At 34.7% G+C, this 133,994-nt stretch overlaps 8 protein-coding genes and 1 long non-coding RNA gene across 11 annotated transcripts; 6 read left to right on the top strand and 3 right to left on the bottom strand.

Annotated features, from left to right (window-relative positions):
- Nucleotides 1-3,525: 3,525 nt before the first annotated feature.
- On the top strand, nucleotides 3,526-7,023 carry LOC134234320 (uncharacterized). The gene is made up of 4 exons (XM_062716370.1): nucleotides 3,526-3,698; nucleotides 5,503-5,566; nucleotides 5,964-6,091; nucleotides 6,771-7,023. The coding sequence occupies exons 1-4, from the start codon at nucleotides 3,594-3,596 to the stop codon at nucleotides 6,963-6,965; spliced, it is 492 nt and encodes a 163-aa protein (XP_062572354.1). The 5' UTR covers nucleotides 3,526-3,593; the 3' UTR covers nucleotides 6,966-7,023.
- Nucleotides 7,024-11,658: 4,635 nt separating this feature from the next.
- LOC134234305 (uncharacterized) lies at nucleotides 11,659-33,044 on the bottom strand. Of its 2 annotated transcripts, XR_009985159.1 has the most exons (12): nucleotides 32,954-33,044; nucleotides 30,094-30,165; nucleotides 27,696-27,765; nucleotides 27,247-27,399; nucleotides 23,597-23,764; nucleotides 17,905-19,698; nucleotides 17,059-17,208; nucleotides 16,708-16,821; nucleotides 16,503-16,616; nucleotides 15,887-16,002; nucleotides 14,106-15,696; nucleotides 11,659-14,075 (listed from the first exon to the last, which is right to left on the bottom strand). XR_009985159.1 is itself a non-coding variant. In XM_062716350.1 (11 exons), exons 2-11 carry the CDS (start codon nucleotides 30,148-30,150, stop codon nucleotides 15,661-15,663), a joined length of 2,772 nt encoding a protein of 923 aa, XP_062572334.1. In that variant the 5' UTR covers nucleotides 30,151-30,165; nucleotides 32,954-33,044; the 3' UTR covers nucleotides 11,659-15,660. The 2 variants fall into 2 exon arrangements, 1 of the variants encoding a protein (XP_062572334.1); XM_062716350.1 differs by having other exon boundaries at nucleotides 11,659-15,696.
- A 4,021-nt stretch (nucleotides 33,045-37,065) lies between these two features.
- Nucleotides 37,066-62,055, top strand: LOC134234303 (dnaJ homolog subfamily C member 11-like). Its single transcript, XM_062716349.1, has 17 exons — nucleotides 37,066-37,138; nucleotides 45,842-45,971; nucleotides 46,432-46,505; nucleotides 47,891-47,989; nucleotides 48,146-48,213; nucleotides 48,416-48,593; nucleotides 48,946-49,013; nucleotides 49,148-49,212; nucleotides 49,357-49,487; nucleotides 49,873-49,952; nucleotides 50,545-50,661; nucleotides 52,893-53,048; nucleotides 55,298-55,367; nucleotides 58,404-58,510; nucleotides 60,138-60,231; nucleotides 60,598-60,727; nucleotides 61,465-62,055. The coding sequence occupies exons 1-17, from the start codon at nucleotides 37,067-37,069 to the stop codon at nucleotides 61,509-61,511; spliced, it is 1,686 nt and encodes a 561-aa protein (XP_062572333.1). The 5' UTR covers nucleotide 37,066; the 3' UTR covers nucleotides 61,512-62,055.
- A 4,477-nt stretch (nucleotides 62,056-66,532) lies between these two features.
- On the top strand, nucleotides 66,533-71,429 carry LOC134234301 (translocation protein SEC62-like). Its single transcript, XM_062716346.1, has 9 exons — nucleotides 66,533-66,628; nucleotides 66,969-67,083; nucleotides 68,844-68,946; nucleotides 69,149-69,251; nucleotides 69,385-69,471; nucleotides 69,761-69,877; nucleotides 70,104-70,164; nucleotides 70,386-70,505; nucleotides 71,003-71,429. Exons 1-9 carry the CDS (start codon nucleotides 66,590-66,592, stop codon nucleotides 71,407-71,409), a joined length of 1,152 nt encoding a protein of 383 aa, XP_062572330.1. The 5' UTR covers nucleotides 66,533-66,589; the 3' UTR covers nucleotides 71,410-71,429.
- Nucleotides 71,430-74,344: 2,915 nt separating this feature from the next.
- LOC134234326 (serine/threonine-protein kinase mTOR-like) lies at nucleotides 74,345-100,508 on the bottom strand. Its single transcript, XM_062716375.1, has 56 exons — nucleotides 100,491-100,508; nucleotides 99,642-99,914; nucleotides 98,807-98,992; nucleotides 98,654-98,703; nucleotides 97,978-98,079; nucleotides 97,770-97,868; nucleotides 97,533-97,667; nucleotides 97,071-97,133; nucleotides 96,694-96,885; nucleotides 96,493-96,605; nucleotides 95,838-96,017; nucleotides 95,473-95,601; nucleotides 95,125-95,288; nucleotides 94,913-94,996; nucleotides 94,622-94,740; nucleotides 94,326-94,422; nucleotides 93,906-94,111; nucleotides 93,404-93,610; nucleotides 92,700-92,792; nucleotides 92,395-92,529; nucleotides 92,060-92,195; nucleotides 91,476-91,723; nucleotides 91,147-91,233; nucleotides 90,838-91,005; nucleotides 90,497-90,609; nucleotides 90,017-90,272; nucleotides 89,787-89,930; nucleotides 89,401-89,543; nucleotides 88,896-89,058; nucleotides 88,632-88,765; nucleotides 88,429-88,504; nucleotides 88,056-88,195; nucleotides 87,412-87,475; nucleotides 86,511-86,547; nucleotides 84,607-84,722; nucleotides 84,435-84,512; nucleotides 84,062-84,295; nucleotides 83,644-83,775; nucleotides 83,344-83,462; nucleotides 82,588-82,614; nucleotides 82,317-82,356; nucleotides 81,954-82,103; nucleotides 81,760-81,857; nucleotides 81,544-81,640; nucleotides 81,347-81,445; nucleotides 81,118-81,240; nucleotides 80,696-80,878; nucleotides 80,317-80,451; nucleotides 79,129-79,303; nucleotides 78,904-79,039; nucleotides 78,600-78,747; nucleotides 78,381-78,503; nucleotides 78,158-78,240; nucleotides 77,885-78,032; nucleotides 77,538-77,673; nucleotides 74,345-76,007 (listed from the first exon to the last, which is right to left on the bottom strand). Exons 2-56 carry the CDS (start codon nucleotides 99,871-99,873, stop codon nucleotides 75,673-75,675), a joined length of 7,410 nt encoding a protein of 2,469 aa, XP_062572359.1. The 5' UTR covers nucleotides 99,874-99,914; nucleotides 100,491-100,508; the 3' UTR covers nucleotides 74,345-75,672.
- Nucleotides 100,509-100,765: 257 nt separating this feature from the next.
- Nucleotides 100,766-102,272, top strand: LOC134234300 (ubiA prenyltransferase domain-containing protein 1-like). Its single transcript, XM_062716345.1, has one exon. The coding sequence runs from the start codon at nucleotides 100,785-100,787 to the stop codon at nucleotides 101,757-101,759; it is 975 nt and encodes a 324-aa protein (XP_062572329.1). The 5' UTR covers nucleotides 100,766-100,784; the 3' UTR covers nucleotides 101,760-102,272.
- A 2,127-nt stretch (nucleotides 102,273-104,399) lies between these two features.
- Nucleotides 104,400-128,706, top strand: LOC134234325 (uncharacterized). The gene is made up of 14 exons (XM_062716374.1): nucleotides 104,400-104,838; nucleotides 108,678-108,925; nucleotides 111,239-111,382; nucleotides 111,547-111,640; nucleotides 111,757-111,874; nucleotides 113,618-113,728; nucleotides 120,766-120,866; nucleotides 124,254-124,448; nucleotides 124,942-125,174; nucleotides 125,289-126,415; nucleotides 126,741-127,021; nucleotides 127,110-127,295; nucleotides 127,399-128,185; nucleotides 128,569-128,706. The coding sequence occupies exons 1-13, from the start codon at nucleotides 104,524-104,526 to the stop codon at nucleotides 128,161-128,163; spliced, it is 3,918 nt and encodes a 1,305-aa protein (XP_062572358.1). The 5' UTR covers nucleotides 104,400-104,523; the 3' UTR covers nucleotides 128,164-128,185; nucleotides 128,569-128,706.
- On the top strand, nucleotides 110,265-114,588 carry LOC134234298 (uncharacterized). 2 transcript variants are annotated; one of them, XM_062716343.1, is made up of 7 exons: nucleotides 110,265-110,474; nucleotides 111,239-111,382; nucleotides 111,547-111,640; nucleotides 111,757-111,924; nucleotides 112,067-112,164; nucleotides 112,741-112,887; nucleotides 113,618-114,588. In XM_062716343.1, exons 1-7 carry the CDS (start codon nucleotides 110,395-110,397, stop codon nucleotides 113,637-113,639), a joined length of 753 nt encoding a protein of 250 aa, XP_062572327.1. In that variant the 5' UTR covers nucleotides 110,265-110,394; the 3' UTR covers nucleotides 113,640-114,588. The 2 variants fall into 2 exon arrangements, with proteins under 2 accessions (XP_062572327.1, XP_062572328.1); XM_062716344.1 differs by lacking the exon at nucleotides 110,265-110,474 and adding an exon at nucleotides 110,626-110,660.
- On the bottom strand, nucleotides 114,488-122,267 carry LOC134234299 (uncharacterized). Its single transcript, XR_009985158.1, has 8 exons — nucleotides 122,129-122,267; nucleotides 120,088-120,156; nucleotides 119,712-119,852; nucleotides 119,207-119,321; nucleotides 117,118-117,364; nucleotides 116,664-116,803; nucleotides 115,212-115,407; nucleotides 114,488-115,028 (listed from the first exon to the last, which is right to left on the bottom strand). It is a non-coding gene; the product is annotated as an uncharacterized LOC134234299 (long non-coding RNA).
- Nucleotides 128,707-133,994: the final 5,288 nt, after the last annotated feature.

Genomic DNA, 133,994 nt, shown 5'->3' with positions numbered 1-133,994 from the left:
TAAATAAACTAAATTAGTGTATAAATATGATGAGCAAGAGTGCCTCTACCAAAATTGTGAATTTTATGGCCCCAGGGTCAGGGATTCTGGTGTTAGGGCAGGGCTCTATTGATTATATAGTGAAAATACATGAATTATTTGAAAATCTTTTTCTCTGCTCCTCAGTATTAAATAAACTAAATTAGTGCATAAATATGATGAGCAAGAATGCCTCTACCAAAATTGTGAATTTTATGGCCCCAGGGTCAGGGGTTCTAGTGTTAGGGCGGGGCTCTATAGATTATATAGTGAAAAAACAGGAATTCTCTCAAAATCATCTTCTCTGCTCCTGGGTAAATAAACTAAATTAGTGCATAAATATGATGAAAGAATGCCTCTACCAAAAATGTGAATTTTATTTAGGGCTCTATTGATTATATAGTGAAAATACATGAATTATTTGAAAATCTTTTTTCTCTGCTCCTGGGTATTAAATAAACTAACTAAGTACATAGTTATGATAAGCAAGAATGCCTCTACCAAAATTGTGAATTTTATGGCAACCAGGGGTTCTGGTCTTAGGGCGGGGCTCTATAATGAAAAATTACATTAAATCTTTGAAAAAATTTTTCTCTGGGTACGAAGCAGTAATTACCTTAATAAGTTATGATGAAACAATCAAACTGTGAATTTCAAGGCTTTATACCATAGAGGGGGGGGCTGTATTTAAAAAAATGAATGAATTGTTTGAAATCTGCAAAATTTGTCCAGTGTGTGGAAAATGTGGTAAGGGCACTAATTGCTGAATATTTTTGATAAGTTTGCATTTTTTGTTCCCCTACTGCTTATGGGTATTAAGTAACCGAGCTAAGCAACTGCTAAGTTTATTGTTATGATTATCAATGGTGCGTCTTTCAAAATTGTGAATGCCATAGCATCTGGCTTATAAATTCAATAACTGGAAAGTTGTTGCATAATGCTCAGGTGACCTATAAGGCCCATGGGCCTCTTGTTTAAGTCACTCAGGTGACATACATGTATTGCTATTTGTTTTTCGTCGTCAATCGCTCGTAAACTTTTAAAAATTATTAGCATCTTCTCTGGATCTATTGCACCAATTTCAAATAATTTTGGTACATAGCGTATGCATCTATGGATGAAGGGAGTAAAATTGTGAAATTCATAGCCCCTGCCCCTCTAGGGTCTGATGGGTGGGGTGATCAAAATTAAAACATTGCTGTGACGTCAAGCCTTTGTTCTTGCAGTCTAAAAATTTACCTGTAGCCGTCCGATAATAATAATTACCAGTCTGATAATATATTATCGGACGGCAATGATAACAAAATCGGACGGTATTTAAAAAGCAAAAAGAAGAGTGAAATTAAGATTAAATATGTCCAGAAACCCCCAATAAAAATGTTTGGAAAAAAAGTTAGGGAAACCAAAAGCAAGGAAATTAAGTTGATCACAGTACAAAATAGCAAATCCATGAGAAAAATTCCAAGTTTAAACCTTCCACGACATTAATTTTCACTCTTTAAAAGAGTTTTTGAATAAGCGAATTTAAATCCATTTCTGAAAAAAAAATTCTGCAATCTCCTTTTATGTTTGTTCCCCGATGGCCACACTTTCAAAACCTGAGAATTTCCATTATCTTAGCTAAAAATTCAGCTAGGGTAAAAATCCGCATTTTACTTGCCATGGTGATGGTTAAAATATTACCCAAAATTATGTTAGTATCAATTTCATTTTATGCACATCATAAATAAAAATGTTCCCCCAAAAAATCTTTCACCACCGTACCCCTGTCCTGCTAAACGAAACGACTGCCATTGAATGAATGAAATTAATGAAACAAGAGTTCACTCACTTTTTTTACCGTTCACTCATTTCTTTTATCTACTTATCAGACGGGTAGAAAACAATGGATGCTTGAACTCCCATTGTGTTATTATCGGACTCCTCCAGGTAACTTTTGGACATTTAAATGGCAATGTTTTAAGTAAGATATATGCCTCATACTATTCTATATGTAAAATTATCAGACAGTTTTCGGCCCTAACGGGCCTCAAACAGTCTGATAATTTTACATATAGAACAGTATTCGGCATATATCCATCACTTACTTGGCTATCTTTAAAAATCTTTTCTCTTGGACATCAAGCAGTCAATCTGTTTGCATGATTGTATTTTAAGCACATTACTATCAACCGAATGCGTGGAATTCATGGCCCCTGTGGTTCTGTCGCTTTTGCGGGGCTCATGATGAAATGAAAATATTTTGAAAATGCAATTATACAGGGTGTCCTATAATAAATGATACCATTTCATGGTTATATAAATTATAATGTAATGAATATTGAATAACAACAAATGCACTATAAACATGGCAGATATTGTCCAATTTTATTCACACAATTTGATGGTCATTGAAAGGAACACGGCAAAATGAGTTCACTTTGAAAAAAGCTATCTTTTTGAATTATGTCCCCTACATGACGTCAAATCTGGGTTCATGCAATTCTTTAAAAATCCTTTCCTATGTTCCTAGGCAAGAAGCCGACGAACTGAGTATATATATAGTAATGATGAGGAAAAGTTCCTCTTCCAGAACTGTGAATTTGATGGCCCTTGGGTCAGGGGTACTGTGTTGGGGGGGGGGGGGGGTCTAATGATTATATACCACAATTGAATTTATGCTTTGAAATCTGCTCTTTGGTATCTTTGGTATTAAGTTAAGATTTATGATGAGCATGGGAGGGTATCTTTTCTAAAATTGTTAAATTTGAGAGAGACCCTTGGGTCAAGGTTCTTGTGGGTGCGACACTGATATATGATGGAAATGTACTTTTTCTTTGTTCCTCAGCTTTGCCTGTGTGTATTAAACAATCAAATTTACGTGCTAAGTATAAAGCTATGAGGAGCAATGGTGCCTCTTTCAACATTGTGAATATCATGGCTTCTGGCACTGGCAGTGACGTAGTGCTTATCGTTTTTGAAAAAAAGAGGGGGGGGGGGGGCGAAAAAAAAAAAATTAACCTGCATGAAAAAAAGAATAAAAAAAGGAAAATGTCCAAACTCGAAAATCTCATTTCGTTGGGGGGGGGGGGGGGGGGGGGTTCCAACTCTTAAAACCTTTCTTTTAAAAACTCAAACTCTGTATATTAATTACCGTCATTACCCTTATTTGACAATACTGCAACCAAGAAAAGGGAGACAACTGGACTTTCAATGAACATTTCCTAAGACATATCTCGAAAAAAGTGATGGATCAGCACCCCCCCCCCCCCATGCAACGAGCTTCTCTGGTCTAAAAACCAAATTTTGGAAAATTGTTGCAAGATACCCAGGTGACCTATAAGGCCCGTGGACCTCCTCTTCTGGTGGACTTTTTTTTTGGGGGGGGGTTAGAAATGCAGAATGCTGATGCTAAATATATTTTTGCGACCTATTTGATGGTTTGTATCATTTTTTTTTTAAATGTGTTCATTTTTAGTTATTTATTTCCGACTACTTTTCGGTATTTTGATACATCTTTCCTTTCGGAATACATCGGGCAACAACAGTTCCGAATGCTCCTGTGGTCGCCATATTCCTCACCTTGAAGCAAAACCATGGTGCACCCACAGAGATATTTGTTTCAGCAGAACATTTCTGCCAGAATTGGCAGACTTTTCAGTCTAAACAATTATCCATATATTGTGTCACTCATTCGAGCAGTAAGAAATTTTTTATCCCTTTAGTTTCTGTAATGCTAGGCAAAGTGAAATGGATTGGAGGCCTATGTCAGATCCTTTTTTTGTTTAGGAAAAATTTACAGTCGTGACAGATTTATAGTGTGTAATTGGGTTAAAACGTTAATTCATCATTTGAGCTTGCCTAGAATATATATGCTCAGAGCCTTGCACTTGTCTTACCATATCTTCTCTCAACACCAAATAAAAGAGGCAATTCGAACTGCATTGATGGTTTGGATAAATTAAAAGCAAAAGGATTAGAAAGTTCTACTAAAACTCCGAAATTAGATATATTGTTTTGTTTTTTAAAGGATCTTTTCTTAATTACATGGCGGAGTTGCAAATCTCTGTTATTAGACGAATCTTCTTTGTGGGGAGAAACCTAAGAATTTTCATTCTGCAGTGGCGGATCCAGAAGTTCATTGGGGGGGGGGGGGGGTTTGAGGCCCAAAGGGCCGAAGAGGGAGGGCATGGGAGGGGGTTGTCCCCCGAGAAAATTTTGTTTTAAATGGTTCTAAATGGTGCATTTTCCAGCATTTTTGGGGTTCTTTTTGTAGCTTTTTTAAAGACCGATCATCACAATTTTTTTAATAAAATGTTTTCAATTTAATTTAACTTTAACACAAGACTTTAGACTTTGCTTAAAAAAAATGTTAAATCTTACAATTTTAGGAATGCAAGCAGTTGACTTCAAGTTGTCTTAGTTTACTTTAAATGCACCTACAATTAATTTAGTCCTATGTCAAGCTGACTTCTGTGCAAACTAATGTGCAAAATTTTTAAACACTAAAAAAAATTAAAAATTGAATTATTTTCAGAATCCCTGACTAGTGCTTTTCAACTTACTTGAGTATATACTGTCAATATGATTTGGAATATAAACACACGTGTACAATTAATGAAATTTCAAACTGTCTTAACTGAAGAAAAAAATTTACATAAACTGGAAATCTGAAAACTGGAGGGGTTTGCTAAGCCAACCTGGTTTTGTAAAAAAATTATATTAATTTAATTTTAAAACGTGTGAATAATAGTTTATTCATAGTTTAAAAATCATGCATTTTATCAGCAAAAGAATATTACTGAGCAGCACCGTAACTATGCAGTTTTCTGTTGTTGGTACCTAACTACATTGTACTGTGATCTTGTGAGTTCACTAGATGCACGGACTACCCGATCTCTGAGACACTCTCTCTGTTGATTACCTGTGTATCGTGTGTGTTCAAGCGGAAAGTGATTTTCTGTTATGTAGTGGATGTATATTTCACAGTTGTACAAACAAAGGGTTTATGTTTATTAGAGTCTTATCAATGCAACAAAATGATAAAATGACACTTGTAAAAAAAAAAAAAAATCAATTGTGCGGGGAAACCCCCCTAGAATTTTCCCTTGTTCTGGTCTTTGTAATTTTTCAGCCTTGTAACTTTGTCATTGCATCTAAACATCCGCAAAATTATAAAACTTTCACAGATATAATGGAGAGTTACCATGAGTGCCAAAGTATGGCATTCCAATCCAAAGTCAATTAAATTTTAAACTGTCACTTTCTGTTGTTAAAACATTGCTAACAGGATTACTGACATAAAAGTTCTTATGGGTATGAAATAATAAAATGTGATATTGCAATATCAAGGGCCAGCTTTTACCTAGATAGTGAGATACTCATGCATAAAAAGAATATTGAGTGCTGTTTAAATTAACAAAAGAAATACAAAAAAAATGTTTTTAAAGGTACATGCATTAGGTATTTTGTTTCATTAAACTTTTATTATTTTCTTTTACGTAGCCTCCACCCCCACCAAAGAGGTATGATTTTCTCCCTAAAGACTACAAAGAGGACCAATTTCTGGGTAAGTGACGTGTATTCCTAATAAAAGATGTCTTTGCTATGGCTGGTAGCTTTCAGTTAAGAAGCATTCATTTTAACTTTTATGAATTGATAGAACAGATAACAATATCAACAGACATAACATGCACATAAACAAAAACACAAAAAACACCAAATGATGGGATATATTAAAAAGAATTTGTTTCTCCAAGGAATATTTCTACATTGTATTTGTCAAAGGTAAATACACATGTAATAAGATGCTGTTCTTTAAGTAGATTAATTATAAAATAGAAAAACAAGCTCAAGGTGATCATACTTTTAGTAGTATTTCATTTAATGATGGAATACAAATACTTCTAGTACATGTTTTAGAGATTTGTTACATGCCCACTCTAATGAGAACTTTTTATTGACAGACAAAGGCCTTCCTATGCAGCGGGTGTCTGAGGAAGTAGTAGATGGTATCATGCCTGATCAAGCCTTTTCTAAATATGGCAGATTTCACTACCATTTTAATCAGTACTCAATGAGGGGACTATTTCATGTGAGTATTCAAAGGTTCTTCAACAGTTTTTCTTAGTTTATAACTGGGATAGGCCTAAATAGCTGATTTCATGTGCTTTGTAAAAGAGACATTTTTGACTTATCGAAATGTCAATTACTTTTCTTGGATTAGCATCTACTGTTTATACTCGCATACAAGTTCGTTCCTTTGTCATGCTTATACATTCAATTGTGCATGCATTTTAACAGTTTTTTTGGAAAGAATTTGCCATTCAGCTGCTTTATGGACTGTATGGTTTTAGCCAGAATCTGTTGCCAATTCAAGATTAATATTCTCTTGAAATCTGTAAGCACTAGATTTGATACTAAATATCAAATTTACAAGGACTTGGTTGTGGGGCAGGTGTAGAGTTCTTGACCGAAATTTCACTCGCAAATATCCAACTTATAATAAGCAACTAGAGCAAGTATATGTGGTTATCCTTGCTATGCTGTTTAATAACATGTGTTTGAAATAAACAGTGTTTGCATTCAATGAGTTTACAGCAAAGTCCAGTGAGTTTCAATATATATAGCTACAGTTCTGCAGCTTGAAGTTTATAAACTCCTATTGACTCGATCCTTGGATGAAAGGCGGAAAGGTCAAGTATATAAAGTATATTATTTACCTGAACAAAATTTGTTCAGAGACTGAATTGTGATTTTTTTTTCTTTTACAGGTTGGTTTATTCTTCTTATTGGGATGGGGAAGCATTTTGTATTTCGCCAAAAACAGATTTGGAAAAGTTGTCGATCGAGCAAATGAAAGAGCGAAAAAGGTTAATGATGCTCTATTAAAACAGAAAGCTCGGGATTTCACAGCAGATCAGGAGAGGATCAAAAAGATTCTGGCTGAGAGAGCACTAACCCAATAGACATTTAATTAATCTTACAACATCCTTGTTTATTTTGTGATTAAATATTACAACACATTGGCTATGTCATTCTTCAAGATGGAAAAAAAATCATAGGAAAGTAAATGTGATACAAAATGGAAATGGTTGAAGGTGCTTCGGTAGGGCTTGCATTTGTACTGATTTTTCTTGCTTTGTTTCAATAAAAAATAAAGATATTTTTTTCTTCTCAAAAGAATTTTATAATAAAAATGCAGCTAAAGCAGAAAATGATTTAAAAAGGATGACTGAGTCATTAATTATGACTGTTCACAAGGATTTCAGCCATGACGCATGCGAAGGCACATTGTTTGTGTTAGATGCATTGATTTTCTCATATTTGAATGTACTTTGTATAGAATGCAATCTAATTAAAATTAGATGTTAGATCCGCTCGCACACTTGCTACAATATTAGTGGAGTGATGTGCCAGCAGTTTTTAACATCTAATTTTAATTAGATTGTATAGAATGCTTCCCAATTTCTTTTTAATAGATTTTTTTATAAACCATGCAAAGTTATAGAGTGTATAATATGTCCTGCCTTTCAGTCCTATTCTTAATACCAAAACTTCTCTGAAACTGCTGAACAGAATATTAACATGATTAAGGGAACACTCTATTAAGTGCACCTCTGGATACTATGATAGATAGAAATGATCGTGATGTGACAAACAACTGTCAAATTTTGACAATTCTAAGCCACGTAGTAGCTGAAAGATATATATATATATATATATATATTCTAGGCCAGTCAATACTAGTACATGTAAATGTTTAAATACAGTAAAATATGTCTTATCCGACACCTGTGCAATCAATTATCAATTCTGACGTAAAATTTCTTTCCCATTCTACTAATTTTCATTTTATTGTACACCATGCAATCTGACACCCTGTGTATTCTGACACAAAAATGTTTCCCAGAGCATTTCAGATAAGACAGGTTTTAACCATGAGATACAAAAAGGTTGCAGTGACCAACATTTTGCTTAAACATGTAATACTCCAAGATATAAGCATGAACTAAACAGGTTGGATGATCCTATAGCCTTCACTGCATCCAAAATGTGCATTTAAAGAAACAGACAATGGAAACCTGCAAAATTAAATGAGGCCCATGGGCCTTATAGGTCACCTGAGCTTCATGCTATGGCATTCACAATTTTGAAAGAGGTACCATTGCTCATCATAACTATACATTTAGCAATTGCTTAATTTGGTTACAAAGATTTAATGTATTTTCACTATATAATAAATCAATATAGCCCCGCTCTAACACCAGAACTCCTAACTCGTGGGGCAATAAAATTCACAATTTTGGCAGAGGCACTCTTGCTCGTCATAACTATGTACTTAGTTAATTTCATACCCAGAAGCAGAGAAGAAGATTTTCAAAGAATTAATGCATTTTCACTATATAATCAATAGAGCCCCGCCCTAACACCAGAACCCCTGACCCTGGGGCCATGAATTTCACAATTTTGGTAGAGGCACTCTTGCTCATTATAACTATGTACTTAGTTAGTTTGTTTAATACCCAGAAGCATAGAAGAAGATTTTCAAAGAATTAATGCATTTTCACCATATAATCAATAGAGCCCCCCCCTAACACCAGAATCCCTGACCCTGGGGCCATAAAATTCACAATTTTGGAAGAGGCACTCTTGCTCATCATAACTATGTACTTAGTAAGTTTATTTGATACCCAGAAGCAGAGAAAAAGATTTTCAAAGAATTAATGCATTTTCACCATATAATCAATAGAGCCCCGCCCTAACACCAGAACCCCTGACCCTGGGGCCATGAAATTCACAATTTTGGTAGAGACACTCTTGCTCATCATAACTATGTACTTACTTAGTTTATTTAATACCCAGAAGCAGAGAAGAAAATTTTCAAAGAATTAATGCATTTTCACCATATAATCAATAAAGCCCCGCCCTAACACCAGAACCCCTGACCCTGGGGCCCTAAAATTCACAATTTTGAAAGAAGTGCTCTTGTACATCATAACTATGTACTTAGTTCATTTAATACCCAGGAGCAGAGAAGAAGATTTTCAAAGAATTAATGCATTTTCACTATATAAACTATATAGCCCCTCCCTAGCACTAGAACCCCTGACCCTGGGGCCATGAATTTCACAATTTTGGTAGAGGACTCAATGCTCATTACAATTATGCCAACAGTTTGACTGCTTGGTATCCAGGAGTAAAGAAGAAGATTTTTAAAGATGGCACTAATTTTAGTGGTTTTGGCCCCACCCCTCAGGCCCCAGGGGGGCAGGGACCATGAATTTAACAATTTATGTTCCCCTTCACCCAGAGATGCTTTATGCCAAAATTGCTTGAAATTGGTTGAGCGGTTGCAGAGAAGAAGCTAAAAATGTTCAAATGTTAACACACGACGCACACCGCACGACAACAGACGAAGACGGATAGCAATAGGTCACCTGAGTATACTCAGGTTACCTAGAAAAGGGGAATCACTTAGGCTTTCTGAGTCAAATATACAGTAAAATGAAACAGATGGAGATAACGAACAGTATTCAAGATCAAAAGTCTATATTAAAACAATACAAAATAGGAGCAGAGCAAACATGGGACCTCCAAAACATTGGCAGCGAGATCAGGTGCCATGAAGGAGTCATGAAGGAGTGAGCATCCCCTGCCAACCGGTCACACCTGTGCTCCTTGTCATGATCGTGAAAAAACAGAAAAATCCATCGTCAATTTAGTGTATAAATAATGGACTAACAATTAGTATGAAAAAGATCAGTCAGCATTTGATTCAATGATAAATTGTATTTCCTGACAAGGTCTTTGTATTGACATGCTATTATCAAACTGCCAATTTTGCTTCATTAGAAGCATATTAATTATATCCCTCAAGCTATAATAACACTATTTTATCCAAGGTAATGAAAATTACTTTGCTGTAAGCATTAATTTGTTGTGTGTTCACTATAATTATGTTTCACTGTAACTTGTTCTAAGATGCATCAACTGACAAGGTTTGATGAAACCTCTGATGATTCAGAAAGCTGGTCACTGTGGCCTATTTTATGATTGCCACACTTTATAGGTACAATGATGCCTAAACTGAAAAAGAAATTAAGAGGGCATACAAGGCTAGGGCAACTCCATGCTCTGAGACAATATATTTCTCAATTTTTAAAGTTCACAGAAAAGATGCATGATTACCTAGCTGGTACTAAAATTATGTTTAAAGTACATATTGTTATCTTCATCACATTAATAACATTGTTTATTTTACTGAACAACATATTAATTCAATTGATAATCTGTTTTTAAAGTTAATGGTTATTGATAAGAATATTTAGTGGAAAATAGGTATATAAGAGCCATGAAAAATGAATTTTGAACATGAATGGGTCAAGTCTCCATTCTTCATTTCTTAAATGATGGAAAAGTTAAGTCTTTTTTCAAGTTTTGAAAAAGTATTCCTCAGCAAATTTGTATATTTAAATCACACTGCTACACTTCTGGAGCATGAAGACTTCATGACGGTGTGGTGAACACATTCAGTAGTCTTTGGAGAGAGTTTGAATCGTGTTAACCCTTATTTAAAATTATTTTTTTCACAATATCTTGAATATGAGTGACAATAAATTATCCATCAATAATTCATTCAAAAAAGGAATCAAATGTGTAAAAGATGATGTTGACAATTTTTTGAAAAGTGCAACTGTTTATGAACTTTTAGAATTGAGAAATGACTTTTTTCAAAGTGGGGTATTGGACTGGTCTTGTACACCTCCATTCTTTAAATGATCAAATGCATGAAGGTTTCAAAATGTCGTACATCAATATCAACTTGAAAAAAAAAGCTTGCAAAATTCAACAAGAGGCCCAAGGACCTTGAATCACTCTTCTACCTCTCACTTCTATTGAAAGCCATTCCCAAAAAAGGTAATACAGTTTGGGTAAAACACTCTGAGAACCCAAGATGCAACTAACAACTAGCAAAGTATGATTCTAAGCCCCTTACTATCTTAAATAGGCAGGTATAGCCTTGAGATTCCAAAAGTAGGTGACAGTGACCTACTTTAAGGAAAAGACACTCAAGACCCCAAATGGCATCAAATGACAAAAGTTTGATGATTTCAAATTTCTTATATCTCAAAATATTAAGATATGGTCTTGACATTCTAAAAGTAGATCACTATGACCTACTTTCTGGTTGACTTATTCTGAGGATTCATAATAAATCAACTGACAAAGTTTGATGATTCAAAGCCAATTACTACTTCAGATATTTTTAAAATTCAAAACAAGGTCATAGTGACCTATTTTTCAGTTAAGACACAAGATAACATCAACTGACAGTTTGATGATTCTTTGCCAATGAGTATCTAAAAAGTTAAAAACATTAAAACATTGTTGCAAAATTCCAAAAGTAGGTCACAGTAACCATTAAGGAAAAACATCTTTCAATACCAGTTTTTTTCTCATACCCTACCACTTACCCTTCTTTGACTAAACTGAAACCTCTGCCTGTTGAAAGTGTATGTGTGTATGGGGGGGGGAGAGGGGCTAAATCTTTGCCCCCCTGTTCAATGCCTATAATGTGTCTATCTGCAAAAAGGGGGGCTAAGCCCTTAATTAAGCCATTAGACTGACTTATGGCAAAACAAAATTTAACAAATATCATTGAAATGTGAAATCATTTATTCTATTGAAAAAGGAATGCCATTTATTCATGATTATGATGATAACATATTCTCAAAATTTTTGAGAAGTCAATTAAACATCTGCAAACAATCCAGTGAACCAATTCAATTAGCTCTCAAACTGCAACAAATACATTGTATGGTAGGAATTAAAAAATAACATATTTAAGGTAAATTTTTTGAATGAAATGTTATCATCTCAACAAATTTCTTTTTCATCTTAGAATTTCACTTCCTTTCATTACATTTTAAATATCTGTACAATAAAAACAATGCCTTATTAAAAAAAAAACAAAAAAAAAATCTGAATTTATCACAGCTTGAAAATAACCTTGAATCTCCACTAACAAATCTTTTCTCATCAAAATCTAAGCACTTACAACCTGCAGAATGGTCAAAAAGAAAAAAAAAACAATACCGGTATCGACTTTTCAAGGTGAAAATGTATGTTCTTTACATTATGCATGTAAATCGGTATGAAAAGGGTGGAAACTATGAAAGTCAGTAACACAGTTTAAAGTGGAAGAGTACATATCACAGCTCAATTACCCTTCCTGGTTTAGGCCATGCAAAGTTAATTCCTTGGTTCTCAGGCCTTTTTTTTTTTTTTTTTTTAAAATATGACGAGGGAGGGAGGCATTTTTTAAAAACTTTTTTTATTGCCCCAAAAACATGATGAGGCAGCTTTTTACATTGTACAAAACCTCAAAAAATGATGAGGGAGGTGATTTTTTTGTTGTTGTATTTTATTGATTTAGCAATAAAAAGGGTCAATGAGGCACCCTTGGAAGAGATGAGGGAAGGCCTGAGAACCAAGAAATTAATTTTTTATGGCCTTAGAAGAGTTCAGTGAAAACTCACATACAAATTAGCTATTGGTGAACAAAGAATTAAAGCAAATCATTTGTGTTCTCAAATTACAATTATCTGGAATAAATTTTACATAAAACATTCGCTACAAACCAATAAGAAACTAAAATTTCTATAACTTTAAATCAATTAATAAGCATCTGATTTAACAACCACAAGAAATTCAGTTTCACTGACATTTCAAAGACTCACAGTTATGAACTTGGAAATTAACCTTTTTTATTACAAATAATAACTGTAAACAGCAAGTTTTTATAAACAAGAGATGTTTGTAAAACACTTATGCCCCCCTGGGCCCCTCCCCCCAAATTGAAATTTTTCCAAGTCCAAAAGGGAATAGCTCTGTCAAAAATGGTGTGATTGTACATGTACCCAAAACAGAACTTGACGAAGATAGTCATCTGATAAATCTGTATACCAAATTTCATTTTAGTATGTGCAACCTCTGCAAAGAAAATGAAAGGAAACTGCAAATAATTGGAATTTTTTTCCTAAGTCCAAGGGGCATAACTCAGTCAAAAATGGTACAATGGTACCCAAAACAGAAAATAATGTAGATATTCATCTGATAAATCTGTATTCTAAATTTCATCTCAGTATTTTCAACAGTTGTGAAAAAAAATGAACCGAAACTTCAAATAATTGGAATTTTTCCAAGTCCAAAGGGCATAACTCTGTCAAAAATGGTGCGATGATACCCAAAATATAACTTGACCTAGATATTCCTCTGGTAAATCTGTATGCTAAATTTCATTTCAGTATGTACAACTATTGCAAAGGAAATGAATGGAAACTGCAAATAATTGAAATTTTTCTAAGTTCAAGGGGCATAACTCTGTCAAAAATGGTGCAATTGTACCCAAAACATAACTTTACCTAGATATTCATGTGATATATATCTGTATACCAAATTTCATTTCAGTATCTACAACGGTTGCAAAGAAAATCAACGGAAACTGCAAATAATTGGAATTTGTCTAAGTCCAAGGGGCATAACTCTGTCAAAAATGGTGCTATCGTACCCTTTACAGAACTTGACCTAGATATTCATGTGATATATCTGTATACCAAATTTCATTTCAGTATCTACAACGGTTGCAAAGAAAATGAACAGAAACTGCAAATAATTGGAATTTTTCTAAGTCCAAGGGGCATAACTCTGTCAAAAATGGTGCGATCGTACCCATAACAGAACTTGACCTAGATATTCATGTGATATATCTGTATACCAAATTTCATTTCAGTATCTGCAACGGTTGCAAAGAAAATGAACGGAAACTAAGTGGACCGACAGACCGACAGACGGACCAACAGACAGCAGCAAAGCAATATGCCCTCCCTTCTTCGAAGGGGGGCATAAAAATTCTCAAGATAACTGCACATGCATGAATCATTCTTAATATGAAAGATGATTCAATGACAACCTTATTTATTCCTTGTCATACTAGCATGCAAGTTTTCCTTACAAATATATCTTGTGTAATCCATATGTACAAATTTTAAAGATCTAGAAAACAGATCAGAAAACTAAGTAAAAAACTTAAAATTCCTTTAAACGAGAAGCCCATGGGCCTCATTGCTCACCTGAGCACATTGGCTAGGAAAAAGCAGATATGTTTTATATTGAAAGGTTGAACACTCATCCATCTTCAGTTCAGGTGAGCAAAAAAAGGGAGACACTCTACCTATGCAAAGAGATTCATCTTCTGAAAATGGCACACATTCTCTAGGATTACTACTTACTTTTAAAATGATGCTAAGATAAAAACTAAGTGCAAAAACACAAACATGTACAGGTGTATGAAAGAATGATGTTAATTCTGTAGTTCAGATATTAATCTATAAAATTCTTTTTTAAAAACATTTAACAAATGAAGCACTTGAATAATTGTTTAAAAAGAAATAAAATACATTTGAGAATCTCCAACAACTTTCAGCCTGAATCTGTAAGCAACTACACAAATTCTACATAAACACAGCAAAAAATATTCAAAATAGTTGGACATGAAACTTACATGTTTTTCTCTCATGCGAATAAAGTTTGGTTTATAGTGTTTAGCTACTCCGATTTATACAGATAAAGCATACATCAAACTATACAAAGAGTGACATATTATACATAACAATCTAGCAGATGTTGTAAAACTGAATTCATTAGGCCTATATAGATAAAGTCCACTCCAGGATCTATAAACATACATTTACACCATAAATTTATTTTTGTTTATATACAGACATTGATTCTCTATTTCTCTATATAAAGCAAACAATTTTATATTTTAGAAGGTAGGATACAAGATACTAAATAATATACATGTATAAAACATACATATTAAACATGTACATGTGTAAATAACAAATCAACAGAGGTAAAATAGCTCTGTATACAGTATGTTTTACATATTTGTAAGGAATTCCATTCAATGGACAAGATGGCTACATAGAATTTATCTTTTGTGTCTCTTTTTGCTGCATACTATTTAAAAATCACTATAACAGAACATCACCGGGCATTCTTGTTAGTTTCACAATTAAGTGATAAGTGTAGATAATCTTATCTACAGGAGCACCGAGTCTCTTTCTAACATACAGAGATCATATATCTACTTATGTCACACAGTTATAAACCTTATTCTTGAAAAAACAATATATCTAGGCACTTTTATTTCCTTCTCAACAATTTACAACTATTCCAGGTGATTTTGCTCTGAACAATACCAGGGTATTTTATGGGATGTATCTGTATATCAAAAATATCTATGGCACATTTCAACCCTAAACACATTTTTAAAACATAAGTGAACGCTGCTTAAAAACAAATGGCAAGGAAGTTATGCATAGTATAATATTAAACAGCTTTATAATGTATACATCTTTGGTGACTAGAGTCTGTATTATTTTTACGGTTATTTATCTCCCAGTACCCATACATGAGTTGTACTAGTTTTCTAACTTTGGTATGTAAAACACCACAGGCAGCAGTAAGTAATACACATTAAAGTATTTAAACTCATGATTATCCAGTCTCCAGACATGAAGGACCTATCTGATTAAGCTGTACTTCTTTCTGCATCTTTCAGCATCCAGTGATGATAATACATGTATTAGTAGATCAGGAACAATACCCAGACTCTGCACGCCGTCCACCCTACAAGGGAAACTGTCTCTATGAAAATTTTTTATAAATTTAACATGGTTCCATGAGTCAAACTTTTATAATTTAACACATTTTCATTCATTATTTCAAACTACTAATGGCTAAACTAAAATGACTTTCTGAAAGCCAAACCAATGTGTGTCAATCATTCACTTCTAAGGTAACAACAGGGGGTTCTTACTTGAGCAACAAAAGCCTGGTTAAGTAACTGCTGTCTGGAACTAGCTATCTCCCCCTCTAGTGACCCTCCTGCAACTCCTGGTTCCCTTTTAATGAGCACTGGCACAGGTATCACTTCTGTTAATGTTAAAACATAACTTGTGTGAGAAAAGTGTAAAATAGGTTTATTTTTTGTTTGTTTTCTATTAAAAAACAACAAATTGTTTTCTATTAGAAAACAACAAATCATTCTTTGAGAAATAGGGAAACAATTTGTCTTGGAGTATTAAAATCCAATACTGTAAATCACTTTTTATTCGCGAGAACTTTATTATCGCGTAATTATGCGGGGCGGTATGCTCGCGAAAATTTCATTCTCGCGTATAATAGAATTCCTTAAGATTATATAAAGCAATGACCACAATTCGTGAAAATTTTGTCTCGCTGATAAAGAGTCAATGACTGTCTCGCGAAAATAAGGTGTCGCGAAAATTAAGTATCTACAGTAATTAATGTTCCGGAATTTTAAAATGGTTAAAAATGTGTATCTTATCAAAATAAAAGTGACACTTAAAGGTCAAGCTGAAAGTCCATTTCAATATAACTGATATAAAATACAAGATGGTTACATCTCTTACCCATCGGTTTGATCTGATCACTGGATTCAGTATTCATAGAGGGAGCATTATTAAGTCCTCTCTCACCCAGAGAATCATTGGATTTGTTTTTATCTTCCTCAAGAGGATCACCTGCTGCAATAAATTATAAACATGAAGTAAACTCACACCTCAACCAATGCACAAAATAGTGTCACAAACTTGTCTCATTTAATAATAAGCTTACCATTACGGGAATCTGATCGCAGTACAGAGTTGACTACCAGTGGTTCAGATGATGTATTATCTACAGACCTTTCATGTCCACTGTTGTTTGCTGTCTCTGAGTAAGTTCCGATCTCTATTTTTTTAAAGTAAGTTTAATATTAATTATAGCTTGCAATTGAATAGAACGGGATCCTGTCTATGAGAATTATTATCACAATAGCATATTGGATACTTTTACAAAGACTCTATTTAAATATACTTAGACTTGTTTGAAAATTTATTGATGGTACTCTATGTCACCTGTATGGTGTGACACAATGAATATTCTTTCTACAAATGTGAGTTGAAACAGTATCAATGATCATCTTACTTGCAGTGCCATAACCGGAAGTGGCAGCAGAGTTCTGGACTGACATCTGGACGTACGAGGCACCGGAAGTCTGCCGTGATGTTCCACTGGGAATGGGTACTGAGGAAGACTCAGATTTCACTCCTACACCATTATTTATCTCATTCAGTCCTATAAAGATAATATCTTTCATTGCTCAGTATATCGGTATGCATGTGTTAAAAGTGAGTTTGTGTGTGTATATGTGAGATGAAATCAGACACTCTTGAAATCAAAATACAAGTACCTTCCAAAAAATATAAAGTACATGTACATATATTATACTTTAAAATTAGCTCAGGTCTACAGATTCCACCTTTAGTTAAATTTTTTTTCTCAAACAGCATTAAACTAATTTGGAAATGGACTGCTCCAAATTTCAATCAACCAGAAACTGCAGGTCAGATGCAGAAACTGAATAAGGCCTGGTAGTTGGTCAATATAGATCTTGTAACTACTCACTACATCCTTAAAACTGGACTTTCCCCAAATATTTAAATCTGGTTACTCATCTAGAAAATGTAGATAGGATCCAGCATCCTAAGCATATCTGGTAACAGGCATATTTGGTCATGATAGGGTATACAATTACCTAGGAATAGTCTTACCCCTAAAACTTGAACCTCTTAAGTCATTTGGAAAGTGTAGGTCAAATCCATTTTCTGAAGTTTGATGCATAATCTATGCAAGTGAAGGTCAGGAATATAGTGTCATCAGCAATTACTTGAGACTTAATCCTTTTATATGAACTTGGTCACCCATCCAAGAAATATAAGTCAGATCTAGCAGTGTGTGATTTCCAAATAGATATGTCACTATGATACTCACTTGACTGAACTCCTTGTTCATGGCTAGGTTGATCTGGTTGAGGTTGGCTGGGTTGATACAGCTGGTGTTGGCTAGATTGATCTGGTTGAGGCCCATTAGATTGCACATGTTGATTCAGATTGGATTGATGGGACTGGTGTGGGACATATTGATTCAGAGGGTGAACACCTGATTGACCACTACTTGACATAACCTTGGGTTGATGGTTTGAGGAGATTTCGTTGATTTCTGACGATGCTAGCTCCACACTCTCTCCTTCATCATAATCAGCACTGCCTAAACATTCCTCCGATACTGATCCTCCTGAGGCAGTTTTTGTATGGGAATGCCCTTCACTTTTCTCTGTATGCAAGTCAGAATCGGCAACAGTATTACTTTCTTCACTTCTTGCCTGGGAGGATTGCTTTTCAAGAGAGGAACTTTTTTCTTGATTTATCTCCTCTGCCTGTTGACGGCGGTGAGATAAAGTATCATTGTTTGTGGTGTTTTTGTGATCATTCTTTCCAGAAGCAATGCCAGACATTGTATCTGTGCTCTCTGGGTGATCTGTAAACTTGCACACTGTTGGCTGAACAGAATTGCTTTGGTTTGATAAAACAGTTGCTTGCTGTCTTTGATTTGCTTTTGAGAACTGTGTCACATTCACTTCATTATGGACACTTCCATCTCTGCTTTGAAAATGTTTTGGAGAGAAAACTGAACTTACAGGCTGAACATATCTCACTGGTGCTACAGGAATCTTTACGGGTGTTTCATTTTCCTTCAAACTAGTTGCCTCTGGAGACACACCTGTTTCATCATCAGAGCCATTCTTGTTCGTGGTTCTACTAAAGTGATCTCTTCCAATTTCCTTCAGTGGAGTTTCCTCTGATGACACCAATGGTTTGATTCCAGTAGAATCATTATCTATCATTCTTCTAGAATGACCAATAGCAATTTGCTTCATAGGAGTTTCATCTGACGAAACAGATTGTTTGACATTTGTGATATCACTATCCTGTCTTCTTGCAGGACTGATTCCGATTTGTTTTACTTCAGTTTCCTCTGAATACACTGTTTTAACATTAGTTCTATGCAAATTCTCACCATTTGAACCAATCTGAACAGGTACCTTTAAATCAGTCTCATCATGTGAATGCACAGCCTTCACCTCTGTTGCGTTATATCCAAGACTGTCCAATCCAGTCTCTGGCCTTGTATTTCTGTCCCTTTCAGCACTATCAACGTTCTCATCATTTGTCGCATTAACAAATCCTCCTACATTCAGACTATAATCGAATTCCTCCTCCTCATCTGTCTTTGTTTCATCTACACTTATCATTGGTTTCACTGCAATCATGGGTTTTACAGGATATCCATTGGTTTCTTCGTGTTTTATGTTTTTATCTTTCTTCAGGAGCAAGACTACCTCACTGCTTGCAGTTGATTCTTCAGAAGTGGAATCCCTGGGGTTCTCCAAGGGACAACAATTTTCACCATCTAGCTTTTCCTTATCATTCTTTCTCCGTTTTATGCAGAAATAAACAATCAAAATGACAATAAGGCCCAAGAACACAAACACTACCCCTACTGTCACCCCAATCACAGTTGCATCACTGATTGATGTAGGCAGTGTTCTGTGTGGTATTGTGCTTGAAGTGTACGAAGAGTTTGTCTGTATATTGGCTGTAGTGTGTTTAGATAAAATTTCAGTCCCTTGCTTTGTCGTAGCTATTTCCCTTGTTTCTATTTGAGTACAAAGGCTTGAATCGTCTCTGTTCTTTTCCGTTCCAGGAGGACAGGGCTCACATTCTCCTGTGAATATCAAGATTAGAATACTGTATTGAAAATGTATATTGAAAGAATACTTTTAAAAATACCTTTCAAGAGTATATACTGTTAGCAAGCTTTATTATTTGTATCATCTTTTACTGTTGATTCGTTAGTTTGTAATCAATCAGCAACAATTAATTTTCATGACTGAAAAAGGTCTCCACAAAATATAAAGCACAAAAAATGGTTCACGGTAGTTAATAGCCATTCTCTGTAACCACTTAAACTTCGTTGCCACGCATGGTCACCGATTTTGATGAAACTTCACCCATGCTTAGTACTTGACACCAGAAACAAATATCAAACAACATTTCGTTGCTAAGTGTCTCGGTTGCTATGGCAACAGCCGGAAAAGTTTGAAAAATCGAGATTTACAGCCACTTTAAATCTTGACTGTGGCTTAATAAAAACTAGAAAAAGCAAACAAACCATTCTCACAAAAACATGACACCTTGATGTCACTTATCATGCTTATACTGTAAAGAATCTGTTTAGAATATATAAGTAAGTGGTAACCAAGGGTACATTTAGAATAGAATTTAAAATGCTGAAATATGCTGAAAAACACTCCGTATTCACAAATGGTAGGTGTTACATGCTCAAACTCAATCAACGACTTAAGAAAAACAATGAAAATGTTTGACCTTAAGTATATAAGTATAAGCAATATTATTCTATAAATAACTTTTATGGTTGCCATGGTAACACAGTGTAACCATGCAAAACCAGTAACTAAGATTGGGTTAATGCTACTGTCTTGAGGAAAAACATGAAAATTCAAGACTGGCAAATATGCATCCTTAGGACCTTGCAACACCAAAACCATAAGAAAAATTGGGTATAATTGCTACTTTGCAGTGTTACCATGGAAACATAGTAGCAGTGCTTAAAAGTGAATTATTTTTTGCAGCATTAAGAATTAAACTGCCATATAATCAAGAAACAAATTAAAGGACTCAGATTGAATAGTACTTATCTGTTAGAACTGAAGTTGAATATCATATATTGATAAAATTTGATGAAGAATACAACACTGTTGCTATGGTTACCAAGAAGGGAAAATGTTCGATTTTGTGAACTTTATATCAATATTAAACCCTGTGTGCCAACTTCTTGCATCCACTTAGAGATTGGATGATAATCAAAATTAAAAGTCAGGTTAGCTGTTAATAAATATCAATCATAAAAGTTTTGGGAATCTACATTTAAGGGTACGTATCCAAGGAAAGAAAATATTTTTCAGGTTTTTAAGCATATATTTTCTGCTTATTTCCATAGCAACGCTCTATTTTAAGAATCTAATCTGAATTTTTTCAAATGGGAAAACTAGGAGCACACCAACATCTTTAAAAATTGATCATTAGTTATGAGGAAATGTGCTTTTCTTAAAGAAAGGATCAGATTTAAACATACAGAATGTTACTTTGAAGGCTCTCTATGGTTTAAAAACCTTGGCAACCATTGCCAACCAAAATGAAATATCATAATTTGTTCTTGGTATATGTTTCAAGGCTCTTTTTTCAATTATTTGGTCACATTTCATCCTATAATTGCTTTATATATACATTTGTGGTATCTCTCTATTATATAAACATACAGAGAACAAATATCTTCAATTCTGTATGAAGTTTGTCTGAGGTCAGAGGTCAATACGTGACCTAATCACACGGCGCAATAATATCTACCAGTGCATAAATATAAAATGACTTGCTCTACTTGCATTTCATCATCATGTATAAAAAAATGAACAAAATATGCAAGTAAAATAATAATTATTTCATTTACAACGTTAACAAGTATTTTAAACAGTTTATGGCTATCGATTTAACCTGTATATACATGGAGAATATACCGATAGAAACTAGCTTTTGTTTACAAGTTTTATGTCACTTTTTTCAGCTGTACAGTCTCGAACGTTTATCCTTATTTTTTGGTAGACTTCTGGTTAAATCTTCATGATAAACTGTATTTTTGTCATCAAATTCTACCCACGATAAATGTGTAAATCTGTTGGAAAATATCAAAGCATTGCAATCACGCCACGAACAGCTGACAAACATCTCGGCGCTGTCGTAGTTCAATGTAAGTTTTCGCTAGTGTCCCCGTGTTTTGTTTACATCATGAATATGCCTTTAGTTATTGATATCGTTGGTTAAATGTTTTTGATCTTAAATAGCCTACTTGATTGCAAATTAACTGGCACTGTCAAGTGTTTCCATCCATCGGATCATGCATCCTTTTTCTGGCGACCGAAATTCCTCCAACTTTTTATCATCGGTCTTCGGACGTGTTTCTGGTGTCTTTTCAGCATCAATTATCAATTTTCACGAATAGAAATATTCCCAGACAACAGTTTGTTCACTATTACTGATCACAGGTAGCCCTTAACAAGATATTCCCTTAGAAATAAAATCCTTAGCCTGCTGAATTCGAAGCATAACCGCCATTCAAGCCGATTTACACCTTGCGTCATTTTTCAAAATCTATGACGGACGGTTAGTGCAATAATTTATATTCGAAAATATTCAAGCGTCTGTCTCAAATGTATATATAAGTAATAAATAACAAGTTTATAAACTTCAATGGGAATTGAAGTGGGTCGGTACGTGATCAAATCTTCTGAGAAGGCCTTCGGCCTTCACAGGATTTGATCACGTGACCGACCCACTTCAATTCCCATTGAAGTTTATAAACTTGTTATTTATTTCTTAATTATTTTTACGGTTGTGACTTTATAAAATTCAATGAATATTTTTTTTACTTTTGAATACTTTGTTACCATAGTAACATATGTAAAAGTTGATTTACCAAACATGTTTATCATGCATTTGAGACATCTGACCTTCAACTTTTGGAAACAGTCATTGCCAGTTGTTTGCTTTGCCGCAAATGTTAACTATGGGGCTCTAAACATGTTTAAAAAATGCCTTTTTTCGAACTTTAAGACATGTTGCCATGGTAACTATAAAACATAGCAACCAATTTTTGTCTGATTTCAGTTTAGGGTATCAATGACTTTTATCATAGAGAGTTTAGAGAAATTCTGAGACTATGTGTGCCACAGCTCCTATATAAAATTTCAAATCATTACAGAGAATGGCTCTTAATATTCTTGAGTTAGGTCATGAAACTTGTAGATATTTCTCACACAATTACAGTAATGATTCATTACTGTATTAAAATGAACTTTTTTTTCACTACTAATGAAAAAAAGTACTCTATCTAAACCAGAGGCCTATTCCACAAAGCGCAGGTTCGTGGGCGCTCACCAAAATTCCTTATTTTGTAAATCACTTAATTTACGCAACACCTTATTTTCGTGAGAAAGACATTTACTCTTCATTAGCAAGACAATATTTTCATTGTCTGCTCTTTACATTCTTTAAGAATACGAACAGAAGTGAGAATGATATTTTTGCGAGCACTCTACATGAAAATAAAGTTCTCGCGAATAAAAGTGATTTACAGTACCTCCAACAGAAATGTAGGTGAGCGCTCACTCTGTTGAACAGGCCTCTGGTAAACTGATTAAAACATTAGAATTTGGCTTCCATCATATTAATATGACACATTACACAATACACATTTTCAGTAAAGCTGATCTCTAAACAAGGGCATAAATTAAAAAAAAAAAACTGGATCAGGCCATGTTCACCATGCAAACAGTTTGCATGCCTCTGTGTTCTTTTCTGTCTGGATGAATATTTTATTAATATGTTACTTGTCTATATAATTAATCGTTTCACTAATTAGACTAAACAGGTAATCATTGCACTTCTTAGACAAACATCTATGAATGCATTTAATTTGAGAATGTACGTCAAGAAAATATACATGAGTAAATTATGTAATAAAAGAGGAACATTTGTACTTTATTTACCTTTTTGATTTAACTGTACCCCTTTCCTGTGACAGAGATCACCGATTTTCTTTGTGCATGATGTCACTGGTCCTGGGTCATTTTCACCATAGTAGTCTTTGGTTCTGTCACACACACAATGAGCCTTTTGTGTATTTCCACATTCTTTTGGGTTGTCCAGCACAGAATCTAGTTAACATAGTAAACAAAATTAACTGAATCTTAATGTGTCATATTGCATGCATTTAACTTATGCAACAAGAGATGTTTGTAAAACACTTATGCCCCCCTCTCCCCCCTCCCCCCTGAAAAAAAAATAAAATTTTTCGAAGTCCAAAGGCGCATAACTCTGTCAAAAATGGCACAATCATACCTAAAACAGAACTTGACCTAGATATTCATCTGATTAATCTGAGTGTTTACTAAATTTCATTTCAGTATGTGCAACCTCTGCAAAGAAAATGAACGGAAACTGCAAATAATTGAAATTTTTCTAAGTCCAAGGGGCATAACTCTGTCAAAAATGGTGCGATCATATACAAAACAGAACTCCACATAGATATTCATCTAGAAAATCTGTATACTAAATTTCATTTCAGTATGTGCAACCTCTCTGAAGAAAATGAACGGAAACTGCAAATAATTGGAATGTTTCTAAGTCCAAGGGGCATAACTCTATCAAAAATGGTGTGATCATATCCAAAACAGAACTTGATCTAGATATTCATCTGATATACCTGTATACCAAATTTCATTTCAGTACATGCAACAGTTGTGAAGAAAATGAACGTAAACTAAATGGACCGACAGACCGACATACTGACAGTCATACCGACAGGCAGCAGCAAAGCAATATGCCCTCCCTTCTTCGAAGGGGGTATAATAATTGCCTTTTTGGGGTTGAGGAGAGGGGTGAGCATTTCTTTAACTGAATATAATTTATTAATTCTCAAAAGATTTCTTCTTAAAAAATCTCATTTTTTCAAACAATATTTCAAAAAACTAGAGTTACTGTGAGCAATGAGCTCACTAAATGATAACCCCCGCCTCCCATATGTATAAAATGGCAGTGTCTATGTTTTGCTATGGGAAATTCAAAATATGTGTTGGATCACAAAGTAAAATAGGAGGTGCACAATGGCAATATGTAATAAAGATTCTGTGAAAGTTTTATTAAAGGATGACTGCACTTAAGGATCTGCTAAATTTGCGTGAAAATAAACTTTCCAAACTTATATTTTCCTTTTACTTACAGGAATGATCATCATCTTATCTACAACTTTACTTAATTACAATGAATAAAAGTATTTATTTACGATGTACGAATCTCTTTTCTAAGGCGGTGGTCATCACAAGTTCTTCAATCTCCATACTAGGGCTGTCACGGTTCCAAAATTTTTCGGGTCGGGTCGGTTCTGATTTTTTTAGGTTCGGTTTCGGGTTTCTCGGGTCGGGTAGATAATGGAAGAAAAGCTCATGATTTGTATCATTTCCACATTTAATCTTAGAAATTGCAACATTATAACTAGTTTAAAGTAGCCTCCTGACTAGACAACAATTGTACCAAATTATTTAAATCACCTTTCAGGGTCTCAGATTGAAATAATTTTTAAGTAACTATAGGACATCTGGCATATTTACCAGAAAAGTTATAGGCCATTCTGTCCTAAACTTCCTAAAATTATAGGCCAATAGAAAAGTTAAACAAGCTCAGATTTCTGTCCGACTTTTACAAAATAGTCATTTTATTACATAAAATATTCAAATATGAATAATTGAATATTAATTTTCCTTTTAATAAGGTGGAAATATTATTTTGCTTTCTTTTAAACAAAATTAATATATTGAAACAGAATGGGAATTGTTTTTTTTTTAATTCCATTCAATGGGTATTTAACTTATATTAGTCCCACCTTTTATTACTTGTACATATATTTATTTCTTGGGAATATAATTTTTAAAAATAGTAATCCAAAAATTAGACTTGTATCTCTAATGATATTCAATGTATAATCACGTTTAAAGATTACATAGAATAATTTTTTTCCCTTAGTAAAACTTTGCAACATTGTCCGTTTCCTGCTATTAGTCCGACCCCATATTCAATCATGGCGGTAAAAATAACATGGCATGGGTTTCTTCGATGTTTTAAACATTCATCACTACTCTTATGCTCCTTGCAGTTGGGTTTGGAAATAAAATTATAGAGTATTTTGTCAAGATCTATTTATACCAAAATGTCATTGGCTGATTGAATCGGCAGTTGCAGAAAGTAGAGAAAAACAATCGCATCTGAAGGGGGGAAAATTATACGACTGGCCCTTACATACAGAAGATAATCGGCCATTCTGTCCGTTCAATATCAAACTTATAGGCCAACATGGCAGGTAAATTTATTTTTTTCCTGCCATTTTGAAATTTTATTGGCAAATGGCCGACGCCAATCTGAAATCCTGCCTTTTCATGACAATGTACTAACAAATCTCTCGTTTTTGACGCCATTTTTATAGTAAAATCTTCTCTATTATACATCTCGGACCCGAACCGAATTCCGGAAAAACGGAACCGTACCCGTCCCGAAGTAATTGTTCCGCGGTTCCGGGTCATTTCGGGTACCCGTGACAGCCCTACTCCATACAATAATGAGGACGCCCACTTTTTTGCTGACTTTATACATAGTCAGCGCATGTTTGTCTATTGTTCTCTTTTTAACAGTAGTTGTATATTTGTATTAGTTATGTTGTGTTAAAAGGAGATTAATAGACAAACATGCGGGCAACGCTCATGGTTTAAAAGAGAAAAAAAAACTGCTTCTTCTTACACTCGCTCTCTCTGTTGTAACCAAGGACTGTGACATGTTGAATATTACAATTCACCACGTGATATCTTCCCTCAGGTAATTTTGTGAATACAAAATTCCGTCACGTGTCTTATAGGTAGCATGTTTTTAGCTAAATAAGACACTGTGCTTGAACACGTTAAATAGTCAGCCATCGATTTAAAATATTCTTTACTTACATGAATGGGCTCATACGTTTTAAACCTCTAGTAAATAATGTACTTGTGCCATACAGAAAAAATAAGAAGATGAAAAAAATAGAGATCTCATATTTTTAATACATGTCATTGTTATTCATCCAGTCTAATTTTAGATTCATTCTTACGATATGTTAGCTCTGCCTCTCATACATACATAATGTTCAATCAAGGGCAGATAGATGTAAAATTCTCTATATTTGGAAAACCATAATGACAAAAGCATGAAATTAGTTATTGCAATACAGTCTAAAATTATTTTTAACATTCAAATTGGGTGTCAAATTGATAGAACACTGTAGTAAATGCATGAAAGTGAACTTAGGTTAAGATTTAAAAGCAATAGAAGCGACCGAAAAAGACCCAAAACACAGTGTTAAGTGCAGTCATCCTTTCATTCAGTGGTATGTCAGAGAGGAATTGCGGATAAGAGATGGGTACCCCAAAGCATAACAGAGAGACGGACGGACGGACAGACAGCTAGACATACAGACGGACATACCGATTACAGTATACCCTCCCACTTTTCAAGCGGGGGTATAATTATCTGAATAATGACAGACATGACAGAAATTACTTGGAAGGGGGTAGGAGGGTTAGGGGTTGAAAGCATTCTCATCAAAAAAAGATCTTACCAGTTGGATCACACATGTCACAGTCATTTCTGTAACATTCGGGTGGTTCGGTCCATTTAGAAGTGTCAATTAAATCAGGCAGGAAGTAGCCTTCTGGGCAGTCTACACATGTATCCTTAGTGGAATCTTTAGTACAAGGACGAAAAACCTGATCTGTGTACAGAAAGAAATCTTCTTAATAGAAACATTCAACAATCAAAGGCATGTATGTATTAGCTTGTGATATTGGGAATTTTAGAGGGTTTTTCAAATTGAGAAGGTTCCCTTTATCGAACCAAAATCAAAGAGACTGACAGTCTAATTGCTATTTATTTACAGTTATTGTGTTTTATATTTAAAATCTTGATTTCTGTAGCAAAATTTTTTTGAATTTTGGTTTAAACAGTTACAAATTACAAGCACTTGCATCTATTTACAGAGAGAATTGCTTAATTTTTTACTTAACTTACCCTTTGCACACTTTTGTACGTAACATCTGATCTGGCCTCTGTTTATCCATCCCTGTGTTGATTCTTCCCCCTGTAAGTATTTAAACAACCACTATAAGTATTCTTAAAATAATTGCTAGTAAAACTTACCAATATGCCGAAAAAAAGCTACTTCAGAGAATCTGTGTCCCTCGAGTAAAAACAGACGGAATTCATAAATTTATGAACTTGATTTTTGACCTTTTGAACTAGTAAAAATCAAAAGTCTTCTTTACGCTATAGGAAGTTGTTAAATAAAATTTCATTGCAAAAGCTCAAAGGCTTTCCTAGATATCTAACGAAAATCAAAGTGTTACAGACAGACAGATACATGTAGAAATAAAGACAGATGGATGAACAGCTAAATGGACAGACAGACTGAACTTAATATCCCCTACTTGAAAAGAACCTTATCAAGATCCTTTGCAACATTGCAGAGTACTAAGTGTATAGACAGTGATTAATCTAGGTTTTTGGGGAAACTACCCTTTCTTGAGAAATTGGGAAAATTAGGCGGGGTCTGGGAACCACTCAAGTGAGTGCAGGGCAAGCCCTTCTTGGGGGCCAATTGAATTTCAGCATTTTTATATCCATTTTAAATGCATAAAGTAGCAAAGTAAAACCATATTTCTCATATACTAAAATGTTTTACTTTAAATTTTCAGTTTTTATGAAGGAAAAAATTATTTGAAGTTTTTATTATTGGAGGAATATTTTAATCATCAAAAAAGGAAAATTAGATCTTTAGGAGAAATTTTCTCTAGGGGGAAAACATCGAATATCGGTAGTAAATATGCCCTAGATTAATCCTTGATAGACCTTGTCAGAGTAAGTGGTTTTCCACTTAAACAAAAACCAAGTAAAAGTATGAGTAGGACTTGATAAATAATTACTGTACAACAACATACTGCTCTCAGATTCAACATCCCAACACAAATAATGAATGAAATATCACACTTACTGAAATGCAGTAGTCAGCCAAGAATCATAGGTACACTATTTTAATGAAATGCATTTAGTCGGAAAGAGTTTCACTTTGCAATGATTTTATAACATTTCTTGTTAATACTAGAGGTACTGTGAGCAATGAGCTCACTAAATGATACCCCCCGCCTCCCATATGAATATAATGGCAGTGTCCATGTTTTGCTATGGTAAACCCAAAATATGTGTCGGATCAAAAACTAACATAGGAGGTGCACAATGGCAATATGTAATAAAGATTCTGTGAAAGTTTCATCAAATTTCATTCGGTGGTATGAGAGGAGTTGCGGATAAGAGACTGGTACCCCAAAACATAACAGATGGACGGACAGCTAGACAGACGGATGTACAGCTAGATGGACGGACATACCGATTACTATATACCCTTCTGTTTTTCAAGCGTGGGGTATAAAAAATATCTGAATATGTTTGATGATCAAAGTGGTAGAATACTAATAACAGATGTCAACTGCCAATGTATATCAAGCATGTTGTCCAATATAAGAATGATAACCTAAATACTATATGCCTTCTCAAGCCTTTTCAGAAGAGAAAGAAAAGTTTGAATGTAAATTTTAGAGGGGGGTGGGGTTTGAATTTCTTCCCCAAACTACTGTACTTTTCACAACTGAAAATGTTATCTAAAAGCCTAATTGCCCCTCCCCTTTTACTTGAAAAGTTTTTTGTTTAGCCCAGCGGTTCTTGTGAAGAAGATTCTTAAAATATGCCAATTATTTCATGTATTTATTCTCTAATTCTTAATTTTCTAACCTTGAAGGAGGGTGTTGACTTTCAATAAAAAAAAACACACCTTAAATTCCCTTCGCCAAATGATACTTTGTAGTAATTAAGTTCGGTTGAAATTGGCCAAGTTGTGTTTGTGATGAAGTCAAACAAGTTAAAAGTTTACAGACAGACAGGCAGCTGGATGCACAACAGACAAAATGTGATCAGAATTTTAAGCCTACTTGAGCTTCCAGCTTGGATTAGCTAACAACAAATTAGGAAAAGATTCTTTTTTTTTTTTTTTTGCTTGTCTAAGTTTTTTTTCTTCAAGTAAGATCTGATTTTTCTCTAGCTTCCCCTTTCAATAAACACAATAAGTATATTATTTTAGCAGTGTGCTAATTTTTGTGTAATGTTCAGTATTCTTCTTTGTGAGTTTTTGCCATTATAAAACCATGTATCCATTAATTTAAATTCCTCCTAAATTATAAATAAACCCTTAAACCACGCTGATTAAGCAAAATGCCAAATTTTCCTCCTGCTAGAAAAAACAGCTATACATGTACAACATTTATAGCTTTTCTTGATAACTTCATTCATGTACAAGATCCATGTACATTATGCACTTTATTCTTTTAGGAATTTCTAGTTCTAATTCTTAAGTACTTACCAACCCCTGGCCATTGTACACCAAGATAAATGTCAATAAAATCCACTCTGCTCCCATTGTCCTTGGGAATACCTGTTAATAATAAATAATAATTGGTTTAATTAAACTGATAACAGTGTAAAATGCATCTCTTGAAAAAAAAATTATCTATGAAAGTAAGTTCATAACTTTTATAAAATAAATATAAAATGAAAGATAGCTGAACTAGTTCAAACAAAAAACCAGAAGTCTCTGACGAGACTTTAGCTCTACTGGTTTATAACAGAGGAAAAGTAGCATTTGAACTTGAAAATATGTAACAGTAATAATTAGATATCATTTAGATGGTGGCCATCTCAAACAGCCCAGCTTTCAACAATGAACATGAAAATGTAAGGTAGTTGAAAAGGGTTTATTTTGAAGAGGAACATTTGTGTAATATAATATAATAATTCTGCTATGACCTTGACCTTGAAACATGGTTTAAGGTAACTGCACACCAGTTACCCAAAGGCACTCTGTGGGTGAAGTATGAGCCAGATTGGGCCAAGGAGAGAGAAGATATGCTCTGCACAAGGATTTTTCATAAAATTCTGCTATGACCTTGACCTCATTTTGTTTGGCGCATGCCGTATTTGTGTACTTGATAATTCGTTAAATAGCAATACATGTATATATTTAATTTTTTTTAAGCAAGAATCTTCTTTAAATATTTAGAAGAATATGAAAAGAATCAAATCTATTCATATTTGCATTAACATAATTTAAAAAATGTGTACGAAGAGTCCATGTTTCGTTAATACTTACAATATAGCAATTTAAAAAAATAAAAAATATATCCGCCCTCCCGCCCCAATATTTAAGCAAATTAGGATGAGAATCTAAATATTAATTTTATCTGGCCTTATGGCTTCATAGTTAGACCTGGAATGGAGACCCAGAGCACCACAAACTTTCAATTAAAAAATTATTTATCAGTAACTGTTATAAATTATCACTTTTTAATAAATTTCATTTGTATTTTATAAAATTCCGCAAAAATCTGGATGACTTTTATAGTATGAAGTTGACAGACGTTATCACATCAAACCTGCAAAATTTGAACATTCAAAGTTTCAAAATGGCTGAGCAATCAAAGTTAGAACATGTTAAGACAGGATTGGAATTGTTCGAAAAAGGGATGTTTCCGGAATAGATGGAGCAGTGAGCAATGATAAAATTCTGCATGGACATTGGAAAAACACCTACAAAGACCAATAAATTCTGTAAACAATCTGGGATTCACAATATCTGTGCGACTATTTGTGGTTTAGTATGCATATTTACAATGTATCTGCTTTTTGGGTAGAGCTAATCCTAAAATGCTACATCTTTTACGACATTTTTAACTAAGCGGACTTTTCTCATTAAATTTTCATTGAAAATCGTCACATTTTAAGGCTGATTAAATATTCTAAACTTTCCTTATTTGACAATCTACAATATGGAATTCAATTCTTGGCAATACATCGTACTTTCGGCATAAAATTGTTAGATTCATTCCATTGTCACTACTGTAAACAATGTCAAGTGCCCCAGAAATCTTGCGAGATTTAGAGCTTTCTCAACTCCCCACAAAAGCGCAGTAGTAGGTTAGATAACTGCGAGGTACTCGTGATATTACGTATTTTGTCAAATATTTGAACGACAGTGCACAACAAATTCTGTGTTGAATTTTCAAATTTTTTGTGTGTTTAGATCACTGACAAATGGCTATTTTATTCCCTGCAAGTTAAAATTATGCCCATTTCACGTCATTCCATAAAACTGAACAAAACAATTGGAACGACTTTACTTTACCGGTCCCCAGAAAAACGCGCTAAAATGTAGTGTCGCCGAAGGCGACTTCAGTATATATGAGATCGCGTGAGCGATCGAAAAAAATTTTAAATACGAGTTTTTTTGGCCTTTTGACCCCAAATTTGAATTCTACGGTTAAAAGTTTAGTTTAAAACTTTGTTTTTAAACAAAGTTTTTAACCTCGTTCTCTGAAAAAAATTAATAAACATTGTTTACTCATGGAAAAAATCGACAAAGAATAATTCTGAACTTTTGTCATTTCTTTCGGACTTAGTCAATCTTCCATGTAAACAAACGAAGGAAATGCCTATGAATCGGAATTATGATCTTGGAAAAATTACAGAAACGACTGAATTTCTTAACTTAACTAAAAGAACGATTCACTAACCCTAATCCATCGGATGGTATGCAAGGACTAAGACGTTCAGACGAAATCTTCCTGGCAGATGCTAAACTAACCCTAATCAGTCGAATAATGTGCGAGGACTAACCCTAATCTCTCGGATGGACGCGAGACTAACCAAAATCAGTCGAATACTAGTGCAAGGACTAACCCTAATCTCTAAGGTGGGTGCAAGACTAATCCTAATCAGTCGAATAGTGTGCAAATTTAACCCATTTCAGTTGAGTGACGTAGTTGTTACGTCATAGTCCAATGAGCGCGAGGGTCTTGCGGATTTGGGGACCGGTAAAGTAAAGTCTACCCAAACAATTTTTCTTCCCATTTGGTAGGAAAAAAACGAATCCGATATGGGTGATTGACTACCAAATGGGGGTTAATGACCATATGGTGGAGTTAATCTGAGATTCCTCTGACTTTAACCCCAACAATATAAAAGCAGGGGTTAGAGTCAGAGGAATCTCGGATTATGGTGGTGTGTGCCTGTTGAAATCAGTTGAAATCAAGGTGGTTATTTCAATCACGTTCATCGACTCATGAGTATTGAATATCAAATGCAAATTAAATAAATTTATCAACAAATGCAAAAAGCCTTGAGGAAATGCTTAATCCTCCATCAGAAACAAAACATAAAAAGGTTACCTGTAATCTACGTTTATACCATAATCAAACTCATCAAAACACTTCCGGTATTTCCAGTTACCATGTCATGTTGTTAAACCATTATACAGATATGTTATTGCATAAATATTCCTTAAATTTCAACAATGAAACTGGTTTAAAAACATGATATATGTGTTCAAACATTAAACAGAAAACAGTCCCATCCCACAGTAGTCGACGAGCCGGAAGTGACCAATATTTATTTTCAACGGGTGGTGCTAATTGAAGAAATATTCAGTTTTGTTTTGGTTTTTTGTTTGTTTGTTTGTTTTTTGAATTATTATTTGAGGTTTTTACAATTGTTTCATATGGTACACATGATGAATAAGTGTAATAAATATGATTTGTGATAAAAATAGTCCAATAAGCCCCGGGCTTGAATAGGGGGGGGGGGTTTAAATTACTCTTATATTAGAACTTGTTTCTGTTTTAATTTTTTAACCCAAAGTATAATGATAACGCAAAATTAATATTATAATTAGGGTTCAAAATTTATTAATTACAGAAACAAGTACCCGTGGCTTTTAAACATACAAAAACATTAAAAAAATATCGCACTCATGCAGTAGAGCAGACTCTTCAGTATCATATAAATAAATATAATATAAAAATATAAAATATAAATATATAGGTATAGTATCGGAAAATGCATTTAAAGAAAGTTGTTAATGGAAAAGCTTCATAAAGAAATCTCGATTTCTGTCATACATTTCAGTTCACAGTCGGCCCTTACCGTCTAGTAACGGTACCTCAGTGAATATCCTTTATTCCTCTTTCTATTTTTTTTCCTCACATTTTACTGTCTGTCTTATAAAGAAATAACACATAAATAGCTTTCCCTTTCAACCTCCTTCAATTTTTTTTCAGTTATGTCATTACAAGTTTTCTTTTTCTAAATAGTGTTTGCATGCACCTTGGGAGTATCGAGAAAAAAAAAGGAGTTAAAATTTTCATACTCCCTACGTTTCAATGGAACTGGTCGTCATTTTGAATAAAAAATTATATGGTGAGTACACGACTAGATTTTTTTTTATTCCGATTTATGTGCTGATATGTCTTTGTGAAGTGAATCAAAGTACGTTAAAATTGGAACAAAATCAACGCACTTTGAAAAAAAATTTCAAAGTGCATTAAATTTGGGGCACACTCAACGCACTTTGAAAAAAATTTTCAAAGTGCGTTAAGAGTGTACATAAACATTTTTACCATGGGGGCATTTGAGGCACTTTGAAAAAAAATATGTATAAAACAAAAAAAAATGCCATACTTAGATTCAATTTGTAATAATTATATCTTTCGAAAGACTTTTTCAAATTTACATGCACTCATTTAACCTCATTTAGAACAAGGTTAAGACTAGTAGAAGATCTCCTATCCCAACTCTTTCTTCTTATTCATTGTACATAGCCGTCGGAAGCAAATTGAAAGTTGACCCCCAAGGTAAGCATCAATTTTTAATGCATATATTATGCATATCTTTGCAAACCAATTGTGTGCCTAACCCCCACCCACACCCTTCCCGGTACTGATGCCTATGCTACACCCAAATATATGTATTTACATAACTGGTATGACGTTGAAAACTTACAATAAATTTCAGTTTACATAAAATGCATGCAAACTAGAAAAAATTAAGTACAGTAAAATATTTAAGAGAGAAAGAATTTTCAAAGTATGGAAAAATCAAAATCGCTCACTTTCACTTCCTGAAGTGGCCTCATCACCGAAGAGTTATCATACAGGTTCAATTATTTATCATACCTAAGATTTGAAAGAATATTGACTAATCCATACACATTTTTTCAAAGTGCGTTAATATGGTAGATATTAACGCACTTTGAAAAGAAATTTTATTTTTTCAAAGTGCGTTGATTTGGTCCCAAATGTAACTCCCTTTGAAAATTTTTTTCAAAGTGCGTTGTAACAAATTAAAGCCTTCCTAATATTTACATTGGAGAAGTAATATAAAATGTATCTACATAATTAATCTTAAAAATATGTGTATAAGCCATTATTCACCAAAATTTATATTTGTCTGGAATTTATGTTTTGTACACATCGCCATGTCGGCTAATGTCAATTTTTTTTTGTTATACACAAGTTTACGCACTGTATATCCAGTCTAAATTCAAGAAATTGATAAAATGGTATTAAAAACTCAACAATATCTTAAAGAATGCATATATTTTATTGTATCCCCAAATTTCATTTAATTTAGATAATTGTGAGTGCATTTTTCATACCTTGTAGTTGCGCGAACAATAACTTATGTAACGTCGGACACGGGAATTTCGCCGTAAATGGCCAATAATGAATAACGCCTCATCATAGTTAAAATATTTTAAAACTATTTAAAAGAGAATTTTAAGAATTATTTATTACTTTGGATAACATTGATAATTTCATTTTGAATTTAAAGTTAATATGACATCGTGAAACCGCCAGTTTCTTTGCTACATAAAGTTAATAGATTGTACCAACACCGTGCGCAACGTCACTACAACAAAAACGGAAGGGGCCGGGATGAACATTTTCAATTAGGGAATAACTATCTTCTAATTTGGTATTTGCGACCGTTAATGCTGATTTAATGGTCGCAAACTGAGTTTTACCGGCAATGCTGGTAAAACGGATGTTTGCGACCGTTAAATCAGCATTAACGGTCGCAAATACCAAATTAGGAGATTAGTTATTCCCATTCTAATGCAATCCATGCATTTTGTTTATTGTTTAGTTCTTATTTTGTTGAATTTTGTTACATGAAGTACGTCACGGAGCATTGTGTTTTTGCGTCGCTCTATTATGACGTCACAATGAAAAAGCTTTCACGCTCGTTAATGCTCGTTTTACTGCTTCAAACATCAGTGCATTAGCCAATCAAAAAGTGTTTTACAAAACAATTGCATTAGAATAGTAAATTTAGAGTTGTGTTTTGAAAAAGTGGGAGGGGGCTATAAGTGTCTGTGTCTCAAAGCAGTGTACAGGTGTCAGTAGCTAGGGGATTCTAGTCTTTTCAAATGAAGAGTCCCTTTTAGAGGGATCAGAGACCGGTACCTCGAATTACCGAAATGCCCCTGATTTACCGAAATGCCCATGGAAATTACCGAAATGCCCCCTAAAACTACCGAAATGCCCTTTAAAAACTTAAATACTTTGATTGATATGAAAGGTAGTGAGTTTATTATATATATTTTAAACTCAGAAATAAAAAAAAAATTACAGATGTGTTTTTAGTTCAAAAAGGTGTGTTTATTTAAGAGAGATAACTCTGGTATTTGTAGTTGATCTATCTCAATGTAATACTACATTATTGTTTCAAATTTTATATTACTGTCGAAGAATTGTTTTTTTTACGTGAATATAATTTTTGTAATGCTTAAACGTTACTCATCGATCATTTATATCACTTATTTAAAATTCGTTGTTAAATATAAAAAAGATTTAGTTAATACCTAGCTAATGCTACGCAACTTAATATTTAATCAAAATATTTTTTGATATATTTGTTAACAGTTAAATTATTTTATCAAAATGAACACACATGCACAATATCGACATATTAATCCGATTTGAGGAAAACTGAAATATATATTTTTATAAATTTTTGAAACAAATGAAAGCAATTTAATTAATTTTGTTTTCATATTAGCAGAACTATTTTCTGAATGATGTCAATTTACATGCCGAATAATTTAAATTTCTGAATAAAATTTATCATAAATTATCATGAAATGCCTATTAGAATATAATTCAAGGGGCATTTCGGTAGTTTTAGGGGGCATTTCGGTAATTTCCAGGGGCATTTCGGTAAATCAGGGTCATTTCGGTAATTCGGGTTACCCATCAGAGACATATAAAACCATATATGTCTCTGGAGGGATAAATAAAATAATTAGTACTTCTGTAGGCCTAGGGACTTGTCTACCTTTTCAAATAAGAGTATATTTAAAAGTTATATTAACTTTTATTGGGGAAGTTGCTTGACTTAATTTTGAGAAATATAATCAACTAAGAACATTTGATTCGTTAGGCATGAACTGATTTATAAACGAATATCCTTAGTACCAGTTACTATTCATCTAAATAAAAAAAATGGCGGCTTCCATGGATGACGATGGATTGCAAGCTGATGATCTCTATGTTCTACTAAATGTGGATAGAAAGGTTTATTTTTAAACAGTTAATAAGATTTGACAAATGCATAATTGAAAGAATTTACATTTATTTTCTATATATCTTGTAAGGAACTAATGATGACTTTGTAATTGACCGCATGACCTATCGTCTGTTCAAATTTCGAGTTAACTCAGCTTGGTTTAAAATTAAATTATACCCTAAACGTTAAACACTTGAAATGTAATTATGACTTTGGCGTTTTTCAAAATCTTTTAAGATCTTTTAAAATTGTTACTTTTAATATATTTTATAATATTTCATTCATTCACAAACCAATGCAACTGCAAGATGAAGAGTAGAGTAAATTCGGGTTTTAAAAAAAGTTGCATAATATTTTAAGTGAAATATTGCATATAGGATTTTTTTAAAAATGTGATATTATTTCATTATTCTATCTACATACAATGGAAGATTCCAAATGAAATTTGCTTAAATACAAGTGAAAGAAACAGCCTACCAGTTGCACAACAGTATTAAATTCTGATATTTATTCTTACCAAAAATGCGTAAGTTTGAGTAGATGTAATTAGAACAAACTTCTGAGAATTTTCCTTTTCAGATCTTGTAAAACAATTCTTTATAAAGATTTAAGTACCAAAAAATACATAGCCATCCAACAAGGCACGCAAGTTTGTATCGGTCAAAGTCGAGCAGGTGCTTGAAAATCTAGTCCAGGGTCTAATCACTCAGTACAATATATAGAAAAAATCAGCACGCCCTAAATTTTAGGGGAGGGGAGATTCAGGGATTATTTTGCGTCAGCCATGATTTGACGTGAACCTCAAGTGAAATACTGTTATGACACCTACCTCAGACAGTGATCTGTGATTCAAGGGAAACTATTCTGACAGCAAGGCTAAATTTTCAGTTGGGAAAGGTAACTCCATACCATGGGTATACAGTGTTTTCAATAAGAGCCGGCAACCAGCAAAATTAACCACCTGTATGAGAAATTTTGCCGGCTATGAAAGTTCTGTCATAAGATTTTGCCGGGGCTGATACGTGAAATTCATAGATTTTATCGCAACTATTTCCATGATCTAGAGTAGCTTCCCTTGAGTGCGCTCTTTTTTCAAGGAAGTTTGATTAGATCGATTGTGTCATGTACATAATGGCGTCGCGGATAACGAATATTTGAGCAAAGTCGTGGAGAAACCTGCTGGCCTGCTGTAACACATGCGCTTGAGATCACATACATTGAGAGGCATAAAGAATGGTCCCTTCCGAAAAGATCTGTTTGTGTTTTAAAATTTTCGATTGCAAATTGATTGTGCGGCAACCCCAATGTTAAGTAAGGGTTCCCCGTTGAAACAACAGCAAATATCTATATCTAGGCCAATATAATTTTAAGACCTTACGAAAAAATGTTGAATTTTTACAGAATTTCCTCAAACTGAAAATATAAAATGTTAAGCTAAGACATAATAATTACGAATAAAAGTCTTAATATTTTAATCGTGACTCAGAGGTAGAAATATTCTTACAGAATTTCCTCAAACTGAAAATGTAAAATTTTATTCTCATCTATTTGTGTAAGATCTCTTGAAGTACAGGAACAGTATCATTTTCGCATTTGGTAAAGTTTTAATATACTAGTATTTTGTATCAAATTCCATTTTTATGCCCCGCCATGAATATGGCCGGGGCATATAGTGTTTGTCATGTCCGTCTTCCGTCCTTCCGTCTTTCCGTCCTTCCGTCCTTCTGTCCTTCCGTCCTTCCGTCTTCCGTCACACTTTGCGTTTAGCTCTGTTCAAAGCTAAGTTTCTTTGAAACTATCCAAGATATTTTCATCAAACTTCATATGCTGATAGATATTGATGAGAGCTATGCAACTGCATCAACATTTTTTTACCCTGACCTTTCCTTTGACCTTGACCTCACTTTTCTTAAATTGGTGTTTAGCTCAGATTTGAACATACCATTCAAGTTGGTGTTATCAAATTTCACATGTTGATACAAACTTGCATGGATGATGCATCTAGAGATGAACACTACCAGACTTGCTTCTGATGCTGGATCTGACCTACATTTTCCAGATAAATGACCAGGTTCAAGTTTTTGGAGCAGGTCCATTTCCAAGGAACTATAAGCCCTACCCAATCCAAACTTTCATGGACGATGCATCTAGGGATGAACACTACCAGACTTGCTTCGGATGCTGGATCTGACCTACATTTTCCTGATGAGTGACCAGGTTATAGTTTTTGAAGCAGGTCCATTCCTAAGGAACTATAAGCCCTACCCAAACCAAACTTGCATGGATGATGCATATAGAGATGGACACTACCAGACTTGCTTCGGATGCTGAATCTGACCTACATTTTCATTCCCAAGTAACTATAAGCCCTACCTGAACCAAACTTGCATGGATGATGCATTTAGGGATGGACACTACCAGACTTGCTTCGGATGCTGGATCTGACCTATATTTTAATTCCCTAATAACTATAAGCCCTGCCTGAACCAAACTTGCATGGATGATGCATCTAGGGATGGACACTACCAGACTTGCTTCGGATGCTGGATCTGACCTATATTTTCATTCCCAAGTAACTATAAGCCCTGTAGGGGTGAAACGGTTCACCGCGGTATTTTTTCTCGGTTCGATACACGGTACAAAGTCTCTACTTTCGGTTCAATTCGTTTTTCGGTCGGGATCGTCATTCAGTCGGGTTTGGCATATGGTATCAACATGCTTCTCTAGTTCAAAAACGTAAATTTTTGTGGACTTAAAGTTTGTAAAATGTTTTTTAACAGTCAAATCAATTAAGGTGATTTATTCTATCCATTTTGCACATAAATTCTTTGACTAGATTAAATAAAAGGAAGGATAAAGCAACAGTTGAATTGATTTCCTTCTATCAAAATGTATCGTACCGAAAATAACCGAACCGAGACCAAATTTTTCGATACGTATCGAACCGTGAAGGAGGCGTATCGTTTCACCCCTAAAGCCCTGCCTGAACCAAACTTGCATGGATGATCCATCTAGGGATGGACACTACCGGACTTGCTTCGGATGCTGGATCTGACCTATATTTTCATTCCCAAGTAACTATAAGCCCTGCCTGAATCAAACTTGCATGGATGATCCATCTAGGGATGGGCACTACCAGACTTGCTTCGGATGCTGAATCTGACCTATATTTTCATTCCCAAGTAACTATAAGCCCTGCCTGAACCAAACTTGCATGGATGATGCATCTAGGGATGGACACTACCAGACTTGCTTCGGATGCTGAATCTGACCTATATTTTCATTCCCAAGTAACTATAAGCCCTGCCTGAACCAAACTTGCATGGATGATGCATCTAGGGATGGACACTACCAGACTTGCTTCGGATGCTGGATCTGACCTACATTTTTATTCTCAAGTAACTTTAAGCCGTACCTGAACCAAACTTGCATGGATGATGCATCTAGGGATGGACACTAACAGACTTGCTTCGGATGCTGGATTTGACCTACATTTTAATTCCTTAGTAACTATAACCCCTACCTGAACCAAACTGATCAAATTTTATACACATACGAATTTTCATGTTGCTTTACTAAATATCCTTGGCGGGGCATTCGTGTCCTATGGACATATTTCTAGTCTTAATTATTTTGTTCTGACAATCTGTACAAAATGCCAAAGTAAATCAGTTTAAAGATTAATTTATGAAAAGTCTAAGATTGCAGAATATTTCAATTTTTTGGGGGTACTGTACATCACCAAGTGTTTAAAAAATCTTAAATTTTTAACTAAATTTTTTTTTTTTAAATTTTGAATAAAAGTCCTGACCAATTTATGTGAAAGGGACTAAATATGTAGAATTTTCAGTATAATATATCCTATCACAGACAATTGTCTGTACTAGAATTTAATACTTAAATTGTATAGTATGTTTGTATACATACTTAGTTTTCAGAAGAAAAAACTCAGTCTGTCAAAAATTTGTCAATCAAATCTGTGAAAAGGTAAAAATTGGTTTCGAATTGGCTTTTTTAGGTAAAATTTGATAATTGATAGTGACAGCAATGTGAAAGAATGGTACTTTTTTAATGGCCTGAGAGTTAAGAAAAATGAGTCAAAAATGCTGATTTTCGTTTTCGGCTGGGGGGCTTCACCCCCCTGGGCCCCCTACCAGGGCTCTGCCCTGGACCCGCTGGGGGCCTAAGGCGGCCCCCAGACCCCTCGCCGAGACTGGTTTCCTGCTATTCCATCTATTTCTCCTTCTATTGAAAATCTTATTGAAAACACTGGGTATATCTATAAACTGTTTCTTTGTATCGGTGTAACCAAAGACATGTCTCTGGTATTATGTAACACAGAACATGAAAAAAATCAAGTGCATTTAAAACAAACATATTCACTGTATATACTACCGTTCATAAGCAAATATTGCCATTATTTAATAAATGAAAGTGGATAGACCTAAATTAAAAACATGTGATAAATATAGAATAAAAATTTAAACATCAGGTAGGTAAGGCCAAAAAAAAATTAATCAACAGTTTCTCAGGCCAAAAAAATCAAAATTTAATGCGGCAGGCAGGCATTTTTTTTTTTTTTTTTTTTTTTTTTGGAAGCTGGTTAAACACCTTTTTTAAGCCATTTGTTCAATAAAATGATAATATCTACCAATTCTTAATTTTTGTTCTCTGAAATTGGTTATAATATGTATTCAAGTTTCAATAATGTTACTCCAAACATTTATTTAAAAGTTACGGTAATCCATAAAATACTGAAAATTTGGAAGAAATGTATTGTTTTTCTAATAAAAATGTCTATCTTTGCATTTATGAAAAGGGGAATAACTCGATTTACTTTTTTTCAACTTGGAATCCCTTTTCAATATGTCAATAAAATTGATGAATGCGGCCGTTTTTGAACTGAAGCGGCGGTGCCTGAGAAACTATTGATTAATTTTTTTGGGCCTAATCAAACAACAAAACATCGCTTCAATATATTTAAAAAATGAATGAAAATAATTGCATGATCTGTTCAAACTGTGATTTTGCTTAAAAAATATTTACCTGGTGAATTATATTTTGCAACTTTTAATTGATGATAGAACTGAGAAGAGGCAGAAATACCTTTGCAAATATGTTATTGTTTACTTCGTTCCGAATTCATGTTTTTCCAAATCTCAGTAAAAATAGCTTTCTACAATGATGCAGAAATCATATTTACCTTGTTCGGACAATTTCAATTTTCATAAACCGGGGCGTTATCACAAAAAGAAATTACAATCCGGTGAATTGTTTATCTACTCACACGCAAATGAATGTCAACAACTCACATCTGTTGATTTAGAGTTATCGTTCATTGCATCTCCCTAGCGTTCAGACAAAATGCTATTGCATGTGTAAATATGTCCACTATGACCTTTCACCCTGACCTCATAGCCATCCACCTGTATGAACACTTCCCACATCAATCAAGTTCTACCAGTCATACCTTTCACCACTGTTTAGACTGTTGGGTGAGCATGGTGAGTGCAGCTGTGTATTATATGATAACCTTCCTATTCATTTTAACTTAGCTGTAACTAGTCTTGTTACAATCATTGCAAATCATCAGAAAATTGTTGCAGTGCATCAGCGGCAATTGATGGAAAACTTCAAAATTGTTTGTCGCTATAAATTTTTAAAAAAATATTTGTTCAACCAAACTTAGCTTATCCCTTAACTCATCAAACGATGTTCCTTCTTATGGAAATGGTGGACAAACTTTCCAACTTAGCATATTTTGATGTTGATGTCACTGTTTTCTATTGAAAAAAAAAATGTTTTTATTTACTAGAATATCTGAATATTTACAAGGTTAACTTTTTTACAAAGTAACTTTGAATTAAAGTTCTAAATATTGATATTGTATGCCACCAAGTCATTTTGATAATTGATAGTAAATCTGATTGCGATTTTGCAACACTAGTACCCCAGAAGTAATCTAATTTTATCTTGAGACTGTCCATTACCACCCATATACCTGCAATGTAGCAGACAATTTCAGAATCATTCCAGCTGTTTGAACTTTATTTCGCTCACTGCACCTATTATTACATTTGCAGCTAAAAATTAGATGGTCTGTGTCCCATATGAGTTTAATACATTGACATACTACCATGAATCAGAATTCTTGTGCCTGTTTACTGATCAGAATTTCTTTTAGTGATGATACATGTACCACCAATATGATTACGGTACAGTCAATGTGAAATGAATGATATAATCACTATGTATTATCCTTGGGTATCTTTATTCATGTATACTGTAAAATCACGTAATTTTGTGAGGTCAAATTTTTGTGGTTTGATGAAAAGTCTTCAAATTGGTTCATGGGGATTTGGATGGATTGTTTTAGTAGTTAATCTGTTATGTATGTAACATTTTACATTTCGTGGTGGACATGAATTCATTGATTTCTTCATACCTTGAAAATAACAAAACTTAACCCCCACAAAAAATTATGATTTCACAGTAATTATGGACAAATTAAAAATTATGTCAGTAAGTATAAATGGTATGGTTTGAGTAATATCCTATTCCTATAATATGATTACTGTGGAATCATTTGAATTGATTTGAAATACTGTAGATCACTTTATTTTCGCGACACCTTATTTTCGCGAGATGGTCATTGACTCTTTATTAGCGAGACAAAATTTTCACGAATTGTGGTCATTGCCCTATATAATCTTAAGGAATTCTATTATACACGAGATTGAAATTTTTCGCGAGCATGTCGTCTTGCGTAATTACATGAAAATAAAGTTCTCGCGAATAAAAAGTGATTTAAAGTATGTCAATATTTACAACCAAGAAAGTCTTACAACTTCATGAATACTTGACATGGTCCATGAGGTTTTAATCAATGTCATTTACACACTTGGATTTCTGCAATATTTTTTTCTATGAAAGAAACATTTTTATGACTCTGTCAAGATACATTAGTAAACTTACATGTCCAACTGTCAGATATCTTTCTCAAAGACTGTTACTTCTAAAGTCTATTCTGTAGAATCATTTTATTAATGCACAGGGGGGCCAATCTAAATGGATTGCTTAAATTTTATAGATTTGTGGATGCCTAATTTCATGTATTTTAAAAAGGAATAACTGTCTTATTTTTCGAATTCATGACGTGATCAATGGATTGGCTTGTGTGATAATTTGCATAAACGCCAAAGGCGTTTATGCATAAAATTATCACACAAGCCAATCCATTGATCATCTTCATGAATTCGAAAAATCTGACAGTTATTCCTTATATTTACATGCTTTGATTCCGCCAATCCACGGGCTCCAAGCCTGCTTCTCTCTAGGTGTTGTCCCGCCCTGCACGTGGTTTTTTTGGAACTGCGCCAAAACATTCATGAGGAAATAAATTACATTTACAATTGGTAATTTTATCTCGGACAAAGACATTGGAAATGTAAATATTTGCTCATATTTTTCAAAAGGAAAAATGACAATGAAACCCCGGTATATACTAAATTTGTGGATGTTAATTTTCAGATGCAGGATGCCCACAAATTCCTGCTATATTGTTAAAACCCTGACCCATGGTGTGGGATGTGGCCTACAATGAATTCGGAATCAAAGTTTTACAAAGGATTATATTAAAAGGAAAAATAAATCTTTGAAATTCTTCTCAAGAACAGCAAGGCAATGGTTGATCATGTTTATATGTAAGCACCCTCAGCTAGTTTAAAAACAAGTTTGTACAAATCATGACTCTTAGGGGTAGAGTGGAGACACAATTGACAAAAGTTTTACAAAGTAATGTTAAGGAAATTTATATCTTTTAAAAAAAATCTCATGAATTGCAAATCCATGATCATAATTTTTTTTTATGGAAACATCCTCAGGTAAGGTCATGTTGGTTGAAGTTTCATCAAATCATGACACACACTGACAGGAGTATGCAGGTCAATGGTCAATCAAAGTTTAACATAAAAAGATATTGAAAATTATGTCTTTTTCTTTAGAATAGCAAAATCACGATAAATCACATTGATATAGACATAGAAGCATCCTCATGTAGTGCTCATTAAAGTTTGTTTAAATCATGACCCTTAGGGTAGGATGAGCAGAATTTGGGGATCATATTTAGAGAAGTACTTAATAAAAATTTCACAGGTATAGCAAAGCCATGATTGGCCTTAGTTATGTAAAAAGCATCATCAGGTACAGGTATTATATTTAAATTTGTTAAAACCATGATCCCCAGGAGTCCACAATGGCAATCAACGTTTAACATTGGAGTACATAGGAAAATTACAAATCTTTTTATCAAGTTAAGTAGAGCAATGATTAGTCATATTTATATGGAAGCATCTTCAGTTAGTAAAGATTAATTTTTGAAGTTTGTACAAATTTTTACCCCTTGTGATAGGATGGGTTCATAAAAAGAAATCTGCTGATGAAGAACAAAAGGGTCATAGTTACTCAGGTGAGAGTTTTGGCCCATGGGCCTCCTGTGGATTGCTGTAAATTGTTAGGCGCCTTTACAGGGAAATCTTGACTCTAAATCTATAGTACAGTAAGCCCTACAAGGTATTTATTAGATATGACAGTTGCAAATCAGCAAGATTGAAATTCACTCTGGGAAATGGGAATTTGGGAATTTGAAGTTGTTCATTTTGGATTGTTGAAGTAATGTTTGATTGGTTGAATGAATTTTTAATTTATAACAGGCCACAAACCAAGAGATCAACAAAGCCTTTCGACGGATGAGTAGAATATTTCATCCAGACAAACACTTGGATGCAGTAAAGAAAAAACAAGCAGAGGTTTTCTTCAACAAAATCAAAAATGCCTATGAAAGTAAGTTTGTTGTGGATGGACGAAGTTGTAGAAAATATCAAAGACAAAAAAATAATTCCTGTATTTTTGGAAATAATTTTTTTTTTATGCAATTGCTAGGAATGGATCAAATGTAAAAGTTGAAGGTAACAAACAGTGATCAATCTTTTAAATCAGTAAACTAAAAGAATTGGGATCAGGTGCACAGGAGGAGTAAGAATTCCCTGTCAACTGGTTAAACCAGTCAAGAGGCCTGTGTATTGATAGATTACATAGAAAAAAGAAAATGTTACATTTGATCTGTTGGTTTCAACAGTGATCTAAGTAACGAATTTCAAAATATTACTATATGAAGCATGAATTGTTAATATATAATAATTCATGTAATTCAAAGCACAATACATGTACTGATGATGATTTTAAAATCAGACTAAATTTTTTAATTTTAGATATTTTGCCTAAATGATTCTTTTATTTATAGTACTTAGTAATCCCAATAAGAGAGAAATTTATAACCGCTACGGAATGAAAGGACTGGAGGTAGAGGGACTGGAGGTAGGTATTGAGTATACTATAGTTTTTAGTTCATAATTGATACATAATAATCAAAAGATCTTAGAATTTCTGACAAACATATTTGCATTGAAATCCTTGGGAAGAAAGGGAGGGGATTTTGCAGTACTGGAGGGGTTCCCCCAAGATAGAATGTTCTGTTGATCATTGAATTATAAATGTCCTATGGACCTGGTTAAGAATTCGTTCTGCATATTCACAATGTTGCAAAATCAACATGGGCAATAACTTGAACTCAGTGCATTTACTACGAACAATCCAGAGTTCTGAATGTCAACATGGTGAGTAAATTTGAAGTGAGAAAAAACGTTGAGAAAATTAGTTGAATTTTAGTCTTTATTTGGATTATACTTTATGTTTAAAGGCACAACCAACCTAAAAAAGCACTGGTTTGTTATTTATATTCTTCAAAATTGTTTTGGGGTGATTCTGCAATTTTTTGCTACATTTTGGGTATATGGGAGGTATTCAAACTGTGGTGAGGGCTTGTCCTGAGACACAGATTATTCTAACTAGGCTCCCCCACTGATTTTGGAGATATACAGAAAACTGTGGAAAACTGCTACTATATGCTTGTGTTCCCTCAATAAAATATTTGGTTGTTGAAAGTGCTGACAAATGAAAATGCATGGTTGTGACCCCCACCTCCCCCCAACTGATATTGCTTCCTACAGGCCTGTAAGATGATTAATAAGAGTAAAAAAATAGGGTGGTCATGAATGTATGGGGGAAAGGGTGAAATTTTATGTATAAGTATCCCAGTTTGGTGTAGGTGAAATTTCATGTATAAGTATCCCAATATAGTGTAGGTGAAATTTTTTTTATGAGCATCCCAATATAGTATAGGTTCAAGATCATTTTAATAATGGCCCATGAGGACAGGGTTGAGTCACTGATGTGGGACTAAAATCTTAAATGGAAATTTATAGGAAAAAGTTTTTTATCTTCTCAAGAACACTGGGAAAGGTTACTCATGCAACTGCAGCAAGCATTGTTGCCCATGGACCTCTTGTTAATGCATAATTGGATCTCATGTCTTTTAAATGAAAAGGCTAGATTTCTATCACAAGCAGAAGAAAAACAATAAAACAGAGTGAATTGTGTTATCGTACATGAAATATGATTATGCAGGTACATAAAAAGTTTGATGCATGCATGGTATTCTTTCATGTCCAGATATAAGTCTTAAAGTTGATGAGATTTAAGCATATTGTAAAAATTTTAATTGGTATTAGCATGTATAACCAAAGAAACTTTGATGCTGGGTACATATTTACCAGTATACAGTGTACATTTCTTTCTCTCTGAAATTTACCTTCACCAATATATTACCTAGACCCTTCAACTTATTTATGTCATTTTCACAGATTATCACAAGGACAAAGTCCCCTGCAGAAATCATAGCAGAATTAGATAGATTGAAGTATGAACAGGAACAACGCAAGTTACAGAGAACCAGTCCAGCGGTAATATTTCTGTCTTTTCTCAGCAATGTTTGAGAACATAAATTAACTATTTGTGGCATAGTACTGATATTATCAAACACCTTTACATGAAATAGGATAGTATGACAGGTTTGAATGTGCCACTTGTTATTGTAATAACATTGAATGGTTTTGTAGGGAGAGGTAGAAGTTGGAATTAATGCCACCAATCTATTTGAGGGTTATGTCATTGACCCAGATTATGAGTAAGTGATGATGCACTAAGTTTATTCCTGTTATTTGAGGCATTATCCGTAATTGTCAGAAGATTGAATTCGATCATGAAACAATTGAAATAATACATGTACAATGTAGCAATATTGATGGCTGTGCTTTTATTTAAGGATGATTATTTTGAAGTCCCAGATTCTTATGTTTAGATGAACTGTATTATATCAATTTCCACAGAGACAGGCTTGGTTACGTAGAGATTTCCGAGTTCCACATCTCCCAGTCTGTAGATTATCCAATAACTACAAAGGACACGGCCATTGTCTCTGGGTCAGTCTCCTCGAGGAACGGAAATGGATCTGGAAATTTGTTAGTGGGATACCGTCGACAGACCTCAGACAAAGGCTGGCTACAGGTAGTCTAACATTGCTCAGTCTTCCTTGCTCTGTCCAATAATTAGGAATTATTCAATTCTCTAGTTTTGGCTACTGTTTATCACTAAATGCAGCACCTTACTTTTTGTGAGATTCAAGAAGTCATTTGGTATTTATAAATGTGGGGGAAATCATGAATGTTGATTATTATAGTACATGTATATAACTGTGATCTTAGAAGAGCTGTAAGCTAGATTTCTCGCCAATAAACTGTGATTTTCAGTATGTATTTTACATAAAAATTAGTCTTTTTAAGAACTTTGCTTTATGTAATAACTAGTTCAATAAACATGTACATAATGTTTTTGATAAACTGTTGTGTTTTATTCTTAGGGACAGGTTACATTTGGTCGATCAGTGCCAATGGAACTGCATGCCTACAGACAGCTAACCAGGAGATGGTACAGAATCTTTTTTTTTCAAACAAAAAAACCCATGGACATTAATAAGAGTAAATCAAACACATTGAACAACAAACATTATAATTAAAAAAAATGATTAAATTTCAAAAGAATACCTCACTGACATTTTTCAGTTACTGTAAAGGTGCTATTGGCCTTGGTTTGCACAACAATTCCATGCAGTTAGGCCTGTCCTTCAGTAAGTTCTAACTTTACCGCAGCTGTGTTTTATACAGCTTGCTTTTCTTTCATGTAAGATTGTAATTGTAGCTTCCTGTACCATGAATTGATTGAATTGTTCAGCTACACATACATGTATGTTTTATAAATGATGTCTTTACAGTATTATCCTGTCAGTTAGACCGCCACATTCAGGGAGAAATGGCTCTGAGCATTGTCAATACATCCAGATCTAATTTGAGCACCACTTTACGGATTGATAAGGAGCCACACAGAGCTTCATTTACAGTACAAGTAAGATTTAACAAAATACTAAACTGGCATATGTTTGATATGTGTCAGCTGTACAAAGACATCACATATTTTGACCCCATTTTAATAATATTGATGAATTCTTTTATTTAGAAAGGATAACATTTGGTAACACTGTGAATTTGTGTATTTCTAAAAAAAAAAACCACAAAATTGAAGGTTTTATTAAGATCATAAGTTAAAAATCCAGGTCAGATGTGTAAGTATGACACTTCAGTGACATAGATCTAAATCAAGTATCAAGATTGTCTTCCTTAGTGAAGGACTTTTATTGTACATTAGTGATTCTCTTATGTTTGATAAAGCTTGGATCATGGTAACTGCATAGAGCTAATATCACAATTTAATTTTCTAATGGATTTCGTAGGTTGGTGCTTCCAATTTTGCCAGAGCCATATATGTCAGGGACTTTCAGGATTATGACTGCAAGATGAGATTATCATTGACGTAAGTAAATGTATAGTTGAAGTATACCATTAAAGGAGTTAGCAAGATTCCAGTCTACCTTAGGCTAGGGCTATTTCCCTGATAAATATGATGAAGAACAACAAAGTCATGATCATTCATATTTACAGTACATACCTATATACAGTTAAACTTTGGTATCTTGAACATTAATATCTTGAATACCATGGATATGTGGAAGTGATTTGGAAGTCCCAACCCCTTATTCTCATATTCTTATAAAGAAGCATCATCAGATATTGTAGATGCAAATTTGTTCAAATCATGACCCCTGAGGTAATAGTGACAAATTTTACATGGGAATATATCAGAAAAAAATCTGCTGATGAACAAAAAAAGGCTGTAGTTGCTTAGGTTAGCATTGTGACTCATGGGCCTCTTGTTCAAGAATCTGTCCTTAATTTTCAGTCCTATTTGTTGAAATTCTTCTTTATTTTTTATAAAATTTTCTAATGCCAAAGAAGAGACAAATTTGATCTTAAAGTTGTTTTCAAGTACGTGTAATGTTTTGTCTAAGAATACAGCTGAGTTGAAATTTTCAATGAGTTGTTTTGATGCTTGTTTTCTTTTTCAGAGGTGGGACCGTAGGATGGTATTTCGCTTATGGTGTGCAAAAGAAAATTACAGAATTCAGCACAATACACGCCAAGATGATAATTGGAAATAATGGTGGGGTCCGACTACAATTAAGGTATTTACCTGTACTTAGTGTAAACTGCACCCAAACATAAAAAGTACGTCCTTTAAAATTCATAACCCTCTAATCTCTAATTTGGTGCATTCACAATTCTTCCATTCAATTTAGTTGATATTATTTTGGGGCTCATTGTGATAAGAGGTACATGTATAACTCTCATTAGGGTAAATGTTAAAGAAAAAAATTGTATGAATGACCAATAAGATAGTGTACTTTAATATCTGTATGTTGTTAGCTCACCTGAGCCGAAGGCTCAAGTGAGCTTTTCTGCTCACATTTTGTCCGTCGTCCGTCCGTCCGTCTGTCTGTCTGTCCGTCTGTAAACTTTTCACATTTTCGACTTCTTCTCAAGAACCACTGGGCCAATTTTGACCAAACTTGGTACAAAGCATCCTTGGGTAAAGGAGAATTTAAATTGTTAAAATAAAGGGCCAAGTCCCTTCACAAGGGGAGATAATCAAGAAAAGACAAAAATAGGGTGGGGTCATTAAAAAATCTTCTTCTCAAGAACCACTGGGCCAGAAAAGCTTTGAAACTTATGTGGAAGCATCCTGGTATAGTGTAGATTCTAAATTGTTCAAATCATGACCCCCGATAAAGGGCGGGGCCACAATGGCGAATCAAAGTTTTACATAGAAATATATAGGAAAAATCTTTGAAAATCTTCTTCTCAAGAACCACTGGGCCAGAAAAGCTGAAACTTACGTGGAAGCATTCTGGGGTAGTGTAGATTCTAAATTGTTAAAATCATGACCCCCGGGGGAAGGGCGGGGCCACAATGGCGAATCAAAGTTTTACATAGAAATATATAGGAAAAATCTTTGAAAATCTTCTTCTCAAGAACCACTGGGCCAGAAAAGCTGAAACTTATGTGGAAGCATCCTGGTATAGTGTAGATTCTAAATTGTTCCAATCATGACCCCCGGGGGAAGGGCGGGGCCACAGTTTGGAATCAAAGTTTTACATAGAAATATATAGGAAAAATCTTTGAAAATCTTCTTCTCAAGAACCACTGGGCCAGAAAAGCTGAAACTTATGTGGAAGCATCCTGGTATAGTGTAGATTCTAAATTGTTCCAATCATGACCCCCGAGGGAAGGGCGGGGCCACAGTTTGGAATCAAAGTTTTACATAGAAATATATAGGAAAAATCTTTGAAAATCTTCTTCTCAAGAACCACTGGGCCAGAAAAGCTGAAACTTATATGGAAGCATCCTGGTATAGCGTAGATTCTAAATTGTTCAAATCATGAACCCCGGGGGAAGGGCGGGGCCACAATGGGGAATCAAAGTTTTACATAGAAATATATAGGAAAAATCTTTGAAAATCTTCTTCTCAAGAACCACTGGGTCAGAAAAGCAGAAATTTATATGGAAGCATCCTGGGGTAATGTAGATTCCCTGGGGGAGGGGCGGGACCACAATGGGGAATCAAAATTTTACATAGAAATATATAGGAAAAATCTTTGAAAATCGTCTTCTCAAGAACCACTGGGCCAGAAAAGCTGAAAGTTTTGTGGAAGCATCCTGAGGTAGTGTAGATTCTAAATTATTCAAATCATGACCCCCGGGGGAAGGGCGGGGCCACAATGGCGAATCAAAGTTTTACATAGAAATATATAGGAAAAAACTTTGAAAATCTTCTTCTCAAGAACCACTGGGCCAGAAAAGCTGAAACTTATGTGGAAGCATCCTGGGGTAGTGTAGATTCTAAATTGTTCAAATCATGACCCCCGGGGGAAGGGCGGGGCCACAATGGGAAATCAAAGTTTTACATAGAAATATATAGGAAAAATCTTTGAAAATCTTCTTCTCAAGAACCACTGGGCCAGAAAAGCTGAAACTTATGTGGAAGCATCCTGGTATAGTGTAGATTCTAAATTGTTAAAATCATGACCCCCGGGGGAAGGGCGGGGCCACAATAATCAAAGATTTACATAAAATTATATAAGAAAAATCTTTGAAAATCTTCTTCTCAAAAACCACTGGGCCAAAAAAGCAGAAACTTATGTGCACATGGAAGGATTTTGGGGTAGTGTAGATTTCAAAATGTCTAAATTATGATCAGTGGGGTAGGGTTGGGATGCATTATGTATTAAAGGGGGAAATTGGTAAAGAACAGAATAATAAAGCTGTACTCAGGTGAGCGATGTGGCCCATGGGCCTCTTGTTTTATTTCATTCCAGGGTAGGGAGATAATTGTTGGATCTGTATGTTATTTTTGCAGGCTACATCGAGGACGACAATCATACACTTTCCCAATTCTACTGTCAGAGCAGGTGCTACCTACATCTATATTCTATGGAACATTTATCCCTACCTTAGCTTATTTTGCTGTGAAGAAGTTAATTATCGATCCCTTTATCAAACAGAAAGAATCTGAGTAAGTGTGCTTTTTCAAAACAGTAAGTTGGTTATAAATTTACTTTGCTTTTGAAATTCATACATGAATAGAACAAATTTATGTTAATGATGAGACATATGGTAAACTTGGAATTTGTATTGTACACACTGCTACTGTTGAACTTCATGTACTGTAAACCAATTATTATAGGGTGAATTCACCATGCATCGGACACATACCTTGCATCGGACAACTTTAGACAATAAACTCTCTTTCAACTTAAGAGTTCCGTGTATTTATTTGTTTCTGTCTTGAAGCTGAAGACTTAAATTTTTTAATGATACCGATTGTTATTATCATGTTGTGATAAAAATACCCCGAGAATGGCCTTGAAGTTACATCATATTTTACATCATCAAAGGGGAACAACCAGGAATTTAAGATTTTGCGATTTTTAGAGTTATCGTTCTTAAAATTCGACTTCAACGGAACGAGGCAGACTTTGGTGAATAAAGTCAAAGATTGATAATTTTACATAAATTTTAAAGAAATTTCACTTCAATGTTCGTATAATTCTTTTAAAAGCTGGTTTTCACTAGTATGTTCATTTCTCCGTACATCGGACACAAATTAACCATGCATCGGACACTTTCCGATGCAAAGGTAAGCACTACCATTTTCATACAGAACCCAGCTGATAGCTGTTTTTTGCGGAAAAGGAAAATAAAAACTCTATATTTTCAGTCAAAATACAGGTTATCGATGTATGACGTCTGGAATTTGACTCAATTTATTTCTACAAACCAGAGTATGATAAACCATGAAAAAAGGCGCGAATTACCGCATTATAAGCATTTTAAAGCATTTTTAAGGCAGAGTGAGGTCTCTTGAATCGTTCTACATTTGTGCAACGATATCGTCAATTAGATTTAAATTGAGGGTTAATTCTTAGATAAAAGATAAAAATGTATCCATATCAAGGATTTTAAAGCACTTTAATAAAGGTATGATATTTATCCAGTCAAAATACCGTCTGTCCAATGCATGGTAAACAATGTCCGATCCATGGTGAATTTTGAGTTATTCCTAAAAACTCGATTTTTGAGGATATTTTCTAAATAAAGGGCATATAATTGTGTCCCAAATTGATATTTTAATCACAAACTAAATGTTAAACTCCATTTTGATAATTTTCCGTCGGTAGCGATATCGCTAGAACTTGTTGAAGTACAAGGGTATCCGATGCATGGTGAATTCACCCTACGCGTCATTTTTTATTCGCGACTAACCGCTAGAGAACTAATCCGCGACGATTTATTTCCGCGAACGAGTGGTCACATTTTTTTAGTTCCACAAGTATTTTTTGTATTAAATTAAAATCTTATATCTGCCCATAAATTAGATAAAATGCTACCGTGAGTACGGCTCACGCATTATTCAAGACATTCTGTGTATAGCGTCCATTTAAAATCTTATATTCGTCCCTTAAGTGGGTAAAATTTTACCATTCACGACGATGTCCAGAATAGTGAAAGTCGGGGAAAAAAATCGAGGAGATTAAAGTTGATTTAAAACTGTGAAAGTGCCTCATACCAATTGGGTAATCGGCGCTTTCCGAGATCTACATAGCCAAAGGGCAATTATTATACATGGTTTGGACAGAGCAGGACTGGGCCATAATTAGTTGTAATTAACCAGGCTATATCTAACTCGTCTGTGACAATAAATGAACAATAATAACACAAGCTGATATAATTGACATTTTAATCATTTTTATACAAATAGTTTAAGAGTTGCCTTTCGTTTTTTATATTTTCACTGAATGTTTGTAATTAAATCTTATCTACTTCTAGTACGCTAAAGTTCTTCCGTGATTACATATTGAAGTGTTGGGATCGGTATTCAAAAAGGGCAAATAACTCCAATCATAACATGTGAAGAAAATGAACAACTGGTTCGCGACGATAAATATCCGCGAGCAGAGGTTACTCGCGGAACTCGCGGATATTTATAGCACGCGTATAATACTTGGTTTACAGTATTTCAATTCTTGGGTGGGGGAATTTTGAACATTTTGTAGATCAACAAAATAAGGCATAAACATGTAAAAAAAAAAAAAAAAAAAAAAAAGTAAATAGATTGCATAAGATTGGAAATAACTATCTTACGTTTCGCTGGTAAAACTAAGTTTGCGGCCGTTATATAAACATTAACTGACCCAAATCCCAATGTAGAAGATGGTTTTAACCTAATTTATATTTTAAGTTTTTTCGTGTATTATGTTACAGAGAACTTAAAAGGAAACAAGAAGAACAGTCTGAGGAATTATTACAGAAAAAGAAAGATGCAGAAATAGCTGTAAGTTCTATACATGTGTAGTCAAGAGGCAATGTTTATGAAAATCTCTTTCAAAGCCTTATTATTCTGAATCAGTTCTTACTGACTTATTTTTTCCAAATAATAATAGAGAACTTGCAACATGTATAGTATATTGAATTTCACTTAGAATTTTGACTTGTGATCTTGTAAATTGTGTTATGACATAGACATGAATTGAGGAATGGCTGACATAACTGTGTAATTTGAGATATGACATAGACATGAATTGAGGAGTCACTGACATTACTGTGTACAGGGATTTATCTAGCTTTTTTGTTTTACTACCGTTTTATATGAAAAGGGGAAAAAATGAGAGCCGTAGGCTCGATATGAGCGCCGGAGGCGCGAGTATTCTAGGGGGGTCCGGGGGCATGCCCCCCCGGAAAATTTTTAAATAAATGGAGCAAAATCCTGCATTCTTAGAGCTTCTGAGGGCCATTTGTAGACCTTTACAAAGGCCACAAAAACGTCACTTTTTAGACAAAATATTAAATAACTAAAAAAAAAAAAAAATTAAACCTGGTCAATACTTTATTTACTTTTTTCTCTCAATATCTATCACAAATCAATTCTGTTTTTCCTGTTTCACTACTAACATTGTTTTTGTTGTTAGTCCATTCTTCCGATCCATAGTGATATAATCTCCGTCTTACTCATTTACACTTTTCTTTTTTACTCTGCAATCCAGACGTATATTTTGACATCATGGACATAGCACATGTTTACCGATCAATATCAAATAGAAGCTTGAATATTCTACTCTCTCTTTTAAAAGCGTTTGAATGACTAGGATGGTAAATTAGGATATGCTGTTAAACTTCAATCGGACAAAAACGGAAAATTTCAGTACGATGTTTTAAATATTCTCTGTTTAATCAAGAGAATTTTCTATCTGAAAAGGGGAATTTTTTCACTTTTTTCAAGAGGGGAAAGGTACCGTTTACCGGTAGTAAAAACAGCCTTGATAAATCCCTGGTGTAAATTGTGCTATGACGTAGACATGAATTGAGGAGTCACTGACATTACTGTGTAAATTGTGTTATGTGGTAGACATGAATTGAGGAGTTGCTGACATCACTGTTTAAATTGTGTTATGACATAGACATGAATTGAGGAGTTGCTGACATCACTGTGTAAATTGTGTTATAACGTAGACGTGAATTTAGGAGTTGATGACATTACTGTGTAAATTGTGTTATGAGGTAGACGTGAATTTAGGAGTCGCTAACATTACTATGTGTAAATTGTGTTATGAGTTAGACGTGAATTGAGGAGTTACTAACATTACTATGTGTAAATTTTGTTATTACACAGACATTAATTGAGGAGTTGATGGCTTTACTGTGTAAACTGTGCTATGACGTAGACATGAATTGAGGAGTCACTGACATTACTGTTTAATTTGTGTTATGTGGTAGACATGAATTGAGGAGTTGCTGACATCACTGTTTAAATTGTGTTATGACACAGACATGAATTGAGGAGTTGCTGACATTACTGTGTAAATTGTGCTATGACGTAGACATGAATTGAGGAGTCACTGACATTACTGTGTAAATTGTGTTATGTGGTAGACATGAATTGAGGAGTTGCTGACATCACTGTTTAAATTGTGTTATGACATAGACATGAATTGAGGAGTTGCTGACATCACTGTGTAAATTGTGTTATAACGTAGACGTGAATTGAGGAGTTGATGACATTACTGTGGAAAATGTGTTATGAGTTAGACGTGAATTTAGGAGTCGCTAACATTACTATGTGTAAATTGTGTTATGAGTTAGATGTGAATTGAGGACTTACTAACATTACTATGTGTAAATTTTGTTATTACATAGACATTAATTGAGGAGTCACTGACATTACTGTGTAAATTGTGTTATGAGGTAGACATGAATTAAGGAGTTGCTGACATTACTGTGTAAATTGTGTTATGACGTAGACATGAATTGAGGAGTTGCTGACATCACTGTGTAAATTGTGTTATGACATAGACATGAATTGAGGAGTTGATGACAATACTGTGTAGAGTGTTATGAGGTAGACATGAATTGAGGAGTCGCTGACAATGCCTGACATTACTTTGTAAATTGTGTTATGACGTAGATATGAATTGAGGAGTTGCTGACATTACTGTGTAGTTTGTATTATGAGGTAGATATGAATACGTTGTATTTCCATTAGTTAACTCTTCAGAATTAGAGGCGCGTTTGGTCCTGAATTGAGGAGTTGCTGACATTACTGTGTAGTTTGTATTATGAGGTAGATATGAATACGTTGTATTTCCATTAGTTAACTCTTCAGAATTAGAGGCGCGTTTGGTCATATGACTGGGACAGCATGGCATGGCGGATAATACAAAACATGCCAGTCTTAATCCAATTTTAAATGGTAAGTGCATTTGTCATTCTAACGAATGAATAGAAGAACTAAAAGACGTGTGTAAAAGAGCGAAAACCCTAACTTTATCGTTCATTAAAAAAAAATACGACATTTCTGAGGTATGTGTACTGTCTTTAAATGTAGCATTACGATAAATAGATACATACGATCAGCAATAGATGTAAATTAATATCCTTGTCATCTCTACTCTTGATTTAAATAAAGTCCACAACAATAAAATATTTCATATGCATTTTGTTAAGATTTGTTCATCGACATTCAACATGTTGTTTACATGTTTATATTACGTTTGTCCCAGAAATCCCGCGAGATTTGTACATTTTCCGACTTTTTCACAAAAGAGCGCACTAAGAACTATAACTCTTCAATAGTGGAAATAGAACGTATTAAGGAGTTGATGACATTACTGTGTAAATTGTGCTATGAAGTAGACATGAATTGTTGCTGACATTACTGTGTAAATTGTGTTATGACGTAGACATGATTTGAGGAGTTGCTGACATTACTGTATACATTGTGTTATGACGTAGACATGAATTGAGGAGTTGCTGACATTACTGTGTAAATTGAGTTATGATGTAGACATGAATTGAGGAGTTGCTGACATTACAGGTGGAGCTGATGGAACAGACAGTAGCGAGAAGTTTGGAGTACGAGACTCGTAGGAATGGGTTGATAATTCTAAAGGCCCTGTATGGTCAACTTACAACAGAGGATGGGTAGGTGCCACATAAACTATAGATTACAAACACAAATTTGTTATGCAGAGGATTGATTTTTATGCCCCCTTTGAAGAACGGAGGGCATATTGCTATGCTGCTGTCTGTTGGCTTTTTAGGGTGTTAGTCCACCAAGTTTCTTTTCATTTTCTTCACAACCGTTACACATACTGAAATGAAATTTGGTACTGTAAAACTCGGTTAGTGCAAACACAGATATTGCGAATTCACATATATAGCGAAGTTATATTGGATCCCCAGCTATACAAATTTAACAAATTCTTTATACGGATATAAGGAAATAATTTCATAGGTCCCAGTGACTTTGTTATAACTGAGTTTTACTGTATAGAGATTTATCATAAGAATATCTACGTCATGTTCTGTTTTGGGTACAGTTGAGCCAATTTTGAAAGATTTATGCCCCGTGGACTTACAAAAATTCCAATTATTTTGGGGAAGGGGGCATAAGTGTTTTACAAACATCTTTTGTATTATTTGATATCCCATTTCTTCTTGTGCTTGAAAGTATTAACTATTTTGTTAAAAACATGTGCTTACTTGCTAACTTTTAAAGTTTCTCCCTTGACTAATAATCCTAAAACTTCTTTATACACAAGTGAGTTTTTCTGATCACATTTTGTCCGTCGTCCGTCCGTCCGTCTAGCTGTCTGTCCGTCTGTCTGTCGGTCTGTAAACTTTTCACATTTTCGACTTCTTCTCAAGAACCACTGGGCCAATTTTGACCAAACTTGGTACAAAGCATCCTTGGGTGAAGGAGAATTTAAATTGTTAAAATTAAGGGCCAAGTCCCCTTACAAGGGGAGATAATCAAGAAAAGACAAAAATAGGGCGGGGTCATTAAAAAATCTTCTTCTCAAGAACCACTGGGCCAGAAAAGCTGAAACTTATGTGGAAGCTTCCTGGGGCAGTGTAGGTTCTAAAATGTTCAAATCATGAACGCTGGGGGTAGGGCGGGGTCACAATGGGGAATCAAAGTTTTACATAGAAATATATAGGAAAAATCTTTGAAAATCTTCTTTTAAAGAACCACTGGGCCAGAAAAACTGAAACTTTTGTGGAAGCATCCTGGGGTAGTGTAGATTCTAAATTGTTCAAATCATGACCCCTGAGGGTAGGGCAGGGCCACAATTGGGAATCAAAGTTTTACATAGAAATATATAGGAAAAAGCTTTGAAAATCTTCTTCTAAAGAACCACTAGGCCAGAAAAACTGAAACTTATGTGGAAGCATCCTGGGGTAATGTAGATTCCAAATTGTTCAAATCATGACCCCTGGGGGTAGGGCAGGACCACATTGGGGAATCAAAGTTTTACATAGAAAAAAATAGGAAAATCTTTGAAAATCTTCTTCTCAAGAACCACTGGGCCAGAAAAGCTGAAACTTATGTGCACATGGAAGCATCCTTGGGCAATGCAGATTTCAAAATGTCTAAATTATGATCAGTGGGGTAAGGTGGGGTCGCAATATGTATTACAAGGGGGAAATCTGGTAAAGAACAGAATGGACAAAGCTTCTCAGGTGAGTGATTTGGCCCATGGGCCTCTTGTTTTAACATATACTGTATTTAAAATGAAGCATACTGCTATTGGTGTTTTTATTACAGAGAATTAGCAGAATCCAATTGTTTAGATGTTAAAGTCCCACTACAAGCACTTGTTGTAGAATCACAGCTTATCATTTTAGATTCCAGTACTAAGGTAGGAGACCAATTATCAATAATAAATTCTTCTAAGTACATGTACATGTATATTGAGAGTTTCCATGAAAAAAAGTGTAACTTCAATGAGTGAAGACTTCAAAGTAAATTGAATTCTGAATGCAGGTATGCTGTGTAGTCTGTGTACCATACTTGCCCTTTACAAATTGGAAACTTTCAAACACAACCTTTGCTCTGATAACTGACCCTTTTTCAATTCATATATTCTAGGCACAGTCTTGGTGATATAAAATATTTTTCAAAATTTATTTCTATGTGACTTTGTTAACATTTTGAAAGTACACTATAAATTGTTGTTTTAAGCAGTGAAGAGCAGATAAACTGTCATGTGTTCTGTTGTTTACAGAGTGAACTTCCGGGTTTCTATGACCCCTGTCCTGACCAGGAGAAGAGTTTGTACATCCGCTATAACTTCAGGAACCGACCTCATCAGGTGACCGTTACAGACAAAGAACCCATCAGACTGCCACTACAAAGTAAGAACTCTTTACTGCAGGGTTTTAAGATGTAAAAAAGCAATTATTGGAAACCTGTTATATTTACAGGAAAAGTAATATGTTCCTCTCTCCTCATTTCATTGCTCAATAATCATGTATGAAGTGAAAGAAAACTAAAAAGTATAAATGAATTATTGAGTATGTGGTAACAGTGATTATATCCTTTATTTAGAGTAAATTTTTCTTTATATTTTATTTATTTTTTTTTTGTAGGGGGTGGGGGAATTCATCACCATCATACCAAACCCAAATACCCGGTAAACATATTTTTGCTAATCAGTTGTACACTCCACAATATTCACTTTACTTTCCGTTTGATTACTTTTTTTCCCTACTCTTTAGTTTCTCATCAGTTTAAGATACTTTGGCTGCATTTTGCTTGTCTACTACCTTGTGTTAGACCTTTTAAAGTATTGTTTGGGAAAGTGTATCAGCAGGACGGAATTAGATTAAGCAACCTGAAGATTAAGATTTTGTAAATGTTACTACGTAATAAGGAAATACTGTACATGAATTAAATTTAATGTGTTGTACGATATTTGGGAGAAATTGATTTTTGAACAAAATAGGGTAGATTTGATTTTTAAATTGAATTTCTTCATATCCTTTTTTATGCTTTCTAGCTTTCTAGGAACTTTTTCTTTCCATATTTTTCAAAACTATGTTTCTTTTCTAATTCAGGTTCAGATTCTAAACTAAATTTAATTCTGTTTCAGGGCATGTGATGCTGGATGAAACAGAGGAATCATTTGTTCATCTATGACACGGGCTGGGATATAGAATAAAATCTTTATCAGTGGACAGTTTATGTGTGTTCATCTAGGGCTTTATAGACATAGTCTAAACAATGTTTCTCTTTGGCACTGCTATCAATAAAATTAAGGTCATGTCAAGCATTGTCTGTGGGAGCCTTTGTTTTTGTCACAGTTTCAGAAATGTCATTTGTGGAATGGACGTTCGAGATAAATTGAAACAAACATCTAAATGTGAGGAGTTGATTACTATCATTATTTGATTATTTAATAAACAATCATACAAATTCAATGCATAAAGTAAGACTTCACAATGGTATATCAATATCATAATTGATTAGCAATTCTACAATGTTAAGGGCACTGAACATTTATTTTCAAGTCAGTTTTAAAAACCTGCTCATAATAGGACAAAGAATACAGTTAGTAGAGCATTTATGTTCCTATATATAACTGTAAGCATTTAAGACAAGCATTTAGTTTATGGTAAGTACTAATAAGTACTGTGATGTTCCAAGTATTAATTACAATGTGTGCATTTGAGTATGTTCTGTTGACAATAAATTATATGTTTTACTTATTGATTTCTTTATATTTATTTTTTTAATTATTTTTTATTAAGTAATTTTTATGTCTTTCTTCAAAAACAAAGATCATAGTTTATGCACATGTTACCAGTTTAGTGATACATGTGCAAGTCCGTAATATTTAAGACAATCCTTTATCTCTGTCATGAGAACTGTGAATTGAAAAGTCATTACTCAGAAGGTGTCAGCAAGAAAAATTATGCCTGTGTCAACATCTGAAATCAATTTACCCTTCAGGTCAAAGTTCACTCCTAATTGGATTTTTACAGTTTAATGTGTGATTGTCATAGCAGTTAATTCAATGACTGATACTGTAATTATGTATATGCCATTTTTATTGTCATTAACTGTACTTTGGATAACTGTATGGAAATAATTAATTCACCTGGGTAAATTATTTAATTATTATATCTGCAATTTTTTTTTTACTTTTTTTTTATTGAAAACATTACATTAAGTCGTGGAAAATCTTCAGAAAAAAAGGTTAGTATTTAATGTCATGAGTTATAACAATTTTGATGCACCAGTTGATCTTTAAAAATCTTAATCAAATGAACCATCCCGCGTTATTTGGTAATGAAAAACACCGATCCGTTTTTGATATACTTACTCGGCGCTGTGTATGGAAATACATGTATACATATGGTCTGTTTGAAGTAATATGAATGTATTTAAATAAATCTCGTAGTGCCGCACTAATCTTTGATCCCTAGTTAATCCGATCTAGCGTGTAGAACGCACCCTCTTTATCCCTCACAGATGCTGGTCCAAATGTGAGATTCCCCGCAGAGAACGTGGACATGAATTACGCTGCACCCAGCATACAATAACCGTAGTCTACACATGTATACATATATCTCCCGTAATGCAAATTCTTCAAAATATATACCTCTTAATGTGTTTAGAGTCATATGAACAATATGTATTTTCAAGATATAGAAAAAAAAAATTCTCAGCTAATATTTAAATATTGTTACATTTCAAGCGATTAAAATTGCCCCCCTCTCAAAAAATCAAAAGACGTGATTTTTCTCAAGACAATGACTTACCGTATATATCTTTTTAAATCATGTTATTAAATGAAATCAGTATTACAAGTTTAACTCCATTTTATAACGTTAATTATAATAATCAAAATCGTCAGTTAGAAGTTACAACTGGCTATTTGTCATGTTTCATTTTCAGTCTGTGTTTTGAGAACTGATAACGATATTTTCTCTTTTATCAATAATGAAACAATATTAAATTCTTATTAAATAAATGAAAAATAGATAAACTAAAACGGAGACATAAAAAAAAACTCTTGTATGTAATGGTATTAAATTTTGCGGTAGAAATTTCCTTATAAAAATTCTGGATAAATTTCATTGAAGAAAATATTTAAATGTCAAGAAATCCTTTAACGTCTTGCAGGTTATAATTACATGTAGGTGAACAGACTATACTGCTATTTTAATTAAGGCAGTTTTATTGTAAAAACTGATTAATTAGCAGAAATGTCAGCCTGTTAATTGTGTGTATCGATTTTCAGTAGAACGATTTGCAGTAATCATAACTGTGACACGGAGCCGAGATGAGATAATTGATAACGGCAGGGTGATAATTAGGCGCTGTCCGAAGATCACCAGACAAATCTGCCGTGACGGAGTGCATCTGGCAGCCAATGAGTATTGCCTCTCTGTATATGACAGCATGAACACATTTGATCCTCTGTATATAAGGGGACGCGCTGATGAACATCTTCACCATTCTTACAATGGAAGCACAATCCTTCACTTCTAAGCGATTTATTCCTATGGAGATGCCGATCGACGAAGTTCCCATGGAGACGGATGTTGATATGGTGGACGAGGAAGAGAAGCTGTTCCGGATGCAGATAGAGTTGTTCCATACAGAACGGAAGTTCCGGCGGGCCTGTGAACAGATCGTCCTCCTCAACTACAAGTTGTCCGGGATGCAGGCGAGGTATGAACAAGCCAAAGAGAAGAACCTCCGGACGTTCCGCTACACTTATCGTCTCCAGCTCGCCGCCATCGAAGGGGTCAAGAACGTGTACCATGACTACGCCGTGAGCCAGGCCGAGAGGATCCGAAGTCTACAGATGGACATCTTTGGGGAGGTCCCTGATGACTCGGACGAAGATCCCGAGGAGTTCGACGTGGTAGACCAGGTCTGAGAGGTAGATGAAATTCCAGATCTGATCAATTTCTCCATGGCGTCCCCACCCGCCAGATACATCCACAGACAGACAAAACCCACAGCGGTTTCCAAGATTTCAGACCAGAATCAGAGTATGGTCAGTCATAACGATGAACGGCCCTTTTCAGGGCCATCTAATTGTTTCGAAAAGATGCCTTCTTTTACAGTCGTGTAGAAAATACGTGTGTGTGCGTATATGTACATGTAATCAGTATTTTTAGATTATGTAGAATATATCACACAATTTGTTCTTTAGTGCCATGGGTACTAATGTTTTACATAAGTCAGTACATTAGCTAGTTTATAGGGAAAGCCTCTGATTGCAATGTCATCAGTCGATCGTTCATCGATTCTCAGTTAAAGTATTGATCAGCTATTACATTTTGTTCCATTTCACTGATTGATTGTATTTTAATCCTCCCCCCTTCATTTTGGTTTTGGCCCTTTTCTTGAGTTGAAATGAATGCACTGTATCTGATTAATTCATTTGATTGGATATACGCAAGCCTGTATAAAATAACATGACATAATCTTGCATAAAAATTTTGAATGGAGAGAGAGAGAGAGATAGAGAGAACGATCCTATTTTGATGAAGAATCGAACTTCAGTATGTATAACTATTGCAATATATAAATCGAGTTTTATAAGATTTATACAAACGTCGTTCTCGGACTCATTCTGTTAAAAAAATCATAACACAGGCACGTTGTGCTGGCACATCGTTTTTGAAAGTTTTCGGGGGGGGGGGGGGGCAGAGAGAAAGAGGAGTTTTTCCATAATAGAAAATACTTTTTCGTGTTTGGGAGGGGATGGGGCAGAGCTATGTATAGTAGGGGGAGGGGCATAGGGGCCTGTCTTCAGGATTGTTAAATGTAAAATGATACATTAAAATTTTGAATCTTCATTAAATACATCTAAAAGTTGTTGAATTAATGTAATTATTTTTACATTTAAGAATACGGAAGACAAGCCCCTAGGGGTCAGCATTTTCAATGAAAATTTTGGATAGTAAACAGTAATGTTTGAACAAAAAAGCGTGACAGCTCCTCCCCGATATTATGCATGCCTCTATCAATTCTTCTTATTATTAAAACCCCTCTCGACTCCAGCACGTCAATTTTTTTTTTCTTTCTGAAATTCCATGCTACACATGACACACGACGTACATATACCGGTAGATCTCGACAGCACTACCCCTGGGACAAATTATGTAACTAAACGTTAGTATGAAGATTTACACACGGAAGTCACACGCTTACCACAAAATACACCTTTGGGAATTGTACACGTGTTAACATCCACCCTTAATTTGAAAGTCCTAGTACATTAATTTTATACATCATTGAAATAAGAGTAAAATGCCGCGTATCCGTCCTAAGTATGAGCTGTGTGTGGGGTTTGATGAGGAGGGGAGTGGGGATGAAGTCGCTGAGGGGGAGTGCGAGGAGGGGGAAGATCCTCCAGATGAAGAGTTCAACATTCGTCAGGTCTGGCAGCAGTTAAAACAGGAGGAGGAGGACAGGAAGCGGGAAAAAGAGGACGAGAGAAAGGCGGGGGCCATCCGACAAAATAACAAGAGGGCCAAACAGCTCACCTCTTTTCTCGCCTGGAAACAAAAGATTCAGGTTAGTTGCGCCACAATTTACAGTCTTAATAAAGTTTTCAGAGGCGCAAAAATTTGGTTCAATATACACAGAACTGTCAAGTTGTAAAATTTGAATTTACCGGAAGGCAGTAATAAATACAAAATTTACATGATGTAAATTTTGTATTTACTGCATCCCGGACCGATAAATTCAGTATTTACAACATGACATTACCATTTTCAAAATATGAAATATCATGCTTCATTGTACAATTGCAATTTCTGCCTTTACAAGTAATATACAGTCATAAAATTAATGAAATTAGTTAACATTTAGTAATTAATAAAATTTCGCAAATGGGTGTATGGCTATCAAAATTAGTGGTTACATCTACCCTGAGCGAGTTTAAATTATTTATTATCACAAACTTAATTTATGGATAGTAAAAATAATTTCGTTCCTCTAGATCTCTAAACCACTTGTTTATGAGTGCATTTCGTATTCTGAGCTTTCCCACTCATGACAACAATCCAATGCTCTCAAAACACGTGACTGGTTTAAGGAAAAGGGGGGTGCAGTACGTTTTTATTCCACCTCTGACCAGTTTAGATCCGCCACACTGTCATTTCCTCAATCGACGAGACGCTTTTCCGTCAAAATAAATTCGACCTGCTTTCAAAAGCGTTCTACCGATGTAGACAAAAGTCCACGTAAACATGGCTGACAGAAAGAAAAAACTGAAGAAAATTGATTCTGTATGATTTTTTAACCATTTTCTCATTGTTTAAATTAACATTTCACTGAAATAGATGAATTGGAAGATATTTTGTTGTAAATGTTTAAAATAATTTATTTAGTCCATTGTGCTTGTCGCATTGATTTCGAAAGTTTGAAAACACAGCTGTTCTTTTCGTTTGGCACATACAATTTCTTCATGTTCCTGGTCAAAACAAAAACACATTTTCTATTATACTGAGTATTGGAAAATTTGACTTGATTTATTAACAATTTTTATGCATGACAGTATTTTTTCAACTGTTGTTTTATTTTAAATCTCAAAATATATGAATCAATATCATCTTTTTCTCATTATAGGAAAATGAAAAACCAACAAAGGAGGAATATGCTATTGCGAAGCATTTGCGGTTCACTTGTCCAGTTAAAGAGGCCAAGTTTGTGCCCATGCAGAATATGGTCAAATGTTTTTATGGTAAGTCATCCGTTCCAGTCAAAAATCTATTTTTATCCTTGTAACTAGTTTCTAGCTACCTGTATGTATTTAAACCTACTCCAGGTAGCTATGCTATGCTCTCATTTCATGGCCAAACACAACAACAGTGCAATCCTCTTGACACAAATACAATGAAGATGAGTAGGACAAAAAATACACTCTCTAACTTAGTCCTATATATCTGACATTTTCCAGGCTTTTTCACAATTTTGATATTTTACCTGCCAGGAAAATGTCAGAACCAGTGCCAATATGAAAAAGGCGAATTTGCTGCCTCCAACCGGAGATGGTATTCTTGGGTTGATTTTAGATACTTGCTAATATTTTATCATACTGTTGAGTTTTGTTATCATTTCATGCATTTTAAAATCTTGTGAGATCTGTATCGAAGTGTGGAGTGATATTCTCTTTTCATCAATATATTGGTGAGTACTACAGTCATTGTGCTATTGATAAATACGCCAGTTTCGAGATTGTCACTCTCCTACGATAGAGGCGCAAAAAGTACCCATTTTAGCATGGAGGTGGGACAGGTTGTCTCTGTATACAAAAGTGCATCAATAAAAAAACGATATTTATGGCTTTCAAAATTAATTAAATGTTATAGAAATATAATAATGTTAAGCAGTGATGCATTTGATGATTTTATCAAGCTCAACTATGCATATTTACAAATCTACTATAATTTTTCGGGTACTTGAAAACGAAAGAAACGTCCTTATGTCTTTAGATAAAGTAACAGATTTTCTTGATTGTACGAACATTTTTTAAAAAGTAAGTGTTTCTTAAGTTAAAATAAGGAAAAGAATCAATATGTAATTTAGATTCCCGATGTGCAATGACCAGATGCATGTGTATAGTATTTATTAGAGGTCCATATATCTTCCCCCGCCCGAAAAGTCTCACATCCACTGATATTTTCTTTTTTGTTTCGATATTTTTGATTTAAAATTGATGCCTTTAATTTAATTCGGTTATTCTCAAGCTGCAGAGTGCATCCTGACAATTGTGTAGTTATGATAAACCGGTATAATCGATGATGCAATGTATCCAACATACACAGTATCAAATATCTGTCCCACCTGTTTGTTTACGCGGCAACAAAACTCCCCTCCTCAACGAAAGAGCACACAAAGGGAGATAATCTCGAAACTTGCGTATTGAAAGTTTGGCATTTTATTCGGTTTGCAACTTTTGAAAATTGAAGACGATGAAATTTTCAGTTTTCAAAATGGCGCTGGTTCTGACGTTTTCCTTGTATTTGAAGTATCAAATTCGTGAAAAAGCCTTGAAAATGTCGGATATTTTTGACTACATGTATTTCTAACTTATCAATTTTGCATCCATAACCACAACCAATTTCCAGTTTTCAAAATGGCACCGGTTCTGACGTTCTCCTTGTACATAAAGTATCAAAATCGTAAAAAATCATTGAAAATGTCGGCTATTTTGGACTATTTCTAACTTGTCAATTTTGCATCCATAACCATAACCAGTTCCATTTTCTAGGTGCTAAGGATCAAAGCTATGTGGGAAAAAACCTAAATTTTCTCAAATATGAGCATATATTTGAATTTTAAATTTATAGTGGAAAGGTGAGACTGCAGAGACCCAAATTGAGTTCATTAAAGTTTATGGCCGCTCTGTAGCCTGTTGTAGTTTTTTCCCAATTATTTTGCATAGTGTAAAGTTTGGCTTATATATAGTAACAACCTACTTATCTTTATTTAATGTTTTAGGAAACCAGGCCATAGACACTCTAATGGATTCAAAATGGGCAAAATCTTCTAAGAGTGAAATTCAATTTACAGACAGAAAATCATGCCTTTACTTTTTGGAAAGGTAAGATACAATGCTTATTATATGTTTGACATTTTAAGATATTCATTTATTGCAATATGATTTAAAAGTTCATTAATTTTAATAAACTTAATTTTCCTTAGAAATTAAGGTGTGCATGCATTTATATTGAACAATAATCATGTTGTAATAGTAAGGCCATAATAAAATCCAAAAAAAAAAAAAATGTCTTCTTTAATTGTAGATTGATGGTAAAAGGATTATTTCATCGAGCCACAAAAATTGAAAGGAGTAAAAAAGATAAATTAAAAAAGAAGAAGAAAGATGAAGAAATAGAAGAGGAGAAGGTGAAATTTTAATTGGAAATTTCTATTTGTTAAAAAGTTTCACATAATATAAAATTATGGACCCTTTTGGTAGTGAATATGCTTTGTTAGTCACTAGAAAAATATCAATATTGATTTTCATTTCTATGAAAAGAAGAGCAAAAAGGAGAAAAAGAAAATAAAGGATAAAGATGCCAAGGATTCTGATGCTGACAAACCAGACACATCAGAAGAAAAGAAGGTAATTGTTTATAAATGTCTCCTACAATGTGAAGAAATAGGTTCACCTATTATTTAATGGATCAGATTTCATGCCTTTGACAAATAGTAAGAATTTCTTGATGGATATATGTGCAGGAAGATATGTTGTACTATTTTATTATAGTTAACCTTTGAAGTATTTTTGATAACATAATTTCAGGGTCTGGTTAGACTACAAAAGCTATCAAAATTGGTGTTAACTTGAGATATACATGTATTGTTTATAACAAATTCCGTTTTGTATTAAAGAGCTCTTGATCAATTTTTAGGCTGAAGAAAAAGAGAAAAAGAAGGAAGAACCAAAGAAAGATGAAGAAAAGAAAAAGAAAGAAAAGAAGCTAAGACTGGACATGGCAGAGGAACAGAGATTTATTGATGGGGAGGAGGTATATATTGTGATCATCAAAAGATCATTGATCTTTACTTCTTGATTAACAAACTAAGATATAAACTGCAAGAGTATTCAAATCAATGACAGTGTTAAAAGAAATTTCTTAAGAAATTTTAGAGAACAGTCTTACTTAGAGGTGGCCAGGTGCTTTTTTTACTTCAGAGCTAATGTATGTATTTTGACTATTCATAAATAATGATATTCAAAATAACCTTTTACAGATATATGTGTGGATTTATGATCCTGTTCCAATGTCCACATTTTTAATTGGACTATTGATGGGTATGTTTTTAAAAATGGATACGATAAATTTAACAACATATTATGTGGAAATAAAATTTTATAAGCTTTTTAAGACAAGATGAATATGGAATAAGGATTTGCACATTATCATTTTGTAGAGAAGCAATTTCAGATTGAGAACATGCAATAATGAAATACAGACAAGAAATAAATGAAGTTCTCTATTGTGGTATCTGTTCATTTTTTCTTTCCTTTTTCAGTGCTCGGTGCTGCTTTACTGTGTGTGTTCCCGCTGTGGCCTGATTGGCTAAGAGTGGCCGTCTATTATGTCAGCTTAGTTGGAGCCAGCTTTGTTGGTTTCATTCTGTGTCTGGCTGTCAGTAAGTGATTCTTATTAAAATGATTCCAATTCCAGATCACTATCAATGCAGTTAAGAGGTTCATGATAGAGCATGATAAAAAATGACCAGGTGAACGTCGGTACCTCGAACACTGATACATCTGGAATACCATGGATATGTCGAAGTGATTTGGAAGTCCCAACTGCTTATTCTTAAAGTATTTTACCCGGATAATTCAAATCATCGCATATCTCAAAGTTTTCCATGTACCCATTGAGTTCGAGATAACGAAATTTGACTGTACTCTGATACATTTAAGACACAGTTATGCTTGTCAATAATATTTTTATATTTACATACCTACAGTATTTTGTCTCCAAGTAATGGAAATTTAAGAAAAATTATTGGAGGTACCCCCTACTCATTAAAATCATAAACCACAAAATCGTATCAAGAATGCCCTTTTTCAAACTAAGTTACAGTATGTGAACATGTACTTTGAATTTTAATCAGTATGTTCAATTTGTATTCTACAGTTCGAGGAATTCTGTTTTGTGTTCTGTGGGTTTTAACACTGGGCAAAGTGCATCTATGGATTCTACCCAATCTAACAGAGGATGTGGGATTCTTTGACTCATTCAAGCCATTATATACATACAAAGTCATGAATAAAGAGGAACAAGAAAAAGAGAAAAAGAAGAAAGAGGAAAAGAGGAAAAAGAGAAAGAAACGTGAACAAGAGGCTGGGGACTCGGAGAGTGAAACAAACGATAAAAACGAGGAAGAACAAGGTCAGGAGGAGGAGGAAGAGGGACAAAACGGGGACCAGGAGTTTGAAATGGTGCAGAGGGAGGAGCTGGAGGATGAAGAGGAAGGGGAAGTAGAGGGATCTGAGGAAGGGGAGGTCACTGGAACAGAGGAGGAAGACAAGAAGACAAAGTGAGAACAAATCAGAGAACTGGACTAAGATCTCCACAGAAATAGGGGGAGGAGAAGGGAGTTTTACAAGGATTTGTGTAAATTATATCAGACATATATTTTAAATTTTACGAAAAAGTTTGGTATTTTTTGGATTTATTTTTTTATTAAAAAAATTATGGGCAGTATTTGTTGAAAAGCATGAATTGTTACTTATGAAAAGAATCAAATTTTATTGTATGGAAATTAAGCTGTTTCAGTATATTTTTGACACAGCACAATTATTTCTCAATTTTTAGCTCTACTGGTCAGAGACCAGAAGAGCTTATGCGATAGTAATGCGTCCGGCGTCCGTCCGTCTGTCTGTCTGTCTGTCTGTCTGTCCGTCTGTCTGTAAACAATTTTTCAAAACGCTACTCCTCCTACAATTTTAGTCTGATTTCAATATAACTTGGCACACAAGTAGACTACACTAAGATACATAGAATAGTGCATGGGTTTTTGATTTCGTTGAACGGTGTTGCCATGGTTACTAAAAATAGAATTTTCTGTGAAATTCCTTTAAAACGCTACTCCTTCCACAGTTTTGTTCTGATTTCAATATACTTTGGCACACAAGTAGACTACACTAAGATACATAGAATAGTGCATCGGTTTTTGACTTCGATGAACGGTGTTGCCATGGTTACTAAAAATAGAATTTTCTGTGAAATTCCTTTAAAACGCTACTCCTTCCACAGTTTTGGTCTGATTTCAGTATAACTTGGCACACTAGTAGACTACACTAAGATACATAGAATAGTGCATCGGTTTTTGATTTCGATGAACGGTGTTGCCATGGTTACTAAAAATAGAATTTTCTGTGAAATTCCTATAAAACGCTACTCCTTCCACAGTTTTGGTCTGATTTCAATATAACTTGGCACACAAGTAGACTACACTAAGATACATAGAATAGTGCATAGGTTTTTGATTTCGATGAACAGTGTTGCCATGTTTTCTATAAAAAAATTTCTGTGAAATTCCTTTAAAACTCTACTCCTTCTACAGTTTTGGTCTGATTTCAATATTACTTGGCACACAAGTAGGCTACACTAAGATACATAGAATAGTGCATCGGTTTTTAATTTCGATGAACGGTGTTGCCATGGTTACTAAAAATAGAATTTTCTGTGAAATTCCTTAAAAACGCTACTCCTTCTACAGTTCTAGTTTGATTTCAAAATAAGTTGGCACACAAGTAGACTACACAAAGATACATAGAATAGTGCATCGGTTTTTAATTTCGATGAACGATGTTGCCATGGTTACTAAAAATAGAATTTTCTGTGAAATTCCTTAAAAACGCTACTTCTTCTACAGTTTTGGTCTGATTTCAATATAACTTGGCACACAAGTAGACTACACTAAGATACATAGAATAGTGCATCGGTTTTTGATTTCGATGAACGGTGTTGCCATGGTTACTAAAAATAGAATTTTCTGTGAAATTCCTTAAAAACGCTATTTCTTTTACAGTTTTGGTCTGATTTCAATATAACTTGGCACACAAGTAGACTACACTAAGATACATAGAATAGTGCATCGGTTTATGATTTCGTTGAACGGTGTTGCCATGGTTACTAAAAATAGAATTTTCTGTGAAATTCTTTAAAAACGCTACTCCTTCTACAGTTTTGGTCTGATTTCAGTATAACTTGGCACACAGGTAGACTACCCTAAGATACATAGAATAGTGCATGGGTTTCTGATTTTGATGAACGGTGTTACCATGGTTACTAAAAATAGAATTTTCTGTGAAATTCCTTAAAAACGCTACTCCTTCTACAGTTCTAGTTTGATTTCAAAATAAGTTGGCACACAAGTAGACTACACAAAGATACATAAAATAGTGCAATGGTTTTTGATAAGTACATACCAGTAGAGCTACAGTCTCGACAGAGACTTCTGGTTTTCTCTTTAAAATTGTTGACAAAAGTTGCATATACATGTACATATGTAATCTGAAAATTACATATTAATGAAATAATTTGCAAGTTTAGATAAATGTCATATTTTACAACTCGGAAATAATTCTCCCATTACATTACTTATACCTACTGTGAAGCTTGAATCTCTTTTGATTTATTGTTACAGCTTCAAAGGATCTTGTTTTTATTAAGTGTTGTTAATAAAGGTGATTGTCAAATAAATATCCAGTTCTTCTTTCCAAGATACTTGCAGATACATTTACATATGTGCAACTGTTTAGCAATTATTTCAATCTGTTTAAAAAAAAATTACAACATTTCTTCTGAAAGAAAAAGAGATTACCAGTAATAAAAGTATATCTCTCAATTGGTAGCAAAATAATGAATTTCCTTATTCAATAATTATACAAGATATGATTGTGAAGTACTGATGCCCCATGACTCATTGCAAAGGTTTAGAGATAAAATAAAAAGAGGTAAAAAGCAATAGTACCCAAAAGGAAAGTCTTGCAAGATGGAAAACACCTGTGAATAAAAAAAAAAACAACCTTAGCTTAAACAGTTCCAATGTTATGGTGAAGATTTAAGTTTTTCAGTAGGTAGGTCACCTACCAAAGTCAATGGTCAACATTATTGAAACTCAAGGAAAGGTCCTGCCACAAGGAATATACCTATGGAATATAAAAGCCCTTGTTCTAACCATTCAAAAGTTTGGTGCAAGTCTAAAGTTTTTTTTCTAAAAAAGACCAAACACTAAGATCAAATGGTGGGTCAAACTGCAAGCTCAAGAAGTTAAGTATTTTGGTACTAAAGATATTCTTGTCACAAGGAGTACACCTGTGAAATATGGATAGACAGGGCGAAAACTTTATTACCCTGTAAACAAAGATTTGGGGGCATAAAGTTCATGGAATCAAGAGGGACTGAAATCTCCAAATGAGTTTCATCACTGGACTCTCCCTTGAAATCTGGATAAATGACAATTAAACATTGTATTGCTTTATATCTTTATTCAAGTAAACAACATCATACAAAACAAAGGTACACCAGGCATATCTCTATCTCATTAATATACCACTTCAAAAATGGGCTGGAATACATGTACATGTAATGTACATGTATTACATCTATTGAAACTATTAAACAAAAGTGGAAAAGGCTTCTAAATACATTAAGATAATTCAGTTTCTTAAGTAAAAGTTTATGTTATTTATCCATAAATTCAACATTCATCTTTGATAAATTTTGTGTAAGAGATATGCTAAAATTCACATAACCGCTTCCCTTTAAGAGGAAAAATGCTATGTTAAGTAATACTGCTACAGAATCCAATCTTGTGCAACATAAAACAGGTTTAACAGCAAAGTATTTGATATATATACATAATGTAACATACATGAACAAAATAAGAAGTTGATCAGAAAAGCTTGCCCTCATCAATCATTGACATTTAGCTTGATTAACATTGCAGATTGAAGTGTTTTGTGTCCTAGGACACTGTACAGTACAATAATAATCTATAAGCATACTGAGGGTAGTCTAAATTTTAATCATTTGCTTCACAGATCTTCTAGTATAGATTATGTACTAGAGACACTAGTCACACTACAATGCAGTAAAATAAGATTGTAACACTATTAAGTTCAGTAACAATGTTAAATATAACAAAAATAAACATATACATTGTATATACACATGTATACAGCACAAAATAAGCACTTAGCTGGATGTCGGGTATCACAAAATGTACATTAATATGCATGACTAGTTAGTAACCAATCCCATATGAAATAAAAGGGGTCAATCTCGATACAATCTGATTTCACACAAATAACGCCTGAATTTTACAGGTTATTCATGAAGTGAATAATAACATGCAAAACAAGTCAAAGCATCTTTTAAACATCACATTGTAATTTGTACACAAGAATATTTTTCTTTATGCATTCATAAATTTCTAATAATGTCTATAAAATGCCCTTAACACTTTCTTGTTATCCCTGCAAATCAAACTTTCTTTAGATAAATCTTTCTGTCATTTGCCTTTGCTTAAATTTTATACATACATGTAATTGTATAAAATAACAGAAGTGTGATAAAAACAGACATTTCACAAAAAAAAACCCAATTATCACATCATACATAGCTTTTTATTACAAACAATCTTTAGCTTAATGCAAGAACAGACATCACTTGTAAAAATCCAGCAAGTAATGGCAAAGACCTTAAATGGCCTTGACACCATCTATACAAATTAAACACATTTTCTTTGAGGCAGAGACCTTCATTGGTGTTAAATCATACAGGATTCTGATTCTTTACCAGAATGGACACCACCCAATGTAACACTGACACAGATTTTCGTGGGAGGTGGCTTGTTTGATAAGGAGATCCACTTGGGTGGTGACATCAATGGCATCTCCCGAGGAGAAGTCCTTACCGGTCAGTTTGTCCCTGACCCGGTTAATGATGGACAGGGCTTTCTTGTTGATGACCTCTGCCTGGAAGTTGTCCCCACCTACAGAGCTGGCAGTCTCCGGGGCTGAGCGTTTGTGGGCCGTCTGACTCATGTCCACGCTCTCCAACATGTCCGCCTGTTCCTGGCTTCCTCCCGAGTACGAGTCTTTTGTTTTTGTCTTACCCTTGGCTGTAGCTGAAATGAATGTCTCAGAATTAAAAGAATAAAACAGAAAATTACATGTGTCACAGAGCAATCGCCCGATTTTTGTTAATTAATTGTAAATGAGTGAGTGATAGGTTGCAGGTGCGCAGCGCAGGCGTTGTAGCCCTGTTTCCCAAGAGTGTAATTTTAGTTAGTTAGAGAGAAAGCGAGTCTTTTATAATTTGTTTTTGTCTTTCACCCTTGGTGAGCTGTATTTGTGTGAGAAAGTGGGCTGAAAGAGAGAGGAGAACAAGTGAAAGTCAATGTGTGGACGTCAGAATCAAATATATATTGTGTTGTAATATGTAAACAGGAAAATAAAACAATATTATTAACCATGACCTTAAAAATGTCCAGCTTGTTTGAAATTCAAATAAACTAGAACTGTCCAAACGGGACAAAATACCCCCCGCTGGGTTTTTCAGAAGTAAGTTTTTCCATAATAAAGATATGTATCACACATGAATTATGAAATTTTTCTTCCAGTGACCTTGAAGTTCCCCAAATGACCTTGGGTCAAGGTCATGACACACCCTTGGCTCATGGGCCATCTTTGCATGAAATAAGAACCTACCAAGTTTATCAATAAAAAAGATATGGACAGGACATGAATTATGAACTTTTTCTTCCAGTGACCTTGAAGTTCCCCAAATGACCTTGTTTCAAATGACCTTGGGTCATGGTCTTTGTGTAGAATGAGAACATGACAAACCCTTGGGTCAAATCATGAATTTTACTTCCAGTGACCTGTAGAACTTCCCCAAATGACCTTGGGTCAAGGTCATACACACAAGTTTATCCATAAGAAAGATATGGACCGGACACAAATGTGAAATGAGAACCTACCAAGTTTATGAACGCTTTCTTCCAGTGACCTTGAACTTCCCCAAATGACCTTGGGTCAAGGTCATGACACACCATAAAAAAGATGTAGACCGGACTGGAATAATGAAATTTTTCTTCCAGTGACCTTGTCAAATGACCTTGGCAATCTTTGTGTGTGTGAAATGTACCAAGTTTATCCATAAGAAAGATATGGACCGGACACGAATTATGAACACTTTCTTCCAGTGACCTTGAACTTCCCCAAATGACCTTGGGTCAAGGTCATGACACATTCTTGCGTCATGGGCAATCTTTGTGTGAAATGAGAACCTACCAAGTTTATCCATAAGACACGTTTGCATTTCTTCCAGTGACCTTGAACTTCCCCAAATGACCTTGGGTCAAGGTGATGACACACCCTTAAGTCATGGGCAATCTTTTGTGGAGTAGTAGATTCTAGTGTCCCTCCGTAAGAAAGATATGGACCGGACACGTTTGCATAGACAGACGGACAGACGGACAAGGTGATTCCTATATACCCATAAAAATTTCAAACACAGAATAAGTATAAGGATGTTAACTTGCAGTTTTATAAATGACTCTGTGACAGGGTGACAAATACATTTATTTACAAATTCAGTCATGAACCATACTGACCGAATCATGTGTCAAAACTAGCAGTAAGTTAATACATACTGTCCATGAGTCTCCAGTTCAGCAGGGGGTCATACACAAAGGCTTCCAGTACGGCCATCAGACTGTCCTTGTGCTCACGTAACACCTCCATCACACTCTCACAGGTCATCTTGTAGTTACCGTCAATACCAGTCACCTAATAAAACACAGCATTACCTTGTAAATAATTATAGACCTTAAGTGTTTTCTTGTAAACTTCCATGTGAAAACATTTCTATGTAAAGTCCATATTTGTGAAAAAGATTCACCTTTTATTAATGAAATAAATTATTTCAAGTGAATATAATTAATTTTTTAGAGATAAATTATTTGAATTTATTTTTACATGGCCAGTAAGTATAACCTACCTCCATAGCATTGATCAACATGCGGGTCAGACGGAAAGGAATCTTTTCTGGGAACTTCTCCCTCACCATGGCAACCTCAAAACAGTCACCAAAGTCAATGTGGATCACTTTACCACTGGTACGGTCCAGCATCAGATTGGAAGGATGTCTACAGGATGATGAATGGTAGCGGGATTAAAATACAGCTCATGTATGTTTTTTTTTTATTACATCATCAATGGTAATTCTATATTCAAATAATCCAAATAAAAATCTCAGATTGCTTAGATTTACCTGTCTCCAAGCCCCAGTACATAACCAACCATTGACATCACAGCCAGGGAACGTGTGTAGTTTGTACGTCTGTCAAACCACACCTGTCAAAAGTAAACAGACATATTAAGATGTGTCTTTGCCTAGTAGAGGCAACACTATTAACAATTTAACTCATACCGGTATACTGTATGCAAATATCTATACCATTGTCATGTCAATTTAGACTGGAGCATATCAATACCTCTGAGCTGGGACTCTTGTACCACAGAATCTTGGCCAGGTCATCTCCTTGTGTGTGCTCTAGAGCATGCTCAAAGACCTCAACCTTCTGCATCAAGGTCAGGTGATCATAGTCAGGTGCCATCTACAAAAGAAAGAAATAAAATTTTTAATCTTTCCATCTATTTGTTAATCATTTTGTGATGAAATATACTTCAAAAACTGTAAATGTAGCTCTTACCCTAAGCATGAGCCTATGTTCAATATTCAGTAAGATTTTCTTTTTCTCTCTGTAATCACGGATCAGTGAATGAAGCGTGTCTGTGTGAGGGACCCAGCCAATCAAACCAGAGTTAGTGGACAGAGGAATAACAGAAAATCGCTGAATGCTACAGGAAAAGCAAACATATATTTTCTTCATCACAGTTTACTTTTGAAGGAAAAAATAAAATTATTATACATATATATATTCATATATAACCAAAAGCAAAAACAGTCTGAGTTCTGAATGATTATTAATACATAAAAGCATGATAAAGACTTACGTGAGGTTTCTCCTGAAGGTTTCTGGATTTTCCACAAGGAGAGAATTAACCAAACCAAAGAGCTGCATGACGCGTTCATCTTGTCTGAGGTCTTCGTGACCCTTCAGTAAAAACATGTATTCCAGTCCATTGGATCCTGTATAGACAAAGAGAAAATACTACATAAAATATCTCATTCTATCCAAATATACTGCAAATAGACAATAAAATACATTGCTGACTCACCAAATATGCTGAGTTTTCTGGGTCTCTGTTTTGAGGTGATGACCTGGAGTGAACTTTGACATCTGCGGATCTTTACGATTGGTTGGTTAGGTTCATATTTCCCTGGCACAGCTAATTCTAGATCCTGACAGCGGAGAAGTTTGGGGGAGACATACTGCAGCTCCAGGGAAGTCAGCTGGAAAATGAAATTTACTATAAACAACTTACCTTGTATGTGCACATGCTCCATCACTACAGTACTGTATGCATGTACATTAAATGTTGTATTAAATTAAAGCATTTAAAAATGTGAACAAATAATCTCTTCAATAAGTTAATCTAAGGAAAATGCTTAAAATTTAAATATATAAACCATCATCTAAGTGTTTCAAATGAAAAAACAGCATTGCCAACAGAGAAAATATACAGAAGAGCAAAGAATAATGCTCTTGTTAATTTGTTCTAAAACCATTTAACACTTTAAATCCCCCTACAGTGACACCTGTACAGGTAAGCCTTACCTGAGGCAGCTGTTTAGAGATCCTCCTGAACACGTGGTAGTAGAGGTCAGGTAAGACTTACCTGAGGGAGCTGTTTAGAGATCCTCCTGAACATGTTGTAGTAGAGATCAGGTAAGACTTACCTGAGGGAGCTGTTTAGAGATCCTCCTGAACACGTGGTAGTAGAGGTAGACTTACCAGATGTTTAGAGACCCTCCTGAACACGTGGTAGTAGAGGTCAGGTAAGACTTAGACTTACCTGAGGCAGCTGTTTGTAGTAGAGATCCTTACCAGAGGGAGCTGTTTAAGACACACGTGGTAGTAGAGATCAGGTAAGACTTACCTGAGGGAGCTGTTTAGAGATCCTCCTGAACACGTGGTAGTAGAGGTCAGGTAAGACTTACCAGAGGGAGCTGTTTAGAGACCCTCCTGAACACGTGGTAGTAGAGGTCAGGTAAGACTTACCTGAGGGAGCTGTTTAGAGATCCTCCTGAACATGTTGTAGTAGAGATCAGGTAAGATTTACCTGAGGCAGCTGTTTAGAGATCCTCCTGAACATGTGGTAGTAGAGGTCAGGTAAGACTTACCTGAGGGAGCTGTTTAGAGATCCTCCTGAACACGTGGTAGTAGAGGTCAGGTAAGATTTACCTGAGGGAGCTGTTTAGAGATCCTCCTGTACACGTGGTAGTAGAGATCAGGTAAGACTTACCTGAGGGAGCTGTTTAGAGATCCTCCTGAACACGTGGTAGTAGAGGTCCCAGGCCTGGGTCAGGTCCTTAACATTCTCTGATCTTTGGTACTTCCTACACCACTCCTGGGCCTCCATCAAGTCACGACCATAAGCCTAGCAGAGAACAAAAGAAAAGTCACCACTGTAAACCTTACAAAGACCAAAAGTAAGTCACAGCCATAAGCTAACAATGATCAAAAGTAAGTCACCTCACAAATAATTCTTGCCTTAGTAATATCCAGTATATTCCCTTCATCAAACAAAAAACTCAATAATTCAGCACTGTTTATTCATTTATTTTTATAATGTTAAATTATAATAACCAATGTCAAACTTCTACCACTCTTTTTATTTATACCTGATTGAATGAAGTTTCTTTGAGAGTCTGAGGACCCCGTTCCACCATGTTATGCAATGGTTCCAGCGTACCAAACATGCCCTTGATGTCTCTCTCACCAAAGTACAACCTGGAGGCTTCCTCCAAACCCTCGTGCCAGAGCTCATGCCAGAGGATGGCCACCCGAATCAGTTCTTCACTCACCTGTATAAAGGTGAAATAGACAGTGATTACAGGTGTTTCTTGGACAAATGTTTTTTCTAATTCTATCTAATTTATGCAAATTCTTTAACATTAAAAAAAGAAATAAATTATAAAAACTGACAGTATAGGAAGCACCATCAACACCATCAGCAGTAATTTGATGGACTGCAGTCTTTGTTTTCCTAGTGCTAGAACTTACATGCTGGATTCCTAAATCAATATTAAATGCGAGAACTCACCAGCATTGCCTGTTGTACCAATGTGTTGCTGTGCTCACACATGTTCTTCAGGATTTTGTTGGCTGCTGTCTGACGTGTTGGAACATTAGACTTTGAGGCCACTGTTAGAGGGTAGATCAAGGCCTGAAAAAAAGGAAGGAAACTTTGGTAAATGTGGCTTGTCCACTAACAACAACAGGTCTCTCTACATTTCATCATATTCTGATAGTAAGATGTGAGAAAAAAATACCTGTGGGTGAGCTTTTCCAATGTCAATCAGGAGTTGACTTATCAGTCGACTGACAAGGGGGCGAGGAATATCGATTCTAGCGATCAATTGAGGAATAACCTACAAGTATCAAATGATCAAAGTCAATATTCACACCTGCATCATCTAAAGCTAAATATAAAGGAATGATACCTGAGTTTGATCAACAGACACCTCACCTGTAGCCAGTTCTCCACCTGTATTGTTTTGATTCCTTCAGTTAATGCCTCATATACTTCTGGCCATTGACCATAGTCAAACATCAGGGTCAACAACCTACAAGTTCAGATACACTGCTTTCCTACTTCACTTCAAAACGCCACATCAATGATACTTATTCAAATTCTTCAAACATTACTTGAAAATAACAAGATCTCCCATTACTTCTTAGTTACCTCAGAGTGTCCTGCAAACTTTTATGCTGGTACAGAGAAATGGATCGGAAAAATCCTTGAACTGCCAAAACACAGTACTTGTGCATCTTAGAGGTGGTCTGCGGATGCAATAAATATAATGATTACAACAAAGACATTTATATACTTAGAGTTTTCAACAATGGGTTTCACATTACAAATGTGTAAGTCATTACCGAGACATTGGTGTCATTCTTTGTTGAGATAGGAGCATCCCCTCGCCCTGGGCCTATATCCCCTGGGGACTGAGGGACAGCTCCACTTTTCTCTGACTGTTTGTAGAATAAGACTGCCTCATAGTTGATCAAAGCCCATCCATGCCAAGCCTGTGAAGTTAAGATTAATTAAATAACAGAACATGAACAACGATTCATATATTTCTCAGACTTCAACTTTGCTCTAGCTGTCTTAGAAAATAATATACAAACAGTTGTAAAATCTTAATGTTCCTCACATTCCAGCTTAACTTAAATGCTTGATATTTTTGTCTCTTTATATTCATAGTCTTCTCACTTTGTCATTGACAATAATGTCATTACCTTGTACCAATACTTGTCGTATTCCGTGGCCAGACTGAGCCTAGTAGGTAACAGGTAAAATAACTTTGCATTTTTGAAGTTTTTTTTCTCGAGGACAGATTAATATGGCATTAGTTTCCTAAGTTTATATCATTTACATGAATTTTAATTTTTCAGCCAGATTCTCTAACTCCGTATTACTGTATACAGGGAAATTGCCCCCGTTTTATTTTCGCCCCTTTCGTTTGGGCGAATTTAAAAGGGGGCTCCTTAAACAAAACTATGATTGGGCAATCTCCGGGGCAGCTTCAGGTAACACCTAGCAAGAAAGAGCTTGTTTGAGAGCCTCTAATATATACATGTAGGTAACAGGTAAAATAACTTGGCATTTTTGAGTACATGTTTTTTTTGCATGTCCAGAGTTCCCGAAACTGGTCAAAAATATGTCGGACAATTGTCCTGTAAATATTCAAAATTCACCGATTAATATGGCATTAGTTTTGTGTCCAAATAAGTTTATATCATGTTACATGAATTTTAATTTTTCAGAGATTTTTTAGATTCTCTACAACTTTTGTCTTGTAGCTTAATCTGGGAGGATTTTAATTTATGTGCCAGAAAAATATTATGTAAAATATCAAAATTGTTTAGCCTGAAAAACGTCAGATATTTCTGACTAGTTAAAACGTATTAAACAACCTCCACACAGTTAAAAATATGTACTAATGATATATGAATATGCTAAATTATCATGAAAATGCCTATTAGTTTATCATTTTCATTGTCTTCTGCTTAGCTTATGATTTATATTTTAATGCAAGATTAATTTTTGCAGAGTTTTTCCAACATCTTCCAATGTTGGATCACAGGTTTTGAATTTGTGGTTAAAGAAGCAATGGTAGGCAAACATGATACTTTAGTGTTTGATATGTAAACATTTTGTCAACTTTTTGTGGAGTACATGGATTCATAGCTTTTTGCATGTCTAAATTACTGCCCCCCTCCCCCGAAAAAATAAGTGGTTTCACAATACTGGATTTTAATATACCTGGCTAACAACTTGTTGAGCTGAGTTCTCTGCTGAGTGTCCTCAGGAGTTATGAGCTGGAGAGCTCTAGTTTGAAGTGAGTGCTGAACAAAGTGTTGTAACTTACTATAAGCAGAGTCCTGGAAAAAATTATTTTAAAAAATGACACAGTGTAAAATTTTCTTCAGTGAATAAATAATCATCACAATGGTATGCTTCATATTGGAGTTATAGCAGGATTACTCACACTTTATATTTTATTGTAATGTTGATTGATAAAATGTAATTGAGTGGATATCTTAGATTATGACCTGGACATACCTTTTGGTTGTTCTTCCACATGTGTTTGAGGAAAGCAAATGTGACTTGTGGATTGGTGGTAGGAATTGGCTTGTCTGTATTTTTAGCTGGATCCATACCAAGCAGCATTACCAATGTCTTGTGTGATAATGCCTACATGGAGAATTTGTAACACTCAAAAAGAGGTTAAATGTAATTCATACTCATGTCATTTTTCTTTCACAAGTGTTTTAACAAACAAGGAAAGATAACATAAAATATCTATGGTTTGAATGTTTGAGATGGTTATTCTTCCAGGATATCTGTTTTACAAGCATTATTTTCTTCTGAAAACAAGTACATACACAATAGCTTTCAAACACACATGTAGATATTAATTAACTTTGTACTTGTAAACATTTTATTTCACCAGGTTTGTTTTTTCCTTCTTCACACTTACCAGTCTTCCACTTTTTCTACACAAGCTGGCATACTTCAGCCATGTTTTCATGTCTTCCAGTGGGGACACCACCAGGGACCGGACCTGGATGATTTTCTGCCAATCTTCCACCACTCGCTGACAACCCTGGAGACGGTCCCACCACATCTGTTTAATGGCCTCCTGACGCTCAGGGACCAGTTTAAACTGCATCACTTCCTCTAGCTCAGATAACATCTGAACATTCACCATGGCCTGCAAATGACAAAATGTCCAGCCCTGTTATTTTTTTTTCTTTTCAGCCCAGTTACTTACAGAGTACCAATGTACTAGAAGGTACTTACACCATTAGTCCAGTTATTCAGAAAGTACAGCTGTACTGAGAGTTACTTACACCATAAGCCCTGTTGTAACTTTCTCCAGCCATAGCTGTTAGCTCTGTATCAAGAATGTCTCGAGCCTTGTCAATACACTAAAAGTAAAAAAAAACCACTTAACCCACTGTGATTAGATTTGCAAGAAGTGATGATTGATAAAAAAAAATTTCTACAATATCTCTACTGTACCTGTTGAGCAAGCTGGTAGTTTTCTGTGTGGAGAGCAAATACAGCTCGATAAAATGCCCCATTGTAACTGTTCCTTGGAATCAGACACATATACTCCTCCATGCTGTCCCACTGACCTACAAATCACAACCAATTTACAAACTGTCTAATGCACAAAGAACAAATAATCAGAAAACTGTCCCACTGACCTACAAATCACAACCAGTCTAATGCATAAAGAACAAATAATCAGTAAACTGTCTCACTGACCTCCAAATCACAACCGGTCTAATGCATAAAGAACAAATAATCAGTAAACTGTCCCACTGACCTACAAATCACAACCATAACGAACGAACAATCAGTAAACTGTCCCACTGACCTACAAATCACAACCAGTCTAATGCATAAAGAACCAATAATCAGTAAACTGTCCCACAGTCTCAGGCATAAAGAACAAATAATCAGAAAACTGTCCCACTGACTTGCAAATCACAACCAGTCTAATGCATAAAGAACAAATAATCAGAAAACTGTCCCACTGACTTACAAATCACAACCAGACTTAGGCATAAAGAACAAATAATCAGTAAACTGTCCCACTGACCTACACATCACAACCAGTCTAATGCATAAAGAACAAATAATCAGTAAACTGTCCCACAGTCTCAGGCATAAAGAACAAATAATCAGAAAACTGTCCCACTGACTTACAAATCACAACCAGTCTAATGCATAAAGAACAAATAATCAGTAAACTGTCCAGGCATAAAGAACAAATAATCAGTAAACTGTCCCACTGACCTACAAATCACAACCAGTCTAATGCATAAAGAACAAATAATCAGTAAACTGTCCCACTGACCTACAATTCACAACCGGTCTAATGCATAAACAACAAATATTCAGTATACTGTCCCACTGACCTACAAATCACAACCGGTCTAATGCATAAAGAACAAATAATCAGTATACTGTCCCACTGACTTATAAATCACAACCAGACTCAGGCATAAAGAACAAATAATCAGTAAACTGTCCCACTGACTTACAAATCACAACCGGTCTAATGCATAAACAACAAATAATCAGTAAACTGTCCCACTGACCTACAAATCACAACTGGTCTAATGCATAAACAACAAATAATCAGTATACTGTCCCACTGACCTACAAATCACAACCGGTCTAATGCATAAAGAACAAATAATCAGTAAACTGTCCCACTGACTTACAAATCACAACCAGACTCAGGCATAAAGAACAAATAATCAGTAAACTGTCCCACTGACTTACAAATCACAACCAGACTCAGGCATAAAGAACAAATAATCAGTAAACTGTCCCACTGACCTATAAATCACAACCGGTCTAATGCATAAACAACAAATAATCAGAAAACTGTCCCACTGACCTACAAATCACAACCGGTCTAATGCATAAAGAACAAATAATCAGTAAACTGTCTCACTGACCTACAAATCACAACCGGTCTAATGCATAAAGAACAAATAATCAGTAAACTGTCCCACTGACCTACACATCACAACCAGACTCAGGCATAAAGAACAAATAATCAGTAAACTGTCCCACTGACCTACACATCACAACCAGACTCAGGCATAAAGAACAAATAATCAGTAAACTGTCCCACTGTCTCAGGCATAAAGAACAAATAATCAGAAAACTGTCCCACTGACTTACAAATCACAACCAGACTCAGGCATAAAGAACAAATAATCAGTAAACTGTCCCACTGACTTACAAATCACAATCAGTCTAATGCATAATCAACAAAAAATCAGAAAAAAACTCCATTTCTACTCCATTTTTATCTATGATGAATGCCAATAATACCAGTTACCATGCTTATTTCATCTCATAATCTAATTGACAAAATAGTTAATGTAAGTATTAATACAGACCGAGACCCCAGGCAGCTGAGGCAGCCATTCTAGCCATGTTTGTTCTAAAGAACAAATAATCAGACTGCTGGTGCCCCACTTTGCACACATCTGGTGGATGGCATGGATAAAACAGTCATACAGTGTACACTAGCAGTTTAGTACAAAAATACAACTCAACTGAATAGGCAAGAAAAAATCATAGTACATGTACAACAAACATTCACAAATAATAGAAATTTAATTTAAGTACAATGTCATGTAAATAACAGTTTGATGGCCATTCCAAGTTTTTTCAGAAAACTGTCCCACTGACTTACAAATCACAACCATATAATGAAAAAACACACAATCAGTAAACTGTCCAGGATAAAGAACAAATTTTTGTAAACTTGTCCCATTTCTCAAATCACAAAGTTAATGCATAAAGAACAAATAATCAGTTGTACTGTCACTGACTCTACAAATCACAACCGGTCTAATGCATAAAGAACAAATAATATAAACTGTCCACTGACTACAAATCACAACCATAGCTACATGTAAACGAACAAATAATCAGCGTTATGTCTTTATTTCAAATCACAACCAGACTAAGTTATAATAAAATTGTTAAATTTTATAACTAATTAATTATCACAAGTGCAGCTATTAATAGTCTCTAAACGTTAAATGACTTTCCTATATGCTATTACGATGAGTGAACATGTGTAAACTGTCCCACTGACTTACAATACAATCAGCGAATAACTAATGGACAAAAATAAAACTTGTTTCTACTCCATTTTTATCTATGATGAATGCCAACTAATACCAGTTACCAGTTCTTATTTATTTGATGATTTTTTAAAACCAAAATAGTTAATGTAAACTACATGAACTAACATGCATGAGAATGCATGTGGGCAGCCATTCTAGCCATGTTTGTTCTGTTCTCGTCACTGCTGGTGCCCCACTTCTCACACGCTATCTGGTGGAGCTGGCCCCTGGATAAAACAGTTGGCATATTGTAAACAGCTTTTGAACAAACACAAATTATTGAATAAGCCGATTTGAAAAAAGTAAAGCGTGATAATTACAAATTAATTGAATTTAATTTAAGTACAATGTCATGTAAATAACCAGTTTGATGGCCATTCCAACACCTATATAAATCTATCGTAGTCTATTCTCAATTTTCCAAATAAACATGGAGAAACACACAACATCAGGAGTCATGAAATTGATTAATTTAGTCGAAATTTTTGAATTTTGTCAATTTCTCCAAATAATACTTTACAGTAAGTTATATTGGGCGTATTTTAAGCATTTAATCCCTTGTTTTTGCTTAAGAATAGATATTTCTTCTATTAAAGCAGTTTAGTTAGATCAAATCATTTGAAGGGCATCATTTTTATTACTTTTAAGCCTGTGTTTTATGTTTTGGCTTGTGTGTTTTTTGCGAATAGGTAGGTAGGTTTTTGAAAGATGGGTGGATGCTAAACAGAGAAAAAACTTGGAATGGCCTATGGTATATTTTTAACCCTGTGATGATGCCTGGCTATATATCCAGCACTGTTAACCTACCACTCTGCCAGGGCCTCCAGACACCTCATCCTGCCCATTGTAAGGTTAAAGTCGTCTGGTTTCTCCTCCTGTTTCTTCTCATAAGCCTCCAAAGCCTTGTTCCATTCATGGAGCTTCTCATACCAGCTCTCCTGTACTTTCTGCAAATAAAAAAAAAAACAAAGTAAAATAAGGCTGTTTACGTCTTTCTAAATGAAAATTCCTCATTTGTAGTCCCCTCATTCAAAAAAACAAGTTTCACATTTTCAGGAAAATTGATTGTACATGTTTAAAAGCTGTATTGAATCTGTTGTTGATGTCTTTTAATGTATCATTTATGAAATTCTCTTATGATTTAAGACAAATAAGCTATTGGATGAGATAAGAGTCCTACCACATCAGTCCTGTGATTCTGTGCATACTGTAAAACACCAGATGCTGACTCAGGCTGCTGTAACTTGTTGTTAATGCTGAAACACCAAAATGCCACAATTCAGAATGGAAGACAATGAAGTACAGGAAATGTTTTCAAACAAAATCTCTGTATTGCTATCATTATAATAAAACTTAGATACTGAGATTCGTGTTTTTATCTACCTGATCAAAGATTCCAGAGTAGCTGTAGTGGGCCCTCTATGGAACTCTTCTTCCTTGTAATGTAGAGCCTTAGCATATGCTCGACACTTCATGGCCCGGGATCCCAGCAGTGAGGTGTCTAGAGGCAAGGGGCCCTGAAAAGTTGGGTGTGAAATTAATTCATTATACAAGAATCTTGAATCCAAATAAGTTATGATAACTTCCTCAGCAGAAATTGTTATTTACACCCCTGTTAATGGATTTCCATGTAAATATAGTGCTTACTTTATCACAGTGTTCCATGAATTCGGCTAGATTTAGAAGAGTCTGAGTAATCTCAGGAATCTCCTGAGAGGTTAGAGCTTGTTCCAGACTGAGAATGAGTTCATCTTGTTGTGCTTCTGTTAACTCTGTCCAACACGACACAAAGGCAGCATTGAATAAGTCCCTGAAAAAGATTGATTCAGTCTCTTACAGTATATACATGTACATGTACATTGAAGCATTGAATATACACTGTAGAATAGGTCAAATACATAAATATGTTCCTGTACATGTTCAAAGGATTTAATTATTGACCAATTTAAAGGTTCAATAGTTATTTATGTTCAGTTCCTGCTTTTGTAAAGCCTTACTTTGCCAGTGTATGTTGTATTTTTGACTTACTTTGCCAGTGTATGTTGTATTTTTGACTTACTTTGCCAGTGTATGTTGTATTTTTGACTTACTTTGCCAGTGTATGTTGTATTTTTGACTTACTATGCCAGTGTATGTTGTATTTTTGACTTACTTTGCCAGTGAGTTATAAGTCTGAGCCAGGGCCCAGCAGGATCGCAGTGCGGGGGAGGGAGACTCCTTCAGTAGTTCTATACTGAGTCTCCTCAACCATTCCATCCAGTCCTCCTTAGATTCCTTTCTCCCAGCCTCCAAAGCCTGTCACAGGAAAAAAATTCTATTATTTCAAGGCATCTTAACTAAAATGAACTCTAGTCAATCCCCTCAGCATTCCATATTAAAGCTAAAAACTAAATTTTATCTTTTCCATACTATGAAAAAGTGTTATCTACCATGTACAGTGTATTAGTAGCTTGATGGAACTTTGAATTGATTTTTTCAATAAGAATTTAAGAATCATTCTCTGTAAGAATCAAAGGTTCAGTGGACATTGTAGTTTACCTTTTGAAGGTTAGTAAAACTGACATGCAGCTTCTTAATAACAGCAGTGTCTGCCAGAGTATCATTAGATTCTGACGTCTTCCCACGATTCTTCTTGTGCTTCAGTAGAACTGGATCATCCTCTTCTTCAGCAATTGTGGAAGCCTATAAAAAACAAATTTAAACTTAACTAACAATTTAATCACCAATTCTTTCCCTTACCATTTCATTAAATGACTTCTCTGCCTGACCTTGAGAATTCTGGCCATCAGTATGAAGTATCTCTGATGAGCAATCTTGTGTTTCTGTATGACTCTCTGGACCATTGGAATAAAGATGTTGAACTTAGGCCCCAGCTGCATCACCATGGCACACAGCGTATCCATGGCAGAGGCCTGTAGCTCCGGTACAGAATCCAGTGTCCTTACTAGCGGGTGGATGATACGTGACGCAAAGTCCGTCAGATCAAGGGTGTACGTAAGTTTGTCCACGGTCTCTAGGGCAGTTCTTAAAAGAAAATAATGATTTTATCCACAAGGAAAAGGAAACATTTTTTTTTCTTCAAAATTTATACTAAAATACACATGTACATGTAATTTATTTTATACTAAAATACATATAATTTGAAATCTCTTAACCTCTAAAAACATTTATTTTGATGATAATGTACATCATTGAAAAGAAATGAAAAGCTTTGGGAAAATGCCATTTATGGAAGTGATCCCACTAACCTTTTAACAGACAGAGGCACATCAGGGCTGTCAAATAATTTAACCACAGGAGGGAGAAGGAGATGGAGATAGTCATCAAGATTGGCTCCAAACAACTGCAGGGCATTCAGCAACTGTAAAAATAACCCCAAAACTAGTTAGAGATCAGCAAAACAGAAACCATGACTGCATAGTACATTTCCTCATTTAGAGTACCTCTTTCTGCACTTTCTAACCAATTTTCCAGTAGATACAGAAAAATAATCTATGCTTTCACTGAAAATGTTGCTTAAAAGAACTGGATGAAAGCATGCCAGAAGACTGGCCCATTATCTGACAGTGGACACTGTGCCTACACTGACCTTGCCAGTCACTGCCCTGTTCTCACTGGAGTCCTGCATGAAGACTTTCAGAATCTGGGGGATGATTTGTGGCAGGTAGATCCTGAACTCTGTCCCCAGGGCTGTCACAATTTGCTCCACCAGGTTAATAATTGTATTCTGCATGGTGCTGTTTGGACCCCAGTATTCCTACAAATGACATACTTACTAGAATGAATATCAAACAAACAACATTTCTTAACTATTAGGCCAAATAAATTTATCAAACTTCCTCTTATTACATGTTTTAATACCAACACTCAACAGAACCATTGAGTTAACAAGCAGTACCTTTATTATTGCAAAAATATCGTCCAGGTAATTCCTTATGTGCTGTTTGACAATGGCAATGATGACTCCTAGTTGTTGGAACAGAAACTATGAAATAAAACAGAAAAAAACTAAATGCATATAGAACATAGGAAATCTACAGAAAATATCTTCCTGAACATAATTTTGACAATATGGAAGATGAGAAACACTAAGAAATTAAGCAAGTTTGTAAAAATAGCTGTTTTTTATCAGAATGTAAAACAAACTTGATGTTTACCCCAAGGACAGACTACTCATTAATTTGACTGTATACATGTATCAATAGAGGTATAAGACATGTGCTTGACCTCTCTAAATGTCTGGTCAGCGGATCGGATGACCGACAGGTAGGCTGGAATGACCTGCTGTATGTAGGGGACACACTTAATCCCCAGACTCTTAAAGATGAAGGTGATGGCCTGGACCACCATCGTGTGGTGCTGGGACAGGGAGGGATCTCGGATAATTCGCATTAGTGTTGCTATGGCGATGGCTGGATAGATCTCTTCTAGAGTGGTGGAGGCGGTCATGTTGGCCAACATCTCACTTGTGTTCTCTGAAGATAAAAATTGTTTACAATACTTATTGAATTAGACTGTAAAATGTTCCCCTAAATAAATACTACAGGAATGTCAAATAAGCTTGCTGTAAGAGAGGACCACTTATTATGTACTTAAAGGGCTGCAAATCAATCTTCAACTCTGAGTACAGTAAATAGACCCCAATTTTAATGAAATTTGGACTTATTACTACATTTCCTGGAAAATTCTGAAAGGCTACAATTTACATGTATCTGGCTGTCCCAGAAGATAAATGGCAGTTATTGAGCAGTATCTACACTGTAAAACATTATGTAAAAGCATTTATATCCGACATGATATTGACATCTCACCTGGCTGTGCACTATCAGAGGAGGATTTGACATCAGACATACTGACAGCATTAGGTTCTGTTCTCTGTATCACTCCCTGGTTCATCTTATGTTTGTGTGGGTCCAGGGCTCCCAGCAAACCCAACACACGAATCACCTACAAAATAAATGTGGACTTAATTAAGGATATGGGTAACATGATAAGTCAACCAAATCTGTCAATAGTAAATCAAATTAATGTTTGCTCTCATGTACATGCACTCTACATTATAAAGTGGTGATAATGAAGATTTTTTTCTTTACTGCCAGTTTATCCAAATGGATTCTCAATGTTTTCTAAATGGATACAGACTTACCTCCCTTCTGATTCCTGTAGCTTGCTCCGTTTTCAGGAAGTTAAGGAGGACCTCTAACAGAGAAGGATAGCGCTTGTAAGGCTCAATCACGTACCCCGTACTCTCCACCAGCTGTCCCAGGGTCCAAAGGGCAACCTATTGACAACCATAATTTATAACTAACATTTTCCCTCCTTTTCAAACAACTTTATTTTACATGTTATGTCTTCAAATTATAACTATATTTTGCTTTCGAATTCATGCCATTTAAAACAACTGTTACATTTAGTTTTGTATATCTTTATAGTAATTTTATATAGTTCTACCTCTCTTTTCTGCAAGGATGAGGAGTCCTGCAGCATTTCTAATATCAAGGGAAGCAACTCATCCATCCACTTTCTCATCTCTGTTCCACTGACCTGAATTTTTAAATGAAAAAAAAAATAACAATATATGAAATAAGTGAAGAAACTTCACACATATAACCAAAATTCTTATGATTGAAGCATTTTCTTGAGAGAGAAAAACAAAGAAGAATCTGTAATGTGAGTGGGGAGCAAAAAACTAGAAGTGTAACAACAGGGCAATGCATCAATCGTATTGATCGCAAGGTCTCACGATATGCATATTGTATCGCCATGTATGTATCATGATACAGTAAAAGTTAATTTGCATTGTCTTATCTTAAAATATAACACTAAGAAATGTTAAAGCTTCAAAATGATTGAAAACAAGGTAGCAATGAAAAAAATACAATGCTAAGTTTATGTTCACCATAAAAATAACTGGTTAGGGGTCTAAAAATATTTTTTTTTATATTTTCTATAAATTCGGAGGTTAGCAAGCAAGAATATGTGATTAGATCAGTTAATTTAATTGTTGACAGCTGTATCATGACACATGTTGTCTCGCATGACTACATTGTGATATGTATCATATCGTTAGGTAGCTTGCGATACTCAGGCCTACATATAACATACACTCAGTTAACTGCATTATTGCTACCTTTTTGAGAATCTGTTTCCTTTACCTGTGCCTGTTCCCCTATGGCTACCAGTACACTGATGGTGACATTGGGATTGGGATCAGGCTCCTTCAGTTTCGGGATCAGGGCATTCAGTATGGGCTCCATGTAAGGCCTCACCAGGCGAGCCGCATTGGCCACCAGGTGTCCAAGCATCTTAGCAGCTTGTTCTTTATTTCTTCCCACTCCACTGTACTCTAATTCAGTCCTGATCTGTTATCATTAAAATGTAAATGATCATTACATTATTTACATGTAGCACAATTTACCTGTACTATCCCTACATGTTCATGTACTTTAAATCTTCTAAGAGAACAGTCTATTAACATTCTTAAAAAGAATTTTGAGATAATGTATAATTTTTTTAAATTTTATTAATTTTTTTTTTTACAGAAGTTTATATTTAAATGGTACATTAGAAATCAGAGTAAAAATAAAATAAACACATGTAAATGTACAAGTTTTGTTCGATAAGAAATCTTTAACAATTATAAATGTCTCTGAATACCTGAATGAGAGTTTTTCTCAGAGAAGGCATCACATAGGCTGGGTTTTTACTACTAAGGCGACCTATGATACAAATAGCCAGTTCCCGGATTTCAAATACTTCATCATTCAAGGCTACAAACAAGGCTGATAAATTTTCTGCTTGGGCAAGATGTGGATCAAATCGATCATCCATGGACACCAGAACACAATACCTTATGTCTGAATCTGCAATGCCAAAGTTGATACAGATTTTCTTTAAACTTGAACAAATGAAATAATGACTGGAACTCAAAAAAGAAAATTTAAATATTGGTGATAGCCAAATGTTTACTTAAAAAGAAACATTTTCAAAGATATTTAATGGTGTTACATTTATTATAATTTTACCCTCCATTTACCCCTACTGATCGCTCAGTAATACCCCCCTTTTTTTACTGACCTGTGTCTGTAATGCCCACTACCAGGAGTTTGTGTAACACTTCTGCCACAGTGTTCATGGCTGCAATGCTGATCTGTCCCTGGCTGTTTGCCAGTAACTGAAATAAAGTCCAAAATTACATAAATGAGACCTTTCTGTAAATAGAGTATTTCAACAATCAAATACAGATTTTCATCTATCATGTATTCTTGCCCCAGAAATTTACACCATGGACCTTGTGGTACAAATCTTTCCAAAAGTTACACACAAAAACCTCTCACAAGACAGCTTTAATTCCTATCAATAACTGTACATACTTGGAGGAGTGGTGTTAGCAGTCTGGCACAGGTACGAACAGCCTCCATGCGGATCTCTTTGTGGTCACTGGATAGGTACTGCTCAGCACAGTGCTGGACAAACTGGGTCAGAGAGTGACCTTACACAAACAGAAGAAAGTACACATGAGAAAAACTTAAGATATGGACTGAAAGATACATTATAAAACTAGTTTGTTTATGTGTCAACTACCGGTAAAATGACAATTCAAAAATATTTGAATCATTTGGAATCATAAAATATGTTGTGTACATAAAAAAGTTAAAAGTCACCTTCAAAATCAAAACTTCCTAAGGTTTTCAAAGCTAGTGTTATGCTTGTGGCATCTTGAATGTCTGCTAAGTTTGTAAGAGACACTGAAAAAAAAACCCATCAGAAAAACTTTTTAAAATATGTGAATATTAACTTAAATGTTTATATGTTGAATTATATACTCAAACTTTCAATCCATAGTAAGTTTTACAAATGCTTAGAAGAATACTACCTGACAAAGGGAGGGGCATGACCGGACTTTTAGGTGCCCCTGGGTGCCTGAGTTGTCTGCCCATCAAAATCAGTGATAGATTCTTCAGGAGTCCTTCCTGGATCTCTTTCTTCAGTTGAGGTATTTGTATGGCCAGGTCACGCAGGGCTGCAGTCAGGGCAGGACTGGAATTAAAAGTCAGAACTACTATAACAGCCTAATATACATGTAGTTTTATCCAGCATATTGCTGTCAAAATTTTGTTACTTGCCATCAAAAGGATCACTGGTCACCAGCATTTAAGTGACAAATAGTATGTTAAGATTCTAGTACAAGGCAAAATAAAATGATTTTTTGGTATAATTCTACCTTAAACCAGTAGCAAACATGGAGTCTAACAAATCTCGGACATCCTTTATCATTGCTGGACCAACTGCCCTGGCTAACATACTGATACACGTAAACACAGCGGGGTCCACTGTAACATTCTTCTGTTTCCTTAGAAAAATATTTACATGGATCTGTTTTCATTATGATTAAACAAAACAACAATATCATCTCAATTTGATGATAAATATATTTTTAAATGGAATAAAAATACACAAGTTATCACAAGAAGAGCATTAATAATAGTGACAAAGGAAACTTGAGTACTGATACATGGATATAAAACTTGATTTGTTTACTGAGGAATAAAGGATAAAAAACAGACAGACATGACAGAGTTATATTACTTGGCTGGTAAATCTTTCGGTGGCAGGGAAGTTCTGATAACATCCAGGATCCCTGGGAGATATCGTACAATGTTGTCCTGGACCGAGATGGCTAGGAGTCCGATGGCCTGGAAGGTGGACGTTTTGTCACGGGTTGTCTTCAGAGAGCCCAGCAGGAAGCTTATTGTTTCATCTAAGTACCTGTAAAAAAATAACAACAACAGAATATTATTATAATTACATATCAGAAAGAAAATATGTTAAATTGTTCATAAAATATTTCATAAGTAGTAAACAAGTAATATTATTTTTAAATGAAGAATAAAATCATTTTGTCTGAAAACTTTTTGTGGGGTACACTAGTACCAGGAACTACAAAAGGATCCGCTTGTTAAACTTCATAACTACACTGACCCAACATTACAAAAACCAATTTTGGCCACAATTGCTTTCCAAAAAAAATATATCTCTTTTTAGCCTTTTGTATGTTATCTTAATTTTTATTTATCATTCTGGAAGTGACAAAATTAAATATTTAGAAAGATATCACAATATAACAGCTCAAAAAGAAATGCAATGTAGGTAGAACCCTCCATATGGGTTACTACAGACAAATCTAAATCTCAGTGTTACGGTATTGCAGTGATAAATATACATGTACTTAATGAAGACTTACAGTTTGGAGAATTCTTGAGGCTTGAAGGCAGCTAGTCGTGGAAAGATGACTTGTAGGATCAACTGAATGTGAACACTCTTACTGTTTCGGTGTCGCAGTAATAAGGCACACACCTTCAAAAATCAACCCAAAGTTACACCGGAGATCTAAGATAATCTTGACAGTCTTTCTTTAAGATAATCTACTTCCTCTAAGCCATACCTTGTCAAAGTGGCTCTCGACTAACTGTTTGGCCGTACGGCTTTCAAAACTAATCTTCTGCTGGTTTTGCCGATTCCCAGACATGAAGTTGTTGATGGGGAAAGCTTTATGTTGGAACTGCTGCAGAGCGAGGGAACTCGAGGGCTGAAGAGCCAAAGAACTGGAAGGAGACTTGTGGGTCTTAGACATCTCCTGTATAACAAATATTACAATGTCTAAATCAGATCATCAGTTTAATTTTGTATGCCTCATTTATGATGCTATTTATCTTTATAAAAGGCCACTCCATTATTTTTTCCTGTTAGTTTCTAGCATTAAAACATACATTTGTGTAACAATATGTCATCGACTTCCTCACTATTTGTACATTACGGTACCTTAAGAGTTCTTTCATGTTGATATTGCTGGTTAGTTATATCCTCCATCTCCATTCTTAACCTCTGTAAAATAACATCTCTTAGTTCAGAAAACCATTATCTCCCCTTTCCCCTTTCCTGTTCAATTTCTATTACTGTTGCACATGTTATGAATCTTTTTTGCTTAACATTTTTTTCAGATGACCCTTTAATTACTTAGCTACATGTAAGGGTATTGGGGTTTCCTAATATCTCAGATCTCCCCTTTAATATCAAGGATGTAAATAAGAGAGTGTATATAGGACCCATCATTACTTTGGAAAACAAAACAAAAAATGGGAAGGAAGGATGCTGAACAAATTTATTCGTAAAAGATGAAAATGATTTTCAGTTAACAGAAAACAGATGGATAAAAAACATAGATATCAGAAAATGCTGGTCTAAAAATTTTCATTTGAATTCTGCTAAAACTGCTCTCCATACCTCTCCCTCAATGTTGCTACATCTCAATATTTCATTCATGATGAGCAATGAGCCATGAGCCCAGTCGTCTCGAGATAGCTTCTTCTCTCGGCCTTGGGTCTCATCATATAGTTTCACGGCCTCGTCATAACATTGCTGGAACAGTGAATGTCCATGTGTACAATGTAAAGCTTCTATTATGGTCTGCATTCTGTCATATTATGTATAGAATCACGTGACATAAAGACTGCCCCCTACCTTGTACCACTGTGCCTTCTGAGTGGCCTTGCTCTCTCGTTGTGAGGTCACCGCCAGGGCTGCCCTCAAAGCTGCTACAGCTCCTTCTCGAATGTTTGGCTTTAAATGCAAGACAGATTAGATTATAGAGTATAACAATATGTAACGTAACATAATTTTACTTCAATTTGTCTTTACCATTAGAAAATCTAACCAAGCCTAGTCTCACCTTTGGGTCTCGTACAGCATTGAAAATGCAATCAAAGAATTGCTGCACTTGTTGGAAGAAGAAAGTGGGTGTGTTTACTGCAAGCTCCTTCAGAACCAGAACCTAGGAATTGTAAGGAAGCTTTAAATCAAATCTCTCTGCATGAACTGAATTTACATGTATTATGGAAGCAAATAAAACAAGAAACTCATTGATGCAAATTAAGTTATAGTCTTTATAATTCAAGAATTATTTTTTTATATGTGTGACCTTAGCTCAAACACAATTTAAATGATTTGCTTTATTTTTCATTTTTTAAAAGCCACTTTATTATTTTATATAAGCTCAGGCAATATTTTTAAAGCATATTTTCTATTATTCCATCAGTTTCTTTGGGTTTTTTCTTTATGTATACTAGTATATAAGGGACTAAAAGTCTCATTATAATGATAGGGACCAAATATTCTTATAAATCTTCTTTACATGCAAATTAACCTAGTTTTAAATTCACTCACAGAAAACTAAAAATCATATCAGTTTTAAAGCTTTCAATGAGAAATTTTCTGAGAATCTTATTATGTGTTTAAAACATAGTCAAATGCTCAAAAATAGTGCTAGGAAATCAATTCATGTAGCCCACTATACAAAAAAAAGTTCGTCCACAGACTTTGCATGTAAAAGTAAATAATGTACGTACTGCAGCTAGTCTTTTGCTTTCCTGTCGATCACCTGTTAACCATTCCAGTGTTAACTGCAGCATATGAAGCCTACAGTGTTTTCAGGTATCCCCTATAAAATTGGTTTCTTGTGATCTTATTATTTCAAAGCATTTTAAAAAGAAAAAGCAGTGCACGTTTCACTTCATGCTCCACATATTCTGCAGCGTATGAGCCTGAAGAAAAAGCCAGCCACCCCACAGCTCGAGCTGCCATCTCCATGACGGATACATCATTAGATGGCAGAAGGTTCCGCAGATAATTTGAAAATCGACTTATTCTTGTAGACCTGTTTCCAACATCAACTCCTGTCAGACTAACTAAAAAAGGATGAAAACATTGCATTACTCAAAGATGAGACATTTTCTGCATGCTAAATTGTAACACTGAAAAAATTTCTCTGTGACAAGACCTTTTTTGAGTACTAACATATTTGACCTTTTGGCAAAATTCTACAAAATTTTACTAAATGTTAACCTTGGTCATAACTTTTGAAAAGATAGTGCTAGGGCTTTTATAGGGTTGAAGCTAGGGCTTTCAATACAGTGTTTTCAGGTATCCCCTATAAAATTGGTTTCTTGTGATCCATTTTAAATTCAGGAAAAGGTCTGTAACTTGGCACCGGAAGTGAATTTCCAAAAAGTTATTATTTCAAAGGCATTATCAATCTTTAAAAAACTAACTAGCATGCAATGAATATTTATGGGTGGTAACTATATAGAGTACCTCAAACACATGTTTGTCAAATCTTGATTTGTTTTCTTTAAAAGATGTTCTCACTAATCCTTTATTCATTACTTATGTTACTTTTTATCTCTACTTCAAATGAGTCTAAGTTTCAATACATGTGCAATAATTGCTTTTGTTGGCAGAAAATTCATTCAATAAAAAAAATCCTCAATGATATATGCTTTTCTTTAATGTTGATTAAATCTAATATTGCTAAGCATGTATGTAGGTTAGATGTACCTATAGCTAGTATCCCGCCTTTACGTTCATTCATGTCAGAGCTAGATACCATCTCAAAAATGAAATGGTTGAACTTGTCCATGAAGGTCGTGTGGTACTCAGATGGCATTTCCCGTAGTTCTGTGACCACAAAGCGGTACAGATCCATAGCAGACTTATTCCGGACATCTTCATTCTTATTTTTTAGACCAGTCACAAACTGGGAAATAATTTCTTGGAGATGTTGTGTCATCTTGGCAAATAATCCAGGTAAATATGAATGTTAAAGGACATCTGAAATGAGAATACAAAATAAAAGAGGATTCAAAAGTGTGTCAAAGTGGGGCCATCTATACATATTTGATGAAGGGATAAGAGGAGTTAAAGAGAAAAAAATATATTGTGTCCTAAATGTAAGAAAAAAAAAGTTTTGAGTATATTTTTAGTGAGTCGGTCAGGAGAGGGCAACTAAACATTTTTTTTTTAAGTGGCCTGGGGTACAGATCATTTAATCAAAGAGAAAAGAGCTTAAAATCATGATTAGTTTTATTTTTATCGCATATAAACTGATTTAGATCCTTACCATGGTGAATTATCATGCCCTAGTGTTGACTGTTAACTCTTGTAAATACATATAGTATTTGCCAAAAAATATGATAGTAAAATGAGAGTTATAGTCACCATGTTATTTAAAGATATGCAAATCATACCGAACTAAAAATCAAAAAGATGATACTAAATGGGTTTCATACTAAATCACCCCTGTATCCTACGCCCTCTAAATATTCTATCGAAATAGATGAGGATAAAAGAAGTGGCAGTAATAAAAGTTAACATTCTGTTGAATAAAATGTTTTAAACAATTCTTACAAATCATTCTGATAGTTTAAGTTGAGAAAAGTATCAAGTATTTGGCATGTTTTGATGAAATTTTATCACGTTTTCCTCACTGTTCATGAAACGGAAGTCTCTAAATATTGCGACAATCATTGATTCATTATAAAATTATTTGGACATTTTGTGATGCAAATATCGCTAAGAATTTTAGAAAAAGAATAATTATGAAAACGATTTTAACCAAAAATGTTTTATATATATTTTTGTTTAATTGTTGTATTTTACGACAGTTCGATGTGCGGTGCGTTTCCGGTTTCAGTTTCAGCCATGAGTACAAAACATGACATAAACGGGATTGATAATTGCACAAGCCAGGAAGAAAGAAAAGATTTGAAAAACATGACATCTTTCTCTTTGAATCTCAGAAAATATTTTGTTGCTTTGCGGCCGTGGTCGTTCACGGCCTCTCTGACACCCGTTGCCTTAGGAAGCACATTGGCCTACAAATCTACATCTGAGTTTAGTCTGAGTATATTCTTGGTGACTTGTCTCTCAGCTTTGTCAGTTCACGCTGCTGGGAACTTGGTGAACACCTACTTTGATTATCTGAAAGGAATTGATAGCAAGAAAGCAAGTGATGACAGGACATTAGTTGACAATGTGTTACCGCCAGTGGTGGTTTCAAATTTGGGAGCCTTCTTTTACATAATGGGTTGCTTAGGATGTTTTGTATTGACATTCCTATCTCCAGCTAAGATGGAACATCTTGCTCTCATATACTTTGGTGGACTGTCTTCGAGCTTCTTATATACTGGTGGTCTGGGACTGAAGTATATCGCGTTGGGAGATCTGTTAATATTTCTGACATTTGGACCACTCACTGTCATGTTTGCTTATCTGAGTCAAACTGGACATTTATCAATGATGCCAATACTTTACGCACTGCCATTAGCTTTAAATACAGAGTCAATTCTCCATGCCAACAACACCAGAGATATGGAATCAGATCGTAAAGCTGGGATTGTAACAATGGCAATACTCCTAGGGAAAACTGGATCCTATTTCTTCTTTGCATTTTTATTGTTTGTACCATTCATTATTTTTGTGTTGATGGGACTACATTTATCATCCTGGATGTTCCTGCCATTAATTTGTGTGCCAGAGGCCTTCAGTCTAGAAAGAGTTTTTAGAGATGACAGTTTACAAAAACTACCACAGAAAGTTGCTAAATTAAATTTATTTTTAGGAATTTTATTTACTTTGGGTTGTATATTATCAAACAAAACAGCATTTGTTCTCTGAAACATTTATTTTCAAAATAATATTTTGTTTTCAGCTACTTTGAAGATTGATCTTCATAAATTTCATGTTCATTATAAGGCCATCAACAGCATTATCTTTTTTAAGGACACATTCTACCTGAGTCATACTTATTACTGTTTCTGAAAAGACTTTGAAAACTGAAGAGTGAAGACACTGCCAAATATTTTCAAAGAAAAACATAAGTGATTTCAATAAAAACCAATTATTACAGTATACAGTGACTTAATGCTAACATGAATTCCCTGTTTTGCATCACACACGTGAATCATTAGTTTGTTTTGTATAAAATTTAAGCTCTTATCATATACAGTACATACAAAAGAAATGTTTCATGGGTCTTACTGAATTTATTTTTTAATGAATAAGGTTTATGTTGTGTTCAGTCTTTAGAATTAATTGTACTAATACTACAGAAAAATATCAATGTGATCTATACATTCACTACATGTTTGTAAATGACTTAAATATTAATTAAATTACTGCATAACTTTTTGTGCTTGTTTAAATTCACCCTAATTTAGGGACCATCTATAAACTGCACACTAAAGAGCTCTTAGACTAATTATGTGAAGTAATGGTTTTAGTCAAGGATATTGGCCTGGGTAGCACGGTACTTAGTGCACCTGACTAGTAATGCAGTGGTCCTCCCTGTGTGTTTCTTGGTCCAGCAATACATTTTCTTCTTTCCTGTTACAGTGGTATTTTTATACAGTTAGATTGATCAAACTTTGATAGAAAAAAATCGAATTAGTTATCAATTAAAACAGTCTTCAAATTTTGAACAATAAAAATGAGGTATTGGAATACTTTACTTCGATATTATATGTTCCCAATAGGGCAAGGTTGTAATGTGTTCATCAGCCAGAGAACTTTTTGTCGGGGACCTTATGCTTGAAAAAAAAATATTTACACCCAAGGTAGATTAAACGTCAAGGTCAAGGGATCAAAATATTTTAGTACACAAAGAAAGGTGTTGCAAGGAATGCACGTGAAATATGAAAGCTCAAGTTCAAATTCTTAATGTTTTGGGCAAGGTTCAAGATTTAACGGACCAAAAATTCAACAGACAGGCAAATGGATGGAGAGATAAAAATATGTCCTGAATTTGTTTACAAGGGCATAAAAATACATTTTAATATGGTTAAGCAGTGCGGATCTGGAGGGGATTACGGGGATTGCACCCCCCCTTGGATTTGCAAAGAGAGAGAGAGAAAGACCAAAATTTTTTCGTGTTTTTACTTCTGAAAATGTTCAGTGAAAGAAAGGTTAATGTAATATATAAAGAAATTCAGTTGTGAAAACAAAATGAAACCCCACCCCTTTATAAAATAGGATTTTTGGGTTCTGAGATTTATTTTCCTTTCTTTTTCTAAAACTTTCACGTAATCCATGCCTTTAAGAACCATACTCTACCCTGTATCCTACTGAGTTATTTAACTACATGTATATGCATGTAAAACGTACGTTATAATAACTTTTTTCCTCTTCACCCCCCTCTTCTAGATCCGCGCCTGTTAGTCCTTTTCATTTCGCGATATATGATACATATTTTAAACGTCAAAAACTCACCACGCATTGAAAAGCTTTTTTTTTTTGGCTTAATTGCTTTTTGCGCTTTTATAGTTTATAATTATCTTTCCCTGTTAATTCGACACCCCCTTCCCCGGATTCGGCCTGAATAAGATTTAAAAATATTTTCGGGAAGTTACCTAGTTTCCGGACACCCATCTCTATTCAGATTTGTATTCAACGTTTACCAATTAAAGGTCTATATATAACTTTAACTTTGTCAAAACACTGAACCCCAATATGTGACACGACGACAGTTCATGATTTTATCAATCTATAATATGTAAAATAAAAATGCTGGACTAAGAATGACACAGATATGGCATTTATGCATTATTTATTTAAGAGATAAAAATATCAGTTTTACTTTATACATTTTTTGTAGGGGTTTGGGGGAGAAATTATCAAACTCAGACAAGCTGAAATAATGAAAATGTCAAATGAATTCCTTAAACCATAAAGAATATAAACTATATCTATGTGAAATGACAAAGATATCTTCAAATACTAGCTTTAAATTTCTCACCAATAGTTATTGAATTCAAATGGCAAGAATTCAGATATATATCAGTGTATTATACAGGAAGAAAAATGCTGATATCGAAAATTCAAAACTTGGGTTGCAACTAGAATTGTCCACAAATAAACCTTTCTCGTTAGGGTATATCCTTTTATCAAATATACTATTTGGAGTTTAAAAATCGTCATTTTTGCGATCATTGCAGTATCAATTTAGCCAATTCACAAAATTAATTGCAATACCACATGAAATGGTCGTTATACTCCAAACGTCTATGGTAATAATTGGAACAATCGGCGCAACATCTTCCAAATTCTGCACGAGGTGACACATGAAGATTTAATAAGAACAATGAGACACCTGATTAATAAAGATCACAATAAACCCAAAGACAAAGGAATCAGGCCTTGTCATCAGAGGTTTAACATGCGCAACCGTATCAGATAACGCGAATAAAGGCCTATCAATGGTGATCTAACGACATAAGAAAAAGGTCAAGTCCTGCGAAACAGTTTTATATAAAAATCTACCAGCCTTGCCAAGAACAGTTCTATTGCATGAATCCAAATTTCTGTTGGTGCCAGTTATTTCAAGATCTAGACTGTTGTGAACGGACGGATTATTTATATGATGGAGGATATAACGTGAAGTGAAATGGGAAACGCAGAGAGTGTGGATGACGGGGGGTATGGGAACCAGATATCCCCCGGGGTCAGTCGACAGAGCACCCAGATCAATGTTCTGCCGGTGGAGGAAGGGATGGAGATGCGGAACTTCCGGGACAACCGCCCAATGTCGCCCTCCGTCAGTCGTCAGACGTTCGCTGACAGAGCCTGGAATGATCGGAACGGTGGGGACCCTCCCCCCGCCGACATGGCTAATGGAGCGACGCCTAAAAGAAAGGCGCATAATCCTCCAGGGATCAACACAAAGAAAGTTAAAGAAAAACTGGAGAAAGTTATGGACTATGTAAGTTAACATCTTAAGATAAAGTCACATATGTAGCAACTGGTTAAACGAACGGCTTCTAAATGTTTGTTAACGTGAAATAAATGTTTCATTTGAAATGCCTCCTTTAATATTTCATGATACTTGGTCATTCGAATTTTTTTTCTATGTTTGCGTCCATCCTAAGATCAAAAACCCATATATATATCCAGGAAAAATAAAATTAACAAAAAGGGAAAAACACATTCATTATAAGAATTATTGAGGAATTTCTCATCATCATCTGAGAATTTTTCATCGTGTTGTAATAAAGATATTGAAGTAAAACTATTTGTTTATTATGATTAAATCTTTTGCTTCACAACTTTAAAAACAAGTTGCAGGTCTATCTCAGAAGAGTATTTTTTTGCAAATATTTGCATTTGTTCATTTTTAGTGTGTATTTGTTTTTAGATTTATAAGCTTAAAACCAATTCGTTCATATAACATAGAGATAAAATTGGAATAGCCAAGTATAATATTATTATTGTCGATGATGTCACAACACTTAAATTTTTTTTAGGCCCTGCTCAGCATGTGGAAAAAAATTGAGTTCCACTTGAGTTACAATAATGCCACATTATTATCGATTTAACAGTTTGGACCAATTTAAAGTCCAATAAATTAACACAACTGGGTGATTACATGCCCTTGTAATCAAAGATTCGGGGGTATATAGTTTTTGTCCTGTCCGTAAATCTCTTTGTTTGTCTATCTGTCTGTTTATTTGCCAGTGCACAAAAAAAAAATCACTTTGCACAAAACTTTTGATTGGTTAGATCTATTGGTCTCAATGTTTACAGGTTTATTCCTTGTAACAAGGCCTTTCTCTGGGTAACAACATATTTGACTTCTTGACCTTGGAGTTTAACCCAATTTTGCAAGAATTAAAGGAACTTTACCTTGGCCATCCTTACGAACAGTTGGTGCCTGGTCTTTAATTCATATATACTTCATATACAGTTTGTGTTCATTGTGATAAAATGTTTCTATGAATCTCAATTTTATTTTTAACTTAAGACATAGACTTTTGAGTTTGACCCACTTTTTAAAAAGTTTAACCTTGAACATAACTTTTGAACTGTGAGCATTTCGTTTTCATATGTCACGGATGTATTCCACATGTGACAAGGCCTTCTTTTGGATACCGACAATATCGACCATTTGCTATTTTGAACAGTTGGTGTCGGGGCTTTGATTTTTATATGGGTACTTTTATGCCTCCACAATTAAAGAATCGGAGTATACAGTTTCTGCCCTGTCCGTCCACGTGTCTGTTTTTTCAACTTTGGTCTCCCCCTGAGTATACCTTTTAATTTGAACCTTCGACTTTGACTTTGTAGTTTGACCCACATTAAAAAGAGTGTCTTTGTAACTACATTTTTCATCCTTTGCCCCCATGAGTTTGACCTGCAATCGAGAGAAATATTAACCGTCACCAACACATCTTGTTTATCATTAAATAGTGCTTTAATCTAAATTGGAAGAGAGGATCTTCTATATTCTATTTAAGCAAAATATTTTTTGAACTTAAAGAAAATATTGTACAAAGATGGACACATTGTACTAATCTACATATATTTTATTTTCTAATCTACATATACAACAACATTTTATTTTCAATACTGCTGTCATGTTGTAAATTTGAATTTACCGGGTGGCAGTAAATTCAAAATTTACAATATGACAGTATACCTTAGGGATTTTTACAAGACAAGAGGCCCATGGGCCACATCGCTCACCTGAGCAATTGGTTTATTATTGAAAAGTTTAAATCCAAAAATAGTCCCATGACCAATCATGGCTTTGCTATTCTTGAGAAGATGATTTTTAAAGAATTTTCCCATATATTTCTATGTAAAACTGTGGTCGGCCATTTTGACTCCGCCCTACCCCCAGGGGTCATGATTGGAACAAACTTGAATCTACACTAGCTGAGGATACTTCCATATAAATATGATCAATTATGGCTTTGCTATTATTGAGAAGAAGATTTTTAAAAGAATCTTTCTATATATTTCTATGTAAAATTGTGGTCTGCCATTGTGGCCCCGCCCTACCCCCGAGGGTCATGATTTGAACAAACTTGAATCTACACTACCTGAGGATGCTTCCATATAAATATGATCAGTTATAGCTTTGCTATTCTTGAGAAGATGATTTTTAAAGAATTCCCCTGTATATTTTTATGTAAAACTGTGGTCGGCCATTTTGGCCCAACCCTACCCCCGGGGGTCATGATTTGAACAAACTTGAATCTACACTACCTGAGGATGCTTCCATATAAATATGATCAATTATGGCTTTGTTATTCTTGAGAAGAAGATTTTTAAAGAATTTTCCCATATATTTCTATGTAAAACTGTGGTCTGCCATTGTGGCCCCGCCCTACCCCCGAGGGTCATGATTTGAACAAACTTGAATCTACACTACCTGAGGATGTTTCCATATAAATATGATCAATTATGGCTTTGCTATTTTTGAGAAGAAGATTTTTAAAGAATTTTCCTATATATTTCTATGTAAAACTTTGGTCGGCCATTTTGGCCTCGCCATACCCCCGGGAGTCATGATTTGAACAAACTTGAATCTACACTACCTGAGGATGCTTTCATATAAATATGACCATTAATGCCTTTGCTATTCTTGAGAAGAAGATTTTTAAAGAATTTTCCTATATATTTCTATGTAAAACTGTGGTTGGCCATTTTGGCCCCGCCCTACCCCCGAGGATCATGATTTGAACAAACTTGAATCTACACTACCTGAGGATGCTTCCATATAAATATGATCAATTACGGCTTTGCTATTCTTGAGAAGAAGATTTTTAAAGAATTTTCCTATAATTTTCTATTTAAAACTTTGGTCGGCCATTTTGGCCCCGCCGTACCGCCGGGGGTCATGATTTGAACAAACTTGAATCTACACTACCTGAGGATGTTTCCACATAAGTTTCATCTTTCCTGGCACAGTGGTTCTTGAGAAGATTTTTCAAAACATACCACCAAATTTTCATTAATTCCCAATTATCTCCCCTTGAATGAGGGCGTGGCCCTTCATTTGAACAAACTTGAATTTCCTTCACCCAAGGATGCTTTGTGGCAAGTTTGGTTGAAATTGGCCGAGCGGTTCTTCAGAAGAAGTCAAAAACGTGAAAAGTTTACAGACGGACAGACAGACAGACGGACGACGGACAAAATGTGATCAGAAAAGCTCACTTGAGCCTTCGGCTCAGGTGAGCTAAAAACTGTTAAGAAACAAAGACGTATTGATGAACAGAAATCCATTAAATCAGTCTAGCTGAATAAAATCAAACTGTGACAACCAAAAAAAATATAGTGAAGTTTTGATTTTAATCAGATGGTTAATAAGTTCATACATGTAAATAATAACATTTTCTGCCTTATTTTACGAGTATAACATAATATTTCAGATATATACTATCATTAACCAACTATTTTTAGGGAACCAGTATTTCGTAACAGTGCTTAAATTTCGGGAAAAGGTACACTCACTTTACTTAAACAAGAGACCATTAGAACCTAACCCGCTTTTTCCTCCAATCAGCAGCTGCTAAATTTTCTATTAAGTCGATCACTTAATTGTTAAGATTTTATGTTTATGCAGTAACTCTGCGGGCTGACTAATTAGCCAATGAAAAAGCGCGATTAGGTTCTAAGTAAGTTAGATCATATTAAGTAAAATTTTAGTGGTTAAGAAGGGGCCTCGGTCGCTTCGCTCCCTCCGCCCCTTCTTAACCACTAAAATTTTACTTAATATGATCTAACTATTACTTAAAATAATTTTCTTTTGAATTTTAGATGAAAGCCAAACGTTCTAACACGGATATATCTGTTCCCGCGTCTGCTAGAGACGTAGCGTACGAACTGGACGAGACGGTAGATCCGGGGGAGTACGTCAGAGACAGTACAAATAATATCGTCAAAAAGTCCCAGCAGCTATTCCCAGATGAGAAATATAATGTAAGTCAGAGAGAGAGAGAGAGAGAGAGAGAGAGAATAATATCATCAAAAAGTCCCAGCAGCTATTCCCAGAGGAGAAATATAATGTAAGTCAGAGAGAGAGAGAGAGAGAGAGAGAGAGAACGAATCATATAATAAGGTCCCAACAGCCATTCCTAGAGGAGAAATATAATGCAAGTCAAAGAGAGAGAGCGCATAAAAGTTGTTATATAGCTTTATCTTTTTGTCTAAATTATAAAAAGTCTGAGTGGCGCACATTCACACGATTTATAATAATTTGTTTTGAATATAAAGTGACAAAATGTTTACAGATTAATAAAGATGATTGCAGAAAGGTAGGATTCGAATACTATAAAAAGTTAACAATTTTTAGATTCTAGAAATATAATACTCACATCACTTACAACCAATATAGGTTAAAAACTATCAATTCAGACATCCTTCTTTTTTATCATTATATCATCTGCCCTTGAAATTATTGCCAATAATTCTAGTTTCTGTTATCTTTTTCTATGAGATTAAATGCTTGTTACAACAAAAAGTACATCAGCTTCATTATGAGCACCATATGCCTTATACAGGTGAAGCAGACAAGAGGAACTAAAACTATCCAACCACATAAATGTATAACGCACTGTATGTTCCTCCGAGAAAATCAGAAATCTCCAACACATAGAATGCACACCGTTGTAAATGCTTTAAGTAGATCGGGGTAACTCGTACACTATTAACATAGAAAAATTAATCTCTAATGTCACAGATTTAATACAGGTACACTAATGAAAACACCTAACAGTTTAAAATAAGAATAACCCGATTATTCATTGTATGATAAACAAGTGGGGTTTTGTTGGACCACAAGTTTCTATAGCGTGCCATTGCGTGCTGGGCATGTCAAACGTTGCAATATTTGATAATCTTGTGATGTATATTCAAAATCTTGTGATGTATGTTCGAAATCTTGTGATGTATATTCAAAATCTTGTGATGTATATTCAAAATCTTGTGATGTATGTTCGAAATCTTGTGATGTATATTCAAAATCTTGTGATGTATATTCAAAATCTTGTGATGTATATTCAATATCTTGTGATGTTTGTTCAAAATCTTGTGATGCATATGCAAAATCTTGTGATGTATGTTCTATAATCTTGTGATGTATATTCTATTCATGTATATTCAATATCTTGTGATGTATGTTCAAAATCTTGTGATGTATATTCAATTCAATATCTTGTGATGTATATTCGAAATCTTGTGATGTATATTCTATTATCTTGTGATGTATGTTCGAAATCTTGTGATGTATATTCAAATCTTGTGATGTATTTTCAAAATCTTGTGATGTATATTCAAAATCTTGTGATGTATATTCAATATCTTGTGATGTATATTCGAAATCTTGTGATGTATATTCTATAATCTTGTGATGTATGTTCGAAATCTTGTGATGTATATTCGAAATCTTGTGATGTATGTTCGATAATCTTGTGATGTATATTCGAAATCTTGTGATGTGTGTTCTACAATTCAGTGATGCGTGCAATAAAATTGCATGACGCAACAGAAAAGTAAGGACAATTTTCATTGGTTAGAAATAACGAAAGTAGCTGAAGCGTCGGGAAAACCATGCAGGTGAGAAAAAACACAATCATCAGTTTGTTTATTGCAGCACTTATTACGAGCTGCACGAGTGTTGTTCCTGGTGACATGATGGAGATATTTCGGCCTGCTAGGGAAAAAACTCAGTAAACGTAGATATATTGACAAAATTTGTAGGTACTTGTAACGATATGTCACGATGCTGCATTGTCAGATACAGTATTTATACATGCATGCTAAAAAGTTAAATCTCGTAGTAATCAATATAGCAGAAGAATAATGCATACTACAAAAACTGTGCAATTTGTAGCAAGATTAATTTTTGTTTAACAGCTGTTTTTATTACATTTTATTTCGTATTATTAATATTTCAAGGTATAGCACAACTTGCAGTAATAATATATTGACAAAATTTGTAGGTATTTTGTAGCCATATGTCACGATGCTGCACACAATGTCAGATACAGTATTTATAATATGCAAAAATGCTAAAAAGTTAAATCTCGTATAATCAATATAGCAATGTAAGAATAAAAAACTGTGCAATTTGTAGCAAGATTAATTTTTGTTTAACAGCTGTTTTTATTACATTTTATTTCGTATTATTACTACCAAATACTGCTACCGTTTGTTAATGTTATGCACATGGTTATCTTGTACTTGCAAGTAAATGAAACATTTAAAAAAAAATAATGAAAAAATAAGTCTTTTAGGCTATTTGATAATAACATGCTAAATGAACAGGTTTTGCTTTTTAATTCTCCTTCACTCAGTCTTTGTATAATGTATATTTTTAGACGAGCTGATCGCCAACCAGGAGATCAGAATGATCGCATCTGCTCCTGCCACTTTAAGGATGGTAAGAAGGAGGGGGACCCTGCATATTTTGCATGGAATGAAGGAAAGGCCATGGATTTCTCTGATCCTGAATGTACAAAAAGGTGAAATTATTTTTCAAAATGTGACCGACATCTTGTTTTTGGATGGTGGGTGGGTGGAGTTTAATTGAGAATATTTTACTAAAAAACTTTAAAAGGGTACATGTATAAACAGAGTAGCTTACAACTGAATAAAAAAATAATTCAAGTTTAATTATTTTACAAAGGAGGAAAAAACTCAAAAGTGAGGAGTCCCTGTCATCTTCACAGATGGACCAGTTGCAGATTCCACAAGCACCAAAATGTCAAGATCAAGAAAAAGTAAAGCTCATTTAAAACACCAATGATGACAAATGACCAACACTGAAACATTTTCAATAATTTTTAATAATATATAAAGTTCTTTTAACTGTACATGATTTACAATATATTTTCAGTTGATATCAGAGCACAACTACTCAGTATCCTGCACATTTAACTGTACTCAAGAAATGCAGCGCCTCTCAACAGAAATACAACTGGAAAAGGAATTGCTTGCCCTAAAAATAGAGTCTAGTAAAAGGAAGCCAATATCAATCCACGATATTAAATACAACAAAGAGAAGGTACATTTAAAGGAATTCCAATTGTGATTTCCTATTTCCTAACAATTTCAGTTACTGTAATAAAAACTTGTTGCCATTGAGGGATGAACATCTTAGATTGACTGTTATGTTAACATATTTTGTTATTATTTGGGAGTGTTAGGTCTCTGATCAGCAGGGGCATTTTCTCTATATAAGAAGAAAATGGAGACTCCCTACCCACCCGATGTATTTTGTCGGACAGTTTTCTGTACATTGCAGGTAAATTTTTTATTTATTAACTTTCCAGCCTCTTATTGTATAGTACATTTTGGGGTTTGAAGTCAGTTTTTGCTTTTCTTTAATTTTTAAAAAAAATTATTTAAATTCTCCTTTTCTTAGAATAAAATTCAAAAAGTAGCTTCTGATTGTAAAGTATAAGACTACAGACATTGAACTTTGATTTGTTATCAAAAGGATTGATTTAAACTTGTCTAAATTAATTGTAAACAAAAATAAAAGGGGGCACCTGCTATTTCTTTAAGCGTTTTTCACTGGGGGGTGGGGAAACTTTTTTGTACATACTTGAGCAATAGGAGGGATTAGATAAGAATCAATTAGTATATCAGAGTCTTAAATAATATCCTTTGCATAAGCATAAAAAAATTCTATATCAGTCTTTTTAAAACCTTTGAATTTTGCTTAATTAACTACGATTTATCCAATTTTGGAGCTTTTTACCTAATTCTGGGTAGAATCCACCCTTATGAAATTATTGACTCAATTTTGACTTAATATCACTTTATTAACATTAAAGCACAAAAACAATTCATTGTACAAATATTTTATTTCTTACAGTCACCAATATATCCAAATATCATCACCGGCCCAGACGTCATTCACTCCTTTGAATTGTGCTGGTAGCAGTAAGGTGTCATCATTTGAGATGGTCACAGTATCCAATACACTGAAGTCACAGGACTCAAATTTCATACATGTTCACAGGTAGGTGTATAGTCTTTGAAATTACCACAATTGACTAATTCTGGGACAGGTAAGTATGTAAGTATAGGAATGAGAGCACCAAATCCCCGGATGCACACATGGCTTTGTTTGTTATGGAACATTAAACCGAATACTGAATGGGTAGGCGTTACGCCATTGGCTGAAATCAGGTATTTAATTGTTTTCATTTTAAAGTAAAATTAATGACCTTTGAAATAAATGATGGGATGAGGGAATATTACAGAAACTATAGAAATGCCAGGGAAGATTTTAGGAGTGGGGGTTGATTTTTTATGCCGCGTGTTCTTTACTGCGAATCTCTAAAAGTTGAAAATAACTGCAATTTTGACCTATAAACGCCATGGGACCATGTATTTTTTTCAGTATTTTTTGTTAGGGCTTAGAACAAAGTTTGAAATGATGCTAAAGATTTTTCTGAAATTGTCATAGTAAAGTACTGAGAAGGCCTAAGGTTTGTATGGAGTTCTATGGGAAAATAATTAGTGGACTTTTCCCTATACAAGATGCTGTCTGATGGCGTAGTGTAGAATGTAGCGTAGAATGTTTTCCAAGTCAGCTTAAATGCAAAGGTTTGTTTTAAAATTTATCATAATGACTTGCAAAAATTTAATGCAGTTAAATTTATTGTATTCTTGAAAGATTGACTGTAACACAATTTTTTTACACAATTACAAATAATCAAATTAATTTGTTTCCAACTTTTTTTCAGGGTCTCTGCCAAAATCTTTTGAGGATTTTTCCTCTGCTAGAGCATCCATGGATGCAATTGAAACAATCCAGGACATCCCAACACATATGGATAATCAGGCCATGGCCTACAGTATGTACAAAAGTTGCCATACTTTTAAAGCAGTAACTTGCGTGCCTCCAAATGGTGCACTTACATTTTGCTCCATGCTGTACCCAGGTTCTACTTCTGATGTAGCTATTGTACGTCACAGCCAAGTTTTACGAAAGTTCAAAGCTGGAGACCTTATTTTGGTGGTCAAAGGTTTCACCATTCATGACCAGTTGCCCCAGGGTGTCTGCTTAATTATAAAAGCTCTTTTATCGACACGAGGCCAGTTTACCATACAAGAAGCAGCACTGTGTTACAAGATTGCTAAAGCACTTATTCATGTGGAAAGAGCCAACGAGAGGATAAAGAATTACGAGATTCTCCGTCACATACCATCTACTTACAGACCAATCTCAACAAAAATATTTCAACTCTGTTCTTGTCTTGTAAACTTGCAAGCTCCACTTTTGAAAGAAATTACTTAAAGATACATGTACTTATTATAAATTTGCATTGGCGTGTGACAGTATACACTAAACAGTGAAGATATTCATACCAAAGTGCAAGGGATAAGCAAATTTTGATTTGTTATCAATGTCAATGGTTATATTTGTTAACTTTGTAGTATGTTGTAATACATATACTTCAGAAAATGAAAATCCCTTTTGTTAGCATGGATTTATTACAAGAATGTTTGGCAATTCCATTCTTCATTTGACAATATAATTTGGAAGAGGGTTTACTTATAATTTTAAATCTCTAGTTTAAAGTATATTTACCTTTAAAGCACAACTCAACAAATTCATGTTTTCAACAATTTATCTATTAAGAAAGACCAAAATGTTACATTTTCACTTTGAGAATAACATCTTCAATTCATTAATAAAATGATTCTAAATTTTGATATTCTTTTTTTATGTAGTACATAGATTTTATTAATCATCATTGCTATTTAAAATAGTCTTATAAGCCAGAAGTTTTATGATGGATTGTGACATATCATATCATACATTTATGAGACTTAGGAACATTCAACACATTTAACATGATTACCCATTTTCCATTGTTAGAAAATTCTAGAGGTACAAAACTAAGTGTCAAGAAGTTCAAACCAGAACTCAGTTTTCCATCAGTGCTGGAATGAAAATGTTAATGTAGAAATCTATCAGCTTTGGAACATTTGCTGTCCATTCAATGTCTTTTACTATTCTAATCACAATGCAGTCTACTCTTGTCCACACAATTAAGTCGCAGAATGTTTTGTTACATATGTGTAGCTGGCCTTGAATTTGATGATAGTATGGGTGACTGGTTTTCAGGCACAGGGTATCTTGTTTAAGATCTAAAAAAAAAATCAAAAAACACTTAAGTTGTGTTATACCAGTACATATCCCCTCCTTTTTCAATATCTTCATACCATATTGAACAGCTGCACTTGTAAATTAATACATGTTTTGAAATCATTTACTCACCAAGATTTTTAATTTCAAAGTACTGGACAATACAGATTTTTAATGTTATTTACCTATGAAAAATCCTTCAAATTTTGTGCCCCATCTGCTACTGTTGAAGACGATGCTGTATATGGACACTTCACCTCTACAATATTAGGAATGGCGTCTTTGGCTTCTGGAGTTTGATAAAATACACTGCATGTTGGTGGTCGAACAACTAAGCCATCAGGTGAAGCTCCCAACACTCCGGATTCATGCAACCATATCCTTTTCAGAAAAAATTATAATACTACTGAATGCAAACAAACCATAATACAATTGATTTTGTAATGCAAACAAAGTCTAAGTAGAGCTTTTATAATCCTTCCACTTCAAAAAGCAAATTTTCTGGAATATGTTGGTAACTGAATATTTATGCCCCGCCATGAATATGGCCGGGGCATATAGTGTTTGTCATGTCCGTCTTCCGTCCTTCTGTCCTTCCGTCCCACTTTGTGTTTAGCTCTGTTCAAAGCTAAGTTTCAAAGAAACTATCCAAGATATTTTCATCAAACTTCATATGCTGATAGATATTGATGAGAGCTATGCAACTGCATTAACATTTTTTGACCTTGACCTGACTTTTCTTAAATAGTGTTTAGCTCAGTTTTAAACATACCATTCAAGATGGTGTTATCAAACTTTACATGTTGATACAAACTTGCATAGATGATGCATCTAGAGATGAACACTACTGGACATGCTTCGGATGCTGGATCTGACCTACATTTTCCAGATGAGTGACCAAATTAAAGTTTTTGGAGCAGGTCCATTCTTAAGGAACTATAAGCCCTACTTAGACCAAACTTGCTTGGATGATGCATAAGGATGGACACTACCAGACTTGCTTCGGATGCTGGATCTGACCTACATTTTCCAGATGAGTGACCAGGTTGAAGTTTTTGGAGCAGATTTATTCCTAAGGAACTATCAGCCCTACTTAGACCAAACTTGCATGGATGATGCATCTAGGGATGGACACTACCGGACTTGCTTCGATGCTGGATCTGACTTACATTTTCATTCCCAAGTAACTATAAGCCCTACCTAAACCAAACTTGCATGGATGATGCAGCTAGGGATGGACACTACCAGACTTGCTTCGGATGCTGGATCTGACCTATATTTTCATTCCCAAGTAACTATAAACCCTACCTGAACCAAACTTGCGTGGATGATGCATCTAGGGATGGACACTACCAGACTTGCTTTGGATGCTGGACCTACATTTTTATTCCCAACTAACTATAAGCCCTGCCTGAACCAAACTGATCAAATTTTATACATGTACAAATTTCATGTTGCTTTACTAATATATCCTCGGCGGGGCATTCATGTCCTATGGACATATTTCTAGTTTTTTTTTACAATTAGACTTCAGTAATTGATTTCTGTTTGTCACCAGGATAAGTCCTGTTATTTGTTTTGACACAATGAATGTTAACATGTCAGAGATTGAATGAATATTATTTTGTGCTGTATACCTGACTGCTCTACAGCTGCATCTAAGTCCTTTTCATACTTTCTCAAAGCATCATCTTCATGAGTGATACCCCATGCAACAGCCTTGATGGACTCCAGATTGTAAGCCGACATCAGCTGTTTCTTCAGTGACAATGTCAATCTGGAGAAGAAAATATGATTTTTGGTTATTAATCTTATATTTCCTGCATCTTTATGTACAAATATCTAGTCATTACAGTCGAACCTCATTATCTCAAACTCAATGAGACCAAGAAAAATGTTGGAAATATCCGTGGATTCAAGAATAACACATAAATAGTTATCAAGAATAAAATGTCCCAGTCTTTTATAAATGGTTTGGACTTCAAAATTACTGTGACATATCCATGAAATATGAGATAATGGGTTTGAGATAACAAAGTTTGACTGTAATTTTAAAAGTCTTTTTCGCAAAAATTTAATCACACGTCTTACCGCCTTTGCTTAGAACTGAGAACTGCACCAAAGTTGGAAGCTGATATGCTATATTTCCTTACAATCGACCACATTGGGTTGTTTCGTTGCCAATGCAGCTCTTTTAATGGATTCAGGGATAATGCATGCTGTAACCATACCATAGGGGTATCAGAATGAACATACTCTGGTGATGTTAACAGGTCTTCAATGAGAGGTACAGGTGGACCAGGTTCACATGGCTCTGGTTCAAGAATCCAATTCAATGCTGAAAAATTTCATTACTTGTGTCATTCTCAAAAATATCATCCATAATATCCATATCACATATACCAAGTATTTATATAAGAGTCCATACATTTCATTTTAGTGAACACTGTCATGGGTTTTTGTAATGTATGCATTACATATCAAATTTACAACTCACTTGCATATATTTGTTCAGAATTGTTCCTGTATATAATTTTGCACAAACATGTAAAAATTGGTGCAAATGTACAATTAATATTTACTTAATTATTAACAAGGTTTCATAATGACAGAGTATTTAAATAATAGAAGAATGATCTGATAATTCGCAAGAATATGAAACAAAATATTTTTTTTAATGCAATTGAATAATTTATTTTTCCTTTCAAAAATGTATGCTCATGTACAAAAATGCTATCATATTTATAATATTGTCTTTCCAATTATTCAAAGGTTGTTATTAATATTTATTACATAATATGTTCAAAAATTGGGCAATATACATAGCCAACTATATTATACTCCTCATCTTTGTACATTTGTTCACAATTAAAATTAACCATCGTTCAGTAACAAAATAACAGTTTCATAATACTCGTAATATAAAAATCAAATCAAACTTAAATAACAACAATAGTGACACCAAAATCATAACTTCCTTCTTATATTTTACCAATAAACCTTCCAAGGTGCAAAAAACACTGGTCACTTTCATCAAAGGGTCGGTTTAAAGCACTTCAAATATGAAGCAAATTTTTTAACAACTGATTTATTTATATTTAATGATTGATCATTTTTAAAAAAAAAAAAAAAAAACCAAGAGGCCCATGGGCCACATCGCTCACCTGAGCACTGTGGCTAGGAAAAAGTAAAAATTGGTTTTTTATTGAAAAGTTTAAATCCAAAAGTAGTCCCTTGACCAATCATGGCTTTGCTTTTCTTGAGAAGGTTATTTTTAAAGAATTTTCCTATATATTTCTATATAAAATTTGATCATCCTTTGTGGCCCCGTCCTACCCCCGGGGAACATGATTTGAACAAACTTGAATCTACACTACCTAAGGATGCTTCCATATAAATATGATCAATCAGGGTTTTGCTGTTCTTGAGAAGAAGATTTTTAAAGATTTTTCCTTTATATTTCTATGTAAAACTTTGATCTTCCATTGTGGCCCCGCCCTACCCCGGGGGTTATGATTTGAACAAACTTGAATTGACACTACCTGAGGATGCTTCCATATAAATAGGATCAATTATGGCTTTGTCATTCTTGAGAAGAAGATTTTTAAAGAATTTTCCTATATATTTTTATGTTAAACTTTGGTCAGCCATTGTGGCTCCGCCCTACCCCCGGGGGTCATGATTTGAACAAATTTAAATCTACACTACCTGAGGATGTTTCTCCATAAGTTTCATTTTTCCTGGCACAGTGGTTCTTGAAAACAAGATTTTTAAAACATACCATCAAATTTTCATTAATTCCCAATTATCTCCCCTTGAATGAGGGTGTGGCCCTTTATTTGAACAAACTTGAATCCCCTTCACCCAAGGATGCTTTGTGGCAAGTTTGGTTGAAATTGGTCCATGGGTTCTAGAGAAGAAGTCGAAAATATGAAAAGTTTACAGACAGACAGATGGACAGACAGACAGACAGACAAACAGCTAGATAGACAAAATGTGATCAGAAAAGAGCTAGAAATGAAACATTCCTCACCACAAAAGCCAGAAGAATATAGGGACCACCACCAGTAACATGTTTCTGGGAAGAACCAAACCATGCAGAGATAAATATCAATAGTCCTGAATCTTCGATGCAGGACCAAGTACGAGAATTGCTACAAACACTACTCCGGAGACTTACCTATTATCCTATGATGTAACGTACTTTGTCCACTGCAGCTGGTTCCCTCATAAGCTGGTAGCGAGGACAGTTCAGGATGTCCTGTCAACTTTATTCCTCAACTTCCTGTCTTGGACTGAAAAGCAATAAGTGGAAATCTTTAGTGTTGCCTAGTGACTTTGAATTAAAAAGAAAGTTTTTAGATTGTGAAGGGGGGGGGGGGTACTGATGTTGTGCATTTTAATTAAATGTACGAAATCTGTATTTCACAGTTTAATGCATTCATGTATTTTGTGAATTGTCTTAGGATTCATGTAATAATTGTTGCTATGTATTATTAAGCACTAAATCTATTCAACTGCATGTGTAAATGGGGAAAATGTGGATATGTAAATGATGTATAATTGCAATGTGTAAAATGTGACATTTTCTTATATGAGGGAGTCTGTTCATGTAATTTTTTTTTCATTAATTATTTTATTTATCTTGATAAAATTATTTCAATTAACAATATTGTTTTTCTTACCAGTCTGATGAACTCAACAAAGGTTACAGAGGTGAATGGTAGAAATATGGGTATTACAGGTGTCAAAACTCTTCGTTGATGACAGACTGCATGCCGCACTGTAAAATCACCATTTTGGATCTTTAAAAGGGGAGGCTACTCCTGAAATCAAAGAAATTGTCATAAAAATGAGTAACCTGATTTTCTTTAGGTCTCACACAAGGAAATAATTTCACTATATGTTACTATATAGCTTTAATTAAATAAATTAATTAACTAGACTCTCAGCAGATAATTCATGAATGAGAAAAAAGATTAATGCTTAGACAAAATTTGAGATCAGAAAAAATATACCCCTTATGCAGCTTTTAAGAAAGAAAATTGAGACTAAACATACCTATACCCCGAAATACACATGGGCAAACAGCCAACACACCATCAAGGAAGTTACATCGATCATGCGTACCTAAAAAAAAAAGAGTTCCCTTTGATTCAGTGGCACAATTCTGCTGATATGATATTCCTAGTGCATGAGTCCAACATTAAAACTGTAGACCTACGTAAAGTTCATGAAAAAAGAAAAGAAATATTATTGTCTCTATATACATCATACATAGAACTACATTTGTTCATTTTGATTGGCTATCTCCTTGCATAAGACCTTTAAGGGGTAATTTTATGATATTTACCATGTGCACTGATTGCCATAAAACTAAAGAAAAAATACCAGCCTTACAAAGTCACTTAACCATGACCTTTGACATACCTTACTAAGAATACCCTGGACAATTTGGTTTAACTTAAGACTTCTGAATTTTTAAATGCAGGTTTTGATAAATTAACCATTTAATATACTTATGAGCTCATAAAACTGTCCTTTAAAACTGTATGATAAAGAGTGTAAAAACTTTGAAACATGTTTGGAAAGTATTATCACACATGTGATATGGGATAAATTATCACCACAGAAAGATCAAAGAAAATCACTGCAGATATGCGACAATAATTCTTATCATTGTTTATTGTATGTCAAGTCTAGAATATGATATATCATTACAAATATTATGATTTTTAGCCGGGCACATTGCTCGTAGAGCAATGCTCAGCTATAGCGACGGTGAGCAACAGAAAATGCTGCTTCTTCACCGCCAAATTGAGTTTACGAGTAAAAGTATGGTACGTGACCAGCCGCTGTTGAGAAAACAAAATCACCTTAAGAAATAGTAAATTGAATATTTTTATCATAATATTAAATTGTTTAATATTTTTTCCTGGCTCCTTTGACTAATATTTTACAAAGTAATTCAACGGGTGCGAAAGGTTTTCACCAGGTATCCCTGTCTGCATCATATTCTATAAACAATATAATTAAAATTAGATGTTAGATCGGCTCGCATACTCAACACACTAACATCTAACAAGTCATCCCATTGAGGGTCACGTAAGAGGTTAAATTCGGAACGCCTCAAGATTTATTTGCTTCAACAATATATGATGATTTTGCCAGCTGCGATTTGATTAATTGATAGAATTTGACCTCTGACGTGACCCTCAACGGGATGTTGTTAGATGTTAGTGTAGCGAGTATGCAAGCGGATCTAACATCTAATTTGAATTAGATTGATTCTATAAATAAAGGTTGTACTATCAGGCTAACACAAATGCAGGGAACATCATTAATGACTTGATGCAAATCTCACCGCTGAGGACACATCAGTGCAGAGACGTTTGACCTTAATCTTGCTGCATCGGTGTTTATTTACTTCTGTTTGTATATAAAACCGGATTACCCCAAAACGATACGTGATAAATATTTTTCGCTGTTAATTTCTAGCTATATTTTATTTTATTTTTAAAACTATTTAATATTATACATGCCATTGAGATATTTTTGTGTGTATTACATATTCTCTAAACGTCTGAACGTGATTTTAAACTGTCACCACAGTCCTTGTTCATTATCCTGTAAATGAGCCCGGCTCAATACATTTACTATGAAAATAATTGGACAAATTTGTGAATGACAATATTCAATGATGCATAGCAATTAATCTTTTCCTGACATTCACCTTCTCCTAAAAATTTGTCGTGTTATTTATTTATTTATTGCAAAGTCGTCCCTGGACTAGTGCTACGGTCAATGCAGCTGCAATGGGCCATGCAATTTCGAACCCTGCGTGGTGAGAGTTTGTCCCGAGACACAGTTAGATTATTCTAACTAGCACCAATATAGAATAAATCATACCGATTAATCAACATCACTACAATATGAGGACGTAAAAATAGGATAAAACATCCTTTAGTCCAGCAATAACTGAATAAGCCACTAAATTGTTTTTGATGTACCTTCAAACAAATCAAATTAATGTTCTTGATTCCCACTTTTCACGTTATGACTGACTTAGTGCTTCTTGATACCAAAACAATTTTTCTATTACCTATAATTTTGACTTTAGGTTGAATTCGCCAATTTCATGCTTGCGAAGTTGTGTCAATGTGTGCATTACGACCGCTCCGGCTACTTTCGTTATTTCTAACCAATGAAAATTGTCCTTACTTTTCTGTTGCGTCATGCAATTTTATTGCACGTGTAATGGTTAGGGCCGTGGATATCGGCCTGGATAGCTCAGTAGGTAGAGCACCTGACTAGTGATATAGGGGTCCCGGGTTCGATTCCCGGTCCAGCCACGCATCACTGAATTGTAGAACACACATCACAAGATTTCGAATATACATCACAAGATTATCGAACATACATCACAAGATTTCGAATATACATCACAAGATTTCGAACATACATCACAAGATTATAGAATATACATCACAAGATTTCGAATATACATCACAAGATATTGAATATACATCACAAGATTTCGAATATACATCACAAGATTATCGAACATACATCACAAGATTTCGAATATACATCACAAGATTTCGAACATACATCACAAGATTATAGAATATACATCACAAGATTTCGAATATACATCACAAGATATTGAATATACATCACAAGATTTTGAACATACATCACAAGATTTGAATATACATCACAAGATTTCGAATATACATCACAAGATTTCGAACATACATCACAAGATTATAGAATATACATCACAAGATTTCGAATATACATCACAAGATATTGAATATACATCACAAGATTTTGAACATACATCACAAGATATTGAATATACATCACAAGATTTCGAATATACATCACAAGATTTCGAACATACATCACAAGATTATAGAATATACATCACAAGATTTCGAATATACATCACAAGATATTAAATATACATCACAAGATTTTGAACATACATCACAAGATTTCGAATATACATCACAAGATATTGAATATACATCACAAGATTTTGAACATACATCACAAGATTTCGAATATACATCACAAGATATATAATATACATCACAAGATTTTGAATATACATCACAAGATTTTGAATATACATCACAAGATATTGAATATACATCACAAGATTTCGAATATACATCACAAGATTTCGAACATACATCACAAGATTATAGAATATACATCACAAGATTTTGAATATACATCACAAGATTTTGAACATACATCACAAGATATTGAATATACATCACAAGATTATAGAATATACATCACAAGATTTCAAATATACATCACAAGATTATATACATCACAAGATATTGAATATACATCACAAGATTTTAGAATATACATCACAAGATATTGAATATACATCACAAGATTTTGAACATACATCACAAGATTTTGAATATACATCACAAGATTTCGAACATACATCACAAGATTTTGAATATACATCACAAGATTTCGAACATACATCACAAGATTTTGAATATACATCACAAGATTTTGAATATACATCACAAGATTTCGAACATACATCACAAGATTTTGAATATACATCACAAGATTATCAAATATTGCAACGTTTGACATGCATGTCCAAACTTTGTCAATTCCAGAAGTGCATACCTATCGAAATATAAAACACCATTTGAATCCCCAACTCACCCAAAAAAGACACCAACACAAGCAAAACAAATTTATTTTTAAATTTAGATAAAAGAAATTAAAAGTATTAACACTGTATAAGTATTATACGTAATTCAACTGTATATTTGCATGAATAAAGAAAAAGACGTTGAATTTGTAACCTTACTAATACGGAAAGCATTTACATGAACTATTCCAGTATAATAAAAGAACTCATTTTATTGAATTAATATTTAAACACGGAATAGATCTGTGTTTTGAATATGAATATAGAAGCTGCTATTACTGAATATTCACAATTGCTCGTTACCTGAAAAGCTTCCACGACGTACAAAAATATACTATCTTTAATAACAACATTTATTTTTCTTCCGAATTTAAAGTTGGTATATTTTTTAAAAATGCAACATGTTTAAATACCGCCATTATGATGTATAACCATGTAATTAATTGTTCTAAAAAATAATGTTCTATTTGATAAATATCGAAAAAGAAAGCATATTTTGTTCTAAAATCTTCCTTCTCCTGTTGTTTAGAATAGAGAGGTTCCTGCGATACAGTTCGCCACTATGAAATTCCACCGGAAGTGCGAGTTTTCCCATACTCACTTTGTCTACACACGTGACGAGTCGCTTCTTCCTGACATGCCGCCACCCCACCCCCCGTACACCCGGAAGTCCGAAATCTTCGAACCAAGGCAGTACAAGAAAGTGGACAAGAGAGCCTTGAAGGTAAGGCATATATTTCCGATGATTACATTTCAGGTCATAAAAAGTTCTTCTTGCGAGAGTTTGCATTTGCAAAGATATAAAACAATTTTTCAGACATTCATACACACATTTCTTCTCGTTATATACAAGTTTCTTTGTCATATTGACCATACAATCAAATGTTTACCACATTTAATCACCTACTTATGAATGCAATCAGATTAATTTTTGCACTATACTTCTTCCAAGCTTTTATCAAAGGGGAGGCTAGCAATAAATCGTAGATTGAAATTGAAAGAGATAGAATCCAATTACCTTGAATAAGTATTCTGGCAGCTTCTGATACGTTTATTTTATTAGACTGGTTATAAATTAGTTTGCATCTTATGCCTTGTGCAACATTTTCAAATTCATAAGAATTTTATCGAGAAAACTCCGGTCTTTGACGGGCAAATGTTCAAAAACTTTACACCAGTAATGCTTATTCACACATATTACACAATTAATTTTGAAGGTTCCTAAAACTTTCCTGAACAAGTTGCTCTGTGAACTGGTTGGTCACCTGACCGACAACTACAGAAGTGACATCGCCAAACTTCGAGCACTCTACGTTTGGCTGACTTCTCAAAATCTCCGGAAACTTAAGCTTCCGCTCAAACCAGCTCGAGAAGGACACGTTTGGCATTACCTGGAAAAAATTAAGAAAAAGAAAGGAAACTACGCACAACTTTTCAGTCATCTTTGCAAGTAAGTTACTACACAGTTTGTTGTCATGGTACCGTAATTTTATACAAATTGAAAGTATTTCAAATAATATTTTTCGATACAAGAGACCCTAAATCGAGATCACTTTATTTTCAGTTTGGCTGGTCTCCCTTGCGTTGTAATACATGGTTACCTAAAAGGTAGTACATACGAGATAGGACAGACTCTGAACAAGGAATCTCACTATGGCGAGTGGAATGCTGTTCTGGTGGACAACAACTGGCGTCTCATTAACGCGTATTGGGGTGCATGCGCAATAGAGGGCGACAGTGATAGTGACATGACTACCTATCGTCTAGATGAGAACTTCTTCATGCCTGACCCTGATCAACTCGCATATACACATTTTCCAGAGGAACAAAAATGGCAGTTGATGGAACCCTCCATGTCCATGTTTAGCTTCGAAAGACGTGCATTCTTGAAGGAACGATTCTTTGAATTGGACATGCGAGTTTTATCACACCCAGATTGTGAATTTAAAGTACACAATGGGGAAGATGAAATCCTGTTTGGAATGAACGGAGAAAGAGCACCACATCTTAACTTCATATGTTTGATTTACCTGAAAGAAGAAAAAGACTATCGTCTTCTTTACGATGATGAGAACCGGTATCAACACGATTTTCTGTACAAACCAAATGAGGATTCTTTATCAGTAAGAATACGTTTTCCTAAGCGAGGTACATATCGTGTTGAAATAGTTGGCAAAGACACAACTATACAGGATGAGAACTACGAGTACGACTGGATTGCTATTTATAAAGCTACCGTTGTCACAGGACCAAAGAAATACGCAGCCTTCCCCAAAGCTGCAGATGTTGGCTGGGGAAATAGCCCGCTTTTACAAGGGCTGGGGCTTACCTCAGCAAACTTTGAACAAAACAGAGCCGTAGTTACTGCAGAGGAAGGAATGTGCACAATTGCCTTTGATATCAACACACCAGAGGCGGAGGATTTATCACTATCTTATAAGATGATAAGCGTCAATTCTGGACTTGAAGATGTGGCGATGGAATCTGATGCATTTGTCAAGGAGGATGGAAAGTTCCAATGTTATATTAACATACCACCGGGTGACGAAGGTGCGTTCTGTTTGTTTGCACAAGTGGACGACCCGGAATATGGCTCTATTGAAAAGAACATTTGCAATTACCTCATCTTATCAACTCCACTGAAAGAACTTGATCAACAGGAGAAGAAGGAGGTAAAGGTGGTGGAAGATGGTAAGTAACTGTTAATTTGCAGTGTTTTTTTTTTATTAGACCGTGGGTACAAAGGTTCATGCCACGTTAATCGATGACGACAAGAAGTTGTGATTTATGTTACACTAAGACTGCGGGAAGCAGGAATGCATGCTTTAATTATTGATAAGACGGTGATTAATCAAATAGTGGACGTTATTATGTTAGACTGAGGTTTCCAAAAAAGAAAGCTTAACATCCATAAATCAACATATGTGTAAAATATTTTGAGAAGGCTGAATTTCATAATGTAAGGAACTGTTTATAAGAACATATGTCTAAAGAAATAATTGTTGTCTCTTTCCAGTGCTCGACGATGCTATTCATTTTAAGCAACTTGAAATGCTTGAACGTGCGGTTGATTTGGTTGAAACAAAGAGAGTTGGTCGTCATATGTATATGAAATTGGAGGAAGCGAAGGAAAACATAGAACGTCTGAAAAACATCTCCAAAATGATGCACAAGGTTTTGGCTTTGGATCAGAGGACCATTGCTGAAATCCGCTGTTACTCCAACCCATCTCCTGAGATTCATGCTGTGATGAAGGCAACACTGTTGCTATTGGGACATTTCGAAGAAGAAACACGGGTAAACAATTGACACGAATTTCCTTAGCTATTTTTACAGTTTAGAATTTAAGATATAAACGTATTTTACCATTATATTCTAATTTCAGGATTGGAAAAACGTCCAAGCTATTCTCGGTAAAACAGGCCGTGCATCACTGAAGAGGAAGATCAATATGTTTGATATTAATCACTGTAAGTTAGACATAGCTCTTGGAGCCCAGAAACTTCTTGGTGACATGAAGCTGGGAGATATAGTGAATCAAAGCTGTGGAGCAGCAACGTTCTATGAGTGGGTAAGTGAACTAATATTATTTCTAAAATATATCTCGAAAATATGTTACTTATCAATGTATTTTACAAGAACTTGTATGCGTCATACATCATTGTGTTCCAAAGGTTCATTTTACCGCTGAGGAAGTTTCTCATAGAAGGCGAGATGAAATGATGCAAGCTGTACCTATAGTGACGCTAGCAGCCACACGTTTGAAAGCAAAAACCAAAAATTTGGATAAAGTGCGGGAAGCGGCAAATTCTGATCTTGAAAATGCAGTTTATCTCAAACGAGACACAATTTCCCAAGAACCCCATGGGTACCAGAATAGCTTTGCCACCAATATGCCAGTATTTAAAGAGGTTAACGAAGAACAGCCAGAGGAACCAGACCTTCCAAGTCCTTTTAGTAAAACTCTAAAGAATCTGAAGAAGAAAACTGATCCCAAACCAGAAGTAGAAAATGTAGGAGCAGTTGGTGGAGAGGACTATGTGATGATATCGGACGAAACAGACATTTCAAAACAAAAAGTTGAGGCTGTTGTTGAACCTCCAAAAAATAACACATCCAAATTACCCGGAAAGGGACCAAACAAACCAGTCAACACAAAACCAGCAGGGAATGTTAAAAGTGGTCAGGAATCCAATACAAACGCACCCCAGAAAGCCACACCTACAAATAAGGGTACAAATTCATCATCTCTTCCACCTCCAAAATATGACCGTTTGGTGGAAGAAGTAGGGGGACTGGATAAACCTCACCCCGCGTTTGCTAAGGAAATGGAGAAGCTTCCCGATTCCAGACCTCCTGAACCCCCTGATGAAGACTCTCTTCTTCCTGGAGGTGAAGAAGATGACACGTACATGAAAATGTGGCTAGCAAGGAGCTAAAAGGCTTGATGGAGGAGTCATGGTGAGAGTCTGTTCTGGCTACTGCTTGCTTTCAGTAATAAGGAGTTGCAGGTGTAGAGGATTATTTGGAACATAACTACAATAACAACAGCTGCCCATTAACTGAGTCGACAAATGTGTGCTATTAATTTACAATTGGCGCTTGATTGATTATAAAGGATGCAAATAATACAGTTCATGTTGTGTGCATATGAATTGTTTTAACAGACGAAGTCTATGTTTCATGAATCATTTTTACTGATGTACTGTAGTTTTTCTTTGCTTTGGTTTAATAAATTAATATTGCTTTGCTAAATAATTCAGAAGCTTTAGCAAAAGTGACTTATTTACCGATAATGGCATAGAGGAGATATTCTAATTAATGTCTTGAATTTGTTATTTTAGACAACAGAAATCATTGAAGAAATGAAGAAAAGATTCACAGACGATGTTGTCAACACCACCATTGCTCGAACCCGGGCTTCTAGATTGTCTTACACACGACAGAGAACTTCGTTGTATAATGAACTCTGATTTATTTCTTTGTATTTTAATATGGACAGACCCATTGTCAACATGTTTGATAATTTGATCATTCTTGTCACAAAGTTTTCATGCACTTTTTATGAATAACAATCCATCGTGCTTTCCCAAAAAAAATATTCAGTTAAAAACAAAATAAAAATCTGCTAGTATGCGCATGAAAAATTGTATCTTGAGTTTAAGTATGCAATATCAAAGACAGTTTTGAAATGAAAGACAACCCTCACAAGGAAGAGAGGAAATGAAATGAATGATTGATTCTGTTCAAAAAGGCTAATCCAAAGATGGAAAGTGTCCTCTTTATAAGAATAAAATATTAGGAATGTGCATGCATTTTAAAATACAATCTTTAACTTAGTCCTCAGTTTGATTTTTCATTGATAATTGTTTAGGGAAAAAACTCTTGTATTGTGTTGTACGCAATTCCTTCGATATATTTTCATTCATCTGGTTAGAGAGCATAATTATCAGTAATTTTTACAGAAACTCTTTCAGATTAAATCGCCATGCATTTGTAATACATCGACAAATATTAAATAGTGAGTATCCATATCAATTATATTCTTATTTTCTACATAAAAATAAAATTTATTGCTTGACATAGTTTTCCTGTTGTCATACATATTCCACTGTTGAGAGAAATGACATTTTTGGTGTTTCTGCTAAATTTATTTTGGTTTTTTCCAAACTAAATTAGAACTAGGAATTGTCATTGTATGCCATGATTGCGGCTGTTGTCAATCAATGGCTTTTTTACCCACCACGATTTACAGAAATCAATAAGTCTCTAAATACTTGGGTATATGAAGATATTAACAGTTTTCAAGCCCAAAAGTCAAACTATAAAAATCAGAGCAGAGCAATTACGGACCTCTTAAACATGAGATGGGATGGGGGGGGGGGGGGGGTCAGCACCCCCTGCCGACCGGTCACACCCGACGTCTCGTCTGTTCTGGAATTAACAGAAAAATCTATTGAACATTCAGTGTGTAAATAATGGTCTGACAATTGGTATGAAATTTGTCAATCGGTATTTGACTTAATGATAAGATTGCATTTGCTGACAAGGTCATTGTATCGACCATAGAGTGTAAGAAATGATGACTTCAAGCGAGATTGATGATATTCTTGTTTCATCAACTTGTTTGCCAATATCATACCTTGTTTAAAATAAAATAATGTTCAAACGTAAACATGCTCTTGAGTATCGAACCAACTGAGAGACATCAAACTTCAATTTTTCAGCTAATGTAGCCAATAGATTCTTAAACACAAATTGTATTCCACCGCATTTCAAGATTAAATCCATCTTGTTTATGTATTTCATATGCATATTCATCAATCATTGTGCTGTAGGCTTGCTATGATAAATTAATAAGTCATGTTAACGATAAGGAATAGCGAAAACCTTCCCGGGGCAACCTCACAGAGATGTGTTTGCTATTCCTTCTAGAACAGCACAGGTTAACCGTTGACAGGTGTAAGTTAGGGCTTACTATCGTGGGAAATTCTGTGATGTGTGATGTTTTATGTCCTATATTAAAAATAAAAGAAGCTAGAGACGTAACTATTTACTAGTGAAAGACCTCAAAATGAGATCTTTTCTCGGCCTTCATGGGCCATTGAGCAGTGGGGGTATCGGACTTCTATCGTTATAAGGAACATTGGTTTTTATTTTGTTTCTTTGTTGTTAACGTCCCTCCATATTTTTCACTCATATGGAGACGCCACCACTTGCCGGTGCAGATTTTGTCATATACTCGGCACTTTCGGCTATTGAGTAGTGAAGGATCATTTTTGTGAGCACCTAGTACAACAAGGGACCCCAATTTACATTGTCTCGTCAGAAGGACCGGTTTCCACGTTCTAATGTGCGATTCGAACCCGTGACGCAAATATGAACTCCTTGCTTCTTAACTCTAGAGCAAAGGCTCTAACCACTGAGCAACGCGGGCGACCTCTCGTTTTTAAGTCTCACCCAAATGACCGTCTAATGCCGGTGTAACGACGAAAAATGACCCCCGTAGAATATTGACCAGGGGGTCATTTTTCTACGTAGAAAAATGACCCCGGGTCAATATTCTACGAGAAATAGGGTCACTTTTCGACTGTAGTAAAACATTCCAGACCAGTGATTCTACGACTCCACACACGTTGAAAAATTACCCCCATAGAAATCTGACCCCCTCCTTTTTTATACAATAAAACATTATATATGTATCTCCTGATATTTTTTCATACTTTCAAATGCAAGTTGGGGGAAATTTTTAATGTGCTTTAATCCTATTTAAAAGTTTTTTTTATCATTTAAAGGTTTTGTTCCGAAAATGGCATGATATGTTTCTGATAACTGTAAGTTTTGAAATTTTTACAAAAAAAAAAAAACATAGCATAGAAGCAAAAAAGCAACATTATTTATCTATATGATTTCAATTCCCTAAGCTTTTACCTTTAAACTTAGATATACATCTGTATGGAAGAAGGATATGGAGGTAACGAACAGTATTCAATATCAAAGTCCATAAAACAATACAAAATACGGACCTTCGAAACATAAGATTTTGCACAAATTCTGCTTCAAAGGAATACAAAAATAGGTCTACTAATAACGGAGAGCAATTGGTACCCATGGAAATTCCAGTAGATTGTTGGAAGACCTGGTCTCAAAAAACCACAAAGATATTGTCAATCAGAAACTCATGCATCTTTTAAATGTCATCTTTCGAGTATTTGCGTGTGCAATCAGAGTGTTTTAACAAAATAATTTTGCTAATGACCAATTACCAGGTAGGTAATTTTACGAGTTCCATTTTTATTGAAAAAGCAGCTGTCAGTGAAGTCTGGACTTTAATTTATAGTGGGGAATGGTTGTGTATAAAGTTGAAAAGTAGTAGGTTTTTAAGCTGTTGATTTTGGTAAAATCTTTGATTTCAAATTGTCAAAAGTTCTTTGGAATATTGAGTATCCACATTTGATTCACACCACTTCTTGTATATATTGTTGCACAGTACTCTTGAAGTTTTTCCTTCGCTATTGTCAATATCTTAGCGAGGAGTAACGAAAGAGGCTTGTTTGAACATTTACTGGAACCTGCAATGTATCTTTCTTTGTAAGGATTCTTATAAAGTTTCGGAATCCAATAAATATATTGGGCTGTTCAAATTCATTTTGGCTCTGTGGAATATTAAAAATATTCAAAACTGACATATGATTTTGAAAAAATGTCTTCCTTAGAAAGGAAACTTTGAGTATATAAAGTTGGACTACCGCTTGTAGAATTAAATACAAGTTCTTCTGTAATACAATTTATCTGATGAGCCTTACAAACGAAGACAATGTTGTTATTACCTCCTTTGTCGGTAGGGACCAGTACATACTGATCATGTAATATATCTAATTCTTTTTTCACTTCTGGATTATTCAACACAAAAGGATAGATGGTTTTCACATTGCCCCTCAATCTTTTAATACGCGACTTTAACATGGACCTGATACATTTAATCCATTCTAACAAAGTGCCAAGCTAAGGTCTTTTTCTTATTTGGCCCATCGTCTGGCGTGATTTTCAACAGAATTCATAATATTTATGAAATTCCGACGCCAGTTGAAGCTTTAAAATACATACTTTTTAACTACGTTATATAAAGTACTATACTTTTTAGGTCACCTGAGTAAACCCAGGTGATCTATTGCTATTCAATTTCGTCCGTCGTGCGTTAACATTTGAACATTTTCAGCTTCTTCTCTGAAACCGCTGAATCAATTTTGTCATATAACATATATGGGTGAAGGGGAACAAAAAATATGAATTACATGGTCCCTGTTCCGCTGGGGGGGGGGGGGGGGGTCAGGGCCAAAACCACTAAGATTAGTGCAATCTTTAAAGATCTTCTACTTTACTCCTGGACATTAAGTAGTCAACCTGTTGGTATGATTGTAATCAGCATTGAGTCTATTGTGAAATTCAAGGCCCCAGGGTCAGGGGTTCTAGTGCTAGGGCGGGGCTTAATAGATTATATAGTAAAAATGCATTATTTATTTGAAATTCTTCTTCGTTGCTAATGAGCATTAAATAAACTAAGTGCACAGTTTTCTTGATTAAGGCTGCCTCTTCCAAAATTATGAATTTCATGGCCCCAGGGTCAGGGGTTCTAGTGCTAGGGCGGGGCTATAAAGATTATATAACGAAAATGAATTATTTCTTTGAAAATCTTCTTTTTCTGCGCCTGGGTATTAAACTAATTAACTGTGTACATAGTTATGAGGAGGAAGGATGCCATTTTGAGATTTGTGAATTTCAGGGCCCATGGGTCAGAGGTTCTTGTGTTAGGGTGGGGCTCTAATGTTTATATAATGAAAATGCATGAATTCTTTGAAAATCTTTTTCTTTCCTCCTTGGTATTATGCCAATGACCCAAGTAAATATTTATGACAAAGAAAGCTGCCTTTTCCAAAATCGTTAATTTCCGGGCCCCTGGGTCAGAGGTATTTGGAGGGGGTGTACATAGTCTGAAAATAGATTATTGCTCTGAAATTTGGTATTAATCAACAATTTATGATGAAATAAAATTCATGATAAATTTCCAAAATTTGGAAATATGTAGCCCCAGGGTAAGTGGTTCCTGTGGGGTAGGGTGCACAACTGGCTATAAGTCCCACCCAGTCTAAAGCTATGGGCAAGGTTCAATTTTTTGCGGACAAATATACAAACAGACAGACGGACAGGTAAAAACAATTTACCCCCGAAACTTCGTTTACGGGGGCATAAGTAGGCCTATAACATGTAAAGTAACATCTTTTTCATAATCCAACGTTTGTTTTTTTTCTAAAATCATCAGATGTAAGTACATGTAGAATGGGGAAAACGATACTACACTTCCATACTATACTGCCATATTTTGGAAAGACGAGCACTTCTTTTTTTAGTTAATCGTGTTTTATGCTACAACCCCCATTATGTTAATGTTTTGTTGACACTAGCAAACGACAAAAGACATTTTACAGGTTTTGAGCTAGCTACTTTTTGTTTCCCTTGTATCATAGGTCAGAGGCAATTTAATTTCACACTTATTTTTACCAATTAAATCATCCCCATTTTTTTTATTGAGAAGTTTGAAACTTCATTCATAAAAAACAAAATATTTTTTATAACATCTTATTTTCTAAACTAGCGCCCTTTTTCGTGCCAGTTTTAAAAGTAGGGATCAAAAACGTAAAATTTTTGAAAAATATAACTTTATTTTGATTTTTGCAAGTTATTTATCCAAGGTAAAATCAAAGAGATTTAT

Source organism: Saccostrea cucullata, unplaced genomic scaffold, assembly GCF_032062105.1.
Source record: "Saccostrea cucullata isolate Sc308-1 unplaced genomic scaffold, CSIRO_AGI_Scuc_v1 ctg783, whole genome shotgun sequence".
NCBI lineage: Eukaryota > Metazoa > Mollusca > Bivalvia > Ostreida > Ostreidae > Saccostrea > Saccostrea cuccullata.
Note: the sequence above shows the minus strand (reverse complement) of the source record. Positions and strands in the feature narration are given on the sequence as shown.

What these genes read in the sequence shown, in the direction of transcription:
- LOC134234320 (XM_062716370.1), top strand. Translation starts at nt 3,594, where the DNA reads ATGGTGCACCCACAGAGATATTTGTTTCAGCAGAACATTTCTGCCAGA. An exon ending in TTGTGTCACTCATTCGAGCA is followed by an intron (nt 3,699 to 5,502) that starts GTAAGAAATTTT and finishes TCTTTTACGTAG; the next exon opens with CCTCCACCCCCACCAAAGAG. An exon ending in CAATGAGGGGACTATTTCAT is followed by an intron (nt 6,092 to 6,770) that starts GTGAGTATTCAA and finishes TTTCTTTTACAG; the next exon opens with GTTGGTTTATTCTTCTTATT.
- LOC134234305 (XM_062716350.1), bottom strand. Translation starts at nt 30,150, where the DNA reads ATGGGAGCAGAGTGGATTTTATTGACATTTATCTTGGTGTACAATGGC. An exon ending in TGTACAATGGCCAGGGGTTG is followed by an intron (nt 27,766 to 30,093) that starts GTAAGTACTTAA and finishes AAATACTTACAG; the next exon opens with GGGGAAGAATCAACACAGGG. An exon ending in TGAACAAGGAGTTCAGTCAA is followed by an intron (nt 17,209 to 17,904) that starts GTGAGTATCATA and finishes TTATCTTTATAG; the next exon opens with GACTGAATGAGATAAATAAT.
- LOC134234303 (XM_062716349.1), top strand. Translation starts at nt 37,067, where the DNA reads ATGGCGGCTTCCATGGATGACGATGGATTGCAAGCTGATGATCTCTAT. An exon ending in GTCATTGACCCAGATTATGA is followed by an intron (nt 48,214 to 48,415) that starts GTAAGTGATGAT and finishes CAATTTCCACAG; the next exon opens with AGACAGGCTTGGTTACGTAG. An exon ending in AGAAAGATGCAGAAATAGCT is followed by an intron (nt 55,368 to 58,403) that starts GTAAGTTCTATA and finishes CTGACATTACAG; the next exon opens with GTGGAGCTGATGGAACAGAC.
- LOC134234301 (XM_062716346.1), top strand. Translation starts at nt 66,590, where the DNA reads ATGGCTGACAGAAAGAAAAAACTGAAGAAAATTGATTCT. An exon ending in AACTGAAGAAAATTGATTCT is followed by an intron (nt 66,629 to 66,968) that starts GTATGATTTTTT and finishes TTCTCATTATAG; the next exon opens with GAAAATGAAAAACCAACAAA. An exon ending in TATGGTCAAATGTTTTTATG is followed by an intron (nt 67,084 to 68,843) that starts GTAAGTCATCCG and finishes TTAATGTTTTAG; the next exon opens with GAAACCAGGCCATAGACACT.
- LOC134234326 (XM_062716375.1), bottom strand. Translation starts at nt 99,873, where the DNA reads ATGACACAACATCTCCAAGAAATTATTTCCCAGTTTGTGACTGGTCTA. An exon ending in CTCTGATAGTGCACAGCCAG is followed by an intron (nt 91,724 to 92,059) that starts GTGAGATGTCAA and finishes TTTTATCTTCAG; the next exon opens with AGAACACAAGTGAGATGTTG. An exon ending in ACTCTGGAATCTTTGATCAG is followed by an intron (nt 88,505 to 88,631) that starts GTAGATAAAAAC and finishes TTGGTGTTTCAG; the next exon opens with CATTAACAACAAGTTACAGC.
- LOC134234300 (XM_062716345.1), top strand. Translation starts at nt 100,785, where the DNA reads ATGAGTACAAAACATGACATAAACGGGATTGATAATTGCACAAGCCAG.
- LOC134234325 (XM_062716374.1), top strand. Translation starts at nt 104,524, where the DNA reads ATGGGAAACGCAGAGAGTGTGGATGACGGGGGGTATGGGAACCAGATA. An exon ending in AGTTTACGAGTAAAAGTATG is followed by an intron (nt 120,867 to 124,253) that starts GTACGTGACCAG and finishes CCTGTTGTTTAG; the next exon opens with AATAGAGAGGTTCCTGCGAT. An exon ending in GGTAAAGGTGGTGGAAGATG is followed by an intron (nt 126,416 to 126,740) that starts GTAAGTAACTGT and finishes GTCTCTTTCCAG; the next exon opens with TGCTCGACGATGCTATTCAT.
- LOC134234298 (XM_062716343.1), top strand. Translation starts at nt 110,395, where the DNA reads ATGACGCAACAGAAAAGTAAGGACAATTTTCATTGGTTAGAAATAACG. An exon ending in CAGTTTTCTGTACATTGCAG is followed by an intron (nt 112,165 to 112,740) that starts GTAAATTTTTTA and finishes TATTTCTTACAG; the next exon opens with TCACCAATATATCCAAATAT. An exon ending in AATTTCATACATGTTCACAG is followed by an intron (nt 112,888 to 113,617) that starts GTAGGTGTATAG and finishes ACTTTTTTTCAG; the next exon opens with GGTCTCTGCCAAAATCTTTT.